The 139,050-nt window shown below is 53.0% G+C and overlaps 4 protein-coding genes and 1 pseudogene across 9 annotated transcripts; 1 reads left to right on the top strand and 4 right to left on the bottom strand.

Moving 5' to 3' along the window:
* Positions 1-12,136: 12,136 nt before the first annotated feature.
* On the bottom strand, positions 12,137-23,004 carry TICAM1 (TIR domain containing adaptor molecule 1). The gene is made up of 2 exons (XM_003938825.3): positions 22,873-23,004; positions 12,137-14,666 (listed from the first exon to the last, which is right to left on the bottom strand). The coding sequence occupies exon 2, from the start codon at positions 14,528-14,530 to the stop codon at positions 12,434-12,436; it is 2,097 nt and encodes a 698-aa protein (XP_003938874.1). The 5' UTR covers positions 14,531-14,666; positions 22,873-23,004; the 3' UTR covers positions 12,137-12,433.
* Positions 23,005-27,833: 4,829 nt separating this feature from the next.
* On the bottom strand, positions 27,834-56,209 carry PLIN3 (perilipin 3). 3 transcript variants are annotated; one of them, XM_074384764.1, is made up of 9 exons: positions 56,140-56,209; positions 55,231-55,347; positions 50,697-50,779; positions 47,514-47,712; positions 47,273-47,355; positions 43,471-43,756; positions 40,778-40,977; positions 38,898-39,023; positions 27,834-29,014 (listed from the first exon to the last, which is right to left on the bottom strand). In XM_074384764.1, the coding sequence occupies exons 2-9, from the start codon at positions 55,256-55,258 to the stop codon at positions 28,670-28,672; spliced, it is 1,350 nt and encodes a 449-aa protein (XP_074240865.1). In that variant the 5' UTR covers positions 55,259-55,347; positions 56,140-56,209; the 3' UTR covers positions 27,834-28,669. The 3 variants fall into 3 exon arrangements, with proteins under 3 accessions (XP_074240865.1, XP_074240866.1, XP_039321672.1); XM_074384765.1 differs by lacking the exon at positions 55,231-55,347 and having other exon boundaries at positions 50,697-50,850; XM_039465738.2 differs by lacking the exon at positions 55,231-55,347.
* Positions 56,210-72,092: 15,883 nt separating this feature from the next.
* ARRDC5 (arrestin domain containing 5) lies at positions 72,093-86,961 on the bottom strand. 2 transcript variants are annotated; one of them, XM_074384763.1, is made up of 4 exons: positions 81,303-86,961; positions 80,869-81,028; positions 77,960-78,107; positions 72,093-72,620 (listed from the first exon to the last, which is right to left on the bottom strand). In XM_074384763.1, the coding sequence occupies exons 1-4, from the start codon at positions 81,640-81,642 to the stop codon at positions 72,093-72,095; spliced, it is 1,176 nt and encodes a 391-aa protein (XP_074240864.1). In that variant the 5' UTR covers positions 81,643-86,961. The 2 variants fall into 2 exon arrangements, with proteins under 2 accessions (XP_074240864.1, XP_003938875.3); XM_003938826.4 differs by lacking the exon at positions 80,869-81,028 and having other exon boundaries at positions 77,960-78,165.
* Positions 86,879-87,975, bottom strand: LOC120362659 (uncharacterized; annotated as a pseudogene).
* On the top strand, positions 87,251-137,278 carry UHRF1 (ubiquitin like with PHD and ring finger domains 1). 3 transcript variants are annotated; one of them, XM_074384761.1, is made up of 17 exons: positions 87,251-87,332; positions 88,578-88,740; positions 103,766-104,026; positions 106,294-106,454; positions 107,899-108,114; positions 114,345-114,445; positions 114,561-114,747; positions 116,288-116,411; positions 116,503-116,610; positions 118,286-118,390; positions 120,191-120,297; positions 123,702-123,864; positions 123,943-124,080; positions 128,252-128,387; positions 128,549-128,721; positions 131,504-131,608; positions 135,775-137,278. In XM_074384761.1, the coding sequence occupies exons 2-17, from the start codon at positions 88,588-88,590 to the stop codon at positions 135,919-135,921; spliced, it is 2,385 nt and encodes a 794-aa protein (XP_074240862.1). In that variant the 5' UTR covers positions 87,251-87,332; positions 88,578-88,587; the 3' UTR covers positions 135,922-137,278. The 3 variants fall into 3 exon arrangements, with proteins under 3 accessions (XP_074240862.1, XP_039322911.1, XP_074240863.1); XM_039466977.2 differs by lacking the exon at positions 87,251-87,332 and adding an exon at positions 87,811-87,913; XM_074384762.1 differs by lacking the exon at positions 87,251-87,332 and adding an exon at positions 88,062-88,259.
* Positions 137,279-139,050: the final 1,772 nt, after the last annotated feature.

The raw sequence follows: 139,050 nt of genomic DNA, 5'->3' as shown, positions 1-139,050 counted from the left end.
TGGTCTCGATCTCTTGACCTCGTGATCCGCCCGCCTCAACCTCCCAAAGTGCTGGGATTACAGGTGTGAGCCACCGCGCTCGGCCCTTGTTTTAAATTTTATTGCCAGGTGCAGTGGCTCATGCCTGTAATTCCAGTACTCTGGGAGGCCGAGGCGGGCAGATCACGAAGTCAAGAGATCAAGACCATCCTGGCCAACATGGTGAAACCCCGTCTCTACTAAAATATAAAAATTAGCTGGGTGTGGTGGCACGCGTCTGTAGTCCCAGCTACTCGGGAGGCTGAGGCAGGAGAATTGCCTGAACCCAGGAGGCGGAGGTTGTGGTGAGCCAAGATCGCGCCACTGTACTCCAGCCTGGCACCTGGAGACAGAGCAAGACTCTGTCTCAAAAAAATATATATATATATTTTTTTTTTTAATTTTTTTTTTTTTACAGATGGGGTTTCACCATTATGGCCAGGCTGGTCTTGAACTCCTGACCTCAGGTGATCCACCCACCTCAGCCTCCCAAAGTGCTAGGATTACAGGTGTGAGCCACTGCACCCAGCCAAAAAATTTTATTATTATTATTCTTTTTTTGAGACGGAGTTTCGCTCTTGTTACCCAGGCTGGAGTGCAATGGCGCGATCTCGGCTCACCGCAACCTCCGCCTCCTGGGTTCAGGCGATTCTCCTGCCTCAGACTCCTGAGTAGCTGGGATTACAGGCACGCGCCACCACGCCCAGCTAATTTTGTATTTTTAGTACAGATGGGGTTTTTCCACATTGGTCAGGCTGGTCTGAAACTCCTGACCTCAGGTGATCCGCCCACCTTAGCCTCCCAAAGTGCTGGGATTATAGGCGTGAGCCACTGCACCTCGTCTATTTTTTATTTTGTGTATTTATTTATTTGCGATGGAGTCTCATTCTGTCGCCCAGGCTGGAGTGTAGTAGTGTGATCTTGGCTCACTGCAACCTCCGCCTCCCGGGTTCAGGCGATTCTCCTGCCTCAGCCTCCTGAGTAGCTGGGATTACAGGTATGAGCCACCACACCCGGTCTGTTTTATTTTGTTTTAAATTTTTTTTTTTTTTTTTTTTTTTTTTTTTTTTGAGACGGAGTTTCGCTCTTGTTACCCAGGCTGGAGTGCAATGGCGCGATCTTGGCTCACCGCAACCTCCGCCTCCTGGGTTCAGGCAATTCTCCTGCCTCAGCCTCCTGAGTAGCTGGGATTACAGGCACGCGCCACCATGCCCAGCTAATGTTTTGTGTTTTTAGTAGAGACGGGGTTTCACCATGTTGACCAGGATGGTCTCGATCTCTTGACCTCGTGATCCACCCGCCTCGGCCTCCCAGAGTGCTGGGATGACAGGCGTGAGCCACCGTGTGTGGCCGAGCAGAGCAGTTTCTGGGTCGTGGCGTGGGATGGGTGGTGGGTGTAAGAGTTTCACAGGAAGGACAGGACAGGAAGAGGTCCCCAGAAGCTCCACCCTTGCCCCTACTTCCAGAAGGCCCTTTATTCTGTGTAGCCTCAGAAACTTCCTCCTTTCGGTTCCTGGAGGGAGCCTGCAGGGCCGGACCAAGGCCTGGGGCACACTGACCTCCGGCTTCGGCATCAGAGTGACCCCTGGCAAAGGCTGAGCATCGTGCCAACCCCACGAGGGCAACAGATTCTTCTAGAAGAAACTAAGGGGCTGGGCACAATGGCAAACGCCTGTAATCCCAACACTTTGGGAAGCCGAGATGGGCAGATCACGAGGTCAAGAGTTGGAGACCAGCCTGGCCAACATAGTGAAACCCCGTCTCTAATAAATATACAAAAAATTAGCCGAGGGTGGTGGCGCGTGCCTATAATCCCAGCTACTCGGGAGGTTGAGGCAGGAGAATTGCTGGAACCTGGGAGGTGGAGGTTGCGGTGAGCCGAGATTGAGCAACTGCACTCCAGCCTGGGTGGCAGTGTGAGAGTCCTTCAAAGAAAGAAAGAAAGAGAGAAAGAGAGAGAGGGAGGGAGAGAAAGAGAGAGAAAGAGGAAAGGGAGGGAAGGAAGGAAGGGAGGGAGGGAGGGCTGGGTGCAGTGGCTCACACCTGTAATCCCAGCACTTTGGGAGGCCGAGGCAGGAGGATCGCTTGAGCCCAGGAATTCAAGTCTGCAGTGAGCCATGATCTCGCTACTGCACTCCAGCCTGGGTGACAGCAGGAGACCATGTCTCAAAAAACAGAGTGGGCATCACAAGAGATACTCATGTTTTGCTCAGTGACAGAAGCCAGACACAAAAGGCCACGCTGTGTGATACCATTTCTATGAAGTGTCTGGGACAGGCCCGTCCAGAGAGACAGAAGGGGATGTGTGGGTGCCGGGGGCTGGCGGGGAGGCGGTGGAGGGTGTCAGCTGATGTTTCCCGCGGTGCTTTTTGGGGTGATGTAAGGTTCTGGAAATAGTGGTGACAGTTGCATAATACAGTGAATACAGTAAAAGCCACTGACGTGTCCACTTAAGAAGCCACAGGCCTGGGCGCAGTGGCTCACTCCTATAATCCCAGCACTTTGGGAGGCCAAGGCAGGTGGGTCACTTGAGTTCATGAGTTCAAGACCAGCCTGGCCAACACGGTGAAACCCCGTCTCTACTAAAAATATAAAAACATTAGCCGGGCATGGTGGCATTCGCCTGTAATCCCAGCTACTCGGGAGGCTGAGACAGGAGCATCACTTGAACCCGGGAGGCGGAGGTTGCAGTGAGCTGAGTTTGCACCACTGCACTCCAGCCTGGGTAACAGAGTGAGACTTTGTCAAAAAGAAAGAAAGAAAGAGAGAAAGAGAGAGAGGGAGAGGTAGAGAGAGAGAGAGAGAGAGAGAGAGAAAGGAGGGAGGTAGGGAGGGGGAAAAAAAAAAAGAAACAACGGGCCAGGCGCAGTGACTCACGACTATAATCCCAGCATTTTGGGAGGCCAAGGTGGGTGGATCACTTGAGGTCAGGAGTTCGAAACCTGCCTGGCCAACATGACAAAACCCCATCTCTACTAAAATTAGCCAGGCGAAGTGATGGGCGCCTGTAGTCTCAGCTACTTGGGAGACTAAGGCAGGAGGATCGCTTGAACCCGGGAGGTGAAGGTTGCAGTGAGCTGAGATCACGCCAGCATTCCAGCCTAGGTGACAGAGCAAGACTCTATCTCAGAAAACAAAACAAAACAACAGAAACAAACCAGAATTGTAATACCGAAACAAAATATTACTGTCATGTTTATGGTTCTTTTTTTTTTTTTTTTTTTTTTGCCAGAGTTTCACTCTTGTTGCCCAGGCTGGAGGGCAAAGGTATGATCTCAGCTCCCTGCAACCTCAGCCTCCTGGGTTCAAGCGATTCTCCTGCCTCAGCCTGCTGAATAGCTGGGATCACAGGCTGGACCACCACACCCAGCTAATTTTGTATTTTTAGTAGAGACGGGGGTTTCACCATGTTGGCCAGGCTGGTCTCGAACTCTTGACCTCAGGTGATCCGCCCAGCTCGGCCTCCCAAAGTGCCAGAATTACAGGCAGGAGCTACTGCATCCAGCCTGCAGTTATTATTATCTTATATAAAGTGTCTCGGAGCAGAGGAAAGGATTTGGGTAGATGCGATTTAAAATGAACTTTAAATGTAGTGCCTCTTAGCGAAGCTCAGACCGAGAAAGTGACATTTGAACTAAGTTCCGAGGTGGTGAGGGAGAGAGCTGCAAAGACGCCTGGGCGAAAAGCGCTCCAGGCAGAGGGCACAGCCTGAGCAAAGGCCCTGGGGCGGGGTCGCACCTGGTGCAGGTGAGGAACAGTGAGGAGGCCCGTGTGGCTGGAGCAGAGTGAGGATGGGGAGAGAGGGAGGATGGGAGGGCGGGAGGGGACAGGGCAGGTGTACAGGGCCATGGGGTGGACTTGGGCTCTTCCCCCCAAAAGAGGTGGGAGCTAGGGAGGGTTGTAGGCAGAGGGACAGGCCCTGGCTCAGCTTCCAGGGGAATGAACCGGGGTGGGGGACAGATGTGATACAAATCAGCCACGTGGTTGTCTCTGGGAAGAACCAGGCGGCTGGGACGGGAGAGGGAGAGCCACTTTATCCTCTTCCTCTTGGAGATGTAGATCATTGATTCCAACACAGCAGTGCTGGCCGGGCCCCGTGGCTCACGCCTGTAATCCCAGCACTTTGGGAGGCCGAGGTGGGAGGATCACTTGAGGCCAGGAGTTCAAAGCCAGCCTGGGCAACAGAGCGAGTCTCCGTCTCTATTTAAATAAAATAAAAATAATAATTTTAAAAGGCAGTACTACCCAGCCTGGCCAATGTGGTGAAACCCTGTCTCTACTAAAAATACAAAAATTAGCCGGTTGTGAGGGCCTGTGCCTGCAATCCCAGCTACTTGGGAGGCTGAGGCACGAGAATTGCCTGAACTAGGAGGAGGAGTTTGCAGTGAGCTAAGATCTCGCCACTGCGCTCCAGTTTGGGTGACAGAGCAAGACTCCATCTCAAAAATAAATAAATAAAAATAAATAAAAATCCAACACTACCAAGCTCCACCCAAGTCAAGCATCAGCCACACACACGCTGTGTGACCCTGGGCAAAACACTACCCTCTCTGGGCCCAGAGAACAGGCGAACATTTGAGGTGGAGGTGGGAGGATTGCCTGAGCTCAGGAGTTCAAGACCAGCCTGGCCAACATATGTGAAACCTCGTCTCTACTAAAAATACAAAACTTAGCAAGGTGTAGTGGCACATGCCTGTAATCCCAGCTACTCGGGAGGCTGAGGCAGAAGAGCTTGAACCTGGGAGGCGGAGGCTGCAATGAGCTGAGATCACGCCATTGCACTCCAGCCTGGGTGACAGAGTGAGACTCGGTCTCAAAAAAATATATATCAGAAAGAGATCATTCCAAGCACATAGACCCACATAGCTGCCCGGCCCAGCCTGTCTGTGTGTACTGACTTCCAGAAAGAAATCCTCTGTTATTTAGCCACATTTCACGGTTTTTAAATAGAGGGGACATTTTCCCATTTTTTTTTTCCTTCCTATTTTTCTTCAAGGCTGTCAGGCTCCCAGGGAACCAGGACCTTCGTGGCCACGTGGGGCCGGCGGGCGGTGGCCACCAGGGGGCGCCGGGGCAGCGCAAATCGTGGCAGAGCAAATTGCGGCAGGCAGAGCGCCTAGAGCTGGGGACCTGGTTCTGCCTGGAACTGCCCATCTTCCTTCCAGACCTTCACGCGAGCTGCGCCCACCTCTTAGAACTCTCTTCCTAGCCGGGCACAGTGGCTCACGCCTGTAATCCCAGCACTCTGGGAGGCTGAGGCAGGTGTATCACAAGGTCAGGAGTTCAAGACCAGCCTGGCCAACACGGTGAAACCCCGTCTCTACTAAAAATACAAAATTAGGCAGGTGTGGTGGTGGGTGCCTATAATCTCAGCTACTGGGGAGGCTGAGGAAGGAGAATCGCTTGAACCCGGGAGGCAGAGGTTGCAATGAGCTGAGATTGTGCCCCTGCACTCCAAAAAAGGAAATCTCTTCCTAGCCCATTCTCATTCCGACATAGGCGCGAGGTCTTAACTTCCTTCTTCCAGAAACTTCCCTTAATTCCCCCAAGGCCAGTCTAGGGTCCCCTCTGGAGTCCCGCAGCTTCCCCATCAGAGTTCTCATCACCCCATAACTTCCTGATACTGTGTCTCTCCAGCACTGGACAACACAGATTTTTTTTCCTAAGGAGGCAAAACAGACTTCTCTTGGTCACCTCCACAGTGACCACTGCATGCAGCAGGTGCTTAATAAATGTTGACAAATAAACGGATGGGTAAATCCACCTCCTCCTCGTTCGCTTCCCAGTGAACCAGGCCAGGGAATAACTCTGTTTCCAGGGCCCAGCAGAGACTTGCATACAGCGAGTGCTCAATCATTGCTTATCAAAAGAATTCATGGGCCGGATGTGATGGCTCACGCCCATAATCCAAGCAATTTGGAGGCCAAGGCAAGCGGATCACCTGAGGTGGGGAGTTCAAGATCAGCCTGACGAACATGGTGAAACCCCGTCTTTAAAAAAAAAAAAAAAATGGAATTCACAAGCCGGGAGTGGTGGCTCACACCTGTCATCCCAGCACTTTGGTAGGCTGAGGTGGGTGCATCACTTGAGGTCAGGAGTTCGCAACCATCCTGGCCAACTTGGTGAAACCCCGTCTCTACTAAAAATACAGAAAATATCCGGGCGTGGTGGCATGCACTTGTAATCCCTGAGGCAGGAGGATCGCTTAAACCTGGGAGGTGGAGGTTGCATTGAGCCAAGATATTGTCACCACACTGCATCCTGGGCAACAGAGTAAGACTCTGCCTGTCTCCAAAAAAAAAAAAAAAAAAAAAAAAAAAGGATGGAGGCAATGACTTCACCGTCTACACAGCCTCTGTGTGGGCTAGAATCCAGGAGAGAACACCTGGCTCTTTCTTTTCTTCTGCCCCTGCAGTTATGTGGCTGTGGTGTGACCTCAGGTAAGTGACTGCACCTCTCTAGGCCTCAGTTTCTTCATCTGTAAATTGGGGACAATGATGGTCCCCTTGGCCCAGGGTCTGGATACCCCCCAGGGATAAGGCCTTCAGGTCCTGGGGGATTTTTTTGTTTTGAGGTGGAGTCTTGCCCTGTCAGGCTGGAGTGCAGTGGCACGATCTCATCTCGCTGCAACCTCTGCCTCCCGGGTTCAAGTGATTCTCCTGCCTCAGCCTTCCGAGTAGCTGGGACTACAGGCACATGCCACTATGTCTGGCTAATTTATATATATTTTTGGTAGAGATGGGGTTTTGCTATGTGGGCCAGGCTGGAACTCCTGACCTCAAGTGATCCACCCACCGTGGCTTCCTAAAGTGCTGAGATTACGGGCGTGAGCCACTATGCCCGGCCTTTTTTTTTTTTTTTTTTTTTTTTAGACAAGATCTCAGGTCTAGCTCTGTCACCCAGGCTGGGCTGGAGGGCAGTGATGCCATTATAGCTCACTGCAGCCTTGACCTCCTGGCTCAAGGGGTCCTCCTGCCTCAGCCTCTCAAGTAGCTGGGACAACAGGTGGGTATCACCATGCCTGGCTTTTTATTTCATTATTTCATTTCATTTTATTGAGATGGGGGTCTCACTATGTTGTCCAGGCTGATCTCAAACTCCCGGCCTCATGTGATCCTCCCACTTTGGCCTCCCAAACTGCTGGGATTACAGACGTGAGCTACCATGCCTGTCCCTGGCAGCATTCAAAGTGACCCTCTTTTACAGATCTACAGGAGGCACGTGGAGGCAGGTAGGAATGGGAGTGCCAGACCGGAGATCACTGGTCCAAGCCACAGATGAGGAAGATGAGGCCCAGAAAAAGGCTGGGGACCGGGCGCAGTGGCTCACGCCTGTCTTCCCAGCACTTTGGGAGGCCAAGGTGGGTGGATCAGCTGACATCAGGCGTTCGAGACCAGCCCGACCAACATGGTGAAACCCCGTGTCTACTAAAAATACAAAAAATTAACTGAGCATGGTGGCAGTCACCTGTAATCCCAGTTACCTGGGAGGCTGAGGCAGGAGCATCACTTGAATCCGGGAAGTGGAGGATTCAGCGAGCCAAGTTAGTGCCGTTGCACTCTACCCTGGGCAAGAAGAGCAAAACTCCATCACAAAATGAAGAAGGAGGAGGAGAAGTGTCTGGGCATGGTGGCTCATGCCTGTAATCCCAGCACTTTGGGAGGCGGAGGTGGACAGATCACCTGAGGTTGGGAGTCTGAGACCCGGCTGGCCAACATAGAGAAACCCGTCTCTACTAAAAAGAAAAAGAAAGAAAGAAAGAAAGAAAAAATTAGCGGGGTGTGGTGGCGCGTGCCTGTAATCCCAGCTACTCAGGAGGCTGAGGCAGGAGAATCGCTTGAACCCGGGAAGTGGAGGTTACAGTGAGCTGAGATTGCGCCATTGCAGGCCGGCCTGGGCAAGAAGAACGAAACTCCATCACAAAATAAAAAAGAGGAAAAGGGCTGTGCCTTGCGTCAGGTGCCACAGAACTGCCGGGAGAAGCCAGGACTTGAACCCGCTGTTCCTGCTGCCAAGGCCAACGGGGCTTCTCAGCACAGCCTGCCTGACCTGGGACGGGTGAAGCTTCCCGGGGAAGCATCTTGTCTAGTGGCTTTCAGGAACGGGGAAAGTGTTCTCTGAACCGGACACACCCTGAATGTGCCACGTCTCCTCTCGGTTCTACCTGGTCCGGCCGCCCCAGCATCACTCACGCAGACCCCGCCTCTGCCCTGGTGCCCCAGCTTCTGCCCTTGCCCAACAAGGTCTGTCCTCCCTGAAGTGGCCACCAGAGGGCACCTGTGAGCACCAGAGTCAGTTCCCCTCCCTCCTCTGCCCACAGCCCTCCGTGGCTCCCACCTCCCTCGGGGTCAAAGTCCAAGTCCGCCTCATGACCCACCAGGCTCTGCTTGACCTGCCCCATCGCCTCCTCACCCTCCCCTCCTCCCTCTCTCCCCCAGCTCACTCTGCTCCAGCCTCCTCAATGTTCCTCCAACACGCCACGTGCAGTCCTGCCCCAGGGCCTTTGCATGGACTGTGCCCTCTGCCTAGAAGGTCATTCCCACCTTCACCTCCAGCTCTTCCCCACGACCATTTCCTTTTCTTCCCCCTGGGTCTCAACTCCAGCCACGCCCACTGAAGTTCTGCACCACCCCTTCTTGCTTATTCCTTCCAAGGCTTCCTTTTTTCTTTCTTCTTTTTTTTTTTTTTGAGACAGAGTTTCGCTCTTGTTACCCAGGCTGGAGTGCAATGGCGCGATCTCGGCTCACCGCAACCTCCGCCTCCTGGGTTCAGGCAATTCTCCTGCCTCAGCCTCCTGAGTAGCTGGGTTTACAGGCACACGCCACCATGCCCAGCTAATTTTTAGTGTTTTTAGTAGAGATGGGGTTTCACCATGTTGACCAGGATGGTCTCGATCTCTTGACCTCGATCTCTTGATCCACCCGCCTCGGCCTCCCAAAGTGCTGGGATTACAGGCTTGAGCCACCGCGCCCGGCCTTCTTTTTTGTTTGTTTGTTTTTAATGAGACTGCGTCTCACTTTCTCACCCGGGCTGGAGTGCAGTGGCGCGATCTTGGCTCATTGCAACCCCTGCCTCCTGGGTTCAAGCGATTCTCCTGCCTCAGCCACCATACCTGGGTAATTTGTGTGTGTGTGTGTGTGTGTGTGTGTGTGTGTGTGTGTGTATTTTTAGTAGAGACATGGTTTCACTGTGTTAGCCGGGATGGTCTCGATCTCCTGATCTTGTGATCTGCCTACCTTGGCCTCCCAAAGTGCTGGGATTACACATGTGAGCTGCCACACCCAGCTTTTTTTTTTTTTTTTTTTTTTTTTCAGGCAGAGTCCTGTTCTGCCATCCAGGCTGGAGTGCAATGGCGGGATCATGGCTCACTGCAACCTCCACCTCCCGGGTTCAAGCACTTCTCCTGCCTCAGCTTCCCAAGTAGCTGGGACTACAGGCACCCGCCATTACACCCAGCTTATTTTTGTATTTTTAGTAAAGTCGGGGTTTCACCGTGTTGGCCAGGCTGGTCTCGAACTCCTGACCGCAGGTGATCCACCCGCCTTGGCCTCCCAAAGTCCTGAGATTACAGGTGTGAGCCTCTGCCCCTGGCCTGAAGCCTCTTCCCTTTCTGAAACTCTTTTGCTTCCTTCTTTGATAACGTGTTTACTATTCCTTCCTCTCCTCCCTTACGGAAATGACAGCAGGTGACTAATCACTTCTGGGAGGTGTCCCAGTGTCTGGGAGAATTTCCAGCACACGGTAGGTGCTCGATGAATGTTGGTCGAATGAAGAAATAGCCAGTTCACTGCCCCCCTGTTCAGGTATTTGCAGCTGGTTCCGGTCTGGATGGACCGAAACGCTCTGTGGGGAACAACCCCACCCCACCCCGGAATCTCATCTCAGAACTTTGCTCCCTGGGTTTCACTTCAGGGCCGCCGCAGCTGCCACCGGGACCGGAGCTCTGACAGAGTCTGAGTCAGCGACTAAAATAGCAAACGGTGCCTGGCTGCCGGGTGATTCATGCCAGCCTCGTCCTTCCACGTGGCCCGGCCGTGGAGGAAGGAAGGAGCCTGCAAGGTCAAACCAGGTTGTCAGGCGGGAGGGAGACATCAGCCTCCAGGCTCAGTGGGTCCAATTTCACCTTCAGGGACCCTCCTTTATTTCCTCCCTTGGAAGTTCAGCTTCTTCCATTGCAATCTCCCCATTTCAGATCTGTGTGACTTTTGGAGTGAGGATTCACCTCTTTTTTTTTTTTTTTTTTGAGACAGAGTTTCGCTCTTGTTACCCAGGCTGGAGTGCAATGGCGCGATCTCGGCTCACCGCAACCTCCGCCTCCTGGGTTCAGGCAATTCTCCTGCCTCAGCCTTCTGAGTAGCTGGGATTACAGGCATGCGCCACCATGCCCAACTAATTTTTTGTATTTTTAGTAGAGACGGGGTTTCACCATGTTGACCAGGATGGTCTCGATCTTTCGACCTCGTGATCCACCCGTCTCGGCCTCCCAAAGTGCTTGAGCCACCACGCCCGGCGTTTTTTTTTTTTAAGATGGGGTTTCTCCATGATGGCCAGGCTGGTCTTGAACTCCTGACCTCATGTGATCCACCCACCTGGGCATCCCAAAGTGCTAGGAATACAGGCGTGAGCCACCTAGCCCGGCCTTTTTTTTTTTTTTTTTTTTAATAGAGTCTTGCTCTGTCACTCAGGCTGGAGTGCAGTGGTGCAATCTCGGTTTACTGCAACCTCTGCTTCCTGGGTTCAAGCCATGCTCCTGCCACAGCCTCCGGAGTAGCTGGGACTACAGGCTCGTACCACCATGCCCGGCTTATTTTTGTATTTTTAGTAAAGATGGGGTTTCACCGTGTTAGCCAGGATAGTCTCAATCTTCTGACCTTGTGATTCGCCCACCTCGGCCTCCCAAAGTGCTTGGATTACAAGTGTGAGCCACCACGCCTGGCTCAGAATTCATCTCTTTGGTCCTCAGTTTTCCCCATCTCTAGGGTGGTTCCATCATAGAAGCTTCTACCTCGAGGGGTTATTTTGAGGATGAAAGTGTGTTTGCGGAGGTTGCATTGAGCCAAGATCTTGCCACAGCTTTCCAGCTTGGGTGAGAGAGTGAGACTCCATCTCAGGAAAAAAAAAAAAAAAAAGAGATGGGGTTTTGTGACGGTTCACAAGCTGGTCTTGAACTCCTGGCCTCAAGCAACACTCCCACTTCAGCCTCCCAAAGTTCTGGGATTAATTACAGGTGTGAGCCACCACAGCACCTAGTCTCGTTTATATATTTAGACACTCCAGAATCAATAAATGCTAAGTGTCCAACAAACCTTGGCTCCATCCTGATTCTTAGAAGTTCTGTCACCCTGAAAAAGCTCAATCCCCTCCACGTGGGTCCCCACACTTAATGAGCACTGCACCTGCTACCCAGGCTTGGTGTACTTGGTGTTTATGTGGTTCTGCATACGATCCGCTGAGGCCTCGACACAACAGCCTCCACAGACCCATTTTTCAGAGGAAAAAGCAGAGGCTCGGAGAGGTGAGGCACTTGCCCAAGGTCACACAGTGGCATCACAGTCCAACTTTGGTGGGGGCATCAAGGCAGACCCCAGAGAAAAAGGAAGCGCTGCAGTGAAAACTGCTAAATGTCTCCCAGTGTCATTCACTCAGTGACATTCATTCCAATTCATTCATTCATTCATAGCTCACTGCAGCCTTCACTTCCTGGGCTCAAGCAATCCTCCCTCCTGGGTCTCCAGAGTAGCTGGGACTACAGGTGTGCACCATCAGGCCCGCCAAATTGTTGTATATTTGTACAGCTGGGGTTTCACCATGTTGCCCAGGCTACACCGCCCCCGACCCCCAACAATAACTTCTTCCACTTTTCGGGATATTAGAACGAGGACTTGGCAAGGCACATGGCTGCTCAGAAAGGACTACATTTCCCAGCGTCCCTTGCGGCAGGAGTAGCACCATGTGATCACATTCTGGCCAGTGGGATGAGGGCAGATGAGGACAACTTCCGGATTATGCCCTCCAAGAGGCGTGCACTTCCTGCTTGCGGTTCCCTTTTGTAGGCGCGGGAGCCACGTGTTTTACAACAAATAGCGGGCAGAGGGTGTCCCAGAAGACAGGCGCTGTAGAAGCGTAAAATAAATATTTATTATAATTAAAAGACGGTAGCAATACCTCCACCACCAAGAACCCTCACCCAGAAATAGGTTGGAATTGTAAACACCATGTCCAGTTCTGGCCACCTTAAAGGCCGGAGCGTCCTTTTTGTCCTAAATGAAGGGCTACCGGGCAATGTCCTGAAACTGGCAGATAACTTCATCTTCCACTGTCCCCAAGGGACAGGACAGATCAGGGTGGTCTATGGGGTCCTGCCCAAAGCTGATGCCTGGGTTCAGGTGTGTTCCCCAGGTGGTCAGGACAGCAGTCATTCTGCCTCCTGCGTATTGTCCTCGGGTGCCTGGGACCCTCTCTGGTTCCACATGTGGTTGTTCAGCCCCAGCTGTACCATCTGCGCATGGTGGATAATGAGGGGTTGCAGTCCCGGGCTCTGAGGGGACACAGGTGAGGCTGTAGGGAAGGCTGGGGGCTGTGGGAAGAGCGGTGGGGGAGTACCAGCCTGCCACCCGTGCAGGGGCGGAGGCTGCGGGCACCCCAGCCCAGTGGGAAAGGCTGGTGGGGGTCCCAGAGGCACCTGGCCCCCCCCAAAGGGCATTTGAGCCCCAAAGGGTGCCCCAGTCCCAAATGACATGTGGCTCCCAAAAGCCGCCTGGAGCTGCTCCATCTGTGCCTGCCAGGACAAATAGCTCCGGAGGTAGGCCGAGTATGCAGAGTTCATCGCGGCCACGTGCACCCGCTGACTGTCCAGGTGTTGGCTCTGTTCCCGCAGGGCTCGGGTGTCCTGTTCCTTCCTCCACATGGCCCTGCGGGCCTGAAGCTTGTGGGACGTGAAGGTGTTGGCCACCTTCCTGTTGAAGATCGGAGAGTGTTCGTCCAGCCGCACCAACCCGGAGAGCAGGCTGGCTGTGTCGGAGCTGAGCTGGGCCTGGGAGCTCTCCAGGGGCAGGAAGGGGATGACACAGTCTGATGGCCCCTGTCGCATGAGGTTGCTCACCAGGGCTTGGTTTACCTGGTGCAGGCTCAAGTGGCAGTCGAAGTTGGAGGTGAGAAGTAGGATAATGAAGGCAGAGTGGTCGATCGCATCCTGCAGGCAGCGGAGCTCCCCGCGCCCGGGCACCTGGAAGTCCTCACAGAAAGTGGCCCCGTCAGGCACGCCAAGGGCCTCCAGTTTCTCCCGGACCCGCAGGGCGATGTGCTCGTCCGCCCTGGCGTGGAGTATCACAAAGTTATAGAATTTCTGCTCCGATGGCGATTCCAGAGAGGAAGGGAACGGGGAGGAGGGGGCCAGGTGAGCTGAACAAGGGGCTGATGGAGGAGGAGGAGGAAGGGATGTTTTTGGGGTGGTGGGAGCAGATGGGCTTGGCTTGGTATTTGGAGAGGTGGTGTCTTCTACAGAAAGTTGGGGTGCTGTCTGGTCTTTGACAGGGCAGGGCTTTTTGAGGGACTCCAAAATGGGCGAGGGGAGAGACTGGGGACCTGCAGACTCCTCGGTGCACTCCACCGGGAACTGGGTGCTGGTTTCTGAAGCTTCGGGGGCATCAGGGAGGCCAGTCGAGGTTGCATCTGGGGCCACTTCAGGAAACTCAGGGGGTGGGCTGCTTGGCAGCTCTGGGGGGCTGGCAATCTCCCCTGAGGGGGGCCAGCTCATCTCCTCGGGCTCCTGGCAGCCATCAGGGACAGGCTCGGGCACCAGGCTGGCCTGGGGGTTGTCACAGAGCTTGCTGGGCCCGTGGGGGCTGTGGTGCAGGCTGAGGAAGGGCATCGTGGGGGACTGGCTGATTTCCAAGTTGCTGGTCAGGGAGGCGGGGCTGCCAGTTGACCTCAGGGAACGCCCTTGGCTCCAGCGTGAAACGCCATCGATGGGGCAAGGGAGGCTCCGGGTCCCAGAGGGCGAAGCCGAGGACGGTGGGAGGCAGCCCAGATTGGACTGGAGTGTCCGGATGCTCCCTGGATCCCCAGCCACGTCCCACCCACACCGGTCCCGGGCCTCATCCTGGAGCTCCCCCAGCCGGTGGTCGCCCCTGGCGCTGAGGGTACGGAGGGCTTCCTGGTAGGCCTCGTCCCGCAGCGAAGCTGGGCACAGCTTCTCCTCAGCCAGCAGGTGGTACAAGCGGGCCACAGTCCAGGATATGTCCGGGGGCTCCTCCGGGTCCTCGGTGCTGTCCACGCCAGCCCACTGGCGGGCCACTAGCTGAGCCACGGCATCGGCCTTCAGTGCCTCTAGAGAGATCCTGGCCTCCGTCTCCTGGCCCAGCTTCAGCAGCACCATGGCGTACAGAAGATCCCGCCCCTGGCAGCCTGGGCGCAGAGTCTTCAGCTTGTGCTTCAGATACAAGAGCTTTTCCTCACCCGCTGTGCCCAGGATGTGGAAGGCGCTGGGAAGTGACGGACCCGTGCAGGCCATGGGCACAGGTGGGTTTGGCCTCGGGCGGCAGAAGCTGGGGGCGGTGAAGGCATGTTCCACACTGCCCGCCTTCTGCACGCCCGGCGCCCTCTACCCATTCACTGTTCCAGATTCCGCCGGAGCACCCCAAGCAGATCTGTAGGAAACAGGACAGGCAAACACAGTTACCCCAAAGAAAGGTCAGCACGGGAAGGCGGCCCACACGCCCCTGTCTGCTTTCCCCGCCTGCCACCAAGACCTAGCAAGGAGACCTTGAGAACATGCCACCTCCAACTTCTATGTCCTCCTCTGCAAAATGTCATGAGGCCAGCGTGGTGGCTCACGCCTGTGATCTCAGCACTTTGGGAGGCCGAGGCGGGTGGATCACAAGGTCGAGAGATCGAGACCATCCTGGTCAACAAGGTGAAACCCCGTCTCTACTAAAAATACAAAAAATTAGCTGGGCATGGTGGCGCGTGCCTGTAAACCCAGCTACTCAGGAGGCTGAGGCAGGAGAATTGCCTGAACCCAGGAGGCGGAGGTTGCGGTGAGCCGAGATCGCGCCATTGCACTCCAGCCTGGGTAACAAGAGCGAAACTCCGTCTCAAAAAAAAAAAAAAAAAAGAGAGAAAAAGAAAAAGGCCAGATGTGGCTCACACCTGTAATCCCAGCACTTTGGGAGGCCTAGGCAGGTGGATCACCTGAGATCAGGAGTTTGAGACCAGTTTGGCCAACACGGTGAAACCCCGTCTCTACTAAAAATACAGAAAATTGGCTAGGTGTGGTGGTGGACTCCTGTAATCCCAGCTACTCAGGAGGCTGAGGTAAGAGAATCACTTGAACCTGGGAGGCAGAGGTTGCAGTGAGCTGAGATCCTACCACTGCACTCCAGCCTGGGCCACAAGAGTGAAACAATGTCTCAAATAAATAAAATCAGCTGGGTGCGGTGGCTCACGCCTGTAATTCCAGCACTTTGGGAGGCTGAGGTGGGCGGATCACCTGAGGTCAGGACTTCGAGACCAGCCTGACCAACAAGGAGAAACCCCGTCTCTACTAAAAATATAAGAAATAAACTGGGCATGGTGGTGCATGCCTATAATCCCTCCGTGGGAGGCTGAGGCAGGAGAATGCGCTGCAGTGAGCCAAGATCAGGCCATTGCACTCCAGCCTGGGCAACAAGAGTGAAACTCCATCTCTAAATAAATAAAATAAAAATAAAAATAATTGGCTAACGCCCTTTTCAGCCTTAACCCACCTGTACCCAGGTGAATATTATAAAAAAATAAAAATAAATAAAAATAATTGGCCAGGCACGGTGGCTCAAGCCTGTAATCCCAGCACTTTGGGAGGCCGAGGCGGGTGGATCACGAGGTCAAAAGATCGAGACCATCCTGGTCAACATGGTGAAACCCCGTCTCTACCAAAAATACAAAAAATTAGCTGGGCATGGTGGCACGTGCCTGTAATCCCAGCTACTCAGGAGGCTGAGGCAGGAGAATTGCCTGAACCCAGGAGGCGGAGGTTGCGGTGAGCCGAGATCGCGCCATTGCACTCCAGCCTGGGTAACAAGAGCGAAACTCCGTCTCAATAAATAAATAAATAAATAAATAAATAAATAAATAAATAAAAATAAAAAAAAAATAATTACCCAGGTGTGGTGGTGCTTGTCTGTGGTCCCAGCACTTGGGAGGCTGAGGCCAGAGGATCACCTGAGCCCAGGAGATCGAGACTGCAGTGAGCAGAGACCGTGCCACTGCACTCCAGCATGGGCAAGAGAGTGAGACCCCGTCTCAAAAACATATGGAAGATGCTTCATTCATGATGTTTTATGCTGAAACATGTTGGATATACTGAGTTAAATAAAATTTATTATTAAATGCAGGATTAATTTTTATTTTATTGTTATTATTTTTTTAGATGGAGTCTCACTGCATTGACCAGGCTAGAGTGCAATGGCATGATCTCGGCTCACTGCAACCTCCACCTCCCAGGTTCAAGCAATTCTCTTGCTTCAGCCCTCTGAGTAGCTGGGATTACAGGCATCCGCCATTGTACTCAGCTAATTTTTATAAGTAGAGATGGTTTCGCCATGTTGGCCAGGCTGGTCTCGAACTCCTGACCTCAAGTGGTCTGCCAGCCTCAGCCTCCCAAAGTGCTGGGATTACAGGTGTGAGCCGCTGTGCGTGGCTGCACCATGCTCTATTTCTGTTGGCCAGCACTGTTTCAGACATCTCCACCACAGTCCAGTAATATTGGGGTATGGCCCATTTTTGACACAAGAAAACAGAGGCACAGAGAAGTTGATTAAGTAGTCCAGAGTCACACAACTCATAAGGGACACAGCTGGATTGGAACCCAGACTCTCTGCTTCTAGAACCCATTGAGCCTTTTGACTCCTTTTTTCTTTTTCTTTTTTCTTTTTTTTTAAAAATGGGGTTTCACCATATTGGTCAGGCTGGTCTTGAACTCCTGACCTCAGGTGATCTGCCCGCCTCAGCATCCCAAAGTGCTGGGATTATAGGCTTGAGCCACTGTGACCGGCCCCTTCCAGATTTTTTTTTTCTCTTGAGACAAGGTCTCACTCTGTTGCCCAGGCTGGAGTGCAGTGGCTCGATCTCGGCTCACCGCAACCTCCGCCTCCTAGGTTCAAGCGATTCTCCTGTCTCGGCCTCCTGAGTAGCTGGGATTACAGGCATCCGCTGTTACGCCTGGCTAATTTTGAATTTTTTACTAGAGACGGGGTTTCCCCATGTTGGCCAGGCTGGTCTCGAACTCCTGATCTCAGCTGATCCACCCTCCTCGACCTCCCAAAGTGCTAGGATTACAGGCGTTAGCCACCGCGCCCGGCCCATACCCAGCTAATTATTTAATATTTTGTAGAGGTGACTCTGGAACTCCTGGGTTCAAGTGATCCTCCCATCTTGGCCTCCCAGAACCCTGGGATTCACTGCACCCAGACTGTACATCAGTAATATACACATATATATTTTTATGCTTATTTTTAAGATGGAGTCCCACTCTGTCACCCAGGCTGGAGTGCAGTAGTGTGATCTTGGCTCACTGCAGCCTCTGCATCCTGGGTTCAAGTAATTCTCATGCCTCAACCTCCTGAGTAGCTGCGATTATAGGAGCCTGCTACCATGCTCGGCTAATTTTTGTATTTTTAGTAGAGACAGGGTTTCACCATGTTGGCCAGGCTGGTCTCGAACTCCTCATCTCAAATAATCCACCCGCCCCAGCCTCCCAAAGTGATGGGATTACAGGCATGAGCCACCAGCACCAGCCTCAGTAAAATACATGTATTTTTTAAATTCAGAGACTCCTGGACAACCCCACTGGCAAAGCAATGTGAGACTGAAATTACCTTGAAATCACTGCCAACACTGAACAAAGAGGCTTTGTGTAAAACTCCGGCATTCCGGATTCTCTCGGAAAATCAACAGTCTGAGCACACTGGGCCCACATTCCCACGGGGCAATAATTAGCAGTGAGAGAAGTTCACTCCTTCCATCTGAGGGCTATGGCCTGCCAGGCTGACCCCACACCCATGTGAAATGAGTCACCTCCAGGGCAAGGGACAGCAACAGGTAGAAACATGCCCTTGGGATTCTAGCCTCAGCTCTGGCATGTCCAGGCTGTGACCCTGGGCAGGTCATGGGCACCTGGGTCTCAGCTGGGCGTGGTGGCTCACGCCTGTAATCCCAGCACTTTGGGAGACTGAGATGGGCGGATCACAAGGTCAAGAGTTTGAGACCAGCCTGACCAACATGGAGAAACCCGTCTCTACTAAAAATACTAAATTAGCTGGGTGTGGTGGCGCATATACGTAATCCCAGGTAGGGAGGCTGAGGCAGGAGAATTGCTTGAATCCGGGAGGCAGAGATTGCAGTGAGCTGAGATCGTGCCATTGCATTCCAGCCTAGACAACAAGGCAAAACTCCGTCCAAAAAAATAAAAAAAGCCTCAGTCTCCCCATCTATGAAATGGATACCGTGCTCAGCTCTTCCAGCTAGGGTTAGTTGTGAGGGTGAATGAGTTCATTCCTCCAGGACTCTTTTTTTTTTCAGGGGCTGGGGTCTTGCTCTGTCACTCAGGCTGGAGTGCAGTGGTGCAATCTCGGCTCACTGCAACCCCCACCTCCAGGGTTCAAGCAATTCTCCTGCCTCAGCCTCCCGAGTAGCTGGGACTATAGGTGTGCACTGCCATACCCAGCTTTTTTTTTTTTTAATTTTTATTTTTAGTAGTGACGGGGTTTCACATCATTGACCAGGCTGGTCTTGAACCCCTGACCTCAGACAATCTGCCTGCCTCGGCCTCCCCAAGTGCTGGGACTACAGGCGTGAGCCACTGCACCTGGCTGATTTTTGTAATTTTAGTAGAGACAGGGTTTCAGGCTGTTGGCCAGGCTGGTCTGAAACTCCTTATCTCAATGGATCTGCCTGCCTCCGCCTCCCAGAGTGCTGGAATTACAGGCATGAGCCACCATGCCAGGCCCGTACAGCACTCTATTTTTTTTTTTTTTCTTTTAAGACAGCATTTCACCATGTTGGTCAGGCTGGTCTTGAACTCCCGACCTCAGGTGATCCGCCCGCCTTGGCCTCCAAAGTGCTTGGATTACAGGTGTGAGCCACCACGCCTGGCCCACCATACAGCACTCTTAAAGCAGTGGCTAGCACACAGGTGCCCTGGAAACATTACCATGCAAGACTGACTCCTGCTTACAAGGACTCAGGGGAGTTTGGGAGAAAACACGACAAAGCCAGCCAGACTTAGAATCATCGAGGCAGGACCACCCCCACCTGAACGCCTGGCAAATCTCTAAAATCACATGGTCTTTCTTCTCATTCTCTCTGCCCACGGGCCTGAACTCAACCATAATTCAGTGACTGCTTCCCCCACGAGCCTCCCTGGCCTATTGCCACCTCCATCTTCTGGAGACCCGGTGAGTTTCATTCCTCACTATCCATGGCTGCGACAGTCCACTCCCCACCCTGAAGAGCAGGCGCCAGATGAGACAAAAACACCCACGGGGGCGGGGGGGGGGTTCTGGCTGTGCCACTTGCCAACTTGTGTGGTCCGTTACCAGCCTCAGTTTCCTCATTTGTAACACCCACGTGAACATGGTACTTAGCATGAATGGGGGGTCTGGTTTTTTTTTTTTTTTTTTTTTTTTTGAGACGGAGTTTCGCTCGTTACCCAGGCTGGAGTGCAATGGCGCGATCTCGGCTCACCGCAACCTCCGCCTCCTGGGTTCAGGCAATTCTCCTGCCTCAGCTTCCCAAGTAGCTGGGACTACAGGCACGCGCCACCATGCCCAGCTAATTTTTTGTATTTTTAGTAGAGACGGGGTTTCACCATGTTGACCAGAATGGTCTCGATCTCTTGACCTTGTGATCCACCCGCCTCGGCCTCCCAAAGTGCTGGGATTACAGGCGTGAGCCACCGTGCCCGGCAGCGGGGTCTGTTTTGAAGCTTCAAGGCGAAAATAGGGTTAAAAAGCTTAGACCAGTCCCCAGCAAGAAGCCAGAGCTTGATATAATATTAGTGTGACAATATATATTGGCAGACTTTTTCTCTTCCTCTTCCTTTTTAAAAACATTTTTGATGTTAATTTCATTTCTTTTTTTTCTTTTTCTTTTTTTTTTTTTTTAGACAGAACTCTGTCTCCCAGGCTGGAGTGCTGTGCATCCTGGCTCACTGCCATCTCCACCTCCCAGGTTCCAGTGGTCCTCCTGCCTCGGCCTCCTCAGTGGCTGAGATTACCTATGTGCACCACAACACCCGGCTAATTTTTTTTTTTTTTTTGAAATGGAGTCTCACTCTGTCAGCCAGGCTGGAGTGCAATGGCGCAAACTCGGCTCACTGCAACCTCTGCCTCCCAGGTTCAAGCGATTCTCCTGCCTCAACCTCCTGAGTAGCTGGGATTACAGGCACGTGCCACGGTGCCCAGCTAAGTTTTGTGTTTTTAGTAGAGATGGGGCTTTAACATCTTGGCCAGGCTGGTCTCGAACTCCTGACCTTGTGATCCACCCGTCTCGGTCTCCCAAAGTGCTGGGATTACAGGTGTGAGCCACTGCGCCCGGCCAATTTTTTGTATTTTTAGTAGAGATGGGGTTTCACCATCTTGGCCAGGCTGGTCTCAAACTCTTGGCTTCAGGTGATCTGCGTGGGAATTATAGGCATGAGCCACTGCACCCAGCCCCCATTTCATTTTTTTTTCCAGATGGGGTCTCACGTTGTCACCCAGGCTGGAGTGCAGTGGTTGCGATCATAGCTCACTGCAGCCTTGAACTCCTGGGCTCAGCGATCCTCCTGCCTCAGACTCCCAAAGTGCTGAGATTAAAGGCATAAACCACTGCACCTGGCTAACTTTCTTTCTTTTTTTTCTTTTCTTTCTTTCTCTCTTTCTCTCTCTCTCCCTCCCTCCCTCTTTTTTCCTTCCCTCCTTCCTTCCTTTCTTTCTCTTTTTCTTTCTTTCTTTCCTTTCTCCCCCCCCCTCTTCCTTTCTTAAAAGACGGGGTTTCACTATGTTGGCCAGGATGGTCTCGATCTCTTGACCTCGTGATCTGCCCACCTCGGCCTCCCAAAGTGCTGGGATTACAGGCATCAGCCACTGTGCCCGGCCCTAACTTTCTTTTTTTTTTTTTTTCTGGTAGAGATGGAGTCTTGCTCTGCTGCCCAGGCTGGTCTTGAACTCTTGGGCTCAAATGATCCTCCCTCCTCGTCCTTTTAGAATATTTTAATTGTATCTGAAACCTCCTCTTCTCTCCCACTCTCTCCCACCCCCCACACTCTCATACAGTCTCTTCATGCATTGAATATGCATTTAGTGAGCACCTACTAGGGCCAAGAACTGTTCAAAGTGCTACTGCATATCACGACGGGGACATCTGCCCTCAGAGAGCTCCCAGTCTGGTTCAGGGAGACCAAGAGTAAGCGAGAAAACAACCCCAGGTCATTTCAGAGAATGAAAAGTCCAGGGAAGGCCATGAGCCAGGGGACCTGTGTGGCTCTGAAAGACTGGCTGGGAAGGGGTTACAGGGGACCACGGTAGTCAAGGGAGGCCTCTGGGGACAGGAAGTGACATTGAGCTGACATCGGAAGGAGCTGAGCGAGGAGGCTGGGTGGAGATGGTGGAAGAAAGCTTCAGGAAGGTGAAGCCACCTGTCCAAAGGCCCTGGGGCAGGTGAGGACTGGGCCTGGGGAGGTGGAGGAACAGTGAGGAAGCCCATGTGGCTGGATAAGTCTTAGGAGGGGGAGAAAGGTGTTGGGGGTTACAGGGCCCCAGGGCCTAAGAGGGAGGACAGGTGCCTGGGGTGCTGGCCAGCATCGTAGGTGCGGGGCCACCCCCAACACCCTCACACACCCCGTCTCTGGGCATCAGGGAGGAATTTAGAGTGTCCGAGAGGAATCTGGGCTATTGAGGAGGTATCCTGGGTGTCAGGGAGGAATTCGGGGTGTCAGGGAATAATTTGGGGTGTTGGGGAGGAATCTGGAGCATTTGGGAGGGATCCTGGGTGTTGGGGAGCAATCCAGGGTGTCAGAGAGGGATCCTGGTGTCAAGGAGGAATTTAGGGTGTTCAGGAGGAATCTGGGGTATTGGAGAGGGATTCTGGGTGTCATGGAGGAATTTGGGGTGTTTGGGAGGAATCTAGGGTATTGATGAAGGATCCTGGGTGTCAAGGAGGAATTCAGGGTGTCAGGGAGAAATTGAGGGCATTGAGAGAAACATGGGGTGTCAGGGAGGAAGCTTGGGTATCAGGAATTTGGGGTGAGGAGAAATACAGGGTTTCAGGTAGGAATCCTGGGTGTTGGGGAGGAATCCGGGGTGTCAGAGAGGATACGGGGTGTCAGGGAGAAATCTGGGATATTGGGGAGGGATCCTGGGTGTCATGGAGAAATCCGGGTGTCAGGAGGAAATGGGGTATTGGGGAGGGATCCTGGATATCAGGGAGGAATCCGGGGTGTCAGAGAGAAAATCCGGGTGTTGGGAGAAACATGGGGTGTCAGGTAGGAAGCCTGGGTGTCAAAATTTGGGGTGAGGAGGAATATAGTTTCATTCAGGTAGGAATCCTGGGTGTTGGGGAGGAATCCGGGGTTTGGCGGAGGGGTCAGGTTGTTGGGGAGGAAGTCGGGGTGCTGAGGGGGATCTCGACAGCTGGGGAGGATCTGGACCACCCGGGAGGGGAGCTGGCGGTTAAGAAAAACCTCAACCTCCCAATCGCGGCGCCAGGCGCCCCGGGGCCCTAAGAGGAAGGCCAGGTGGCCTGGAGTCCCGGCAGGCGGAGCGGGTGGGGGCCACCCCCCAACACCCCCCCCCGACCTTGTCCACCTCGTGCGGTCCTCGCCGCTTCCCCACCTACCAGGGATCCACACCGCGGGGTCCTGGGGGGCCTGGGGCTTCTGCGGAGGTGCCCGGGAACAGCGCGCCGAGGTCGCCGGCTCCACCCCGCGGCCCAAGCCCTGGGAGGAAGCGCGCCGCCCCTTCCGCGTCCCGGGTGGGTGTGGGCAGTGACGTCACGGTTTCGGGGTCCAGCCCCGCGGCACCGGGAAAGTCCCAGGGGGCGCCCCGCACCCATGCCCTCTCTCCCCAGCCCGGGCGGTCACGTTCGGCAGGTGTGAGCACGCGCTGTGTGCAGGGCGCGGGGCGGGGAGGCCACAGGTCGTCTGGGCTGGGGGCGCAGAGGAGAAAGTGATTGCAAGGGTGAGATCAGCTCCGTTCGTGACCCGTGCTTCCCAGAAAGTAAACGCAGCAGCTGTTTTCATGTTTTATTTCTATTATTTATTTATTTATTTTTGAGACAGAGTCTCGATCTGTGGCCCAGGCTGGAGTGCAGTGGCGCGATCTCAACTCACTGCAACCTCCACCTCCCGGGTTCAAGCAATTCTCCTGCCTCAGCCTCCTGAGTAGCTGGGACTCCAGGCATTGGCCACCATTCCCGGCTACTTTTTCGTGGCTAATTTTTTTTTTTTTTTTTTTTTTTTTAAGAGACAGGGTTTCACCATGTTGGTCAGGCTGGTCTTGAACTCCTGACTTCAGGTGATCCACCCACCTCGGCCTCCCAAAATGCTGGGATTACAGGTGTGAGCCACCCCGCCCAGCCTCAATTTTTGTATTTTTAAAAGAGATGGGGTTTCACCATGTTGGGCAGGCTGGTATGGAACTCCTGACTTCAGGTGATCCACCCGCCTCTGCCTCCCAAAGTGCTGGGATTACCGGTGTGAGCCACCGTGCAGGGCCTAATTTTATTGATTGATTGATTGATTGAGACACAGTCTCACTCTGTTGCCCAGGCTGGAGTGCAGTGGCGCGATCTCAGTTCACTGCAACCTCCGCCTCCCAGGTTCAAGCGATTCTCCTGCCTCAGCTTCCCTAGCAGCTGGGATTACAGGGACCCGGCCACCTTGCCCGGCTAATTTTTGTATTTTTAGTAAAGACAGTGTTTCCCCGTGTTGGCCAGCTGGTCTTGAACTCCTGACTTCATGTGATCTACCTGCCTCAGCCTCCCAAAGTGCTAGAATTACAGCCACTGCACCCTACCTAATTTTATTATTATAATAATTACTATTATTTGAAAGGGGGTCTCCCCATATTGCCCAGGCTGCGTCAAGCTCCCAGGCTCAAGCAGTCCCCCCTCCTCGGCCTCCCAAAGTGCTGGGATTACAGTTGTGAGCCAACTCGCTCGGCCTGTAATTTTATTTTTATCACCGCATTAAATACGATCTAATAATCACAGTGATTTTGCAGCAGTGACAAGTGTTGGGGTGTGTTTCCAGTTACAATGCAATCTGAAAGTATCTGTGGCTTTTTTTTTTTTTTTTTTTTTTTTTTGAGACGGAGTTTTCGCTCTTGTTACCCAGGCTGGAGTGCAATGGCGCAATCTCGGCTCACCGCAACCTCCGCCTCCTGGGTTCAGGCAATTCTCCTGCCTCAGCCTCCTGAGTAGCTGGGATTACAGGCACGCGCCACCATGCCCAGCTAATTTTTTGTATTTTTAGTAGAGACGGGGTTTCACCATGTTGACCAGGATGGTCTCGATCTCTCGACCTCGTGATCCATCCGCCTCGGCCTCCCAAAGTGCTGGGATTACAAGCTTGAGCCACCGCGCCCGGCCTTTGTATCTGTGGCTTTTATTAGGGACAGATGGACAAAGTCCCAGGTCCTGCTGCTATCTTCATTCATAATTGAGGAAATGACAAATATCAGTTAGGGTCAGTGAAAAGAAAGATGTGAATTTTTCCCCCCATCAAAATTCAGACACACTGAACACCCCCAAGAGGTTTAGGGACCCCAGGCTGAAGTTCACCTAAAAGTTCTTATGGGGGCCAGGAACAGTGGCTCATGCCTATAATCCCAGCACCTTGGGAGGCTGAGGCGGGTTTATCACTTGAGGTCAGGAGTTCAAGACTAGCCTGGCTAACATGGTGAAAACATGTCTTCTCTACTAATAATATTTTAAAAATTAGGTGGGCATGGTGGCGCGCACGGCTGTAGTCCCAGCTACTCCGGGGGCTGAGGCAGGAGAATTGGCTGTACCCGTGAGGCAGAGGGTGCAGTGAGCTGAGATCCCGCCATTTGGCCAGGCTGGTTTCAAACTCCTGACCTCAGATGATCTGTCTGCCTCAACCTCCTAAAGTGCTGGGATTACAAGCGTGAGCCACTGTGCCCAGACTTTTTTCTTTTTTTTTTGAGACAGAGTCTTGCTCTATCATCAGGCTGGAGTGCAGTGGCTCAATCTCAGTTCACTGCAACCTCCGCCTCCCGGGATCAAAGATTCTCCTGCCTCAGCCTCCTCAGTAGCTGGGACTACAGGTGCACATCACCATGCCCAGCTAATTTTTGTATTTTTAGGAGCGATGGGGTCTCAACATGTTGGACAAGATGGTCTTAATCTTTTTTTTTTTTTTTTTTTGAGACAGAGTTTCACTCTTGTTACCCAGGCTGGAGTGCAATGGCGCGATCTCGGCTCACCGCAACCTCCGCCTCCTGGGTTCAGGCAATTCTCCTGCCTCAGCCTCCTGAGTAGCTGGGATTACAGGCATGCACCACCATGCCCAGCTAATTTTTTTTTGTATTTTTAGTAGAGACAGGGTTTCATCATGTTGACCAGGATGGTCTCGATCTCTTGACCTCATGATCCACCCACCTCGGCCTCCCAAAGTGCTGGGATTACAGGCTTGAGCCACCGTGCCCGGCCAGATGGTCTTAATCTCTTGACCTCATGATCAGCCCACCTCACCCTCCCAAAATGCTGGGATTACAGGGGTGAGCCACTGCACCCGGCCTTTTTTTTTTTTTTTTTCCTTTTAAGAGGTGGGATTTCACTCTGTCACCCAGGCTGGAGTGCAGTAGCACCATCATAGCTCAAAGCAGCCTCCAATTCTGGCCCTCAAATGATCCTCCCACCTGAGCCTCCCAAGTAGCTGGGACTACAGGCACGCAAAACTGAGTTGGACTGTTTTTAATTTTTTTTTGTAGAGACAGGGTCTCACTATGTGACCCAGACTGGTTCCCGACTCCTGGCTTTAAGAGATTGTCCCAGTTTGGCCTCCCAAAGTGCTGGTATTACAGGCGTGAGTCACTGTGACTGTACCTTGGCGGTCATCTGATCAATGCCTTTTTTTTTTTTTTGGTCTGAGACAGGGTGTCTGTCAGCCGCCCAGGCTGGAGTGCAGTGTTGTGATCCCTGTCACTGCAGGCTTGACTTCCTGGGCTCAAGCAGTCCTTCCACCTCAGCCTCGGAGTAGCTGGGACTGCAGTTGCATGCCACCACGCCTGGCTAATCTTTTTAAAAAAATTTTCTTTTGTAGAGATGATGTCTTGCTATGTTGCCAGGTTGGTTTCAAACTCCTGGCCTCAAGCAGTCCTCCTGCCTTGGCTTCCCAAAGTATTGGAATTATGGGTGTGAGCCACCGTGCCTGGCTTGATCAATGTCTTAAAACAACCTTTTCTCCATCAAAATGGATTTGATGGTTCCCATTTTACAGATGAGAAGACTTGAGGCTCAGAGAAGGTAATGGCTAAAGCACCCAGAGTTCCAGGGCTGCAGATGGATCAATTTGATCACTTTCAGACAGGTGCAGTTGCCCCTCTTTTATTTATTTATTTATTCATTCATTCATTCATTCATTCATTCATTCATTTATTTGAGACAGAGTCTTGCTCTGTAGCCCAGGCTGGAGTGCAGTGGAGCGATCTCGGCTCAGTGCAACCTCCAATTCCCAGGTTCAAGCAATTCTCTTGCCTCAGCCTCCAGAGTAGCTGGGATTATAGGCACGTGCCATGCCCAGCTAATTGTTTTGTATTTTTAGTTAAAGACAGGGTTTCGTCACGTTGGCTAGGCTGGTCTCGAACTCCTGACCTCATGATCTGTCGCTCTTGGCCTCTCAAAGTGCTGGGATTACAGGTGTGAGCCATGGGCCTGACCAAACCCTCTTCTTCAATGAAAGAAACAGGCTGGGCGCCGTGGCTCATGCCTGTAATCCCAGCACTTTGGGAGGCCAAGGCCAGCGGATCACCTGAGGTCAGGAGTTCAAGACCAGCCTGACCTACATGGAGAAACCTTGTCTCTACTACAAATACAAAATTAGCCGGGCATAGTGGCACATGCCTGTAATCCCAGCTACTTGGGAGACTGAGGCAAAAGAATCACTTGAACCCAGGAGGTGGAGGTTGTGATGAGCTGAGATTGCACCACTGCACTCCAGCCTCAGCAACAAGAGTGAAACTCTGTCTAAAAAAAAAAAAAGCTGGGTGTGGTGGCTCACGCCTGTAATCCCATTGCTTTGGGAGGTGGAGGCGGGCAGATCACCAGGCCAGGAGTTCAAAACCAGCCTGGTCAACATGGTGAAACCTCATCTCTACTAAAAGTACAAAAAATTAGCCAGGTGTGGTGGCAGGCACCTGTAATCTCAGCTACTTGGGAGGCTGAGGCAGGAGAATCGCTTAAACCCAGGAAGTGGAGGTTGCAGTGAGCTCAGACCGTGCCACTGTACTCCAGCCTGGGCAACAAGGCACAACTTCGTCTCAAAAAAAAAAAGAAATTTATTTCTCACAGTACTGAAGGCTGGGAAGTCCAAGATCAAGACACTGGCAGGCCAGGCACAGTGGCTCACGCCTGTAGTCCCAGCACTTTAGGAGGACGTGGCGGGAGGATCGCTTGAGCTCAGGAGTTCAAGACCAGCCTGGGCAACATAGTGAGACCCTGTCTCTACAAAATAAATAAAGGAATAAATAAATTACCCAGCCTAAGGTATTTCTGTGACAGCAGCAGGGACACATGAAAACACACACACACACACACACACACACAGACAGAGCCTGTTTGCAGTTGTAGGTGAAGTTTATTAAGGCAATACTGAATGCCAGGGCGTTTCAACAAGGCGTGCCAGACAGGTCCCAGCACCCGTCTGCTCTACAGTGAAGCTCAGAAGCTCAGCGGTCCATCCCATCCCCAGGAGGCCCACTTAGACCAGAAATCCAAGTCCACGCACTACAGGCTGATATCCAGGGTCATCGGTGTGGACAAAGTGGGACAGAGACTATATCACCAATTTTTTTTTTTCTTTTGAGACAGAGTTTCACTCTTGTTACCCAGGCTGGAGTGCAATGGCGCAATCTCGGCTCACCGCAACCTCCGCCTCCTGGGTTCAGGCAATTCTCCTGCCTCAGCCTTCTGAGTAGCTGGGATTACAGGCATGTGCCACCATGCCCAGCTAATTTTTTTTGTATTTTTAGTAGAGACAGGGTTTCACCATGTTGACCAGGATGGTCTCGATCTCTCGACCTTGTGATCCACCCGCCTCGGCCTCCCAAAGTGCTGGGATTACAGGCTTGAGCCACCGCGCCCGGCTATCCCCAATTTTTAACAAGGAAAAAAAAATTCTGGTTGGGGGGCAACCTTCCTGAAAAATAATTTTCTCGAAATCTCTTTCTACTGACTGATAGGGTGAGGCTCAGAATATGCTTCTTCCAAGCTCAGAAAGGGTGAGAGATTGGTCAGTGGGGTGATGGCCCAGTTTTGAGAGCCTTAGCTTCCCAGCTGACAGCACAGAAGAGCTGGGAGGAGGGCTTAGAAAATCGGTTTGAAATGGGCCCCGGATTGAGGACTCCAGAGCTGTAGCACGGAAACGGGGCCGCCTGAGTCCTCTCCTCTCTCCCTATTTCTTCTCCTCTGGGGCTTTCTCAGTGATTCCGGGGGCAAAGGGCCCCACGAGCCACGTGACAGGTGTGTTCTGGGCCACGTATTCCACCATGTGGTCCAGGGCCTCACGGGCGCTGGCCACGCGCTCACGGCTCTGGGCCAGGATGCTGCTGGACAGGTCCTGGAAGGAGTGGATGCTGGAGAAGGTGGCTTGGAGCTCCTCCATCTGGCGGCGGGCCTGCTGCACCTGGTCCTTCACATTGCTGGGGAGGCCCTGGATGCTGGACCCCAGGGAGGTGCATGTGGCCTGGAGCTGCTGGGCAATGTCCCGGAACATGGTGAGAGCCCGGGACTCCACCTGCTGAGAAGGGAGATGGGGGTGCCAATCAGGACCACGTGTTTCAGCAAAGGCGATTGGAGCTGAAGCCAGGGAAAGAGGAGTTCTACCACTAACCTCGGAGAAAACCTTTCCATAGGCGAAACTTTTTCTTTTTTTAATAGAGTCTCGCTCTGTCGCCCAGGCTGGAGTGCAGCGGCGCGATCTCGGCTCACTGCAACCTCCGCCTCCCGGGTTCAAGCGATGCTCCTGCCTCAGCCTCCCGAGTAGCTGAGACTAGAGACACGTGCCACCCCATCTGGCTAATTTTTTTATATTTTTGGTAGAGACAGGGTTTCACAGTGTTAGCCAGGATGGTCTCAATCTCCTGACCTCGTGATCTGCCCACCTTGGACTTCCAAAGTGCTGGGATTACAGGCGTGAGCCACTGCGCCCAGCCCCCCCCCCTTTTTTTTTTTGAGATGAAGTCTTGCTCTGTCCCCCAGGTTGGAGTGCAGTGACACGATCTTGGCTCACTGCAACCTCCACCTCCTGGGTTCAAGTGATTTTCCTGCCTCAGCCTCCCAGGTAGCTGGCATTACAGGCGTGCCACCATGCCTGGCTAATTTTTGCATTTTTAGTAGAGATGGGGTTTTACCATGTTGACCAGGCTGGTCTTGAACTCCTGACTTCAGGTGATTTTCCTGCCTTGGCCTCCCACGGTGCTGGGATTACAGGGATCAGCCACCACACCCAGCCTCTTTTCTTTCTTTTTTTTTTTTGAAACAGAGTCTCACTCTGTCACCAGGCACCAGCCTGGAGTGCAATGGCGCAATCTCGGCCCACTGCAACCTCTGCCTCCCAGGTTCAAGCAACTCTCCTGCCTCAGCCTCCCGAGTAGCTAGACTACAGGCATGTGCCACCACGCCCAGCTAATTTTTGTATTTTTAGTAGAGACAGGGTTTCACGATGTTGGCCAGGATGGTCTCGATCTCTTGAACTCGTGATCTGCCCGCCTCGGCCTCCCAAAGTGCTGGGATTACAGGTGTGAGCCGCCGTACCCGGCTGCCTCTTTTCTTTTAATTACAAACAGGATCTAGCTCTGTGGCCCAGGCTGGAGTGCAGTGGTGCAATCACAGCTCACTGCAGCCTCCAACTCCTGAGCTCAAGTGATCTGTGATTTCAGCCTCCTGAGTAGCTGGGACTACAGGCACTCACCACCACGCCCAGCTACATTTTAAAAATTTTCTATAGAGCCGGGATCTCACTAACTTGCCCAGATCTTAAACTCCTAGGCTCAAGTGATCTGCCTATTTCAGCTTCCCAAAATGCTGGAATTACAGACATTTTTGGCACTAGTCAATTTTTTTTTTCTTGAGATGGAGTTTTGCTCTTGTTACCCAGGCTGGAGTGCAATGGCGCGATCTTGGCTCACCGCAACCTCTGCCTCCTGGGTTCAGGCAATTCTCCTGCCTCAGCCTCCTGAGTAGCTGGGATTACAGGCACGCGCCACCATGCCCAGCTAATTTTTTGCATTTTTAGTAGAGACAGGGTTTCACCATGTGGACCAGGATGGTCTCGAACTCTTGACCTCGTGATCCACCCGCCTCGGCCTCCCAAAGTGCTGGGATTACAGGCTTGAGCCACCGCGCCCGGCCCACTAGTCAATTTTTAAAGGCATAGAAAATCACCAAAGAAGCCGGGCGCAGTGGCTCAAGCCTATAATCCCAGCACTTTGGGAGGTCGAGGTGGGTGGATCACGAGGTCAAGAGATCGAGACCATCCTGGGCAACATGGTGAAACCCTGTCTCTACTAAAAATACAAAAAAATTAGCTGGGCGTGGTAGAGTTTGCCTGTCCTCCCAGCTACTCGGGAGGCTGAGGCAGGAGAATCACTTGAACCTGGGAGACGGAGGTTGCAAAGAGCGGAGATCGAGCCACTGCACTCCAGCCTGGGTAACAGGGCAAGACTTTGTCTCAAAAAAAACAAAAACAAACGCCGGGCGCGGTGGCTCAAGCCTGTAATCCCAGCACTTTGGGAGGCCGAGGCGGGTGGATCACGAGGTCAAGAGATCGAGACCATCCTGGTCAACATAGTGAAACCCCGTCTCTACTAAAAATACAAAAAATTAGCTGGGCGTGGTGGCGCGTGCCTGTAATCCCAGTTACTTAGGAGGCTGAGGCAGGAGAATTGCCTGAACCCAGGAGGCGGAGGTTGCGGTGAGCCGAGATCGCGCCATTGCACTCCAGCCTGGGTAACAAGAGTGAAACTCCGTCTCAAAAACAAAAACAAAAACAAAAACAAAAAACCCAACAAGGACATATCACTTCACAAACCCATTAGGATAGCTGGAAATGGTCAGATAATACCCAATCAGTCATGAGGTGGAGAAATTGGGCCGGGCGCGGTGGCTCAGGCCTGTCATCCCAGCACTTTGGGAGGCCAAGACGGGTGAATCACGAGGTCAGGGATTTGAGACAAGCCTGACCAAGATGGTGCAACCCCGTCTCTACTAAAAACACAAAAATTAGCCGGGCGTGGTGGCAGGTGCCTGTAATCCCAGCTACTTGGGAGGCTGAGACAAGAGAGTCACTTGAACCTGGGAGGCGGAGGCTGCGGTGAGCTGAGATCGCGCCTGGCGCCACTGCACTCCAGCCTGGGCGACAGAGCAAGACTCCATCTCAAAAAAAAAAAAAAAAAGAAAGAAAAAGAAAGAAACAAATGGTCAGATAATACCCACTGTAGGTCAAGAGGTGGAGGAATTGAAGACTCATGCGTGGCTGGTGGCATAGTCATTCTGGAAAACAGTCCAGCGGTTCCTCAAAATGTTAAACCATAGGAGTATCATATGACTCAGCAATTCTGGTGGTGGGTGTATGCACAACAGAAACGAAAGCATACGTCCACACACAAAGACGGGACACAGGCGCAGAGCAAAAAGTCCAAATGGCTCAAGTGTGTTTTGGTTGATAAATGGGTGAACAGAATGTGACTCATCCATACCAGAGAATGTGACTCAGCAGCCGTGGAAAGTCACAGGGCTCTGACCCAGACCACGGATGCCACACTCAGTTCAAGGAGCCAGACACAAAAGGCCACCCAGGGCCGGGCCCACAGTGGCTCATGCCTGTAATCCCAGCACTCTGGGAGGCCGAGGTGAGCAGCTCACAAGGTCAGGAGTTCGAGACCAGCCTGGCCAATATGATGAAACCCCGTCTCTACTAAAAATACAAAAATTGGCCGGGCTCGGTGGCTCAAGCCTGTAATCCCAGCACTTTGGGAGGCCGAGGCGGGTGGATCACGAGGTCAAGAGATCGAGACCATCCTGGTCAACGTGGTGAAACCCCGTCTCTACTAAAAATACAAAAAATTAGCTGGGCATGGTGGCACGTGCCTGTAATCCCAGCTACTCAGGAGGCTGAGGCAGGAGAATTGCCTGAACCCAGGAGGCGGAGGTTGCAGTGAGCCGAGATCGCGCCATTGCACTCCAGCCTGGGTAACAAGAGCGAAACTCTGTCTCAAAAAAAAAAAAAAAAAAAATACAAAAATTAGCCAAGTGTGGTGGCGGGTACCTGTAGTCCCAGATACTCGGGAGGCTGAGGACGAAGAATTGTTTGAACCCGGGAGGCGGAGGTTACAGTGAGCCAAGATCACACCACTGCACTTCAGTCTGGGCGACAGAGCGAGATTCATCTCAAAAAAAAACAAAAACAAAAACAAAAACAAAAGCAAAAACAAAAAAAAAAAGGGGCTGGGCGCCGTGGCTCAAGCCTGTAATCCCAGCACTTTGGGAGGCCGAGGCGGGTGGATCACGAGGTCGAGAGATCGAGACCATCCTGGTCAACATGGTGAAACCCCGTCTCTACTAAAAATACAAAAAACTAGCTGGGCATGGTGGCGCGTGCCTGTAATCCCAGCTACTCAGGAGGCTGAGACAGGAGAATTGCCTGAGCCCAGGAGGCGGAGGTGGCGGTGAGCCGAGATCATGCCATTGCACTCCAGCCTGGGGAACAAGAGCGAAACTCCGTCTCAAAAAAAAAAAAAAAAAAGGCCATACAGTGTGTAATCCCATTTCTGTGAAATGCCCATGACAGGCCTATCCACAGAGGCAGGAAGCAGAGGCATGGTTGGGCAGAGGAGAAAACGGAGAGACGGCTGATGGGAAAAGACTTTCTTTTTAGGGGCATGAGATGTGACAGTGACCATTACGCAATGCTTAGAACTACTGAGGTGTATGATTTAAAAGGGTAACTTGTATGGTATGCAAATGATATCTCAATAAAACTGCTAAAAAACAAAAAGTAGAAGCCAGGCTGGGACAGTCTGGAAGAACTTTCTAGGCAGAAGTTGTAGAGCATCAGGGGAGACCACAGTTGAAATCAGAGAGCTAGGAAATTTCCTTGAAAATTTCCTCGGCCATGGACTGAGATGAGCACAGGTAGGGTTTGTGACCAGCCTGGCCGACATGGTGAAACTCCCAGCCTGGCTGACATGCTGAAACTCCCAGCCTGGCCGACATGGTGAAACTACCAGCCTGGCCGACATGGTAAAATTCTGTCTCTACTAAAAATACAAAAATTAGGCCAGGTGCGGTGACTCACACCTGTAATCCCAGCACTTTGGGAGGCCAAGGCGGGTGGATCACTTGAGGTTAGGAGTTCGAGACTAGCCTGGCCAAGATGACAAAACCCTGTGTCTACTAAAAACACAAGAAAATTAGGCAGGCGTGGTGGCAGGCGCCTGTAATCCCAGCTACTTGGGAAACTGAGGCAGGAGAATCGCTTGAACCTGGGAGGCGGAGGCTGCAGTGAGTAGAGATCACGCCACTGCATTTCAACTTGGGTGACAGAGTGAGACTTTGTCTCAGAAATAAATAAATAAATAAATAAATAAATAAATAGAAAATACAAAAAGTAGCCAAGCATGGTGGCTCATGACTGTAATCCCAGCACTTTGGGAGGCCGAGGCGGGTGGATCACTTGAGGTCAGGAGTTCGAGACCAGCATGGCCAACAGGGTGAAACCCTGTCTCTACTAAAAATAAAAATAAAAATAAAAATTAGCCAAGTGTGGTGGTGCACGCCTGTAATCCCAGGTACTTGGGAGGCTGAGGCAGGAGAATCGCTTTAACCCGGGAGGTGGAGGTTGCAGCGAGCGGAGACTGCGCCATTGCACTCAAGCCTGGGCAACGAGAGCAAAACTCTGTTTAAAATAAATAAATTGGCCGGGCGCGGTGGCTCAAGCCTGTAATCCCAGCACTTTGGGAGGCCGAGGCAGGTGGATCACAAGGTCGAGAGATCGAGACCAACCTGGTCAACATGGTGAAACCCCGTCTCTACTAAAAATACAAAAAATTAGCTGGGCATGGTGGCGCGTGCCTATAATCCCAGCTACTCAGGAGGCTGAGGCAGGAGAATTGCCTGAACCCAGGAGGCGGAGGTTGCGGTGAGCCGAGATCGCGCCATTGCACTCCAGCCTGGGTAACAAGAGCGAAACTCCGTCTCAAAAAAAAAATAAAATAAAATAAAATAAAAAATAAATTAATTAAATAAATGAATAAGTAAATAAATAAAACAAAACAAAATAGCTGGGCGTGGTGGCAGGTGTCTGTAGTCCCAGCTACTCAGGAGGCTGAGGCAGGAGAACTGCTTGAACCTCGAAGATGGAGGTTGCAGTGAGCTGAGATCAGGCCATTGCACTCCAGCTGGGGTGACAGAGTAAGACTGTGTCTCAGAAAAACAAAGTCATGGACTGGGAGATAGAAGAGATAGGATTCTGCCCACTTGAGCCTAGGGATCATGGGAAGGCGCCCACGTGAGGGAGGTAAGATCGTTTTTTTTTTTTTTTTTTTTTTTCATTTGAAAGGTTATTCGGTCATTCTGGATGCTGCGCTTAGCAGGGGGAGAGTCTTAGGCGCCAGGGGGTCCAGGTCTCCCTGCCGAAGAGTTAGCGTTTATAGAGCTATTTATATCTTTATACATCTCACTTTCGTAGCCCTTACTATGTGCTTTAGATATGAACTCATTTCAGCTCGTAAAAAACTGATCTGTGGCCTGGCACCGTGGCTCACGCCTGTAATCCCAGCACTTTGGGAGGCCAGTGTGGGCAGATCATCTGAGGTCAGGAGTTCGAGACTAGCCTGGTCAACATGGCAAAAACCCATCTCTACTAAAAAAAAAAACATAAAAATTAGCCAGGTGTGGTGGCATGCGCCTGTAGTCCCAGCTACTCGGAAGGCTGAGACAGGAAAATCACTCGAACCTAGGAGTTGGAGGTTGCAGTGAGCCAAGATCGTGCCACTGCACTCCAGCCTGGATCAATCTCAATCAATCAATCAATCGATAATTGATCTGGGGCCAGGCGTGGTGGCTCACGCCTGTATTCCCAGTGCTTTGGGAGGCCCAGGTGGGAGTACTGCTTGAGGCCAGGGGTTGAAGACCAGCTTGGGCAACACAGTGAGATCCTGTCTCTACTAAAAACTTTTTTAAAAATTGGCCAGGTGGCTGGGCGCGGTGGCTCAAGCCTGTAATCCCAGCACTTTGGGAGGCCGAGGCGGGTGGATCACGAGGTCAAGAGATCGAGACCATCCTGGTCAACATGGTGAAACCCCGTCTCTACTAAAAATACAAAAAATTAGCTGGACATGGTGGCGCGTGCCTGTAATCCCAGCTACTCAGGAGGCTGAGGCAGGAGAATTGCCTGAACCCAGGAGGCGGAGGTTGCGGTGAGCCAAGATCACGCCATTGCACTCCAGCCGGGGTAACAAGAGCGAAACTCCGTCTCAAAAAAAAAAAAAAAAAAAAAAAAAATTAGCCAGGCATGGTGGCATGTGACTGTGTTCCCAGCTACTTGGGTGGCTGGGGTGAGAGGACTGCTCCAGCCTGCACTGCGCAGCCAGTGAGCCGTGACGGCACCACTGCAGTCCAGCCAGGACAACAGAGAGAGACTCTGCCTCAAAAAGAAAGAAATAGCAAATAAGGCTGGGCATGGCGGCTCATGCTTATAATCCCAGCCCTTTGGGAGGCTGAGATGGACGGATCACGAGGTCAGGAGATTGACAGCATCCTGGCTGAGACAGTGAAACCCCGTCTCTACTAAAAATACAAAAAATTAGCTGAGTGTGGTGGCGCACACCTGTAATCCCAGCTACCTGGGAGGCTGAGGCCGGAGAATTGTCTGAACCCAGGAGGCAGAGGTGGCAGTGAGCCGAGATCGCGCCACTGCACTCCAGCCTGGGTGACAGAGGGAGACTCCATCTCAAAAATAAATAAATAAATAAATAACATTATTTCATAAATTGACATAAAATCCACATACCATAAAACTCATTGTTTGAAGTGTACAATTCAGTGGTTTTTAGTATATTCACAAGACTGTACAAATACTATCTTCATCTAACTCCAGGATTTTTTTTTTGAGACAGTCTCCCTCTGTCACCCAGGCTGGAGTGCAGTGGCGTCATCTCAGCTCACAGCAACCTTTCCCTGCTCCTGGGGTTCAAACGATTCTCTTACTTCAGCCTCTGGAGTAGCTGGCCTTACAGGCACCTGCCACCAGGCCCGGCTAATTGTTTTTGTATTTTTGGTAGAGATGAGTTTTCACCAGGTTGACCAGGCTGGTCTTGAACTCCTGACTTCCAGTGATCTACCCACCACAGCCTCCCAAAGTGATGAGGTTACAGGCATCAGCCACCGAAACTGGCCAAATTATAGGGTATCTGCATCACTCTCAAAACCAAAAGAAACCCTGTTCCCATTAGCAATCCCTGTACATCCCGTCCCCCAGGCCCTGGCAAACCACGAATCCACTTCCCGTCTCTCGATTTGCCCATTCTGAGTGTTTCATATAAACAGAATCACACACTGTGGTGACATTTTGTGTTTTTTTGTTTTTTGGGTTTTTTTTTTTTTTTTTTTTTTTTTTAAGACGGAGTTTTGCTCTTGTTGCCCAGGCTGGAGTGTAGTGGTGTGATCTCAGCTCACTGAAACCTCCACCTCCCAGGTTCCAGCAAATCTCCTGCCTCAGCCTCCCGAGTAGCTAGGAATGCTGGAGTGCAGGGTCGGGATCTCGGCTCACTGCAACCTCTGCCTCCTGGGTTCAAGTGATTCTTATGCCTCAGCCTCCTGAGTAGCTGGGATTACAGACACCTGCCACCACGCCCAGCTAATTTTTATATTTTTAGTGGACACACCATGTTTCACCATGTTGGCCACGCTGATTTCTTTTTTTTTTTTTTTTTTTTTTTTGAGACAGAGTTTCGCTCTCGTTACCCAGGCTGGAGTGCAATGGCGCGATCTCGGTTCACCGCAACCTCCGCCTCCTGGGTTCGGGCAATTCTCCTGCCTCAGCCTCCTGAGTAGCGGGGATTACAGGCACACGCCACCATGCCCAGCTAATTTTTTGTATTTTTAGTAGAGATGGGGTTTCACCATGTTGACCAGGATGGTCTCGATCTCTCGACCTCGTGATCCACCCACCTCGGCCTCCCAAAGTGCTAGGATTACAGGCTTGAGCCACCGCGCCCGGCCAGCCACGCTGATTTCTAACTCCTGACCTTGTGATCTGCCCGCCTCGTAATTTTTATGTTTTTTTTTTTTTTAGTAGAGACGGGGTTTCAGCATGTTGGCCAGACATGGATTTAATGAGAGCTTAAATGTCTGCTGGGACAGGCAGTGAGGCCCAAGGGAACACGAGAGGCCAAGGCTGGGGATTGAGTGGAGGGCCGTAGAACATGAGTCTGAAGTTGCTGCTGGGACCCAGGTGGGTGAATATGAAAGACTCCAGGGAAGAGAAGAATCCAGATTTTTTTTTTTTTTTTTTGAGACGGAGTTTCACTCTTGTTACCCAGGCTGGAGTGCAATGGCGTGATCTCGGCTCACCGCAACCTCCGCCTCCTGGGTTCAGGCAATTCTCCTGCCTCAGCCTCCTAAGTAGCTGGGATTACAGGCACACGCCACCATGCCCAGCTAATTTTTTGTATTTTTAGTAGAGACGGGGTTTCACCTTGTTGACCAGGATGGTCTCGATCTCTTGACCTCGTGATCCACCCACCTCGGCCTCCCAAAGTGCTGGGATTACAGGCTTGAGCCACCGCGCCCGGCAAGAATCCAGATTTAAGTTCAATAAGACACAGCTTAGCATTTGGCAATGAGATGCACTGCTAACAAATACTCTCTGATTCAGAAATCATCCAGATCACCTGAGGTCAGGGGTTCAAGACCAGCCTGGCCAACATGGTAAAACCCCATCTCTACTAAAAACACACAAAAACTTAATTAGCTGGGGGTAGTGGTGGGCTCCTGTAATCCCAGCTACTCAGGAGGCTGAGGCAGGAGAATTGCTTGAACCTGGGAGATACAGGTTGCAGTGAGCCAAGATCGCACCACTGTATTCCAGCCTGGGTGCTAGAGCAGGATTTAAAAAAAAAAAAAAAAGGGCCGGGCGCGGTGGCTCAAGCCTGTAATCCCAGCACTTTGGGAGGCCGAGGCGGGTGGATGACGAGGTCAACAGATCGAGACCATCCTGGTCAACATGGTGAAACCCCGTCTCTACTAAAAATACGAAAAATTAGCTGGGCATGGTGGCACGTGCCTGTAATCCCAGCTACTCAGGAGGCTGAGGCAGGAGAATTGCCTGAACCCAGGAGGCGGAGGTTGCGGTGAGCTGAGATCACGCCATTGCACTCCAGCCTGGGTAACAAGAGTGAAACTCTGTCTCAAAAAAAAAAAAAAAAAGGAAGAAGCCATACCCATGCATGCCGAAGAGCAGAAATCAAGGCTGGCTTCCTGGAGGAGAGGTGTCATGAGTTCCTGAAAGCATGTGAGGCTTGGGAAAGCATTCGAAGCAGGTGGGCCCATGAAGCCGAGGTGTACGGGGCAGCATCGGGACTCCAACCACCCTGGGTGACCCCACGGTCCCCCATAGATACCTCTGGCTTGGTCAGCTCCTTCTCGGGGCCCTGGAGCTGCTTCTGGTTCCAGCTGAGCCACATCTGGTGCAGCTTCTCCTGGCCTTCCACCAGCTTCTGATCAACGCCATGCTTGACATTTTCCATCTGGGGCAGGGGAGAGAGAGGTGAGGGAAGGAGGCTCCCCTGGGAGAGGCAGGATTTCAGAGGGTGCCCAGGGGATCCTTCTAGCATGACTTACAGGACGGTCTAGAAAAGAGGAACGGAGGGAGGAGAGGAAGGAGGGTTTCCAGGCTGTGGTGATACTGTGAGCTCTGAGGCCTTTGGTTTGACACCCTCATGCTCTGTGTGGTTGGTGCGGAGTGGCTGGCATCCCCTGTAGCTCCTCCCACTGGGTCAATTTCTCTGTTTGCAATGGAGCCGGGACACGTGACTGGCTTTGGCCAATGGGACATAAGCAGATGGAACCAGCGAAGGATTAAAAAATGCTTGTGGCCGGGCGCGGTGGCACACACCTGTAATCCCAGCACTTTGGGAGGCCGAGGTGGGTGGATCACGAGGTCAAGAGATCAAGACCATCCTGGCCAACATGGTGAAACCCCGTCTCTACTAAAAATACAAAAATTAGCTGGGCGTGGTGGCATGTGCCTGTAGTCCCAGCTACTTGGGAGGCTGACGCAGGAGAACTGCTTCAACCCGGGAGGCGGAGGCTGCAGTGAGCCGAGATTGCACCATTGCACTCCAGCCTGCGCCTGGCGACACAGCAAAACTCTGTCTCAAAAAAAAAAAAACAAAAAACAGCGCTTGTGACGAAATATTATTCAGCCTTCAAAAGGAATAAACCACGTTCACTTCCACAATCCCAGTGCTTTGGGAGGCCAAGGAAGGAGGATCACTTGAGTTCAGGGGCTCCAGAACAGCCTGGGCAACACAGTGAGACCTCATCTCTATTTTTTTTTTTTTTTTTTTTTTTTTGAGGCGGAGTTTGGCTCTCGTTACCCAGGCTGGAGTGCAATGGCGCGATCTCGGCTCACCGCAACCTCCGCCTCCTGGGTTCAGGCAATTCTCCTGCCTCAGCCTCCTGAGTAGCTGGGATTACAGGCACGCGCCACCACGCCCAGCTAATTTTTTGTATTTTTAGTAGAGACGGGGTTTCACCATGTTGACCAGGATGGTCTCGATCTCTTGACCTCGTGATCCACCCGCCTCGGCCTCCCAAAGTGCTGGGATTACAGGCGTGAGCCACCGCGCCCGGCCTCATCTCTATTTTTACATCAAATTTAAGAGAAAAGAAAAAAAAAAGAGGCATGATGGTAGATATGCTCCAACCTGGGTGAAGCTTAGAGACTGCGGTGAGCTTTGATCATGCACTTCAGCCTGGGCAACAGAGTGAGACTCAGTCTCTAAAAAAACAAAAACAAAGGGCTGGGCGAGGTGGCTTACGCCTTTAATCCCAGCACTTTGGGAGGCTGAGGCAAGTGGACTACCTGAGGTCGGGAGTTCAAGACCAGCCTCACCAACGTGGAGAAACCCCATCTCTACTAAAAATACAAAATTAGCCAGGTGTGGTGGCGCACGCCTGCAGTCCCAGCTACCTGGGAGGCTGAGGCAGGAGAATCGCTTAAACCCGGTAAGTGGAGGTTGCCGTGAGCTGAGATTGCGCCACTGCACTCCAGCCTCGGTGACAGAAGACTCCGTTTCCAAAAAAAAAAAAGGTATAAGCCACTATACCCAGCCTGAGATAGTGTGATCTGTGGCAGCAGCCTCAGCAAAGGTGTGTCCAACCAGAGACAGTGCCGGGAGCAAGCGGGAACGGCCCCGCCAGCCTGCAGAGGGGTGAGCAGTAGGCCAGTGAGCTCCCGATGGGTGTCTGCTGTGGGGTGAAGCCCCGGGACCCTCACCAGGCTTAGGGCCTGCGACAGCTGCAGCAGAGCCTCCTGTGCTCTCTGCCTGGTGGCCCGAAGCTTGCCCAGCGAGTGCTCGTAGGCGTGCTGCCGTAGCCTCTCTGACAGGGAGCCCAGACGCACGAAGTAGCTCTGTTCCTGCCGCTGCTGCTGCACGGACGCGATGTCGAAGCCATCCAGGGACGTGGCGAGGCGGGCTGTGGGGAAGAGCAGCAGGGTCTCCGTGAACACTGGGACATGCAGCTGGGTGTGTCCCACATGGGCGGTCCCAGGAATCACACTGCCCAGTTTATTTATTTATTTATTTATTTACGTATTGAGACACGGTTTCGCTCTGGTTGCCCAGGCTGGAATCATACCGTCCAGTTGATTGATTGATTGAGACGGAATTTCGCTCTCGTCGCCCAGGCTGGAGTGCAGTGGCACAATCTTGGCTCACCGCAACCTCCACCTCCCGGGTTCAAACGATTCTCCTGCCTCAGCCTCCCGAGTAGCTGGGATTACAGGTGTGTGCCACCATGACCGGCTAATTTTGTATTTTTAGTAGAGACGGGGTTTCTCCATGTTGGTCAGGCTGGTCTCGAACTCCCAGCCTCAGGTGATCTGCCCACCTCAGCCTCCCAAAGTGCTAGGATTACAGGCGTGAGCCACTGAGCCCAGCCTATTTATTTATTTCTTTAAAGACAGAGTCTCGTTCTGTCGCCCAGGCTGGAGTGCAGTGGCATGATCTCAGTTCACTGCAACCTCCACCTCCCGGGTTCAAATGATTCTCCTGCCTCAGCCTCCTGAGTAGCTGGGATTACAGGTGGGCACTACCACATCCAGCTAGTTTTTGAATTTTTAGTAGAGACGGAGTTTCACCATGTTGGCCAGGCTCGTCTCAAACTCCTGACCTTAAGTAATCTGCCCACCTCAGCCTCCCAAAGTGCTGGGATTATACGCGTTAGCCACCGTACCCTGCTGATATCCTAAGTTTCTTATTTGCAAAAATCCCAATCCCAATAAGGCAGTAGGATCCCTCCAGCCCAGAAGTTCCTGACGACACAGGGAGACCCCATCTTTTTTTTTTTTTTTTTTTTTTGAGACGGCGTTTCGCTCTTGTTACCCAGGCTGGAGTGCAATGGCACAATCTCGGCTCACCGCAACCTCCGCCTCCTGAGATCAAGCAATTCTGCCTCAACCTCCTGAGTAGCTGGGATTACAGGCACGTGCCACCATGCCCAGCTAATTTTTTGTATTTTTAGTAGAGATGGGGTTTCACCATGTTGACCAGGATGGCCTCGATCTCATGACATCGTGATCCACCCGCCTTGGCCTCCCAAAGTGCTGGGATTACAGGCTTGGGCCACCGCGCCCGGCCAGGGAGACCCCATCTTTACAAAAAATTAAAAAAAGAAAAATTAGTTGGGCATGATGGTGTGTGTCTGTAGTCTTTGCTACTCGGGAGGCTGAGGTAGGAGGCTCACGTGAGCCCAAGAGTTCCGGCCGCATTGAGCTATGATGGCAACACTGCACTCCAGCCTAGGCAACAGAGTAAGACGCTATCTCTAAAAGAGAAAAACAAAAAAATGTGGCCAGGCTTAGTAGCTCATGCCTGTAATCCCAGCACTTTGGGAGGCCGAGTTGGGTGGATCACGAGGTCAGGAGTTCAAGACCAGCCTGGCCAACATGGTGAAACCCCATCTGTACTGAAAATACAAAATTTAGCTGCCTGTAACTCCAGCTACTTAGGAGGCTGAGGCAGGAGAATTGCTTGAACCCGGGAGGCGGAGGTTGCAGTGAGCTGATATCGCACCAGTGCACTCTAGCCTGGGTGACAGAGTGAGACTCCATCTCAAAAAAAAAAAAAAAAAAAAAAAAGCCAGGCGCAGTGGCTCCAGCCTGTAATCCCAGCACTTTGGGAGGCCGAGGCGGGTGGATCACGAGGTCGAGAGATCGAGACCATCCTGGTCAACATAGTGAAACCCCGTCTCTACTAAAAATACAAAAAACTAGCTGGGCGTGGTGGCGCGTGCCTGTAATCCCAGCTACTTAGGAGGCTGAGGCAGGAGAATTGCCTGAGCCCAGGAGGCGGAGGTTGCGGTGAGCCGAGATCGCGCCATTGCACTCCAGCCTGGGTAACAAGAGCGAAACTCCGTCTCAAAAAGAATAAATAAATAAATAAAATAAAATAAGGAAGAATATCAAATAAAGAGTGCAGGGAGTGCAAGTATATGACCGGGATGATTGCAGAGAGATATTCTGAACTGGCAGGAATGCCAGGATTGTCAGAGTGAAGTGAGATCTCAAGTTTAGTCACATATTTATGGGGGAGCGGAGGGAGCGAAGGGGGAAGAGGGCAGGGAGACAACAGGGCAGGTTCTGCAGAGCCTTGTGGATTGTGAGGAGGACTTGGGTTTTGACCCCAGGGAGGTGGGAGCCACAGGGGGCTGTGGCCAGAGGAGGGACAGGCTCTGACTCAGGTGCTCACAGGCACCCTCTGCTGGCTGCTGTGGGAAGGAGACTGTGGTGGGGGAGGGCGGGGACTGGGGACCAGGACAGAGGGGACCCCCATGCTGGTGACGAGATTCCAAGATGCCGGGAGGGGTGGCAGGGATGAGGTGGCAGTGAGGGACAGACCCAAGGCTGACAGTGGCTTCAGGGTGCGGAGGCCCGGGGAGGGGTCCCAGAGCAGCCCGCTGGCCACTCACCCAGCTCGGCGTCCGTGAGAGGCAGGTGGTTGTCTACCCACTCCTCCGACTTCCCCAGCACCGTGTCGACCCCACTCAGCACCATCTGACCCACGCGGGAGCCCATGACCGACTGGACCCCGCCGGTCACTACAGACTTGGTCTTGTCCACGCTGCTCTGCACAGCACCACGGGTGGCGCCCACCGCCTCCGACACTCGGGTGCTCACTGTGTCCTTGGCGCTGGCCACCATCTCTCGGGCCCCCGACACCTTGGACGACACAAGCTCCTTGGTGTCTGCCAGGACCTAGGAGAGACGACACCATCAGCGTCTCTGCCTTCCCGCCACACGTGGGCACCCCCCTGCTGTACCCCAACCTCTAGGGAGATGAAGGCAGGAAGCGCCCTCCCTCCGGGTGACTCTGAGTCTGGAGTCGTGGTCATGAGCTCATATTCTACAGCCAGACTACTGAGGCTCCGTCCCTGGCTTGGTGCTTCTCCGCTGTGTGGCTTCAGGCAAGCCACTCTACCTCTCTGTGCCTAGTTTCTTTCTTCTTTTTTTGAGACAGGGTCTCACTCTGTTACCCAGGCTGGAATGCAGCGACACAATCTTGGCTCACTGCAACCGCTGCCTCTGGGGTTGGAGCAATTCCCCTGCCTCAGCCTCCCGAGTAGCTGGGATTACAGACAACCCGCCGCGATGCCTGGCTAATTTTTCTGTTTTTTTTTTTTTTTTTTTTTTTTTTTTTTTTTTGAGAGGGAGTTTCTCTCTTGTTACCCAGGCTGGAGTGCAATGGCGCGATCTCGGCTCACCGCAACCTCCGTCTCCTGGGTTCAAGCAATTCTCCTGCCTCAGCCTCCCGGGTAGCTGGGACTACAGGCGTGTGCCACCATGCCCAGCTAATTTTTGTATTTTTTTTAGTAGAGACGGGGTTTCACCATGTTGACCAGGATGGTCTCGATCTCTTGACCTCGTGATCCACTCGTCTCAGCCTCCCAAAGTGCTGGGATTATAGGCGTGAGCCACCGCGCCCGGCTAATTTTTCTGTTTTTTTTTGAGACAGAGTTTTGCTCTTGTTGCCCGGGCTGGAGTGCAATGGTGCCATCTTGGCTCACTGCAACTTCCACCTCCCAGGTTCAAGCGATTCTCCCACCTCAGCCTCCCGAGTAACTGGGTTGCAGGCCAGCACCACCATGCCCGGCTAATTTTGTATTTTTAGTAGACACGGGGTTTCACTATGTTGGCCAGGCTGGTCTCGAACTCCTGACCTAAAGTGATCTGCCCTCCTCAGCCTCTCAAAGTGCAGGGATTACAGGCATAAGCCCCCGCACCCAGCCTGGGCTTTCGTTTTGTTTTGTTTTTTTAACTGTGTTGTTTTGGGGTTTTTTGTTTGTTTCATCAGAGTCTCACTCTGATGCCCAGGCTGGAGTGCAGTGGCTGGATCTCGGCTCACTGCAACCTTTACCTCCTGAGTTCAAGCAATTGTCCTGCCTCAGCTTCCCAAGTAGTTGGGCCTAAAGGCACCTGCCACTACACCTAGCTAATCTTTTGTGTTTTTAGTAGAGACGGGGGTTTCTGTCGGCCAGGATGGTCTCGATCCCTCGACCTGATGATCTGCCCACCTCAGCCTCCCAAAGTGCTGGGATTGCAGGTGTGAGCCACCACGCCCGGCCAAACTCTTGACTTTTTGAGAGGCGCAATGCTCTCTCAGCTCTGGGCCCTGTGAGTTTTTTTCTCCTCTGGGAAGAGTTAACTTTCCCCAGGTTCTGAGGGATGGTGGTGTTGCCAGAGCTCGATTTCAATCCAGGCAAGTGTGAGCACGGGAGAGACCCGTGAGCACAGGGCTCACAGCAGGCCAGGCACGGGGGCTCACACCTGTCATCCCTGCGCTTTGGGAGGCCGAGGCGAGAGGATCATCTGGGCCCAAAAGTTGGAGACCAGCCTGGGCAACATAGCAAGACCTCACCTCTACAAAAAATACAAAAATTGGCTTGGGCGTTGTGGCTCATGCCTGGAATCCCAGCACTTGAGGAGGCACCTGAGGTCAGGAGTTCGAGACCAGTCTGGCCAACATGGTAAAACCCCATCTCTACTAAAAATACAAAAATTAGCCAGGGCTGGTGGCGGGTGCCTAACTACTCGGGAGTCTGAGGCAGGAGAATCACTTGCACCCCAGGGAGCAGAGGTTGCAGTGAGCCAAGATCACACCACCGGACTCCAGCCTGGGTGATGGAGGGAGAATTCATCGCAAAAAAACAGAGCTGGCCGGACATGGTGGCTCACACCTATAATCCCAGCACTTTGGGAGGCTGAAGTGGGCGGATCACAAGGTCAGGAGCTCTAGACAAACCTGCCAAGATGGTGAGACCCCGTGTCTCCTAAAAAATACAAAAATTAGCTGGGCGTGGTGGCAGGTGCCTGTAATCCCAGCTACTTGGGAGGCTGAGACAGCAGAATCGCTTGAACTTGAACCTTGGGGGGCGGAGGTTGCAGTGAGCGGAGATTGCGCCACTGCGTGCTCCAGCCTGGGTAACAGAGTGAGACTCCGTCTCCAAAAACAAAGAGAGCTCCCAGCTGCTGCTCCGTTCAATGACCTTGAAGAATTCACCCTGAGCTTATCCCTTCCATAAACACAAGGAATGTTGGCCTCTCATGTTATCAGAGGGAGAGAAAGAGAATGAAAAGGCCTGGCCCTGAGATGGGGGCTCCCATCTTCCTGTGAACTCACCGGCATCCAGCCTCCCTTGGCCAAGCCCACGACTGGCCTTTGCTGATAAGGGGCAAGTGTGGCCTGGCACAGTGGCTCAGGACTGCAATCCCAACACTTTGGGAAGCCGAGGCAGGAGGATAGCTTGAGGCCAGGAGTCTGCTTTCTGTTTTTTGTTTTTTTTTTTTTTCTGAGATGGAGTCTCGTTCTGTTGTCCATCCAGGCTGCAGTGAAGTGGCAGGATCTTGGCTCACTGCAACCTCCGCCTCCTGGGTTCAAGCAATTCTCCTGCCTCAGCCTCCCGAGGAGCCTGGATTACAGGCATGCGCCATCACGCCTAATTTTTTATTTTTAGTAGAGACAGGGTTTCACCATGTTGGCCACGCTGTTATCAAACTCCTGATCTTGTGATCTGCCCAACTCAGTCCCCCAAAGTGCTGGGATTACATGCATTAAGCATAAGCCACCGCACCCAGCTAGCCCAGGAGTCTGAGACCAGCCTGGGCAAATAGCAAGACCCCATCCCTCCAAAAGATTAAAAAATTAGCCGGGGGCAGTGGTGCACACCTGTACTCCCAGCTTCTCAGGAGGCTGAGAGCTGGAAGGATTGCCTAAGCCTAGGAGGCCGAGGCTGCAGTGAGCTGAGATCACGCCACTGCACTCCAACCCGGGCAACAGAGCAAGAGCTTGTCTCAAAGGAAAAAAAAGGTGCGCCGGGCACGGTGGCTCAAGCCTGTAATCCCAGCACTTTGGGAGGCCGAGGCGGGTGGATCATGAGGTTGAGAGATCGAGACCATCCTGATGAACATGGTGAAACCCCATCTCTACTAAAAATACAAAACATTAGCTGGGCATGGTGGCGCGTGCCTGTAATCCCAGCTACTCAGGAGGCTGAGGCAGGAGAATTGCCTGAACCCAGGAGGCGGAGGTTGCGGTGAGCCGAGATCGTGCCATTGCACTCCAGCCCGGGTAACAAGAGCGAAACTCTGTCTCAAAAAAAAAAAAAAGAAAAAAAAAAAAGTAAAAAAAGAAAAGAAAAAGATGGAACCAGGGCACTCTACCACCAAGTAGGTCCCCGCCTGGTAAGAGCCCCGAGGGCAGACGTCGCGCGTTACCTTCTCAGTGGGCTGCTGCAGGATGGGGAGGTTCTCCTCCAACTTGTCCAGCCCCCTGTGGGCTAATTCGCTGGCTGATGCAACTGCCAAAAAACAAATTAAGCAAGATGCAAATGTGACTGTCGGAAGGTCACCCAGGAACGGTTCCACGGGCCAGGACTAAACACTGGGCAGACCCCCAACCCCCAACCCGGGGAATCAGCCAGGAGGGGGATTCAGTGCTCTCTGGGACTTCACCCACTCTGTGGCTCCAGCTTGGAGAGGATGGGCTGCGCCCCGCTGACAGCGGCTGCCGTGAGGGTCCGCACTCCCTTCTCGGCCGCGTCGCAGACGGTCTTGACATGCGGGTGGCTGTCCTTGGTGGACGCATAGGCCGCGGACACCATGTCACAGGTGGAACTGATGAGGGGCATGTTGGCCACGCGGTCCACCACACTTGGCTACAGAAGACAAGCAGCTCCGGCAGACCGGGCAGGGAAAGATGGGGGGCTCGGCCGGAACTCGGGGTGCCCTGCAGTTTTACTCTCACTCCCAGCCGGCGAAACGGCTCGGCTCACCCACACATTGCATTCCAGTTGGGAGCACAAGTCAGGAATCTTGGTACTTTGTCACATGCTTTTTTTTTTTTTTTTTTTTTGAGACAGAGTTTCGCTCTTGTTACCCAGGCTGGAGTGCAATGGCGCGATCTCGGCTCACCACAACCTCCGCCTCCCGGGTTCAGGCAATTCTTCTGCCTCAGCCTCCTGAGTAGCTGGGATTACAGGCACGCGCCACCATGCCCAGCTAATTTTTTGTATTTTTAGTAGAGACGGGGTTTCACCATGTTGACCAGGATGGTCTCGACCTCTTGACCTCGTGATCCACCCGCCTCAGCCTCCCAAAGTGCTGGGATTACAGGCATGAGCCACCGTGCCCGGCTCTCACATGCTTCCTTTAACACAGCCCATGGATGTGAATCCGCCCTTTCTGTTTTTTTGAGACGGAGTCTCGCTCTGTCACCAGGCTGGAGTGCAATGGCAGAATCCTGGCTCACTGCAACCTCTGCCTCCCGAGTTCAAGCAATTCTTCTGCCTCAGGCTCCTGAGTAGCTGAGAATATCAGCATGTGCCACCACACCTGGTAAATTTTTGTATTTTTAGTACAAAAATACAGGGTTTCACCATGTTGGCCAGGATGGTCTCGATCTGTTGACCTCATGATCCACCCGCCTTGGCCTCCCAAAGTGCTTGGATTAGAGGCGTGAGCCACCGCGCCCGGCCTATGAGCCTGTGTTTTATCCCAACCATGTGCCAGGTGGTGATAAAGGACAAGAGTCCCGGAGCTTGGCTGTTAGGCAACTATGCCACCTTGCTCCCGGCCGAATAAACCCTTCTTCCTCCTATACTCGGTGTCTGAGAAATCTGTTTCCCGCGGCCGCTCCTGCTACATTTTGGTGCGTTGGCCGGGAAGCGAGTCTGGGATAGCAGACGGCGGGAAAAAGTCTCTTAGGTGGTTTGCTTAGCCCTGTGAAGCATCCCTGCAGGGGGACTCCTGCTCCCTGGGGTGACACATCCTGAGAGCGCTCCCGGGCAGGTATTTGCCTGGTGGAAAAGCTTCACCAGAGCGGAGCAGGGAGGCCCTGCAGACCGGATCCACCCAGTGGCTGAACGCTGAGGAGGAACGAGTATTTGGGGAATTCCGGACCACTGAATTTGCTAAGATTGAACCCCGGAAAGCAGCCCACCCCATTTTGGGTAGAAGTGTGCCCTGATCACCCACGGGTGCCAGATTGGCACTTTGGAAGGTAGCTCTCTCTGTGACCTTGGAAGCTTTTGCTTATGGTTTTGAATTGGAAGGAGAGCCATCGGATCTGTGTCTGTGTGTGTAGATGTGTCCAGCCGGACTCATCAGTCATAAAAGGTATCAGGCCCATTAGGGAGGGAATTAGAGACATGAGGCTGAGTGAAGAAGCCTCTGGGCGTTGCAAAAGGATTGAAGTGAGTGTAAATCGTAGAGTGCTCTGTGCTGGTCTTGCTAGGCGGGAACTGCTGTGAGTGAACTAACACTCTCCTAACTGTGGGAATTGTTTCTTTAAAGTGTTAATATGTGGAGGCCAAGGTGGGTGGATCACGAGGTCAAGAGATCGAGACCATCCTGGTCAACATGGTGAAACCCCGTCTCTACTGAAAATACACAAAATTAGCTGGGCATGGTGGTGCGTGCCTGTAATCCCAGCTACTCAGGAGGCTGAGGCAGAAGAATTGCCTGAACCCAGGAGGCGGAGGTTGCGGTGAGCTGAGATCACGCCATTGCACTCCAGCCTGGGTAACAAGAGCAAAACTCCATCTCAAAAAAAAAAAAAAAAAAAAAAAAAAAGGCTGGGTGCGGTGGCTCACACCTGTAATCCCAGCACTTTGGGAGGCTGAGGTGGGTGGATCACGAGGTCAAGAGATCGAGACCATCTTGGTCAACATGGTGAAACCCCGTCTCTACTAAAAATACACAAAATTAGCTGGGCATGGTGGCGCGTGCCTGTAATCCCAGCTACTCAGGAGGCTGAGGCAGAAGAATTGCTTGAACCCAGGAGGCGGAGGTTGCAGTGAGACGAGATCGCACCATTGCACTCCAGCCTGGGTAACAAGAGCGAAACTCCGTCTCAAAAAAAAAAAAAAAAAAATATATATATATATATATATACTGATGCTTGAGCACAGGAGGGTGAGGTTGTAGTGAGCTACGATCACGCCACTGCACTCTAGCCTGGGTGACTAGAGCAAGGCCCCATCTCAAAAAATAAAATACAGGCCAGACACGGTGGCTCACAACTGTAATCCCAGCACTTTGTGAGGCCAGGGCAGGCGGATCACTTAAAGTCAGGAGTTCAAGACCAGCCTGACCAACATGGTGAAACCCGGTCTCTACTAAAAATACAAAAAGTAGCCGGGTGTGGTGGCGGGCACCTGTAATTCCAGCTACTCAGGAGGCTGAGGCAGGAGAACCGCTTGAACCCGGGAGGTGGAGGTTGCAGTGAGCCGAGATGGCACCACTGCACCCCAGCCTGGGCCACAGAGCGAGACTCCATCTCAAAAACTATATATAGAAAATAAAATAACACGAGGAGGAGAGACTTGGAGTGGAAATTGTCTTCCTCGGAGGTCCCAAAGAGAAACTTCAGAGATGAGGATGATTTGGCTGAGGGGTTGGGGAGGGCAGGTAGTTTCAGACAGAACCCTGTCCCCCCAGGCCCTCCAAGGGCCTTTGAGATTCCCCCCCGCAGAACCAGGGACACCCGTGAGTGGTGTATACCTGGCTGAGGAATAAATCCCTCTGGCTCCATGAGCTGTGGGCAGATCCCGGGCTCTCCGCCAGAGCACCTTAGCATGGGAACCCTCATTGCTCAGGAGTCACAGGGTTGAGGCAGTCCCTGCTCCTGGTCCTTCCTCACCTGCTGTACCGGTTCTCCTGCTGTCACCTGGGTGCTGGCATCAGCCTCTGCCCCGTTGGCAGACATGGTCTCTGCAGCAGACACTGTGGATAGAGGAACAGATACAGCCTGCCTGGCCCCGCCTTCCGGGAGAAAGTCCAGACCCACGCTGCAGCTAGAAGACAGGGTTCACACCAACACCCCATGGTAACTTACAGCCATGCCTCTCAGTCCTTAGCAGGCACAAGGGTGACCTGTGGACTCTGTTCTATAGCAAGTGCTGATTCTTTTTTTTCCTTTCTTTTTTTTTATCTTTGGAGACAGAGTCTCACTATGTCACCTAGGCTGGAGTGTAGGGGCGCGATCTCGACTCACTGCAACCTCTGCCTCCTGGGTTCAAGTGATTCTCCTGCCTCAGCCTCCCAAGCAGCTGGGATTACAGGTGTGAGCCACCATGTCCAGCTAATTTTTGTATTTTTAGTAGAGACAAGGTTTCACCATGTTGGCCGGGTTAGTCTCAAACTCCTGATCTCGTGATCCACCCACCTCGGCCTCTCAAAGTGTTGGGATTACAGGCATGAGCCACCGCACCTGGCCCTTTCTTTTTTTTTCATTAGAGACGGTCTTGGTCGGGCACGGTGGCTCACACCAATAATCCCAGCACTTTGGGAAGCCAAGGCGGGTGGATCATGAGTTTGGGACCAGCCTACCAACATAGTGAAACCCCATCTCTACTAAAAAAATATAAAAATTAGCCAGGCATGGTGGCACATGCCTGTAATCCCAGCTACTCAGGAGGCTGAGGTAGGAGAATCCCTTGAACCCAGGAAGAGGTTGCAGTGAGCCGAGATGGAGTAAAAAAAAAAAAAAAAATCAGATATCATCTTGCTCTGTCACCTAGGCTGGAGCACAGCGGTGCAATCATAATCACAGCTCACTGCAGCCTCCAACTCCTGGGCTTAAGGGATCCTCCTGCCTCAGCCTCCCAAGTCACTAGGACTGCAGGCACCTGCCACCACCCCTAATTAATTTTTTCTTTTTGGCAGAGATGGTATCTTGCTGTGTTGCCAAGGCTGGTCTAAAGTTCCCGGTCTCAAACAATCCTCTTGACTTGGCCTTCCAAAGGGCTGGGATTACAGGCGTACAGAACCATGCCTAGCCTGACTCTGCATTTTTCTTTTTTTTTCTTTTCTTTTCTTTTTTTTTTTTTGAGACGGAGTTTCGCTCTTGTTACCCAGGCTGGAGTGCAATGGCGCGATCTCGGCTCACCGCAACCTCCGCCTCCTGGGTTCAGGCAATTCTCCTGCCTCAGCCTCCTGAGTAGCCGGGATTACAGGTGCGCGCCACCAAGCCCAGCTAATTTTTTTGTATTTTTCGTAGAGACGGGGTTTCACCATGTTGACCAGGATGGTCTCGATCTGTTGACCTCGTGATCCACCCGCCTCGGCCTCCCAAAGTGCTGGGATTACAGGCTTGAGCCACCACGCTGGGCGACTCTGCATTTTTCAAAGGCTCCCAGGCAGTGTTGACGCAGCTGGTCCCTGGGATTCACGTCAGGGAGCAAGGCTTGGGAACAGCCCCCAGGGCTCACTTGTGTCACCTGTACTCCAGAAAGCCAGGTGTGACCTAAAACCTCTATAGAGGACAATTTGCCAATCACTGTCACGTTCCAAGAGCCATCTTCCCCTTGACCCAGAAACCTCACTTCAGGGGAATATCCCACACCTGGATTTCCACATGGACAGAGGTGTGTGGACCTGCCACAGTGTGATACTGGAAACGTGGGTGCCCAGCAAAAGGGGAATAAGAAAACAACAAGTGTTAGCAGAGTGCAGTGGCTCACACCTGTAATCCCAGCACTTTGGGAGGCTGAGGCAGGTGGATCACCTGAGGTTGTGAGTTCGAGACCAGCCTGACCAACATGGAGAAACCCTATCTCCACTAAAAATATAAAAAGTAGCTGAGGTCGGGCACGGTGGCTCACGCCTGTAATCCCAGCACTTTGGGAGGCCGAGGCGGGTGGATCACAAGGTCAAGAGATCGAGACCATCCTGGTCAACATGGTGAAACCCCGTCTCTACTAAAAATACAAAAACTTAGGAGGCTGAGGCCGGAGAATTGCCTGAACCCAGGAGGCGGAGGTTGCGGTGAGCCGAGATCGCGCCATTGCACTCCAGCCTGGGTAACAAGAGTGAAACTCTGTCTCAAAAAAAAAAAAGTAGCTGAGTGTGGTGGCTAACACCTATAATCCCAGCTACTCAGGAGGCTGAGGCAGGAGACTCGCTTGAACCCGGGACGCAGAGGTTTTGATGAGCCGAGACAGCGCCACTGCACTCCAGCCTGGGAAACAAGAGCAAAACTCCCTCTCAAAAAAAAGAAAAGAAAAGAAAAGAAACAAATAACAAGTGTATCCCAATGCAGTGGACGAATGAGATTTAAATGTAACTGACATGGGCCCAGCATGCTGGCTCACACCCATAATCCCAGCACTTTGGGAGTCCAAGGTGGGAGGATCATCTGAGGTCAGGAGGGTGAGACCAGCCTGGCCAACATGGTGAAACCCTGCCTCTACTAAAAATACAAAAATTAGCCTGGCATGGTGGCAGACGTCTTAAAGTATAGTAATCCCAGCTACTCTGGAGGCTGAGGCAGGAAAATCACCTGAATTCGGGAGGTGGAGGTTGCAGTGAGCCGAGATAGCACCACTGCACTCCAGCCTAGGCGACAGAGCAAGACTGTCTCGGCCGGGCGCGGTGGCTCAAGCCTGTAATCCCAGCACTTTGGGAAGCCGAGGCGGGTGGATCACGAGGTCGAGAGATCGAGACCATCCTGGTCAACATGGTGAAACCCCGTCTCTACTAAAAGTGTAAAAAATTAGCTGGGCATGGTGGCACGTGCCTGTAATCCCAGCTACTCAGGAGGCTGAGGCAGGAGAACTGCCTGACCCCAGGAGGCGGAGGTTGCAGTGAGCCGAGATTGCGCCATTGCACTCCAGCCTGGGTAACAAGGGCGAAACTCCGTCTCAAAAAAAAAAAAAAAAAAAAAAAAGAAAGAAAACAAACAAAAGACTAAATGTAGCCTTATAATCCTAGCACTATGGGAGGCTGAGGCGGTTGTAGCATGAGGTCAGGAGTTTGAGACCAGTCTGGTCACCATAGTGAAACTCTGTCTCTACTAAAAATACAAAAATTAGCCAATCGTGGTGGCGAGCACTTGTGATTCCCAGCTACTTGGGAGGCTGGGCAGAAGAATCACTTGAACCTGGGAGGGGGAGGTTGCAGTCAGCCAAGATCACGCCACTGTACTCCAGCATGGGTGACAGAGGGAGACTCCATCCCCGAAAAAAAGAAAAAAACTGGGCTAAAGGTCGTGGCTGCCTTACAGACTGCTTTCCTGGGGAGTTCCACTGTAAGCGTAAAAACCTGTGACCTTGACTCTGAGCATTTCTTCCCAGAGGAAAGAGGCCCAGCCTCCTGGCAGCTTTGCTTTGACATTTCCTAAGCAGAACCCAGCAAATGATGTTTTGAGAGCACTAGATCTGGAGTCCAGACTGGGTTCTTTTTTATTTATTTTTCCTTTGTGTGTGTGTGTGTGTGTGTGTGTGTGTGTGATGGAGTTTTGCTCTGTTGCCCAGGCTGGAGTGCAGTGACGTGATCTCAGCTCACTGCAACCTCCGCCTCCGGGGTTCAAGAGATTCTCCTGCCTCAGCCTCCTGAGTAGCTGGGCTTACAGGCTCCCACCACCACATCTGGGTAATTTTTATATTTTTAGTAGAGGCGGGGTTTCACCATGTTGGCCAGGCTGGTGGTCTCAAACTCCTGACCTCAAATGATCTGCCCACCTTGGCCTCCCAAAGTGCTGGGATTACAGGACATGAGCCATCATGCCCAGCCCAGTCTGGGTTATAATCCCAGCTTGCCAACTCACTAGGAATAGGAGCTTGGGAAGGCAGCATTCCCTAGAAGCCTAGCTTGCCAGATCTGTGAAATGGGTACAAGTGTCTCACAAGAGCCGAGAGTCCCTGTGGAGTGGAGGAGACGCTGCTCTGGGGAAGCTCAGCTCTCTGCCTGGCACACATTAAGGGCTCCATAAACCATCTCACCGTGGCTGAACACAGTGGCTCACGCCTGCACTAAGGGTGGCAAGGCGGGCGGATCACGAGGTCAGAAGTTCAAGACCTGCCTCACCAACAAGGTGAAACCCTGCCTGTACTAACAATATAAAAATTAGCCGGGCATGGTGGCGCGCCATAATCCCAGCTACTCAGGAGTCTGAGGCAGGAGAATCACTTGAGCCTGGGAGGCAGGGGTTGTAGTGGGCCAAGATTGTGCCACCGCACTCCAGCCTGGGTGACAGAGCGAGACTCCGTTTCAAAAAAAAAAAAAAAAAAAATCCATCTCACCCTACTCTGGCTTCCATGAACAAAGAGGTGAAGCCAGGCAGGAACCAGCTTCCTACTAGATACAAAAGTCCCCCAACTGGGAAGTCAGGTGAGGAGACACACCCGCCTCTCATGACCATTGCCTAATCTATGCTCTTCACTTTCTGAGCTCACCTGGGCAGGGGGCCAGGTGATCAGGCATCGAAGTCCTGGCCTCGAGAGATTCTCAAGTCCCACTTAGGACTCAGGCAGCTTCCTCCCGTCCCCTTTGTCCACCATGACCTCCTGGAACTGGTTTAAACAAGGGCCGCCATTGCAGAAGTCAACACCCTCTGAAAGCCTTGAGGGGGTCAATGGCCTGTTTGGCCACTGGCTCCAGAAGGGGAGCTCCCGGCCAGACACAGCCATACAGCAACTTCCCGGCATGCTAAGACTGACTTCCAAAACTCCAAGAGCCCCAGGTCCCACTGCCAGGCCCGGTCGGGACAAGAACTCCAGAGTTAAGGGGACGCCTTCCTACTTCTAAATCATCTCGCTGCCACGCCCACCCGAGGGAAGGCGGCAGGATTTGCGCAAGACCTCCCCAGAATCAGTTGGGGGCGCCAGGAGCTGGGGCAAACCCCCAGTGGCAAAACCAACTGTAGTGGAGGTGGCTTTGCGGTGGGGAGGGGGTGTCTCTGAAGACCCCGGAAGGGAGGGCGGAGTTTCTGCCCGCAGGAGGAAACGAACAAGCAAACTGCGTTTCCAAAAGCAAGCACACTGTTCCAAATATAGAGCCAACCCGGTGGTGGGGGCGGTATTTAGCCCACCCCCCCTCAATAGCACCCCTTCTAGGGGGGTGCCCTTTCGCCCCTCAAAAGTCCCAGGAAGTGAGAAGAGAGTTTCAAAGTCTGAGCTTGGTAGCAGAAGTTAGATTTTCCTGCGGGGGAAGGGTGACCAGCCCGGGCTGAAGACCCCTCCCCAGGCCGCAGAGTCCAGCAAATCCCACTCCCGGAAAGGCCCTCCAAGACCCCTCCGCCCCTGGGGTGCCCAGGATTCGGTGATTTCCCCCCCCAGCTCAATTGGGGCGCCCCCGCCACTCACCGCGGTCAGCGGGACGTCCCAGGCACAGCGGCCACGACTCCAAGACCAGCCTGGAAACCGTCCGAGCCGGGGCGGGGCTGGCTTTTACCGCGTCGTAGGGTGGGAGGGGGCTCCCGGGAGTGACGGGCCGGAGGACCAATCAGATTGAGGGAATGCCCGAGCCAGGCCCGCCCCCTCCTCTCTGCCCCGCCTCCACAAGCCCCGCCCTCTCCGAGTCACTGACGAAGTCCGGGAAGGACTCCGCGCCCTGCCTCTGGGGGGGAGTGGGCACTCGTGGACCACGCCCGTCCCAGCCGAGGGACGCCCCCGCCGCAGCTGAGGACCCTATGGAGTTGGCATTGGGAGGTGAGTGCCATCAGGAGGCACAAAACGGGTGCTGCGGTTCCCCAGGTCGCCCATTTCCCCTATGGCCAAACTGAGGTTGCCAGAACCCAGGGAGAGTTGCGGGGCGACCCCCGCCAGCGCGTCAAGGGCCACGCCCTCCACCCTGGGCTCCAACCCAGCCATATATATATATATCTTTTTTTTTTTTTTTTTTGAGACGGAGTCTTGCTCTGTCGCCCAGGCTGGAGAGCAGTGGCGCCATCTCGGCTCACTGCAGCCTTCAGTGGGAACCTCCCAGGTTCCAGAGATTCTCCAGCCTCAGCCTCCCGAGTAGCTGGGATTACAGGTGCATGCTACCTCACCCGACTAATTTTTGTATTTTCAGTAGAGACAGGTTTCACCTTGTTGGCCAGGCTGGTTTCAAACTCCTGACCTCAGGTGATCTGCCTGCCTCAGCCACACAAACTGCTGGGATGACTACAGGCATGAGCCACCTCGCCTGGCCTACGTTTTTTGTTTGTTTGTAGCACAGTCTCCCTCTGTCGCCCAGCCTGGAGTGCAGTGACTGGATCTCAGCTCACTGCAGCCGCCATCTCCTGGGTTCAAGCGAGTGAATGAGGCCTCAGCCTCCTGAGTAGCTGAGATTAGAGACACACCTACCACACCCAGCTAATTTTTTTTTTTTTTTTTTTTTTTTTTTTTTTAGAAGGAGTTTCGCTCTTGTTACCCAGGCTGGAGTGCAATGGCGTGATCTCGGCTCACCGCAACCTCCGCCTCCTGGGTTCAGGCAGTTCTCCTGCCTCAGCCTCTTGAGTAGCTGAGATTACAAGCACGCGCCACCATGCCCAGCTAAGTTTTTGTGTTTTTAGTAGAGACGGGGTTTCACCATGTTGACCAGGATGGTCTTGATCTCTTGACCTCGTGATCCACCCGCCTCGGCCTCCCAAAGTGCTGGGATTACAGGCTTGGGCCACCGCGCCCGGCCTAATTTTTGTATTTTTAGTAGAGACAGGGTTTCACCATATTGGCCAGTCTGGTCTTTTCTGTTTGTTTGTTTGTTTTGTTTTGTTTTGTTTTTAAAAAGACAGAGTTTCACCGTGTTGGTCAGGCAGGTGTTGAACTCCCAACCTCAGGTGATCCGCCCACCTTGGCCTCCGAAGTGCTTGGATTACAGGTGTGAGCCACCACACCTGGCCCAGGCTGGTCTTGAACCCCTGACCTCAAGTGATCTGCCTGGGCCTCTCAGAGTGTCAGGATCACAGGTATGAGCCACCATGCCTGGCCCAGCCCAGCTATATGAGGGACTTGAACCACCACAGTGAACTCATCCAGCCTCTGGCCTGACCTTCCCAGCATGAGACCACTTCATCCTCCCAGCACTATATTGTCTTTTTATCATCCCTATTTTGCAGAGGAGGAAACTGAGTCCCAGAGAGGATCACCCAGGGGCAGTGCAGGGGTCAGGCTCCAGGCTCTATGACTGCTGGATCAACCTCTTCCTGAAGCTGCCCCCATTTGGATTTTACCCCATTCCTCCCCCTCCCAAATTATTTATCCGATTAGTCTGTAAACCAAGATCTCAATCTCAGATAGCCCTAGGGGCCAGGGAGGAAGTAAACATTTCTGCTGAAGGGATGGCAAGGATTCCTGGCTTAGAGGAGCAGGGGAGAGCGGGCCCGGTGGGAGACCCACCTGGAGAATCACTGATCTGCAGGAAGTTCAAGCTGTAGACAGGTCTGCTCATTAGGGAACAATTGGCCCAAATGAAACCCAAATGGGGCTGTGTCCAGCCCAGGGCCACCAGTTTGCCACCTCTGCTAAATTTGAATAGAATGAGGCTTCTGGTAACTTTAGAAAGAACATGGGGAAAATTGAGTGTCTGTGACTGCATTTTTTTTAGCGGGGGTGGGTGAGGATATGATCTATGCTAGCACTGTCCGATAGAAGCTTCTGCAATGTTGATAGTGTTCTAGAATTCTGTGCCATCCAACGTTGTAGCCAAAAGCACCATGTGAGAAACTGAATGTTTAATTTTTTTTTTTTTTTTTTTAAACAGAGTCTTGCTCTGTCTCTCCCAAGGCTGGAGTGCAGTGGCTCGATCTCAGCTCACTGCAACCTCTGCCCCCTGGGTTCAAGAGATTCTTGTGTCTAAGCCTCCCGAGTGGCTGGAACCACAGGCGCATGCCACCACACCTGGCTAATTTCTGTATTTTTAGTAGAGATGAGGATTCACCATCTTGCCCAGGCTGTTCTCGAACTCCCAGCCTCAAGTGATCCACCACCTTGGCCTCCCAAATTGTGGTGTGGGGATTACGGGTGTGAGCCACCGTGCTCGGCCTGAAGGTTTAAATTTAAATAACTTCATGCAGACAGTGAGATTCCCAACTGACTCTGAGACCCCATTCCATGACATTTGTAACGGGCTTTTCCCTTCTCATTCACTCATTCAACCTTATTTATTTATTTATTTATTTATTTATTTATTTATTTATTGAGACGGAGTTTCGCTCTTGTTACCCAGGCTGGAGTGCAATGGCGCAATCTCGGCTCACCGCAACCTCTGCCTCCTGGGTTCAGGCAATTCTCCTGCCTCAGCCTCCTGAGTAGCTGGGATTACAGGCACGCGCCACCACGCCCAGCTAATTTTTTGCACTTTTAGTAGAGACGGGGTTTCACCATGTTGACCAGGATGGTCTCGATCTCTCGACCTCGTGATCCACCCGCCTCAGCCTCCCAAAGTGCTGGGATTACAGGCTTGAGCCACCGCGCCTGGCTGTATTTATTTTTTATTTTTATTGTTTCTGAGACAGAGTTTGCTCTCGTTACCCAGGCTGGAGTGCAATGGTGCAATCTTGGCTCACTGCAACCTCCGCCTCCTGGGTTCAAGTAATTCTCTTGCCTCAGCCTCCCAAGTGGCTGAGATTATAGGCATGTACCACCACGCCCAGCTAGTTTTTTTTTTTCTTTTTAGTAGAGATGGGGTTTCTCCATGTTGTACAGGCTGGTCTTGAACTTCCAACCTGAGGTGATCCGCCTGCCTCGGACTCCGAAAGTGCTGGGATAACAGGCCGTGAGCCACTGCGCCTCGCCAACCGTATTTATTGAGTCCTTGTGTTGAGGACAGCAGTGAGCTAAACAGATAAGGATTCCAGCCCTGTGACACTCACCACCCAGTGGGGGAGACGGACACGGATAATAATGTGAGTGAACTTTACGATGGGTCAGGTGGTGGGACGCCAAAGGAAGAGACGAATGTGGACGAATGTGAGGGCTGCAGGGTTTGTTTTTGTTTTTTTTTTTTTGAGATGGAGTCTCACTCTTGTCACTCAGGCTGGCATGCAGTGGCGGGATCTCAGCTCACTGCAACCCCCGTCTCCCATGTTCAAGCAATTCTCGTGCTTTAACCTCCCGAGTGGCTGAGACTACAGGCGTGTGCCACCACAGCTGGCTAATTTTTGTATTTTTTTTTTTTAGTAGAGACAGAGTTGCACCGTGTTGACCAGACTGGTGTCGAACTCCTGACCTCACGTGATCCACCAACCCTGACCTCCCAAGGGTTACTGGTGTGAGCCACCACACCTGGTGGGGCCACAGTTTTTAATAGGGTGGTCAGAGGAGGCCTTTCTGAGTGACATCCAAGAACAGAAGAGAGAGAGGTCAGGAGGGGACCATGTTGAGTTAGGGGGAACAGTATTCCAGGCAGTAGGCACAGTCTGTGCAAAGGCCCTGGGGCAGGACTACACTGTGCCTGTTAGAACAGCAAGGAGGCCCAGTGGCTGGAGTAGAGTGAGCAAGAGGGAGGGATGAAGGGAGGACAGGGATGGCTCAGAAAAGGGAAGTGACTCATCCAAGATTCAAAGTCAGTGGGAGAGTTGCCTGGTAACCCTCAACTTGTAAGTGGCCTTGAGTAACAAAATACCTCTGGTCTCGGGGACGAGTCCTTGTGATTTTGTTCCACATCCTTTTTTTTTCTTTGAGACATAGTCCTGCTCTGTCACCCAGGCTGGAGTGCAGCAGCATGATCTCGGCTCACTGCAACCTCCGCCTCCCGGGTTCAAGCGATTCTCCTGCCTCAGCCTCCCAGGTAGCTGGGATTACAGGTGCACACCACCATGCCCAGCTGATTTTTTTTTTTTTTTTTTTTTTTTTTTTGTATTTTTAGTACAGATGGGGTTTCACCCTGTTGGTCAGGCTGGTCTTGAACTCCTGACCTCGAATGATCCTCCCGCCTCGGTCTCCCAGAGTGCTGGGATTATAGGCGTGAGCCACCGCGCCTGGCCTAAAAAATTATTTGTTCTTGATCTGAAATTCAAAGTTCAGCTGGGGCTGGGCGCGGTGGCTCAAGCCTGTAATCCCAGCACTCTGGGAGGCCGAGGCGGGTGGATCACGAGGTCATGAGATCGAGACCATCCTAGTCAACATGGTGAAACCCCGTGTCTACTAAAAATACAAAAAATTAGCTGGGCATAGTGGCAAGTGCCTGTAATCCCAGCTACTCAGGAGGCTGAGGCAGGAGAATTGCCTGAACCCAGGAGGCGGAGGTTGCGGTGAGCCGAGATCGCGCCATTGCACTCCAGCCTGGGTAACAAGAGCGAAACTCTGTCTCAAAAATGAAAATGAAGTAACTGCTGTTTTCTTGGCTATTTCATTATGTTATGCAGCAGCCGGATTCCCATTTTCTTTTTTAAATCTTTTTTTTTTTTTTGAGACGGAGTTTCGCTCTTGTTACCCAGGCTGGAGTGCAATGGCGCGATCTCGGCTCACCGCAACCTCCACCTCCTGGGTTCAGGCAATTCTCCTGCCTCAGCCTCCTGAGTAGCTGGGATTACAGGCGTGCGCCACCATGCCCAGCTAATTTTTTTATTTTTAGTAGAGACGGGGTTTCACCATGTTGACCAGGATGGTCTCCATCTCTTGACCTCTTGATTCACCCGCCTCAGCCTCCCAAAGTGCTGGGATTACAGGCTTGAGCCACTGCGCCCGGCCTTAAACCTTTTTATTTATTTATTTGAGACAGAGTCTGGAATAGGCTAGAGAGCAGTGGTGTGATCTCAGCTCACTGCAGCCTCTGCCCCCGAGTTTAATCCATTCTCCTGCCTCAGCCTCCTGAGTAGCTGGGATTCCAGGCATGTGCCACCATGCTGGGCTAATTTTTCTATTTTCAGTGGAGATGAAGTTTCTCCATGTTGACCATACTGCTGTCAAACTCCTGACCTCAAGTGATCCATCTGCCTCAGCCTCCCAAAGTACCCGCCCATGATTCCCATTTTTTGGATCACGAAACTGAGGATCAGAGAGACAGAGTGACTTGTCCCAGGTCACACAGCCAGAAATTGCCAGCCCTCGGGGTTTGAACCTTGGATTATCTTTCTTTAAGGTCTTTGGCTTCTGTTTATTTTATTTTATTTTATTTTATTTTGACAGGGAGTCTCACTTTGTCACCCAGACTGGAGTGCAATGGCGCGATCTCAGCTCACTGCCACCTCCACCTCCCAAGCAATTCTCCTGCCTCAGCCTCCTGAGTAGCTGGGATTACAGGTATATGCCACCACACCCAGCTACTTTTTGTATTTTTAGTAGAGTCAGGGTTTCGCCATGTTGGCCAGGCTGGTCTTGAACCCCTGACCTCTCCAGTGATCCACTCACCTCAGCCTCCCAAAGTGCTGGGATTACAGGGGTTTCGTTTTTGATGTTGCCTCCTCTTTCTCTTCTTTTTTCCCTCTCCAGCCCCTCCTGATTCTAGGACTGCTAGCTCTTTCTCACTGAGAGTAGGGGAACAGCGGTAAGCATACCGCCACAAGGTGGCACTGCTGGTTCCAGATGGGTTCCTGCCTGGCCCAGGTGTCCCTTTCCTCTGACCCTTCCTTCCATCTATCCGTTTCCTTTCTTTTTTTGAGAGGGAGTCTCGCTCTGTCGCCCAGGCTGGAGTGCAGTGGTGCAATCTCGGCTCTCTGCAACCTCTGCCTCCCAGGTTCAAGCGATTCTCCTGCCTCAGCCTCCTGAGTAGCTGGGATTACAGGCAGGCACCACCATGCCCGGCTAATTTATATATATATATATATTTTTTTTTTGAGACGGAGTTTCACTCTTGTTACCCAGGCTGGAGTGCAATGGCGCGATCTCGGCTCACCGCAACCTCCGCCTCCTGGGTTCAGGCAGTTCTCCTGCCTCAGCCTCCTGAGTAGCTGGGATTACAGGCATGCGCCACCATGCCCAGCTAATGTTTTGTATTTTAGTAGAGACGGGGTTTCATCATGTTGACCAGGTTGGTCTCGATCTCTTGACCTTGTGATCCACCCGCCTCGGCCTCCCAAAGTGCTGGGATTACAGGCTTGAGCCACCGTGCCCAGCCTAATTTTTATATTTTTAGTAGAGACGGGGGTTTCACCATGCTGGCCAGGATGGTCTCAAACTTCCAACCTTGTGATCTGCCCGCCTCTGCCTTCCAAAGTGCTGGAATTACAGGCATGAGCCACTGTGCCTGGCCTTTTTTTTTTTTTTTTTTAAGTTTTATTTATTTATTTGTTAGTTTGTTGGTTTGAGACAGAGTCTCACTCGGTCACCTGAGCTGACATGCAGTGTCGTGATCTTGGCTCACTGCAACCTCCTCCTCCTCGTTTCAAGAGGTTCTCCTGCCTCAGTCTCCCGAGTAGCTGGGATTACAGGCACCCACCACCACGCTGAGCTAATTTTTGTATTTTTAGTAGACGTGGCGTTTCACCATGTTGGCCAGGCTGGTCTCAAACTCCTGGCTTCAAGTGATACGCCCACCTCGGCCTCCCACTGTGCTAGGATTAGAGGCGTGAGCCAGCATGCCCGGCCAGGGCCTGGTCTTTATCTTGGGTGCAGTGGACAGCAATGTTGGATTCAGGGCAGGGGAGGGCCCTGATCAGGGGACAGGGCCAACGCTGAGGCAGGGACCGAGCAGAGGAGCATGCTGGGGGATGTGGATGAGGGTGAGCCCAGTTGCCTCTTCCAGAACCCCCGGCCCATGGTTGCAGGGTTAGCAAATAAAAATACAGGACACCTGGTTCGATGCAACTCTCAGCTACACAGTGAGCCCTTTGCTTTTCCCTTTAGAGTCAGGGTCTCGCTCTGATGCTCAGGCTGGAGTACGTGGTCAGGGCTCACTGCAGCCTCGACATCCCGGACTCAAGCAATCCTCCTGCCTCAGCCTCCCATGCAGCTGGTAGTACAGGTTCACGCCACCACACATGGCTAATTTTTGTATTTTTCATACAGGTGGGGGTCCCACCATGTTGCCCAGGCTAGTCTCAAACTCCTGGGATCAATTAATCCTCCCACCTTGGCCTCCCAAACTGCTGGGATTATAGGCGTCAGCCACCACGCCTGGCCATGTGACTAATTTTTAGCATAATGTTCCAAATATTTTGAGACATACTTATGGTAAAAATCTTTTATTTAACAGAGTTTGGTGGCTCATGCCTGTAATCTCCATGCTTTGGGAGACTGAGGCAGGAAGATTGCTTGAGCCCAGGAGGTCGAAGTTGCCGTGAACCACGATGGCACCACTGTACTCCAGCCTGCGTGACAGAGCAAGACCTTGTCTCAAAATCAATAATTCATTTTGGCCGGGCGCGGTGGCTCAAGCCTGTAATTCCAGCACTTTGGGAGGCCGAGGCGGGTGGATCACGAGGTCAAGAGATCGAGACCATCCTGGTCAACATGGTGAAACCCCGTCTCTACTAAAAATACAAAAAATTAGCTGGGCATGGTGGCGCGTGCCTGTAATCCCAGCTACTCAGGAGGCTGAGGCAGGAGAATTGCCTGAACCCAGGAGGCGGAGGTTGCGGTGAGCCGAGAGTGCGCCATTGCACTCCAGCCTGGGTAACAAGAGTGAAACTCCGTCTCAAAAAAAAAATAAAATAAAATAATAATAATAATAATTCATTTTGGCCGGGGACAGTGGCTCACGCCTGTCATCCCAGCACTTTGGGAGGCTGAGGCAGGCAGATCACCCGAGGTCAGGAGTTGGAGACCAACCTGGCCAATATGGCGAAACCCCGTCTCTACTAAAAACACAAAAATTACCTGGTGTGGTTGTGTACGTTTGTAATCCTGGCCACTTGGGAGGCTAAGGCAGGAGAATCGCTTGAACGTGGGAGGTGGAGGTTACAGTCAGCCAAGATGACACCATCGCACTCCAGCCTGGGTGACAGAGGGAGACGCTGTCTCAAAAAATAATAATAGTGGCTGGGCACGATGGCTCACGCCTGTAATCCTAGAACTTTGGGAGGCCAAGGCGGGTGGATCATCTGAGGTCAGGAGTTCGAGAGCAGCCTGGCCAACATGGTGAAACCCCATCTCTGCTCTAAAAATACAAAAATTAGCTCGGTGTGGTGGCAGGCACCTGTAATCTCAGCTGCTCAGGGGCTGAGGCAGGAGAATCACTTGAACCCAGGAGGTGGAGGTTGCAGTGAGCTGAGATTGCACCACTGTGCTCCAGCCTGGACAACAAAAGCAAAACCCTGTCTCAAGAAAAAACCCAAAAAATCCCGCAAATAATAATAATCATAACAACAATAATTCATTTAACTGACTGTCTTGTAATTAACCCGGCAACCCAACTAGACCTTGTCCACGTCGACCCTGGCCACGTTGTGGCTCCAGCGATCGGGTGGACACCTGACCAGCTGTGGTCCTCCTGTGAGAAGACAGAGGATTTTGTCTCTGGCAGTTCAGGCTTGCTGTGGGAAGCCAGGGGTCTTTTAACATGCAGGCCCTGGTCTGTCCCCACCCCCAGGACCTCATGGCGCCAGCTGCCCGCTGCCCCTGCAAGGCGATGACAGGCGTGGGGGAGGGGAGCCACTCTGAGACCCACTGTCCCCTCCGTCGGCCACTCCCAGGCCAGGAGTGTCCTACTGACTTGCAAGCACATACATGGAATGCCTGAGGGGACCTGAGGCCAGGCCTCTCCAGGCCTTTGTCTCCTGCACCCTCTGGCCCTGGTGGCCCGTCCGGCTCTAAGCTGGACATTTAAGATGTCCTGGAACTCCCGCGAGTCCTGCAGGCAGCCGGGCCGCTTCCTCATCCATGTCCGCGAAGGACGGAGGCCTGGGGCAGCCGCCCGGGAACCGGATCCCACAGGGCCCTGCCATTCCATTCCTTGGGGCCGCAGCCACCCCCCCCCAGCTGCCCCCTCCCTGGAGAGCCGTGTCCAGGGTGGCCAGGCCCGGCGGCTCTGGGCACGGCCCTCCCGGTGCCAGCTGCCAGGATGTGCCAGCCGCGTTGGCGGGGAGAGAACAGGCCGTTCTTGGCTCTTCCGGCTGCCTCTTTGTTCCCGGGGCGGAGGTGGGGGGCTGTTGTCTTGGCAACCAGCCCCTTTTCCCCAACACAGTCACTCGAGGTGAAAACTGGGGGCACCTCAGGCCCTGGGGGTTCAGGTTAGGAAGGGTCCCCGGTCACCTAAGGTGGCCAAGGACCTCCCTCCTCCCCCCGGCCTGGCTTCCTTGGAATTCATATTTCCCGGACGATGGGGGAGGCTGGGTCACCGCCCCCCCCTTTGGGGATTGGAATGCCGGAGGTGGTGGCAGCAGGGGGTGGACATTCCCGGAGGGGCAGGCATGGTGATGGTGGCAGCTGCTCGTCCCCTGGCTGTCCCACGTCCCCCAAATGGGAGGCCACAGCTGGTGTGGGTGACTTTGGTTCCCGGGGCGGGGGAGGGTTATTTTGGGAGTGGGGGCCAGGGAGAATGAGAGGCCCCTCCAAGGGGCAGGAAGTGGGGCGGCCCCAGCTGCATTCTCCCGTTGGCCCACCTGGCGTGGCGGGTACCGCTGCTGCACAGGAAGCGTCCCCAACGCCCGCCTGTGTGGTCCACTGAGTCTGGGGCCTGGAGGCAGGAGGCAGCCAGCGAGGAGGGGGCAGGGCCCCGCTGTGGGGGGCTGCAGAGCAGGTCAGAATCTTCCAGAAGAGTCCCGCTGGGGTAATGGTGGTGCCTGTGGAGTGAGCGGTGACTTTGGTTCAGGCCATTTATATGCAGTGGCTGGTTTAATCCAGCGTCTTGAATGAATCCCCCTTTTACACTGAGGGAAACTGAGTTTCAGAAACAGAAGTGACTGGCCCAAAGCCAGTCAGCAAATAAACAGCAGAGGCCGGGCACGCTGGCTCACACCTGTAATCCCAGCACTTCAGGAGGCTGAGGCAGGTGGATCACTTGAGGTCCGGAGTGTGAGATCATCGTGGACAACATGGTGAAACCCCATCTTTACTCAAAATACAAAAATTAAGCCGGGCGCAGTGGCTCAGCCTATAATCCCAGCAGTTTGGGAAGCTAAGACAGGTGGATCATGAGGTCAGGAGTTCAAGACCAGCCTCGCCGGCATGGCGAGACCCCATCTCTACTAAAAACACAAAAATTAGCTGTGTGTGGTGGCACGCGCCTGTAATCTCAGCTGCTTGGGTGGCTGAGGCAGGAGGATTGCCTGAACCCAGGAGGCAGAGGTTGCAGTGAGCCACCTCCTGCACTCCAGCCTGGGTGACAGAGCAAGACTCCATCTCAAAAAATCAAACAAACAAGAAAAAACAAAAATCAGATGGGTGTGGTGGTTGGTTCCTGTAATCCCAGCTAGTTGGAGGCTCAGTCATGAGAACTGCTTGAACCCAGGGCAGAGGTAGAGCCGCGATCGCGCCACTGAACTCCAGTCTGGGCAACAGAGCGAGACTTGGTCTCAAAACAACAACAGAAAACAGCATCAGCCGGGCGCAATGGCTCATGCTTATAATCCCAGCACTTTTGGGGGCTGAGGTGGGCAGACTGCTAGAGCCCAGGAGCTTGAGGTTGCAGTAAGCTATGATAGTGCCACTGTACTCCGGCCTGGGTTACAGAGCCAGACTTTGTCTCAAAAAATAATGCTACTAATAAACACACAGCAGTACTGGGATTCTCATGCATAGCATTTACTGTGAGATATATTAACTGCACAGAGGCCTCCACGTATATACTGTGCAGTGTAGCTCTCAGCCAGGGGACACCAAGTGACCTCTGGGGATATGTGTGGTTGTCACTACTGGGGGTTACTCCTGATATGGATTGGGTGGAGGCCAGGGATGCTGCCCAGCACCCTTCAGTGCCCAGGATGGCCCCGCCACAGACAAAGAACCCACCCCTAATGTAGAGTCATGCGTGGCAGCTCACGCCTGTAATCCCAGCACTTTGGGAGGCTGAGGCGGGCGGATCACCTGAGGTCAGGAGTTCGAGGCCAGCCTGGCCAAGATGGTGAAACCACATCTCTACTAAAAATACAACAATTAGCCACCTGTGGTGGCGGGTGCCTGTAATCCCAGCTACTCCGGAGGCCGAGCCATGAGAATCACTTGAACATGGGAGGTGGAGGTTGCAGCGAGCCAAGGTCACACCACTGCACTCCAGCATGGTCAACAGAGTAAGACTCCATCTCAAAAATAAATAAATAAACTGGGCACAGTGGCTCACGCCTGTAATCTCAGCACTTTGGTAGGCCAAGGCAGGCAGATTGCCTGAGCTCAGGGGTTGAGGACCAGCCTGAGCAACACGGTGAAACCTCGTTTCTACTAAAAATACAAAAAATTAGCTGGGTATGGTGGTGTGCGCCTATAATCCCAGCTACCTGGGAGGCTGAGGCAGGAGAATCACGTGAACCCGGGAAGCGGAGGTTGCAGTGAGCCAATATCACACCATTGCCCTCCAGCCGGGGCAACAGTGCAAGACTCCATCTCAAAATACATACATACATACATACATACATTTTTAAAATGTAAAAATCGATTTTGCCCATTCCATTTTGCTGGTTGTAACTTGACTACTAGGGTATTTTTTTTTTTTTTTTTTTTTTTTTTTTGAGACAGAGTTTCGCTCTTTCGCTCTTGTTACCCAGGCTGGAGTGCAATGGCGCGATCTCGGCTCACCGCAACCTCCGCCTCCTGGGTTCAGGCAATTCTCCTGCCTCAGCCTCCTGAGTAGCTGAGATTACAGGCACGTGCCACCATGCCCAGCTAATTTTTTGTATTTTTAGTAGAGACGAGGTTTCACCATGTTGACCAGGATGGTCTCGATCTCTCGACCTCGTGATCCACCCGCCTCGGCCTCCCAAAGTGCTGGGATTACAAGCTTGAGCCACCGCGCCCGGTCGTATTTGTTAATTTATTTTTTATTTTATCTTATTTATTTTTTTTGAGACGGAGTCTCACTCTGTTGCCTGGGCTGGAGTGCAGTGATGCAATCTTGGATCACCGCAACCCCCACCTATTGGGTTCAAGCAATTCTCTTGCCTCAGCCTCCCAAGTAACTGGGATTACAGGCTCATGCCACGATGCCTGGCTAATTTCATTTACTTATTTATTTATTTTGGAGACAGAGTTTTGCTCTGTTCCCCAGGCCGGAGTGCAGTGACCCAATCTCAGTTCACTGCAACCTCCACCTCCCGGGTTCAAGTGACTCTTGCCCCAGCCTCTTAAGTAGCTGGAACTACAGGTGTGCACCACCACACCCAGCTAATTTTTGTATTTTTAGTAGAGACGGGATTTCACCGTGTTGGCCAGGCTGTCATGAATTCCCCACCTCAGATGATCCGCTGCCTCGGCCTCCCAAAGTGCTGGGATTACAGGTGTGAGTCACCACGCCTGGCCTAGGAAATTTAAAATTACATTTGTGGCCAGGTGTGGTGGCTCACACCATAATCTGAGCACTTTGGGAGGCCGAGGCAGGCAGATCACTTGAGGTCAGAAGTTTGAGACCAGCCTGGCCAACATGATGAAACCGCATTTCTACTAAAAACTGCAAAAATTGGCCGGGCGCGGTGGCTCAAGCCTGTAATCCCAGCACTTTGGGAGGCCGAGGCGGGTGGATCACGAGGTCAACAGATCGAGACCAACCTGGTCAACATGGTGAAACCCCGTCTCTACTAAAAATACAAAAAAATTAGCTGGGCATGGTGGCGCGTGCCTGTAATCCCAGCTACTCAGGAGGCTGAGGCAGGAGAATTGCCTGAACCCGGGAGGCAGAGGTTGCGGTGAGCCGAGATCACGCCATTGCACTCCAGCCTGGGTAACAAGAGCGAAACTCCATCTCAAAAAAGAAAAAAAAAAAAAAAACTGCAAAAATTAGCCGGATGTAGTGGTATGCACCTGTAGTCCCAGCTACTCAGAAGGCTGAGGCAGGAGAATCACTTAAATGCAGGAGGCGGAGGTTACAGTCAGCCAAGATCACACCACTGCATTCCAGGCTGGGTGACAGGGTGCGATGGCTCACGCCTGTAATCCTGGCACTTTGGGAGGCCAAGGCGGGCAGATCAGTTGAGGTTAGGAGTTTGAGACCAGCCTGGCCAACATGGTGAAACCCCATCTCAGCCGGGCGCGGTGGCTCAAGCCTGTAATCTCAGCACTTTGGGAGGCCGAGGCGGGTGGATCACGAGGTCAAGAGATCGAGACCATCCTGGTCAACATGGTGAAACCCCGTCTCTACTAAAAATACAAAAAATTAGCTGGGCATGGTGCCTCGTGCCTGTAATCCCAGCTACTCAGGAGGCTGAGGCAGGAGAATTGCCTGAACCCAAGAGGCGGAGGTTGCGGTGAGCCGAGATCGCGCCATTGCACTCCAGCCTGGGTAACATGAGCGAAACTCCGTCTCAAAAAAAAAAAAAGAAACCCCATCTCTACTAATAGTACAAAAATTAGCTGGGCATGGTGGTAAGTGCCTGTAGTCCCAGCTACTCAGGAGGCTGAGGCAGGAGAATCACTTGAACCCAGGAAGTGAAGGTTGCAGTGAGCCAAGATGAAACCACTCCACTCCAGCCTGAGCGACAGATGGTGACTCTGTCTCAAAAACAAAACAAAACAAAAAGGTGGATCAGAGCAGGGCAGACGCAGGGGACAGGGGAGAAGTGGGAGATGCTGGGCAGCGTGAAGACAGAGCCCGTATGGCTTATGATGGATCACGCATGGGCAGATGGCACAGGCTTATCACCAGGAAGACTTTGGCATTGATCCCAAGTATGGGGGAGGAAGCCTAAGCTGCTGTAGGCAGAGGTCCGCAGGATCTGATTCAGGTGTGAGACCCCCAGAGCAGTCCCGGGGCTCTGCAGCAACCTCTGTGAATTACACCAGCACAGAGTGGCTCCCCGTTTGTACTGTCATATCGTGGGCGGTATTTCGTTCTGTTTTGTTTTTGAGACAGGATCTTGCTCTGTCACCCAGGCTGGAGTGCAGAGGCACAATCATGGCTCACTGCAGCCTCAAATTCCTGGGTTCAATTGATTCTCCCGCCTCAGCCTCCTGAATAGCTGGGACTATAGGTGTGTGCCACTACCTCCGCTTAAACATATATATATATATATATATATATATTTTTTTTTTTTTTTTTTTTTTTTTTAGACAGAATTTTAGTCTTGTTGCCCAGGCTGGAGTGCAATGGTGCAATCTCGGCTCACTGCAACCTCCATGTCCCAGGTTCAAGCAATTTTCCTGTCGCAGTCTCCAGAGTAACTGGGATTACAGGCGCATGCCACCACACCCAGCTAATTTTTTTTTTTTTTTTGTATTTTTAGTAGATGCGGGGTGTCACCATATTGGCCAGACTGGTCTCAGACTCCTGACCTCAGGTGATCCACCCGCCTCAGCATCCCAAAGTGCTGGGATTACAGGCATGAGCCACTGCACCTGGCCCGTGTGTGTGTGTGTGTGTGTGTGTGTGTGTGTGTTTTTGTTTTTGTTTTTGTTTGCAGAGATGGGGTCTTACAATGTTCCCCAAGCTGGTCTCAAATTCCTGGTCTCAAGTGATCCTCCTGCCATGGCCTCCTAAAGTGCTGGGATTACAGGAATGAGCCACCATGCCCAGCCCCCTTGGTACTGTTGACATTTGGGCTAAACAATTCCTGATAGTGAGGGCCATCCTGGGCACTGCAGTGTGCTGAGCAGCGTTCCTGGCATCCACGCACTCCACCCCAGTAGGACTGGCTTCTCACCCCACCCCCTGTGGTCATGACAGCCAGTACAACCAGACATTAGCAGAGGGGAGAATCCCTCCATGTGGGACCCTGGTCTTGGCACTATGAGACCCCAGTAGGCTGGGGCAGACTTAGGGTGGAAACGGAGGGCTATGCCGGGGTTGGGTCCGGGGAGGTCTTCCCAGTTTCTAGGCATTCAGTGGTAGTTCTGGGGACGGAAGACATGGATGTTTAAACTGCTAGAGTTTGGGGAGGTGGCTGACCACGTGCTGCCCATGTCACGACTCATCTGAGAGTCACCTGTGCAAGACAGAGGGCTTCCTCCCGGTAGAGACTGATAAAGCTTTTTTTTTTTTTTTTTTTTTTTTTTTTTAGATGGAGTTTCACTCTTGTTACCCAGGCTGGAGTGCAATGGCGCGATCTCGGCTCACCGCAACCTCCGCCTCCTGGGTTCAAGCAATTCTCCTGCCTCAGCCTCCCGAGTAGCTGGGATTACAGGCACGCGCCACCATGCCCAGCTGATTTTTTGTATTTTTAGTAGAGACGGCGTTTCACCATGTTGACCAGGATGGTCTCGATCTCTTGACCTCGTGATCCACCCGCCTCGGCCTCCCAGAGTGCTGGGATTACAGGCTTGAGCCACCGTGCCCGGCAAAGCTTTTTTTTTTTAATATTTAAAAGTTTGGATGCTTAATTCTGGTGATCTGGGCTCACGGGTGACACTCGGTCCAGTGGCTGCTGGCCGCTGTCGGAGTCCACCGAGGCGCTGGTGATGATGATGGGAACCTTGGCCGTGAGGCTGGCCAGGGACCAGGGCAGGTGCACGGTGACGGCCAGCTCGTAGTGAGCGTGCATGATGTCACCGTCCTGCGTGCTGCTGCTCACGGGCAGCAACAGCGGCAGCTTGAAGGTGCTGACGATCTTGGTGGTGTTGAAGCGGGTCATGGGGGTGCCGGCCTCCTGCCGCAGAAGCTCGCTGCTGTCCAGCCGAGACCGCCGCTCCGCGCCGGGCGTGAAGCCCTCGTGCTGCACGTGGGCGTACAGGGCGGAGATGACCGTCTTGATGCATTTGCTGGTCTGGTTGTTGATCTCTGTCGTGAAGACGACCTTCTCTCCTGGCGTGAAGGTGTTCTTTTCCATCCGGATTTGCAAGCAGACGGTGCCCCGGCGGCAGCAATCGTAGGAGACTTTCTTCTCAGCCTCCACAACCAAGGGGTTCTAGAAGAGCAGGATGTGTGGGAACACATGACTGTGAGGGATCAGGGCCACAAAATCCACTCGCCTGTCTGATCCAATCTGGGAGCTCCGCAAAGCCTCTGGGGCTTTGGGGGATCTCCAAGGAAGAGGCACTAGATGGAATCTGGAACCCTGGGGATTTTGCAGCCAAAAACCTGGAGTCCTCTCTCCCATCACCTAGTGTCCTTTTTTTCTTTTTTTTGAGACAGAGTCTCGCTCTGTTGCCCAGGCTGGAGTGCAGTGCTATGATCTCGGCTCACTGCAACCTCTGCCTCCCGGGTTCAAGCAATTCTCCTGCCTCAGCCTTCCTAGTAGCTGGAAATACGGGCATGTGCCACCACACCCAGCTAATTTTTGTATTTTTAGTAGACATGGGGTTTTACCATGTTGGCCAGGCTGGTCTTAAACCCCCGACCTCAGGTGGTCCACCTTCCTCAACCTCCCAAAGTGCTGGGATTACAGGCGTGAGCCACCGCATCTGGCCTTCTGTTCTTTTATCTTATAAAAAAATAATAGTTGCGGCCAGGCGCGGTGGCTCACGCCTGTAATTCCAGCACTTTGGGAGGCTGAGGAAGGCAGATTACAAGGCCAAGAGATTGAGATCATCCTGGCCAACACAGTGAAACCTCGTCTCTACCGAAATACAAAAATTAGCTGGGCACGGTGGTGCGCACCTGTAGTCCCAGCTACTCGGGAGGCTGAGGCAGGAGAATTGCTTGAAGCCAGGAGGCGGAGGTTGCAGTGAGCTGAGATCGCACCACTGCACTCCAGCCTGGCGCCTGGCGAAAGAGCATGACTCTGTCTCTAAATAAATAAATAATAGTTGCAACCTGCTAAATGGATTTTTTCTGATATTGCCTATTTCTATTCTAGCCTATTTCTAGTCTTGCCTAGTCTTTGTTTTATAAAAATACGGCCGGGTGCAGTAGCTCACGCCTGTAATCCCAGCACTTTGAAGAGGCCAAGGCAGGAGGATCACTTGAGCCCAGGAGTTTGAGAGCAACCTGGTCAATATAGTGACATCATGTTCCAAATAATAATAGTAATAGGAAAAAGAAGAAGGAGAAGGAGGAGGAGGAGGAGGAGGAGGAGGAGGAGGAAGGGGGAGGAGGAGAAGAGGAAGAAGAAGGAGAGAAAAGAAAGAAAAACACTGGGCCGGGCATGGTGGCTCACGCCTGTAATCCAAGCACTTTAGAGGCCAAGGCAGGTGGATCACCTGAGGACAGGAGTTCAAGACCAGCCTGACCAACATGGTGAAACCCCGTCTTTAAAAAGGAAAAAAAAGGCCGGACGCGGTGGCTCAAGCCTGTAATCCCAGCACTTTGGGAGGCCAAGGCGGGTGGATCACGAGGTCAAGAGATCGAGACCATCCTGGTCAACATGGTGAAACCCCGTCTCTACTAAAAATACAAAAAATTAGCTGGGCATGGTGGCGCGTGCCTGTAATCCCAGCTACTCAGGAGGCTGAGGCAGGAGAATTGCCTGAACCCAGGAGGCGGAGGTTGCAGTAAGCCGAGATCTCGCCACTGCACTCCAGCCTGGGTAACGAGCGAAACTCCATCTCAAAAAGAAAAAAAAAAGAAAAACTAAAAGAAAGAAAGACACTGTAGCAGGAGTTCCTGCCTGCCTCTGGCTTCTCTTCAGCCTTCCCAGGAGCCCCTGGAGCTCCCCCTCCTCTCCTGAAGGTTAATTGCAGTCAGTTTCATTCTAAATCCCTGCAGTCTTATTCGAAAATTCGTAACATGCGTTAGGACCCTATAGGTGTGAAAGACCCACTGCCCTAACTCAAGACATAGCTGGTAGTTCTGTCCTGGTCCTGAAGGAGGTACCAAGAGCTACCAACGTTCTTGTATTTCCAGCTGAGTTATTTTATTTATTTATTTATTTTTTGAGACAGAGTTTCGCTCTTGTTACCCAGGCTGGAGTGCAATGGCGCGATCTCGGCTCACCACAACCTCCGTCTACCTCCTGGGTTCGGGCAATTCTCCTGCCTCAGCCTCCTGAGTAGCTGGGATTACAGGCACGCGCCACCATGCCCAGCTAATTTTTTGTATTTTTAGTAGAGACGGGATTTCCCCCATGTTGACCAGGATGGTCTCGATCTCTTGACCTCGTGATCCACCCACCTTGGCCTCCCAAAGTACTGGGATTACAGGCTTGAGCCACCGCGCCCGGCCTTTCCAACTGAGCTATTAAAAAAAAAAAAAGAAATGTTTTTTTTTAAGTGGAGTCTTGCTCTGTCACCACGGTGGAGTGCAGTGGCGCAAAGTCGGCTCATTGCAACCTCTGCCTCCCGGGTCTAAGCAATTCTTCTGCTTTAGCCTCCCGAGTAGCTGGGACTACAGGTGTGCACCATCACACCCAGCTTGTTTTTGTACAAAGAAGGTTTCACCATATTGGACAGTATGGTCTTTGAACTCCCGACCTTGTGATCCACCCACCTCGGCCGCTCAAAGTGCTGGGATTATAAGCATGAGCCACTGCACCTGGCTTAGACAGTTTCACTCTTGTTGCCCAGGCTAGAATGCAGTGACACGATCTTCACTCACTACAACCTCCACCTCCCAGGTTCAAGCGATTCTTCTGCCTCAGCCTCCGAGTAGCTAGGACTACAGGCACACACCACCACGCCCAGCTAATTTTTGTATTTTTAGTAGAAACAGGGTTTCACCATGTTGGCCAGGCTGTTCTTGATCTCCTGACCTCACGATCAGCCCGCCTCGGCCTCCCATAATGCTGGGATGACAGGCGTGAACCACTGTGCCTGACCTTTTTTTTTTTTTTTTTTTTTTTAAACAGAGATACCAGCCAGGCATGGTGGCTCACATCTGTAATCCCAGCACTTTGGGAAGCCAAGGCAGGCAGATTTTTTCAGGTCAAGAGTTCAGGACCAGCCTGGCCAACATGGTGAAACCTCGTGCCTACTAAAAGCACAAAAATTAGCCAGGCGTGGTGGCGGGCGTCTGTAGTCCCAGCCTGTAGTCCCAGGCTGTGGCAGGAGAATCACTTGAACCCAGGAGGTAGAGGTTGTATTGAGCGAAGATCATGCCACTGTACTCCAGCCTGGGTGACAGAGTGAGACTCTATCTCAAATAAAAAAAAAAATAAAAAAAAAAAAAAAAAAAAAAAAGCCAGCCCTCTGACATCTGTCTTTGTTCTAATGCTCTGATGACAGATGACTCCCTGGAGAGGTGAAGTGACTTTGGCCAATGTCACTCCTCCCACCTGGACTTCACCTCTGCACCTGGACTCAGGAAGGGACCCAGAACGAGTCCTGTGCTCAGCCAAGTGGAGGCTACAAGATCTTTCCTTCTCGCTAGGCACGGTGGCTCACGCCTGTAATCCCAGCACTTTGGGAGGCCGAGGCGGGTGGATCACGAGGTCAAGAGATCGAGACCATCCTGGTCAACATGGTGAAACCCCGTCTCTACTAAAAACTACAAAAAATTAGCTGGGCATGGTGGCGCGTGCCTGTAATCCCAGCTACTCGGGACGCTGAGGCAGGAGAATTGCCTGAACCCAGGAGGTGGAGGTTGCGGTGAGCCGAGATCGCGCCATTGCACTCCAGCCTGGGTGACAAAGTGAGACTCCGTCTCAAAAAAAAAAAAAAAGAAAAGAAAAAAGATCTTTCCTTCTCCTGGACTGAGGCCACCACCTCCACTGTCTGAGAGGTCAAAGGCCAGCGCCAGAGGGCTACCAAGTGTCTAAGCGTCTCTCCCATCCTGAGGGTCACAGTGGGGCCTCTTCTTGGCTTTTCCCAAGGGCTGTGTCTCCTCTTTGACAAGTGGACATTTGGAGCATTCTCCTGGGTGGGGGCTGCCTTGGGCACTGCAGGGTGCTGGGAACATCACTGCAGCATCCCTGGCCTCTACCCACTCCATGCCAGCAGCACCTCCCCACCCAGCTGAGACAACCAAAGATGTCTCCCGACGTGGTCAAATGTCCCTTATGGTGATAAAACAGCTCCAGCTAAAAACCACTGGCTTTGTTCCTGCCCACCTTTCTTTCTTTCTTTCTCTCTCTCTTTCTTTCTTTTCTTCTTTCTCTTTCTTCTCTCTCTCTCTCTCTCTCTCTTCTTTTTCTTTTATTTGTTTTAATATGGAGTCTCCCTCTGTCACCTAGGCTGGAGTGCAGTGGCCCCATCTCGGCTCACTGCAACCTCCGCCTCCCGGGTTCAAGCGATTCTCCAGCCTCAGCCTCCCAGGCAGCTGGGACTACAGATGCCCACCACCATGCCCAGCTAAGTTTTTGTATTTTTAGGAGAGATGGGGGTTTCACCATGTTAGCCAGGATGGTCTCGATCTTCTGACCTCGTGATTCACCTGCCTCCGCTTCCCAAAGTCTGGGATTATAGGCGTCAGCCACTGCACCTGGCTTTGTTTTTTTTTTAAAAGAATATTGGCCAGGTTGGATGGCTCATGCTTGTAATCTCAACACTTTGGGAGGCCAAGGTGGGCGGATCACCAGAGGTTGGGAGTTCGAGACCAGCCTGGCCAACATGGTGAAACCCCATCTCTACTAAAAACACAAAAATTAGCTGGGTGTGGTGGAGCGCATCTGTAATCCCAGCTACTCAGGAGGCTGAGACATGAGAATCGCTTGAACCTGGGAGGTGGAGGTTGCAGTGAGCTGAGATTGTGCCACTGCATTTCAACCTGGCTGACAGAGTGAGGCTCTGTCTCAAAAAAAAAAAAAGGCTGGTGTGGTGGCTCACACCTGTAATTCCACCACTTTGGGAAGCTGAGGCAGGCAGATCATGAGGTCAGGAGATCAAGACAATCCTGGTCAACATGGTGAAACCCTGTCTCTACTAAAATACAAAAAATTAGCCAGGCATGGTGGTCCGAGACTGTAGCCCAGCTACGCGGGAGGCTGAGGCAGAAGAATCACTGGAACCTAGGAGGTGGAGGTTGAAATGAGCTAAGATTGTGCCACTGTACTCTAGCCTGGCAACAGAGCAAGACTCTATCTCAAAAAAAAACCCAAATATCTGTATCTAGATAGATAGATATATACACACACACACGTACACATATGTATATACAGACTCGTACACACAATTTTATTTTACTTTAGAGATGGAGTCTTGCTCTGTTGCCTGGGCTGGAGTGCAGTGTTACAAACATGGCTGACTGTAGCCTTGACGTCTGGCTGCCCTGAGGTTTCTGACTCACCTTTTGTGAAATCATGGGGCCTGGGAAGCCGCCGACACCTTTCCCTTCTCCCTATGGAAACGTCTCTGTCCCCTGCCCGTCCACCTTCCCTCTTCCTCCTTGGAGCTTGGAGAATGTTCCCACCCCCGCCTCTCCCCCATCAGTTACCTGGAATGGGGTTTCTCTGTGGAAGGCAGAAGACCCTTGAACCATTAAGTACATCTTCTTCTTGGCTAAAATGTGTTCCCGGCCCATGCAGGAAGCTTGTACGAAGTAGAAGACGTGGCCAAATTTGCTGGTAAAGGTAGAAGGGAGCCTGGGAGGTAAGTTGAAATGGAAATCAAAGGTGTGGCTGCCTGCACTTAACCAATTATCTGAAAGCGAAACACACCGATGCCATCAGAAGGTTTTGGAATCTTTACTTGGGGGCTCTATTTTAGTATTTATTTATTTATTTATTTTTGTGACATGGCCTTGCTCTGCCATCCAGTCAGGGTGTAGTGGTGTGATCTCATCTCATTGCAACCTCTGTCTCCCCGGTTCAAACAATTCTCCTGCCTCAGCCTCCCGAGTAACTGGGATTACAGGCGTGCGCCACCACACCTGGCTAATTTTTCTGTTTTTGGTAGAGACAGGGTTTTGCCATGTTGGCCAGGCTGCTCTTGAACTCCTGGCTTCAGGTGATCCACCCACCTTGGCCTCCCAAAGTGCTGGGATTACACGCATGAGCCACTCTGCCCGGCCAGAACCAGCAATTTCTCAGCACCTACTGTATACCTGGCCTTATTCTAAACCATTTATGTGTCATTAAATCATTAAGTTCTTAACACAATCTTATGAAATAAGACCTCTTCCTATTCCCATTTTACAGATGGGTTGGCCAGGCACAGTGGCTCATACCTGTAATCCCAGCATTCTGGGAGGCCAAAGCAGGTGGATCATGAAGTCAGGAATTCCAGACCAGCCTGGGCGAGATGGTAAAACCCCATCACTACTAAAAATAGAAAAAAAATAGGCCGGGCACCATGACTCACCCCTGTAATCCCAGCACTCTGGGAGGCCAAGGCGGGTGTTTCACCTGAAGTCGAGAGTTCGAGACCAGCCTGACCAACATGGAGAAACCCGGTCTCTACTAAAAATACAAAATTAGCCGGGCATGGTGGCGCATGCCTCTAATCCCAGCTACTTGGGAGGCTGAGGCAGGACTGTCACTTGAGACCGGGAGGTGGAGGTTGCAGGGAGCCAAGATCACGCCACTGCACTCCAGCCCGGGCAACAGAAGTGAAACTCCGTCTAAAAAAAAAAAAAAAAGGAAAAGGAAAAAATTAGCCAGCATGGTGGCGGGCACCTGTAATCCCAGCTACTCGGGAAGCTGAGGCAGGAATTGCTTGAACCCGGGAGGCAGAGGTTGCAGTCAGCTGAGATCGTGCCACTGCACTCCAGCCTGGGTGACAGAGTGAGACTTCATCTCAAAATAAATAAATAAAATAAAAATATAGATGGGCTAACTGAGAGACAGAGAGGTCACATAATTGCTCAGTGTGAGCGTCTTGGTAAGTTGACGTTTGCCCCCAGGATATTTGCATGGCTGGAGTCCCTGCCATCACTTGGTTCTGTGCAGCACTCCTCTGGTGAAATAGACCATTCTATCTAAAACTGTAAAAGTCTAATGTGTCCAGGTGCGGTGGCTCACACCTGTAATCCCAATACTTCGGGAGGCCAAGGTAGAAAGCTTCACTTGAGCTCAGGAGTTTCAGACCAGCCTGGGCAACATAGGGAGCTCTTGTCTGTACAAAAGATACAAAAACTAACCAGGCGTGGTGGCATGTGGCTGTGGTCCCAGACACTCAGGAAGCTGAGGTGGGAGGATCGCTTAAGCCAGAGAGGTTGAGGCTGCAGTGAGCTGTGATCACACCACTGCCCTCTAGCCTGGCGGACAGAGCAAGGCCCTGTCTCAAAAATAAATTCATAGATAAACTAAATTAAATTACGCTTTGTTCAGCCAAGTGTTGGCCATGTGTTCTGCTTGACTGCATAATACCTGGGAATAGCCTGGGCGCGGTGGCTCACGCCTTTAATCCCAGCACTTTGGGAGGCCCAGGCAGGCGGATCATGAGGTGAAGAGATTGAGACCATCCTGGCCAATATGGTGAAACCCTGTCTCTACCAAAAATAAAAAAAATTAGCTGGGTGTGGTGGCATACGCCTGCAGTCCCAGCTTCTCGGGAGGCTGAGGCTGGAGAATCGTTTGAACCCGGGAGGCGGAGGTTACAGTGAGCCGAGATGGCGCCACTTCACTCCAGCCTGGGTGACAGAGAGAGATTCTGTCTCAAAAACAAAAAACAAAAAACAAAAAAACCCAACAACCCGGGAATATCCCCACAAACACATTTTGAAAAGGCCGTATAATATACCCCACAGCTCAGCAGACTCTCTGACATTTGTTCGGACTTGAGATGTGAATTGCTGGCACTGAAGACTATCCCTGGAAGGCCTCCCTCACTCTTCTACCTCCACCATCTTTCGCCTTTTTGAGATGGAATCTCGATCTGTCACCCGAGCTGGCGAGCAGTGGCAAGATCTTGGTTCATTGCAACCTCCAGCCCCCGAGTTCAAGTGATTCTCTTGCCTCAGCCTCCCGAGTAGTTGGGATTACAGGCATGCACAGCACTCCTCGCTCGTTTTTTGGTGTTTTTTTTTTTTGGCAGAGATGGGGTTTTGCCACATTGGCCAGGCTGGTCTTAAACTCCTGACCTCAAGTGATCCTCCTGCCTCGGCCTCCCAAAGTGCCGGAATTACAGTCATGAGCCACCACATCCGGCCTGCCTCCACTGTCTTACCCCATGAATAAAGGACTCCCTACTTTGACTCCTGGGGTTTTGCTGTCAGAGTGAAACTTATCTGTAAAATATTAAGACTTCTGCCGGGCGCAGTGGCTCACGCCTGTAATCCCAGCACTTTGGGAGGCCAAGGTGGGTGGATCACGAGGTCAAGAGATCGAGACCATCCTGGTCAACATGCTGAAACCCCGTCTCTACTAAAAATACAAAAAATTAGCTGGACATGGTGGCGCGTGCCCATAATCCCAGCTACTCAGGAGGCTGAGGCAGGAGAATTGCCTGAACCCAGGAGGCGGAGGTTGCGGTGAGCCGAGATCGCGCCATTGCACTCCAGCCTGGGTAACAAGAGTGAAACACCGTCTCAAAAAAAAAAAAAAAAAAGACTTCTTAAGGGCCTCTCAGAGGCAGTCATAGGACTAAGCCTTTTCCAAGGAGACTACTTAGAACCATCATTTTGAATATCTAGGTCTGATCAGCTCCTTGTGTCTTGTTATTTTCATGTTTTGTGCATCTGCTGGTCATTGTTCTACATGGCCTCCCTCCTAGGGAGAAATCAGGCCACTGCCTATTTCTGGTAGCCCTGGAGGTTTGTTGATTGACTCCTGGATGTGTTTATTTTCCAGATCCAGGTTCCTATCATGGCTAAGCGTGGCTGGTGGCCTTGTCCTTACCCTCCACTGGGAATGTCTTTGTCTTATGCACGTAGTCTGCCTTGTTGTTGCAAATAACATTTCTGCTATAATCTTGGGATGCTCCAGCTTCTTCACGCCACTCGACGTAACCCCTTCCCACGAGCTCCACCTTCACCATGGGGTCCACTAGGGTGCTGTTCAGGGTTAAAATCACCTGCCCTTTTATGCTGGAGCCGGCCGGGTAGATTGCATCCTGGGGGAGCACCAATTCGACTGACTTCACCACAGACATGGGGGGTTGGGGCGGTAGAGAAACATCCCTCTCCCTCCCCCATGTCCCTGAAATTCCCGGTTCCTTGGCCCTAGAAAGGTAATCCATCTATGACATCACTCAGCTCAGAGTTCCGGGAAGGGGGAGATCCCAATGGCCAGGAGGGGAGGCAAGGCTGTTGGTTAGGGTGGGTGGTGGCTTGGGAAATTTGTAGTCCCCACTGGTGGTTTTTTTTTTTTTTTTTTGAGATGGAGTCTCACTGCCACCCATGGCTAATTTTTTTGTATTTTTATTTATTTTCTTTTATTTTTTGAGATGGTCTCACCCTGTCACCCAGGCTGGAGTGCAGTGGCCAAATCTTGGGTCACTGCAACTTCTACCTCCCAGGCTCAAGCAATTCTCCTGACTCAGCCTCCCAAGTAGCTGGGATTACAGATGCCCACCACCATGCCCGACTACTTTTTGTATTTTTTGTAGAGACAGGGTTTCGCCATGTTGTCCAGGATGGTTTTGGTCTCTTGACCTAGTGATCTGCCTGTCTCAGCCTCCCAAAGTGCTGGGATTACAGGCGTGAGCCACCTTGCCTCCTGGCCTTTTTTTTTTTTGGAGACGAAGTCTTGCTCTATGGCCCAGGCTGCAGTACAGTGGTGCCACCTCAGCTCACTGCAACCTCCACCTCCTGGGTTCCAGCGATTCTCCTGCCTCAGCCTCCCAAGTAGCTAGGATTACAGGCATGCACCACCACACCTGGCTAATGTTTTGTATTTTAGTAGAAATGGGGTTTCATCATGTTGGCCAGGCTGGTCTCGAACTCTTGACCTCAGGCAATCTGCCCACCTCGGCCTCCCAGACATTTCTCTTTATGCCTGCATCTCCCCCATTGTATGGGAAGTCCCTCTAGGGTGAGACTTTGTCTAAGTGAACATTGTGCTCACCAGCGTCTGCGTGACCCAGGCAGGATCTGGCTCAGACAGGCGCCAGGAGTAGGGCGGGATTAATGAAAGTTTGTTGAATGACTTAATGACCTCTGAGAATGTATCATTTTGCAAAAGGGAAACTGAGGCCCTTTGGACTCTAGCAGTTATTCCTGGCACCTGATTTGCATGTGGGCCGGTGCCTGAGAGGGAGGGATATTGAATTATAGGAGGTGCTAGGAAGTACCCATTCTCTAGCCTGGAAGTCCTCGTTCCTTGTCTTGGCTGTACCTTGCTTTATTTTATGTGATGGCATTTGTGGCATTGACATCTTGCTTCCCTAAGTCAAGCTTGTCCAACCCTCGACCCACTGGCCACACGTGGCCCAGGATGGATATGGCCCAACACAAATTCATCAACTTTCTTAAAACATTACGAAATTTTTGTGCAATTTTTCTTTTTTTTTTTTTCAAGACAGAGTTTCACTTTTGTTGCCCAAGCTCAGCTCACTGCAACCTCCACCTCCCAGATTCAAGCGATTCTCTCCCTCAGCCTCCTGAGTAGCTGGGACTACAGGTGCGTGCCACTACGCCTGGCTAATTTTTGTTTTGTTTTGTTTTGTTTTGTTATGTTTTTTGAGACAGAGTGTCTCGCTCTGTTGCCCAGGCTGGAGTGCAGTGGTGTGATCTCAGCTCACTGCAACCTCCACCTCCAGAGTTCAAGAGATTATCCTGCCTCAGCCTCCTGAGTAGCCGGGACTATCAGCGCATGCCACCATGCCTGGCCAATTTTTTGTATTTTTAGTGGGAGATGGATTTTCACTGTGTTAGCCAGGATGGTCTCGATCTCCTGATCTCGTGATCCGCCGACCTTGACCTCCCAAAGTGCTGGGATTACGAGTGTGAGGTGTGGCGCCTGGCTAGTGTTAGTGGATTTTATGTGTGGCCCGAGACAATTCTTCCTGTGTGGCCCAGAGGAACCAAAAGATTGGACACACCTGCGCTAAGCAGTTTGTGAGCTTTTTTTCAGAGATGCCTGGAATAGTTTGTTACTCATGTTTTTAAATGATTCACTTGAACAATTATTACTGTTTTTTGAGACAGGCTGGAGTGCAGTGGTGCAATCATGGCTCACTATGTCCTTGATCTTCCAGGTTCAAGAGATCCTTCTGTATCAGCCTCCTGAGTAGCTGGGACTACAGGCACACACCGCCATGCCTGGCTCATTTATTTCTATTTTTTTTAGAGACAGGGTCTCACTATGTTACCCAGGCTGGTCTTAAACTCCCCGGGTGCAGGAGATCAGTCTTCCTTGGCCTCCCAAAGTGCTGGGATTACAGGTGTGAGCCATCGCACCTAGCTGGGCAATTATTAACCTGAGCAAATTTGAGAAATTTTGACTTTCTCAAGGTAATTAGGGAACTGGAGCCCTCAATCAACAGCCTTCAATATCTTTCCTGCGGGAGAGCTAGATACCTCCTCTGTGATACTTACCTTTTGCTGGCCAAGGTGCCTGGGCTGTGCCCCTCACCACATGTACATGAAAACGAATTCCCTGGCCAGGTGTGGTGGCTCACGACTGTAATCCCAGCCCTTTGGAGGTCGAGGCTGGTGGATTACCTGAGGTAAGGAGTTCGAGACCAGCCTGACCAACATGGAGAAACTCCATCTCTATTAAAAATACAAAAATTAACTGGGTGCAGTGGCGGACACCTGTAATTCCAGCTACTCGGGAGGCTGAGGCAGGAGAACTACTTGAACCTGGGAGCAGTGAGCAGAGATTGCACCATTGCACTCCAGCCTGGGCAACAAGAGTGAAACTCCATCTTGGAAAAAAAAGAAAAAGAAAAAGAAAAGAAAAACAGGCTGGGCATGGTGGCTCACGTCCGTAATCCCAGCACTTTGGGAGGCTGAGGCGGGCAGATCACGAGGTCAGGAGATCGAGACCATCCTGGCCAACATGGTGAAACCCTGTCTCTACTAAAAATACAAAAATTAATTGAGTGTAGTGGCATGTGCCTGTAGTCCCACCTACTCAGAAGGATGAGGCAGGAGAATTGCTTGAACCCGGGAGGCCGAGGTTGCAGTGAGCTGAGATGGTGCCACTGCACCCCAGCCTGGTGACAGAGTGAGACTCCATCTCAACAACGAAAAACAAACAAACAAAAAAACAAAAAGCATTCCTGGCTGGGCACAGTGGCTCACACCTAAGATTCTAGTGCTTTGAGAGGCCCAGGAGGGAAAATCACCTGAGGTCAGGAGTTCGAGACCAGCCTGGCCAATATGATGAAACTCTGTCTCTACTAAAAATACCAAAAAAATTAGCCAGTTGTGGTGGCGGGCGCCTGTAGTCAGCTACTCAGGAGGCTGAGGCAGGAGAATTTCACTTAAACCGGGGAGGTAGGGGTTGCAGTGAGCCAAGATCGCGCCATTGCACTTCAGCCTGGGGACCAAAGCAAGACTCCATCTCAAAAAGAACAAGAAAAACATATTTCCTCTTTCAGCCATGTTGAGTTTTTGCGACAGTGCTGCAAGCAGATAACATGGTCCAATGGAAACAGGCTGGGTTTCTGTAGCACGCGCCTTCATTTTGGAAGGGCTCAGGCATCCCACGTCCTCAGATGGGCCTGCTCACACCCGTGGTGTGGTTTCTACCAGCCCAGTGGCCGAGGGTCTGGGATTGTGTGTGGTAGCCTTGATCGTGTACTGAGGTTGCAGACAGTGAACATAGCACCATTTGGACATCGTGGATTAGAATGCAGGAGTTTCCCAAGGCTGCTCTGACAAACGACCTCAAGCTAGTGGCTGGAAACCACATATTTATTTATTGTTTTGTAGACAGTCTCACTCTGTCGCCCCGGCTGGAGTACGGTGGCTCCATCTCAGCTCACTGCAACCTCCGCTTCCGGGGTTCAAGTGATTCTCCTGCCTCAATCTTTCAAGTAGCTGGGATGATAGGCACACACCACCATGCCCAGCTAATTTTTGTATTTTTAGTAGAGAAGGGGTTTCACCATGTTCATCAGGCTGATCTGGAACTCCTGACCTCTAGCGATCTGCCCGCCTTGGCCTCCCAAAGTGCTGGCATTCCAGGCGTGAGCCATCATGCCCGGCCCACACATTTCTTATCTTACAGTTTGGGAGGTGAGAAGTCTGAAATAAATTTTAGGGGCAGGGCAGGCTCTAAGAGTCTGTTTCTTACTTTTTCTAGCCACCCGAGGCTGCCCAGCTTTCTTACCTCTTGACCTGATCATTCCAAAGCCTGCTTCCACTTTCCCATTACCTTTGACTTTGACCTTTTCATATGCCTCTTTCACTTATTAGGACCTCTTAAGAACATTGGGGCCACCTGGATCTCCCAGGAGACGCTCCCCAACTCAAAATCATTAACGTAATCACACCTTCGAAAATGCAAAGTCCTTTTAGCTTTATCAGGCACAGATCCTGGGGCTGAGGACATGGGGTCTACAGGCGCCTACCTTTGGGGGTCATGATTCTGTCTTTTATGTGGGGACACAGCTGAAGTCCTGCTGACCAGATAGAGGAGGCTTAATAGAATGCCGAAGAAACTGTTATAAAAAGCTAAGTGGGAACTCAACGTTTTTCTGCTCACAGATCTCCAGCTAAAGACCAAAGTCCTCCCCGGTGGCCTTCAAGGTATTATATATCACCCCTCTGACCTCAGCTCCCCCTCCCCTTTGCTCAGTGGGCCCCAACCACAGCAGCCCCTTCCTGCTCCCTGGACACCTCTAAGCCTTTTCCGGCCTCTGGGTTTGACCTTCCCTCCTAGACCCATCTGTCCTTGGAGTTTCATGCTCCCATCCCAGCTCAAATGTCACCTCTTCCGCGAGGCCCACCGCAGTGGCCCCAATGAGAGAGTAGTCTCTCTCCCCGCCCCCCCTCCACGTGGCCGCTGGTCCCTTTCTCCTATAAGGAATCGTCTGAAATTATCTGATTTATTTATTCATTTCTTGCCTGTCTCCCCCAGATAGGAATTTTCCCTCCCTGAGACCACCAGCTGGGTCTGCCATGTACACTGCTGGGCCCCGCAGCTCTGAGCAACCTGTCCCGCTGCTTTGTAGGTGTCTAGCCACGGGTGACTCGTGTGCCCGCCAGGACTGGTCAGAGTGGAATAGACAGGGCGGAGGGGGCAGGGCGGCCCTGCCCGCCTGGACTGCTCGGAGAAGGCGGGAAAACGAGGCGGGGGGTGGAAAAGACAGCATATAAGCCCTGCCGGTGGGTAGGGTGGGGAGCGTTGGCAGGACCTGATGCCAGGCAGTGGGGCTTGAGGCAATCAGGCCAGCCATCAGGGTGCAGGTGGTCTCCTGGGGGCCCCCCACATTCCCTCGCAGTCTTTCCACATTGATTCTGGCCTTCTTAGACCTACTGGTCAATGCGTGCCTGAGTGGGGGGCTGCGAACGGACTTGGACTTAAGAGGTCTGTACCCTGGGGGTCCCCAAGGCTCCTAGGGGGGCCCCACGTGCGGGGGGTGACCAGGCCCTGCCACGCAGCCCCTTTGCCCGCTGGGCGCGCCCAGCAGAGCGCGCAGGGCTGGGAGGAGCCGCGGCCCGCTGGGCGGAGGCGCCGTGGACAGAGGCGGGGGCGCCCCCCACCCTCTTTCTCGCTTCCCGCCACTGCGCCGGCCAATCAGGAGGCAGGCGCCCGCCCCCGGCACGGCCTCTTGCGGCCCCGCAACTCCCAAATGCCGAGTTTTCGCGGGAAAAAAATCAGAGCAGCTGGCAGCGCGGCGGGCAGCGTTTGCCGAGCGGGCACTTCGAGTCGCACGCACGTCCGCGCGGGGTCCGGGCCACGCACGCGGCTCCATCACCATCCCCAGCCGGGCCAGGCGCGCAGGCAGACGAGGGGTTCGCGGTGACCGGAGAGGTGAGCCGGCCGGCCGGGTCGGGGTACCAGCCCGGGCCGGGCACACGGGGCTCGGGGACTTTGCAAAACTTTCCCGCGCTACCAGTGCGGGCGCGCGCGGGTACCGCACACTGTCCCGGGATCCAGGGCCTCCCCTTCCGCCTAACGCTCGGGGGTCTCTCCCCGGCACACACCCGGCTCCAGCCGGGAGCAGCGGAGCGGGGCGGGGGGGGTCGAGCGCGCCGGGTGGGGGAGGTCCCGGCGAGCGGCCGGGGAGGATGTCAGGCTCCGCGCCTGCGCGCGGGGTGCCCCGCGATTCAATTGTCGCGCCCGAGCCCGATTTCGCGCGCCCTGAGTTCCCCGGGCGCGTCTGGGCCAATGGGGAGCGAGCGGGGCGGGGCGGCCGGGTGCGGCGCAGCCAATAAGAGGCGACTCAAGTGAAGGGAGGCGGGACTTGACGAGCTGGGCCCCTCGGTCGTCCCGGAGCGCGGGGGTGGGCGTGGGCTCGATAGCGCGATCCGCGCGGACCGGTGGGAGTGCGGGAGGGACGCCGGGGGTTTGGGGTCCGGGACAAGGCAAGCCACAGGGGGTTGGGGGTCGAGGTGAGTCTCGGGGCGCGCGCGCGGAGGGGGGGACGGGGCGGGGCGGGGCGGCCGGTTGCCATGGCCACCGCGGGGCGGGCCCGGTCGCGCACGCGCGCGGGGGGGGCAGTAAGGGGGGGGGCGCGGGCACCCGAGGGGTCCCGGGGCCTGCGGGTCTCGGGTGGGATCCTTCCGTCTCAGTCGTACTTGGCTGAGTTCCCCCGGGACTTCTGAAGTTCCAGCCCACGCTGGACTTTTGGGATTCCCTCTTCCGTAAATAGGAATCCGAGGAATGAATGAATCAATGAATGAATGAATAAACGAACCAACTGGGCCACTTGGCCCAGGCCTCCTTCCTCCTCTGCTCGTGGGTGTTCTCCTCTGGGAAGGAGGGGTGGGGTGGGTTGGGTGGTCTGAGATCCCTTTTGCTCTCCTTTCAATTCCGTCTTTTCAGTCTCCTCCGTCCTCAGTCTTCAACACTTGGCTAGTCCTTAATGCATGAAGTCCTTTATTTACTGTGTCTGGCCCTGGCCGGGGTCTGGCTGTATATGGAAACTGGGAGGGCATCCTGGGAGTTTCCTGGTGTCCACAGACAGGACAAAAGCCACCCCAACTCCTTAGAGCATGGCATGGCTTGGAGGTGCTGGTGAAACTGATCTGAGGTTTTTGCTGTCCCTCCCCTCAGCGCCGACACCATGTGGATCCAGGTTCGGACCATGGACGGGAGGCAAACCCACACGGTGGACTCGCTGTCCAGGCTAACCAAGGTGGAGGAGCTGCGGCGGAAGATCCAGGAGCTGTTCCACGTGGAGCCAGGCTTGCAGAGGCTGTTCTACAGAGGCAAACAGGTACACCCGCCTCCAGCACCTTTGTTCTGTGCCTGGTCCAGGCCCCGCGCTTCTGCAGCCACCACCGATACTTTCTCCCCCCGCCCACCTCCCCCCCCAGCCTCGTCCGGTCCCACTTCACCTCTCCCGGAAGAAGTCCACAGAAACCTCAAATGCCTGCTAGAGGAAGGAACAAAGGCAGGACTCGCAGATTGACACGCTGGGCTGGCGGCTGGCCTTCGAATCTAGAGAGTCAGGGCTTTTAAACTTTCTGCTTTTTTTTTTAAAGCTCTCCTTGAAAATAATGGTTAGAGAAAGAAGTTTTGGAGGTGGCCGAAGGAAGGCTGAGGAATTTTCGAGAAAGGGCCCAGGACCTATCCCGTAGCTAGGACGGAATTGACCAGGTTTTCCTTTTTAAACATCCACCACTGATGGCTCACAGCCTGTGCGGGTTAAGCGTCAGACCCCCAGAGTGTTTTTTTCTAGAAATTTGGATTAGCTTATTCAGAGTCTGGGGATGGCGCTTGCTAATCAGGAATTTCCGCCACTCTGGGCCTGCTGTGCTGCCGCTGCTGGTGACCTGGGGCGTGTGGTCCCCGAGGGGTCTGCTGGCCCGCCTGTGTCTCCCTCCGATTCTGTTCTTTCCCAAGCCCCTCGTTGCGTTTAAAATGGCCACCTTCGATTTCGTAGCTGCCACGTTTGGGATGCTTCCTCCATTGACACCTGGGGTGGGGGGGTGTTCTACTTTGGTTGGTGTCTTTGTTGGGGGACTGTGGGCACCTCCTTCGAGTGTGGTTTCCCGGCAGGATGAGACGGTGTGATCGAAGGTGTGGGTCCCGTCAGCTGGAGTTGGTTGGATGGTGAGGACGGGTGTAGACGGCTGGAACTGGATTAGAAGTCGTCAGTTGGGCTGCGTGTACCCCACTGTGTTGTTGGATTTTGAACCGGGTACTGCTGCCATCTGGTGTCTAGGTTGGAAAGTAAACACCGCCCCGGGCCAGGTTTTTTGGGGGCTGGGAGGTTCCTGCCTGCTCACTCCAGATGAGACCTGATGATTAATTTCTCTGGCTTGTGAACCATAGGAGACCTTCCTTAGTCCTCTTCCCGTAAGAGACATGATGACTTGAGTCTTAAGAATCTGAGTTAACCTGCCCTGCCCTAGTCGAGAGAACTTGGGGAGCAGACAGTATAGCCGCGTGCGTGTGCGCTGGGAGAGGCTGGGGAGAGGCAGGGCCGGGCTCCACCGAGGAGCTCCGCCTGGCGCTCTCTTCCTCCCTCCTCCTGCCATGCGTGCTTCCTTTGTGCCTTCCAAACTGATTTTGATTTGCCGCTCGGTCTATTGGGTCAGCACAGGAGGCTTCATTTCACTTGGGACCTGCTAAGTTCATGGCTTAGCTCAATGGCGGGTTGGACTCTCACCTCCCAAATCCAGGAGAGGGGATGATGCTGAGGACGCACTCTGAGCCAGCGACGGAGCTAGCATTTTAATTCTTGCATTTTAACCATAGACGAAAGGGAAGAACATGGAAACACAACTGCCATGTAGATTTTACCATCGGCATTCTGACGTTATGAGTTTTCTCATGAAGCCCTCTCTGTCTTTCTGTTCATCACTCCATCCTATTAGGATGCATTTCAAAGTAAATTGCAGACAGCACTCCGCCTTACCCTTCCTTACTGCAGCCACACCATCAGTAACTAGAGTTCAGTATTTGTTTTTGGTTCTATTCTCATTGATTTTTTTTTTTTTTCTTTTTGAGACAGGATCTTACTCTGCCCAGGCTGGTGCTGTGGCACAGTCCCAGCTCACTACAGCCTCAACCTCCTGGGCTCAAGCAGTCCTCCTGCCTCAGCCTCCAGAGTAGCTAGGACTATAGGCGTGTACTACCTTGCCTGGCTAATCTTTGTATCTTTTGTGGAGATGGGGTCTTTTTTTTTTTTTTTTTTTTTTTTTTGAGACAGTCTTGCTTTGTCGCCAGCACCAGGCTGGAGTGGCGTGAACTCAGCTCACTGCAACCTCCGCCTCCTGGGTTCAAGTGATTCTCCTGCCTCAGCCTCTAGCTGGGACTACAGGCACATGCCACCACGCCCAGCTAATTTTTGTATTTTTAGTAGAGATGGGGTTTCGCCATGTTGGCCAGGATGGTCTCAGTCTCTTAACCTTGTGATCCGCCTGCCTCGGCCTCCCAAAGTGCTGGGATTACAGGCGTGAGCCACCGCGCCTGTCGAGATGGGGTTTTCTGTTACCCAGGGTGGTCTCATGGGGTCAAGTGACCCTCCTGCCTCGGTCTCCCATAGTGTTGGGGTTACAGGCGTGAGGTTCCATGTCTGGCGTAAAAACTTTGTATACAGTGAAACGGGTGTTAGGCAGACCATTTGAATAATTTTGACAAATGTCTACATCCATGTAACCCAAAACCCCTGTCTGCTTTCATTTGTAACATAATACTTGATTCATACAATAGTGTCTGCCACATCTCTAAGTTTAGTGTGACAATGACAGGAACACGTATAACACGTATGTTAATGAGACACACACGTTGTGCTTTTTTTTTTTTTTTTTTCCTCTGGAGGCAGAGTATCGTTCTTGCCCAGGCTAGAGTGCAATGGTTCGACCTCAGCTCACTGCAACCTTCACCTCCCAGGTTCAAACGATTCTCCTGCCTCGCTTCCCGAGTAGCTGGGATTACTGGCGGCCACCGCCACGCCTGGATAATTGTTTTGTATTTTTAGTAGTGACGGAGTTTCCCTATGTTGGCCAGGCTGGTCTCAAATTCCTGACCTCAGGTGATCCACCTACCTTGACCTCCCCAGGTGCTGGGATTACAGGTGTGAACCACTGCGCTCAGCCACGTGTATTGTGCTTCTGTCAGGATGTCAGCAGTGATGATACCTGGCCCTAGCCCTGCTGAACTCAGCAGGACCGAACAGGGAACTGGGATTTGAACCTGGGACTTTATAGTTTCTGAGGCTGGGCTCGCAACATGAAATGCGTCTCCCAGGTCAGCTCTGGTAGTTATGAAAAGACTCCGTGTTCCTATGTAACCTTCACGACCGCCTCTTAGTCCCCTTCCCCTGTGGCTGTTTCCCACAATGTAGCTTTTTTTTTTTTTTTTTTTTTTTTTTTTGAGACGGAGTTTCGCTCTTGTTACCCAGGCTGGAGTGCAATGGTGCGATCTCGGCTCACCGCAACCTCCGCCTCCTGGGTTCAGGCAATTCTCCTGCCTCAGCCTCCTGAGTAGCTGGGATTACAGGCACGCGCCACCATGCCCAGCTGTTTTTTTTGTATTTTTAGTAGAGACGGGGTTTCACCATGTTGACCAGGATGGTCTCGATCTCTTGACCTCGTGATCCACCCGCCTCGGCCTCCCAAAGTGCTGGGATTACAGGCTTGAGCCACCGCGCCCGGCCCACAATGTAGCTTTGAAGAGACCGTGTCGTTGCTTCTGTCTTCCGGGCCTCAGAAATTGCATCAGTGATGAAATTTCCCCACATTGACGGCTGGGAAAGGGACCTGGCTGCAGGGAGGTCCGGACAGGACAGCAGCCGGAAGTGGGGACGCAGGCACCCAGCAGCCCCTCGCAGCTCCTGAAGTCTGCAGGAGCCCAGGCTAATGTGATAGAAAGCAATGTGATTCCCAGTGGGCACTAATGGGCTATTGTCTTCACTCATGTTCTAGAGTAGGCCGGTGCGGTGGCTCATGCCTGTAATCCGAGCACTTTGGGAGGCCAAGGCAGGTGGATCACTTGAGGTCAAGAGTTCGGGACCAGCCTGGCTAACATGGTGAAACCCTGTCTGTACTAAAAATACAAAAATTAGTCAGGCACGGTAGATTAGGTGCCTGTCATCCCAGCTACTCGGGAGGCTGAGGCAGGAGAATGGCTTGAACCTGGGGAGGCGGAGGTTGCAATGAGCTGAGATCGCACCACTGCACTCCAGCCTGGGCGAAAGAGAGAAACTCAGTCTCAAAACCAAAAAAAAAGAATGTTCTAGAGTCTTTGTAATCTTTTTTTTTTGCTGCTTACAGAAACCTGGCCTAGTGGCCCAAGGTCTGTAGTGAGGTGGATGGAGACCTCGGAGCAGAAGAGAGTTGGGTTTGCTCTGGAACATGAGGGGTCCTGTGCTGGTCACTCTTGGGCTGAATAGGGTGGCGGTGATGTCGCTTGATTGGCGGAAAGGCAGGGAGCTGATGGGGCAGCTGGCCCCTGCCTAGGCAACGGGAGAGGCTTCTGTGGCACCTCCCAATGTTTTTTTTTTTTTTTTTTTGAGACAGAGTCTTGCTCTGTCACCAGGCGCCAGGCTGGAGTGCAGTGGCACAATCTTGGCTCACTGCAACCTCTGCTTCCCGGGTTCAAGAAATTCTTGTGCCTCAGCCTCACGAGTAGCTGGGACTACAGGCATGCACCACCACACCCAGCTAGTTTTTGTATTTTAGTAGAGATGGGGTTTCACCATGTTGGTCAGGACGGTCTCCATCTCTTAACCTTGTGATCTGCCTGCCTGGGCCTCCCAGAGTGCTGGGGTTAGAGGTGTGAGCCCCCGAGCCCAGCCAATCTTTTTTTTTAAATTTGGCTGAACATTAGAGTAACAATAGCTGTCCTCTGTGATGCTTTTAACCTGCTCAGGTACAACATCCTGCACTATACATCATCTTTTCGGCGTCCCTGACCAGAGACTTGCCAGCTCCCATGCCATCTCATTTCGGACAGGGCTGACGGCCACCTCCCAATGTTATGGATGTGAAGGGTGGAGGGAGCCCCGTGTCAGGCTCATGGTCAAAGTGAAATAAATCACTCAGCACAGGGTCTCTCCCGCTCGCACTGTGGGTGTTTGGGGCCAGATCATCCTCCGGCTGGGGCCGTCCCGGGCTCAGCAGGGTGCTGAGCAGCACCCCTGGCCTCCACCCACTTCATGCCACGAGCACCCTTTCCTTACCTTGCATGACAACAACAAATATCCCCAGACACTTCCGTTCCTCCAAGGCAGTATTGAGATCAGTCTGCTGCCTTAGTCGAAATGGTGGCTCAGGAACGGCCTTGGAAGGGTCACTTGTTGCAGTGATGCCTCAGGTGTCCCTGCTGCATGGCCCCCTCGAAGAGACCTGCCCCTCTGGCTGCAGGAGGGAGGGTCCCTGCCACCAGCTCCCACTCACTATGGCATCCCTCCCCCAGGAAGGCTCCCCGGTAGAGGGCGGTGTCTCTGTTAGGATTACTCACCCCTGCTGTCCTGGGCCCAAAGCAGCTGTAGACAATCTGTAAATGGGTGGGTGTGGCTTTGTTCCAATAAGACTTGATTTATAAAAGCTGGTACGGCAGAGGGCGGTGGCTCATGCTTGTAATCCCGGGACTTTGGGAGGCTGAGGCATGTGGATCACCTAAGGTCAGGGGTTGGAGACCAGCCTGCCAACACGGTGAAACCCGCCCCTCCATCTCTAAAAATTACAAAAATTGCCAGACGTGGTGGTGCGCGTCTGTAGTCCCAGCTACTCAGGAGGCTGAGGCAGGAGAATCGCTTGAACCTGGGAGGCGGAAGTTGCAGTGAGCTGAGATTATGCCACTGTACTCCATCCTGGGCCACAGAGTGAGATTCCCATCTCAAAAACAAAAACAACAAACCAAACAAGACAAGTGCAGGCCGAATTGTCCCCGTGGACGTAGTTGGTCAATTAGATTGCATGCTCCCTCCAGCTTCAGTTGGTATGTCTGGGTTTTGAGAGAAACTAGGTTTTCCTTCCTCCCATCTCTCCCTCCGTCTGGAATGTGCTAGAGTCTTTCCAGGTCAGGGGTTCTCGGACTCAGCGGATCTCAGGACCCCTTTACATCTTCCAGAATGATCCAGGAGCCTGTGTCTGTGTGGATTCTGTTGGATATTATCGTCTTAGAAACTGAGGCTGGGCGCCGTGGCTCACGCCTGTAATCCCAGCACTCTGGGAGGCCGAGGTAAGAGGATCGCTTGAGGTTGGCAGTTCGAGACCAGCCTGGGCCATATAGCAAGAACCGCATCTCTACAAAAAAGCCAAAAAATTAGCCAGGCGTCGTGGCGCATGCCTGTACTTCCAGCTACTCGGGAGGCCAAGGTAGGAGGATCACTTGATCCCGGAAGGTCGAGGCTGCAGTGAGCCAAGATGGTATCACCGAACTCCAGCCTGGGTGATACAGCGAGACTCTGTCTCAAAAAAAAAAAAAAAAAAAAAAAAACAACTAAAATAAATTGAAAGGTGAGAAATTCAGAGCCCAGGAAGACACGCATGCTCCCTTTCTTAGCTGCCAACATGGCGGAGCTGTGCCTGGTGACGCAGCCTCCAAAGATGCCCCGTGCCCTCCTGAGACCACAAGGGAAAGTGGCAGAGACGGTGATGGCGGTGTCTGCGTGGCAGTCATGTTGACCTCACTGACCCCTGAAGTGCTCCTCTAGGGTCTGTCCTCAGCGGTGGCCCGGCTGGGTCGCAGGGCAGAGTTCTGCTGTCACTAGTCATCCACCTGTCCCATGTCCCCTGTGCTGGGACGCCCTCGAGGTGCGGTCCATGCCGCCGCCCCCCGCCTGTGGGTTGCGTCTCCGCCGTGTCTGGGATCCTCCTGCGTCGGTTTTTCCTTCCTCCCGTCTCTCCCGCTGTCTGTCTGTCATGGCCGCACCTGGGGTTGCCGCAGAGGCGCTGAGATGAGCCGAGCAGGAGCTGTGGCTGCCCCCCAGGAAGGCAAAGCAGTTGCTCACTTCCTTCCCCCCAGGTCCCATCAGGCCCCCGCAGGCACACTCTCTTCCTGCTGTAGGTCCCTCTGGGTTCAAGGCTTACATGGTCCTTGCTGAGCCCCTCAAAGCCTGCTTTCTATCCCCAAAGTTACTGTCCCTAAGCCAAGTGGAGAACAACACTCCCGAAACCCAGTGGGAGTGAGTTTCTGCCCTGCCGTGCCGCCAGGCAGCATTCCGAACCCTGAAAGAGAGCCCCCGAATGGCACGATGGGGTAGGGTAGGAAGTGGGCAGCTCGGGGGGTGCAGCAAGCTTTTAGTCTTAAGTAAGTTTCCTTTTTTTTTTTTTTTTTTTTTTTTTTGAGATGGAGTCTCGCCCTCTCACCCAGGCTGGAGTGTGCGATGGCGCGATCTCGGCTCACTGCAACCTCCGCCTCCAGGGTTCAAGCCATTCTCCTGCCTCAGCCTCCCGAGTAGCTGGGATTACAGACAGGCACCGGGCTAATTTTTGCATTTTTAGTAGTGACGGGGGTTTCACCATCTTGGCCAGGCTGGTCTCGAACTCCTGATCTCTTGATCCACCCGCCTCAGCCTCCCAAAGTGCTGGGATTACAGGCGTGAACCATCGTACACAGCCACGAGTTTTTCCGTTTAACAGCTTTGCGATGGTCCGGTAATGCCGCTGTAATTTCCTAGTTCTTGCAATGGCTTTGGGCAAGACCTTTCATCTGGATATACTGAAACTTATTTACAAATTTATTCATGTTGCTGAGCTATTTGGTTATTTATTTTTGCCGTTAGATACAAAGTTGCAGTGAACATCCTCCTCCACCCACATCTTTGCACACATGGGTGATGGCCTCAATTCCTTGGAGTGGAGTTGAGTCAGAGGGTACCTGTGTTTTAATTTTGTGGTTTTTGATTTTTTTTTTTTTTTTTGAGAGTGAGTCTTGCTGTGTCACGCAGGCTGGAGTGCAGTGGCACGATCTCAGCTCACTGCAGCCTCTGCCTCCTGGTTCAAAAGATTCTCTTGAGTCAGCCTCCCAAGTAGCTGGGATTACAGGTCCCTGTCACCATGCCCGGCAAATTTGTGTATTTTTAGTAGAGATGGGGTTACACCGTATTGGCCAGGGTCATCTTGAACTCCTGACCTCAGGTGATCTGCCCACCTCAGCTTCCCAAAGTGCTGGGATTCCAGGTGTGAGCCACTGCACCTGGCCCTATTTTATTTTATATTTTATATTTAATTTATTTATTTTTTTAATTAATGATTTTTTTTTTTTAAGACAGGGTTTCACCATGTTGGTCAGGCTGGTCTTGAACTCCCGACCTCAGGTGATCTGCCCGCCTTGGCCTCCAAAGTGCTTGGATTACAGGCGTGAGCCACTATGCCCGGCCTATTTTAATTTTTTGAGACAGAGTCTTGCTCTGTTGCCCAGACTGGGGTGCAGTGGCACAATCTCAGCTTACTGGAAACTCTGCCTCCTGGGTTTAAGCAATTCTTGTGCCTCAGCCTCCCGAGTAACTGGGAAGACAAGCGCCTGTCACCTTGCCCGGCTAACTTTGTGTTTTTAGTAGAGACGTGGTTTTGCCATGTTGGCCAGGCTGGTCTTGAACTCCTACACCTTCAGCCTACCCAAGTGCTGGGATTACAGGCATGAGTCACTGTGTCTGGCCCTTTACAACTTTAGAACAATGACTGCCTTACTCACCGTGTTCCCTCTCACCTGTGGAGTCAGAACTTAATAACCAAGCTTCCTCCTCCCGCTTCGGGTTGTGCAAGCTTCCTCCTGCCCGCTTTGGGGCCGATCTGGAAAGTTCCAGGCGTCAGGAGGCAGCCTAGCCAGCTTGTGAGTTGTGTTGTGGGGGTCAGGACTTTGTGCCAGCCTGGGCCAGGTTCACCTCCCTGCCCTGTTTGCCTGTCTCTTTTTTGAGACAGAGTTTTTTGCCCAGGCTGGAGTGCGGTGCTGAGATCTCGGCTCACTGCCGCCACGGCCGCCCACGTTGAAGCGATTCTCCTGCCTCAGCCTCCCGAGTAACTGGGATTACAGGCTCTGGCCACCATGCCCGGCTAATTTTTGTGTTTTTAGTAGAGACAGGGTTTCATCATCTTGGCCAGACTGGTCTTGAACCCCTGACCTCGTGCACCTCGGCCTCCTAAAGTGCTGGGATTACAGGTGTGAGTCACTGCGCCCGGCCCCCCGTTCACACAGTTGTACTGGGAAACGCTTCCTGTCTGTCCTGTGTAGCCTACCTAAGCAGGGTGCTTCTGCCTCACCATTCCAGGGCCGGAAGGGCTGAAGTCATGGAGGGGGTGGGTGGTCAGGCCCAGTGAGGTGGCATGGATGCCATCCCTGGCAACAGACAAGAGGGGGACAGGGTGTGGTGCAGGCCTAGCTGCCCCAGCTGCTCCTGCAGGTCAGGGACTACCCACCAGCCTGGCTGCCCAGTCCATAGCCCTCGCCCCCGTGCCCACCCGCTGCCAGTTCTCATCGGCCTTGCCTCCCCTTCTGAGTCCCTCTCCTCCTCCACTTGGCCTCTGTCCGAGTCCGGCATGACAGAGTCTGACCGCCTGGCCCCTCCTGCCTCCGTGTGCTCCTCCTGCTGCCTTCCACTGTCCAGGTCACTTGGTTTGTGGCCCACCTGGCCCCCACCACCCTGCTGGCCACCCGCTCTCCAGGCCGCCCAGGGCTGTGCGCCCGACTTGTCCTCTGTCTGGGTGGGGCTGGGACTGTTTCCTGTTCCCGGAGGTGGGCTGCTTTCCCTCCGTGTGCGCCGAAGCCCCTCTGCTTAGCTGCCCCTAGCTGCCCCGTGCAGCTGAGCTGTGAGTGTGGCCTGTCCGCCCCTCCTGCTGGCTGGCGCTCAGGTTGCTCAGGCTGTTTCTGGCAAATAACGGTGTTTTGAACACAGGGTGAGCGGCTGCCCCTCCGCGCACGTGGCCTTCAGACGCACGTGAGGGCCGCTGTAGCTTGGGTGCTCACTGCGGGTGATTCTATCCTCCAGGGGACCCTGGGGATGTCTGGCGACATTCATGACTCAGGTGCTCCTCACGTGGAGTGGGTAGAGGCCAAGCACCCAGCAGGGCCCAGGGCGGCCCCACCCCAGAGAGCGATCCCACCCCAGATGTCAGCTTTGGCAAGAGGGTTGTGCCCGGCCACAGACGGGCTGGTCCCGGATGCAGATGAGTGCCCTGTCCATGCCTCTGAGTGTCGTGTGCCTTGTCCCATGCTGCCCTCCCTACCCCAGTGATACTGGGGGCACTGGGCTTGTCTCCCCCACCCTTTTTTTTTTTTCGAGACAGAGTCTTGCTCTGTCACCCAGGCTGGAGTGCAGTGGCGTGATCTCAGCTCACTACAACCTCCACCTCCCAGGTTCAAGCGGTTCTCTTGCCTCAGCCTCCCAAGTAGCTGGGATTACAGGTGGCTGCCACCACGCCAGGCTAAGTGTTTTCTTTTTTTTTTTTTTTTTTTTTTGTATTTTTAGTAGAGACAGGGTTTTACCATATTGGCCAGGCTGGTCTTGAATTCCTGACCTTGTGATCCGGCCCCCTTGGCCTCCCAAAGTATTGGAATACAGGCGTGAGCCGCTGCGTTTCACTTTTTTTTTTTTTTTTAAGACGGAGTCTTGTTCTGTCACCCAGGGTGGAGTGCAGTGGTGCGATCCTAGCTCACTGCAACCTCCACCTCCCGGGTTCAAGTGATTGTCCTGCCTCAGCCTCTTGAGTAGCTGGGATTAGAGGCACCCACCACCACGCCCGGCTAATTTTTGTACTTTTAATAGAGACAGGGTTTGGTGATGTTGCCCAGGCTGGTCTGGAACTCCTGGCCTCAAGTGATCTGCCTATCTCATCCTCCCCAAATGCTGGGATTACAGAGTAAGTCACGGTGCCCAGCGCCCTTTTTAAACAAATTAATAAACTTTATTTTCTTTTTATTTTTTGAGACAAAGTCTCACTCTGTTGCCCAGGCTGAAGAGCAGTGGCATGATCTCGGCTCACTGCACCCTCCGCCTTCTGAGTTCAAGCAATTCTCCCCCCTCAGCTTCCTGAGTAGGTGGGCTTACAGGCCTGCGCCACCACACATGGTTAATTTTTTTTTAAAAATTTTTTTGTTTTTAGTAGAGAACGGGTTTCACTGCGTGAGGATGGTCTCAATTTTCTGACCTCGTGAATTTGCCTGCCTTGGCCTCCCAAGGTGTGGGGATTACGGGCGTGAGCCACCGTGCCTGGCCTGCTTCATGTTTTAAATAACAGTTTTAGTACATCCTGGCAGTTCACCCAGTTACAGCGCACAGATCAGGTGCGTTCTTCATTGTGTCATTGTCACTGCAGTCTATTTTAAAACATTCTGGGGCCGAGCGCGGTGGCTCAAGCCTGTAATCCCAGCACTTTGGGAGGCCGAGGCGGGTGGATCATGAGGTCGAGATCGAGACCATCCTGGTCAACATGGTGAAACCCCGTCTCCACTAAAAATACAAAATATTAGCTGGGCATGGTGGCATGTGCCTGTAATCCCAGCTACTCAGGAGGCTGAGGTAGGAGAATTGCCTGAACCCAGGAGGCGGAGGTTGCGGTGAGCCGAGATCGCGCCATTGCACTCCAGCCTGGGTAACAAGAGCGAAACTCCGTCTCAAAAAAAAAAAAAACACAAAAAACGTTCTGTTACCTTGAAAAGAGACCCTGCACCCTGTCGCAGCTACTGCCTCATTTTTCTGCTTCCCTTCCCGCAGCCCCTGGAACCCTGAAATCTCCGTCCTGCCTCTGTGGCTTGGCCTGTCCTGGAAATTTCATAAAAAACAGGATCACGCACCACGTGGACTTTCGTGTCTGGCGTTTCTCACTGAATGTGGCGTCCTCAAGGTGCATGCGCGCTGTGGCCTGGGTCACAGCCTTGCTCCTTTTGATGGCTGAGTCCTATTTTATTTTATTTTATTTATTTTGAGACGGTGTTTTCCTTTTGTTGCCCTGGCTGGAGTGCGGTGGCTCAATCTCGGCTCACTGCCACCTTTACCTCCTACATTCAAGCAATTCTCTGGCCTCAGCCCCCTGAGTGGCTGGGAGTATATAGGCATGTGCCAACATGCCCGGATTATTTTGCATTTTTAGTATAGATGGGGTTTTTCCATGTTGGTCAGGCTGGTCTTGAACTCCTGACCTCAGGTCATCCACCCACCTCTGCCTGCCAAAGTGCTAGGATTACAGGTGTCAGCCACCGCACCCAACCGGCTTATTTTATTTTTTAAGACAGAGTCTTGCTCTGTTGTCCAGGCCAAGTGTAATGATACAATCTCTGCTCACTGCAACCTCTGCCTCCCAGGTTCGAGTGATTCTCCTGCCTCAGCCTCTGGAGTAGCTGGGATCACAGGCATGTACCACCAGGCCCAGTTAATTCTTGCATTTTTAGTAATGACGGAGTTTCACCACGTTGGCCAGGCTGGTTTTGACCTCCTGACCTCAGGTGATCCGCCCTCTTTGGCCTCCAAAAGTGTTGGGGTGACAGGCGTCAGCCCGGGCCCAGACTGAGTCGAATGGCCACGTGGTGCTGATCCACCGACCTGTTGATGGACTCCTGGGTTGCTTCCACCCTCTGGCTGTTGTGAGTGACGCCGTGTGAACGTGGTGTACAGGTTGACGCGCCTCTTCCTCTCCATCTGTGTCACCTCTCCCCAAAACCAGCTGCTCTGTGTTGGAGAGCAGGTCCTGAGCCGCCTCGTGGCACCTGGTCAGCCCCCAGCGTGTTGGAGGCACTCAGTGCTCACTGGGAGAACAGAGCGGCTGAAGCAGCCCCTCGACGTCCACTGTGGGTTTCGGAGCAGCCCTTGAAACCGTTGTAGCTGCAGGTGGGTGGGTGTGTACGTGTTCAAATGGGTTTTTCTGAAGCTGGAGGATCGCTTGGCTGAGCCCAAGAGTTCAAAACCAGCCAGGGCAACACAGCCAGACCACATCTCTACAAAAAATTATCTGGGCATAGGTGATGTGTGCCTGTGGTCCCAGCTACTCAAGAGTCTGAGGCAGGAGGATCGCTTGATCCCAGGGTTCGAGGCTGCAGTGAGCTATGATTGTGTCAGTGCTCTCCATCCTGGGCAAGTGAGATTGTTTCTAAAAAAAAAAAAAAAATCAAGCCAGGTACAGTGGCTCGGGCTTGGCCCGAGATGGATGGATCCCTTCAGCTTAGGAGTTTGAGAGCAGCTTGGCCAACACGGCAAACACCATCTCTATCAAAAACAAAACAAGTAAGTCAGACGTGGTAGCTCACACCTGTAGTCCCAGCTGCTCAGGTGGCTGAGGCACAAGAATTGCTCGAACCCGGGAGACGGAGGTCGCAGTGAGCTGAGATGGCGCCACTGCACTCCAGCCTAGGCAACAGAGCGAGACTCCATCTCAGCAAGAAAAAGAAATTTTTTTCTGGAAAAGAGTCGTCAGCCTTCATCACGTTCTCAGGTTAATGGTGAGCAAAGAAAGAAAGCCTGCAGAGAAGGGCCTTGGCCTTCCCCGGGACCCCGACGCTGTTTGCATATGAACAGCCCTCAGGCCTTGGAACCCCAAGGGGTGGAATCGGGAAGACCTGACGTTCCCTTTCTGTCTTTCTCTTCCCTTTGCCTAAGGATACTCCTGAACCAGACACGTGGTGATGTCTGAGGGACATCTGTGGTTGTCATGACGGGGTGGAGGCCAGGGATGCTGCCCAGCCCTCTGCAGTGCCCAGGATGGCCCCACTGTCCAGCACACGAAGGGAGAGACCTGCCCCACCCCAGAGTGGTCAGCCCTTATTTCAGCCATGCTGAGGCTGAAAAAATCTGTGTTAATTGCATGGAGACCAACTGAGTCCAATCCCGCTCACACCAAGCACCAAGATAAACTCCTGGCGGGGCAGACGGTAGAAACCAGGGGGACTCCCAGCTCCTAGGATTCGCCTCCTTCCTCCCCACTCAGTGTGTGGGTTTCAATGTGTGCAGCCTCCTGAGACCTTAGCAGGACAGAGCATCATGGGATAAGGCGTCTCGGCCGGGTGTGGTGGATCACAAGGTCAAGAGATCGAGACCAGCCTGGCCAACACGGTGAAACCCGTCTCTACTAAAAATACAAAAATTAGCTGGGTGTGGTGGCGCGCCTGTTGTCCCGGCTACTTGGGAGCCTGAAGCAGGAGAATCGCTTGAACCCTGGAGGCGGAGGTTGCAGCAAGCCGAGACCTCATCACTGCACTCCAGCCTGGGTGACAGAGTGAGACTCCATCTCAAAAAAAAAGTCTCTTGGGGATCTGTGGAATCCCTAACCAGGGGTTTTCACCCAGGGTGTTTTTTTTTTTACCCTCCACGTACTACTGGATGATGTTTGGGGGCATCTGTGGTTGTCACAAGTATGGGGAGTTCTGGCGTGGAGTAGGTGGGGGCCAGGGATGCTGCTCAGGTCGGGACGGTGGCCAGGACGGCCCCACCCCAGAGAATGATCCAGGACCTGGCCCCAGTGTCCATGGTGCCAGGGCAGAGGAACTTGTTTTCTGGGGGGCATCTAGTTGGCAAACCACCAGGAGGGGTCCTTGTCGGGTGCTGGTGGAGTGTGGAGGGGTGGCTTCCGACAAAATGCCGTGGCTTCTCCGTCCGCCAGGTAGGGCTCAGGTGATGAGCTCCTCCTTGCACACCTGCTGAGCCAGGAGACCTGGGGGCAGGCTGTGGAGCCAGGCTGGGGATGGGCCCCAGGGGATGAGGGCATTAGGATAAAAGCTGGCTGAGGGTCGGCAGAGCTGCCGTGGCGGATGTGATTGGAGCTGGAGCCTTACCCAGAAAGCTCATGATGCTGGCACGTGCCTCCTGCCGACCGGGCGGGACAGGGTCTCTCCCTCTGGGCACTGGACAGTGGGGCTGTCCCGGGTACTGCAGGGTGCTCAGTGGCGACCCTGGCCCTCACCTACTCCATGCCAGGGGCTTCCCCCAGTGGGGACAACCACAGATGTCCCAGACGTGGCCCAGCATCCCCCGGGGTCTGAATTGTGTTTGGTTGAGAACCAGGGATGGAGGTGACACACGTTCGCTGTCACACAAAAGCTGCCGTAAACACAAAGGAGGAGAAACTCCCGAGACCCTGGTGTGTGCGTGGTGCCCCCTCGATGATCTTTTGTGCCCCTGGGTGCACCCTGCAGGTGGTAGCAGCAGCCTTTGCTAGAGGGGCCCAGGGCCCTGACGGGAGGGGCTGCCATGCCACTGGTGAGCGGGACTGCCCGTGGCATGGTCCAGGTCTCATGGCCCTTTGATCTAGATCGTCCCCCCTACGAGGGTGGGGACTCAGCTTTTGGTTCATGACTGGCACCCACAGACGCCCGCCTGGCGCTTGGTGGCCGAACATCCTCTGCCTCTGATGTCCCTGCAGATGGAGGATGGCCACACTCTCTTTGACTATGAGGTCCGCCTGAACGACACCATTCAGCTCCTGGTCCGCCAGAGCCTCGTGCTTCCCCACAGCGCCAAGGAGCGGGACTCTGAACTCTCCGACACCGACTCTGGGTGCTGCCTGGGCCAGAGTGAGTCGGACAAGTCCTCCACCCACGGCGAGGCGGCCGCTGAGACGGACAGCAAAGCGGGCCTGGTGGACAAAGACGTGTGGGATGAGACGGAGCTGGGGTTGTACAAGGTGAGCCTCCTCTCCGCAGCCCGTCTGGGGTCGGACGTTCTCCCTGCCGTTCTGGTCTTTGCGTACCCAGGGCCCACGGGAGGGGCTTCCCATACCCCTCTCCAGCTCCGGGTGGGCAGGATGGCCAAGGGGTGGTTTCCTGCTTGTTCCTTGAGGGGGACATGGTACCCTGGGATTCCTTGGTGGCCCCCCAGAGCAGGGTCCTGTGTGGGGGCCTGCACGTGTGAACCTTGCAGTGCCTGTGACATTTCTGAATTGCGGCCACCACCTACCTAAGATCAGGAAATGCCACAGAAAGATCTGGGTTTCCAGTGTTTTTATTTTTTTTCTTTCTTTGAGAGGGTCTCACTTTGTCACCCAGCCTGGAGTGCAGTGGCGGAATCAGCTCACTGCAGCCTTGAACTCCTGGGCTCAAGTGATCCTCCCACCTCAGCCTCCTGAGTAGCTGGTATAATAGGCGTGTGCCACCATGCCCAGCTGATTTTATTTATTTGTTTATTTATTTATTTAGAGATGGAGTCTTGCTCTGTTGTCCAGGCTGGAGTGCAGTAGTGTGATCTCGGCTCACTGTAACCTCTGCCTCCCATGTTCAAGTGATTCTTCTGCCTCAGCCTTCCGAGAAGCTGAGATTACAGGCACATGCCACCAGGCCTGGCTCATTTTTGTGTTTTTAGTAGAGACGGGGTTTCCCCATGTTGGCCAGGATGGTCTCGATCTCCTGACCTTGTGAGCCTCCTGCCTGGGCCTCCCAAAGCGTTAGGATTACAGATGTCAGCCTCTGCGCCTGCCCTATTTTATTTCAATTTATTTATTTATTTTTTTGAGACGCAGTCTCACTCCGTTACCAGGCACCAGGCTGGAGTGCAGTGGCATGACCTCAGCTCACTGCAACCTCTGCCTCCCAGGTTCAAGCAATTCTCCTGCCTCACTGACTTCTGAGTAGCTCGGACTACAGGCGAACACCACCACGCCCAGCTAATTTTTTTGTATTTTTAGTAGAGATGGGATTTCACCATGTTGGCCAGGATTGTCTCAATCTCTTGACCTCGTGATCCGCCCGCCTCGGCCTCCCAATGTGCTGGGATTACAGGCGTGAGCCACCGCGCCCGGCCCTATTTTATTTTATTTATTTTACTTTATTATTATTATTTTTTGAGATGGAGTCTTGCTCTATCACCGAGGCTGTAGTGCAGTGGTGGGATCTTGACTCACTACAACCTCCGTCTCTCGGATTCAAGTGAGTCTCCTGTCTCAGCTTCCCCAGTAGCTAGGATTACAGGTGTGCACCACCACACCCAGCCAATTTTTTGTATTTTTAGTAGAGATGGGGTTTTACCATATTGGCCAGGCTGGTCTCGAACTCCTGACCTCATGATCCGCCCACCTCAACCTCCCAAAGTGCTGAGATTACAGGTGTGAGCCACGGTGGCAGGCCTATTTTATTTTATTTTTCTTAAGATGGGGTTTCACCATGATGGCCAGGCTGGTCTTGAACTCCTGACCTCAGGTGATCCACCCACCTCAGCCTCCCAAAGTGTTAGGATTACAGGTGTGAGCCACCGGGCCCAGCCCCTGTTTTATTTTTTAATACACAGTCTCACTCTCCCATGCTGGAGTGCAGTGGTGCAGTCTTGGCTTACTGCAGCCTCCACCTCCCAGGTTCAAGCAATTCTCCTGTCTCAGCTTCCTGAGTAGCTGGGATTGCAGGCGTGCGCCATCATACCCTGTTAATTTTCCTATTTTTTGTAGAGACGGGATTTTACCATGTTGGCCAGGCTAGTCTGGAACTCCTGATGTCAAGTGATCCTCCCGCCTCAGCCTGCTAAAGTGTTGGGATTATTGTGAGCCACAGCACCCAGTCTTTTTATTTTTTAGCAGACACAGGGTCTTACTATGTTGCCCAGGCTCATCTTGAATTCCGGGCACAAGCGATCCCCATGCCTCAGCCTCCCAGAGTGCTGGGATTCCCGGTGTGAGCCACCACGCCCGGCCTGGATTTCCAGCTTCTCCTGACAAATGGGCAGCTCTGGTGTCTCGGGGCCTCCCAGCAGCTGTGGCTGAAGCCGAGCAGCAGGGGCCTTTGTTAAGACAGTCCGTGCCCCCGGCCCCACATCCCTGTCATCGTGCTGAGCCGGGTTTCTCATGGGTGGTGGTTCCCAGCCTCGAAGACTGACCCTGCTGTGGGCATTCGAGTGTGAACCCCGGTTCCGGAGCATCCCAGCGTCCAAGGACCAAGGGGGATGCCAGCGTCCCCTCGTTCCCTGCAGGTCAATGAGTACGTCGATGCTCGGGACACGAACATGGGGGCGTGGTTTGAGGCTCAAGTAGTCCGGGTGACGCGGAAGGCCCCCTCCCGGGACGAGCCCTGCAGCTCCACGGCCAGCCCAGCGCTGGAGGAAGATGTCATTTACCACGTGAAATACGATGAGTGAGTCCTGCCGGCGGGGCGGGCCTGGGCACTCGGGGTCTGTGGCTCACCGCCAGAGCTTGGCACTGTCTTGAGATGGCAATCAGGGTCTGGGGCCCCACCCTCGTGTTCCTAAACGGGCACACAAGGCTGCCCACTCGGGGACCAGCCTGGGGACCTGAAGCCGGCTGCTCCCTCCTGGGTCTCCTCAGAGAGGTCTGCTCGGCTCAGCTGTTAAAACTGCCACTCCATCGGTTTTTCTGGTGGTGGTGTTTTCTTTTTTTTTTTTTTTTTTATATATGAGATGAAGTCTCACTCTGTCGCCCAGGCTGGAGTGCAGTAGTGCTGTCCTGGCTCACTGCAACCTCCACCTCCCGGGTTCAAGCAGTTCTCCTGCTCAGTCTCCCGAGTAGATGGGACTACAGGTGCATGACACCACGCCCACGCACAGCTGATGTTATTTACTTATTTATTTATTTATTTAAATTTTTAGTAGGGACAGGGTTTCACTGTGTAACCCAGGATGGTCTCAATCTCCTGACCTCGTGATCCGCCCGCCTCAGCCTCCCAAAGTGCTGGGATTACAGGCGTGAGCCATGTGCCCAGCCCAGATTTTCTGTCTTATTCCTTCTTCCAGGTTTGTCTTCTTTCTCTCTCTTCCTACCCTGACGTCAATCTCCAGTCCTTACACAAGTGTTTACTGGGCCCTTCCACTCTGTCGCCAGGCTGGAGTGCTGGGGCGTGATCTCGGCTCATGGCAACCTCCGCCTCCCGGGTTCAAGGGATTCTCCTGCCTCAGCCTTCTGAGTAACTGGGACTACAGGCGCCCACCACTATACTTGGCTAAATTTTGTATTTTTAATTTAATTTTAATTTTAATTTTTTGAGACAGTCTCTCTCGGTTGCCCAGGCTGGAGTGCAGTGGCGAGATCTTGGCTCGCTGCAACCTCTGCCTCCCAGGTGCAAATGATTCTCCTGCCTCAGCCTCCCAAGTAGCTGGGATTCCAGGCACCTGCCACCATGCCCGGCTAATTTTTGTATTTTTAGTAGAGATGGGTTTTCGCTGTGTTGGTAAGGCTGTTCTTGAGCTTGACTTCAGGTGAGCCACCACGCCTGGCCTCTCCTCTTGTTCCAAAGACACCAGTCCTGTTGGATTGGGGCCCACCCTACTGCAGTGTGGTCTCATGTTGATACGATTTCATCTGCAAAGGTTCTACCTGCAGCAACCCCGTTTTCAAAAACGGTCCTCTTTGTGGGTGCTGGGGATCAGGGCTTAAACATCCCTTTTTGCAGGGGGCATGGGGAACCCATAACAATTCTGTACCTGGAACATGTCTTATATAGCTGTGTGTTCTCAACACCAGCAAATGAGCCCGTTGGGAGGGGGGCCTCTGCTCACTGTTACGGGTGGCGGGAACCAGGCTTGGTGTTACCGTGGGATCTCAGGCCGGGGCTTTCCTCCCAGCTACCCGGAGAACGGCGTGGTCCAGATGAGCTCCAGGGACGTTCGAGCGCGCGCCCGGACCATCATCAAGTGGCAGGACCTGGAGGTGGGCCAGGTGGTCATGCTCAACTACAACCCCGACAACCCCAAGGAGCGGGGCTTCTGGTATGACGCGGAGATCTCCAGGAAGCGTGAGACCAGGACGGCACGGGAACTCTACGCCAACGTGGTACTCGGGTGAGTCTCACAGTCCTGGGGCCAGGCCGCTGTCTCTCCTTTCCACCCTTCCTGGCTGCCCAGCCCCTTTCAGGGTCCCCGGAGTGGGTCTGAAGCCATCCGGCCAGTGCTGTGTGTGCAACGCCCTTGGCCTCTGGCCTGGCCTCCCTGCCTCCCCTCTGGCGTCCAGTCCTTGCTCTGCTCACTGCTAAGGATCTAAGGCCAACCTCTGCCCAGGAAACCGTCTGTCACCCCCCGTCCCTGACAGGCACAGTTGTCAAGCTTCCTTTTTCTCTTGTTTCTTTCAAATTTGGTGAACAGGTCCCATTTACTGGGTCAAATTTCAGAAAGCACCCAAGACCACACGTGAAGATTCTCCCTCCTTTACCTGGTCACCCAGTTCCCCTTTCTGGCGACACCACCGTAACCAGTACTTTGCTGGAACGTTCTGATAAACATACACATCAAACCATTTGGTTTTTTTTTTTTTTTTTTTTTTAGACCGAGTTTTGCTCTTCTTACCCAGGCCGGAGTGCAATGGCGCGATCTCGGCTCACCGCAACCTCCGCCTCCTGGGTTCAGGCAATTCTCCTGCCTCAGCCTCCCGAGTAGCTGGGATTACAGGCACGTGCCACCATGCCCAGCTAATTTTTAGTGTTTTTAGTAGAGACGGGGTTTCACCATGTTGACCAGGATGGTCTCGATCTCTTGACCTCGTGATCCACCTGCCTCGGCCTCCCAAAGTGCTGGGATTACAGGCTTGAGCCACTGCGCCCGGCCCGGTTTAGGAGAGGCAAATTGCCGTCCCCGGCCCGCTCCGGGCCTCTGCCTGCTGGGACAAATAAAGTTTTATTGGGACATAGCCACGCCCATTTTCATCTTACTACCTGTGGTTGCTTTTTTGTGTTATAAGGGCAGAGTTTCGTAGTTGCCACAGACACTCTGTGGCCTCCAAAGCTAAAAATACTTCTTTCTGGCCCTTTGCAGAAACGTTTTGCAGAGCCATGTTCTTCCTTGCCTCGTGTGTGTGTGTGTGTGTGTGTGTGTGTGTGAGATAAACTGTATATAACAGAAAGTGTACTTTATTTTTTTTTTGAGACGGAGTCTCACTCTGTCACCAGGCTGGAGTACAGTGGCGCGATCTCTGCTAACTGCAACCTCCATACCCCAGGTTCAAGTGATTCTCCTGCCTCAGCGTCCCAAGTAGCTGGGACTGCACGCATGCGCCAGCACGCCCAGCTAATGTTTTGTATTTTTAGTAGAGACAGGGTTTCACCATGTTGACCAGGATGGTCTCGATCTCTTGACCTCGTGATCCACCCGCCTCGGCCTCCCAAAGTGCTGGGATTACGAACGTAAGCCACCGCACCTGGCTGTATTTTATTTTAGTAGAGTCGGAGTTTCACCATGTTGGCCAGGCTGGTCTTGAGCTCCTCACTTCAAGTGATTCATCTGCCTTGGCCCCCCAGTGTGCTGGGATTACAGGTGTGAGCCACCGCGCCCATCTGAAAATTGCCCATTTGAACCGTGTTTAAGTTTACAGTTTAGTGGCATTAATTGCACTTACGTTGTTATGCAGCCATCTCCAGCAGTTTCTCTTCTTCCCAGACTGAAACTCTGACCCCATGAAACACTCACCCCCCAGCCCCGGTCACCCCGCATCCTACCTTCCATCTCTGTGAATCTGATGACTCGGGGCGACCCCTAGGAATGGGACCACACGGGGTTTGTCCTTGGGCATCTGCTCCCTGACGTCACTGAGCGTGATGTCCTTGAGGTGCATAGCGTTGTAACCTGGTCGGCATTTCCTTCCTTTGTGGCTGAGTGATAGCCCGTGACGTTGTCTATAAACCCGAGCGTCTGGGCAACGCTGTTCCAAGTACAGGTCCTGGGTGGGGATGTTGATGGCACACGTGCGGCCCGGCAGGGAGGTCAGTGAGCTGCAGGGCAGGGATAGGAGTGGCTGGGGCTACGGGAGCCTCCTGGGTCTGGGTCTCCAGGGTGTGGCCAGGGTGTGGTTGTGGAACTGGCATTTTTTTCTCTGCTAGGGGCAGTTCTGAGCCTGAGGTTTTCTGAGAAACAAACTATCTGGATTGTTACATGGAATCTGATTTTTTTTTTTTTTTTTTTTTTTTTTTTTTTGAGACAGCGTCTTGCTCCGTCGCCAAGCACCAAGCTGGAGTGCAGTAGCGTGACCTCAGCTCACTGCAACCTCCGCCTCCCGGGTTCGAGCAATTCTCCCATCTCAGCCTCCGGAGTAGCTGGGACTACAGGCACATGCCACCACGTCCAGCTAATTTTTGTATTTTTAGTAGAGACGGGGTTTCACCATGTTGGCCAGGATGGTCTCGATCTCTTGACCTTGTGATCCGCCCGCCTCGGCCTCCCAAAGTGCTGGGATTACAGGCATGAGCCACCGTGCCTGGCCGGAATCTGATTTTTAAATGCTGGTGACTAATTTTTTTTGAGATGGAGTCTTGCTCTGTCAGCCAGGCTGGAGTGCAGTGGCTCCATCTCTGCTCACTGCAACCTCCGCCTCCTGGATGCAAGGGATCCTCCTGCCTCAGCCTCCTGAGTAGCTGGGATTACAGGCCAGCATCATCATACCTAGCTAATTTTTGTATTTTTAGTAGAGGGCGGCTTCTCCATGTTGGCCAGGCTGATCTTGAACTCTTGACCTCAGGTGATCTGCCCGTCTTGGCCTCCCAAAGTGCTGGGATTATAGGTGTGAGCCCCTTCTTGCGGTCAGTAGAGGATTTATTGGACCAAGTAAGACACAGCGGTCTGTAGTTTTCCTGTTTTGATTGATCTTTGTTGGTTTGCTGAATACTCGCCTCATAACATGAGCTGGAAAGTGTTTGTGCCTTTCTCTGTCTTCCAGAAGAGACTGTAAAATTTAAGTTAATCATTTTTAAAATATTTCATAGAATTCTTTTTTTTTTTTTTTTTGAGATGGAGTCTTGCTCTGTCACCAGGCTGGAGTGCAATCTCAGCTCACTGCAACCTCTGCCTCCTGGGTTCAAGTGATTCTTCTGCCTCAGCTTCCCGAGTAGCGGGGACCACAGGCGCATGCCGCCACACCTGGCTAATTTTTGCGTTTTTAGTAGAGACGGGGTTTCACCCTGGCCAGGATGGTCTCGATCTCTTGACCTCGTGATCCACCTGCCTCGGCCTCCCAAAGTGCTGGGATTACAGGCGTGAACCACTGCGCCCGGCATTCATAGAATTCTTTAATGAGCTCATGGTCCGGGCAGAGTGGCGGACGCCTGTAATTCCAGCAGTTTGAGAGGCTGAGGCAGACAGATCACTTGAGGTCAGGAGTTGGAGACCAGCCTGGCCAACATGGTGAAACCCCGCCTCTACTAAAAATGCAAAAATTAGCTGGGCGTGCTGGTGTGCACCCGCAGTCCCAGCTACTCAGGAGCTGAGTCAGGAGAATCACTTGAACCCGGGAGGCGGAGGATGCCGTGAGCTGTGATTGTGCCATTGTACTCTAGCCTGGACAACAGGGCGAGACTCTGTCTTGGAAAAAAAAAATCTTTAGTGGTCATGGAGATCTGGAGGTGTCTTTTGGGGGAACGTTTATGAATTGAATTTCTTCGATGGTTATAGGACTGTCTGGGCTGTTTCATCGTGGTTGAGCTTAAGTACTTTGTGGGTTTTGGGGAATTAGCTGGTTTCTCTGAACATCAAGTCGTTTGTATTTCTTTATTCTCTGATGGCCGAGAATCTAGTGAGATCCCTGTTTTATTCTGATACTGGTAATTTATGTGTTTTCTCTTCATTTTTGTGAATCTTTGCCAATTTTATTACTAGGACCTTAGGCCTTTCCCTGCTCATTTATTTGTACAGCAAGAATAAGACAGTTATTTTTATTTATTTTTTTGAGGCAGAGTCTCACTCTGTTACCCAGGCTGGAGTGCAGTGTCCTGACCTCAGCTCACTGCAACCTCAGCCTCCCGTGTTCCAGTGATCCTGACCTCAGGTGATCCACCTGCCTTGGCCTCCCAAAGTGCTGGGACTATAGGCCTGAGCCATCGCACGGTGCGTAAGACAGTTTTGTTTTGGTCACGTTTTTCTTTTCTTTTTCTCTTTTTTTTTTGATAGGATCTTGCTCTGTGGCTTAGTCTGGCATACAGTGACAAGCTCTAAGCTCACTGTAGCCCCAACCTGGGCTCAAGCAGTCCTCCCACCTCAGCCTCCCAAGTAGCTGGGACCACAGGCGTGAACCGCCATGTCTAGCATTTTTTTTTTTTTTTTAGTAGCGATGGGGGTCTTTCTACGTTGCCCAGATTGGTCTTGAACTTTGAAGTTCAAGTGATCCCCCTGCCTCAGCCTCCCACGGTGTGCTGGGATTATGAGTATGAGCTACGACACCCAGCCTTAGAATATGTTTGTTTGGCCGGGTGTGGTGTCTGATGCTTGTAATCCCAGCACTTTGGGAGGCCGAGGTGGGTGTCTCACTTTGTCAGGAGTTCCAGACCAGCTGGCTAACATGGTGAAACCCTATTTCTACTAAAAATACAAAAAAATAGGCCGGGCGCGGTGGCTCACGCCTGTAATCCCAGCACTTTGGGGGGCCGAGGTGGGTGGATGACGAGGTCAAGAGATTGAGACCGTCCTGGTCAACATGGTGAAACCCCGTCTCTACTAAAAATGCAAAAATTAGCTGGGCATGGTGGCATGCACCTGTAGTCCCAGCTACTCGGGAGGCTGAGGCAGGAGAATTGCTTGAACCCAGGAGGCAAAGGTTGCGGTGAGCTGAGATCGTGCCATTGCATTCCAGCCTGGGTAACAAGGGCAAAACTCCGTCTCAAAAAAAGCAAAAACAAAAACAAAGAAATTAGCTGGGTGTGGTAGTGCGCACCTGTAATCCCAGCTACTTGGGAGGCTGAAGCAGAGTTGTTTGAACCCAGGAGGCGGAGGTTGCAGTGAGCCGAGATCATGCACTCAAGCCTGGGTGACAGAGAGAGGCTCTGTCTCAAAAAACAAACAATGTTTCTTTTTTTGGAAGTGGAGTCTTGCTCTGTCACCGAGACAGAGTTCGGTGGTGCAATCATAGCTCACTGCAGCCTTGAACTCCTGGGCCAAGGCCAGCCTCCTTTTCTCTAACCCTTTATTTGTTGAGGAATTCTGGTCATTTGTCCCAGGGGGTACAGATGGCTCTGTCCAGACTGTATCGATGTCCAGGTGGTGTCACTTGCTGCCAACATCTATGCTACCTGTGAGCTGGCGGGTCGATGTGTTCCCACACTGTCCCATAGCCACGAGCCACATGTGCCAGACTTGAAACGTGGCCAGGAGGACCTGGAATGTACTGTGAGCGTAAAATACACAGGGGCTTTCAGAGACCTGGCACAGAAGAAGAATGTAAAGTAGCTCATTAATAACGTTTCATATTCATTCCCTGTTGAAATAATCTTTTGTCTACACTGGGTTACATGAGACATAGTCCAATTACTTCCACCCATGTTTAACTCTCAAACGTCCTCGTTAGAAAATTTAGAATGTCACACGCAGCGTGTGTTCACGGCTCAAATTCTGTTTCCCTCGGATGTTGCTGATGGAGATGTCGATTTATTGATCTCGGGGGATCAGTTTCACTCACAGGAGTTCTTGTATTTTGATGTAGGCCATTGGATCAAACGTTGCCTTTTTTTTTTTTTTTTTTTTTTCTTTTTGATGAGAAGGAATCTCCCTCTGTCGCCCAGGCTGGAGTACAGTGGGGCCATCTGGGCTCACTTTAGCGTCTGCCTCTCAGGTTCAAGTGATTTTCCTGCCTTAGCCTCCCAGGTGGCTGGGATTACAGGTGTGCACCACCACTCATGGCTAAATTTCGAATTTTTAGGAGAGACGGGGTGTCACCCTTTAAACTCCTGACCTCAGGTGATTTGCCTGCCTCTGTCTCCCAAAGTGCTGGGATTACAGGCGTGAGCTGCAGTGCCCGGCCAACCTTTATGAGTCTTGCTTGTCTGGTCGTGTTGAATGGGCCTGAGCCATCACACTCCTCACCCAAAGGTTAAACTCATTGTCTCCAGCGAGTTCTGCAATGACACTCTGGTTTCCATGTTTTCGTCTTGCTTCTGAGGCTTTGATTGCTAGGGGGCGTAGCTGAGCTGATGCCCCAGGCTCCTAGAAGCCTCCCATCCAATGTCCTGAGGACCCGTGGCTTTCAAGCGCCCCGAGGGTAGGTGTAGAGGCCTCGGTGGGGTCAGGCAGCCGGAATGTTCCAGCACCCTTGTTCCTTGCAGGGATGATTCTCTGAACGACTGTCGGATCATCTTCGTGGATGAAGTCTTCAAGATCGAGCGTCCTGGCGAAGGGAGTCCCATGGTTGACAACCCCATGAGACGTGAGTTCTGAGCCCGCCTTTCCCTGTCTTCTGAGGTGGGCACGGGCGGGGGCTCCTGTCCCGTCTCTGGCTTGGCTGGGCCCCGCCGGAGCTGACCCTGCCACCCCGTGCCCAGGGAAGAGCGGGCCGTCCTGCAAGCACTGTAAGGACGACGTGAACCGGCTCTGCCGGGTCTGCGCTTGCCACTTGTGCGGCGGCCGGCAGGACCCCGACAAGCAGCTCATGTGTGACGAGTGTGACATGGCCTTCCACATCTACTGCCTGCAGCCGCCCCTCAGCAGCATTCCCAGCGAGGACGAGTGGTGAGTGTGGCCCTGCCCTGCCCGGCGCGGGGAGACCATGTCGCCTTCCACAGACCCCCAGAGGGGCAGTGAGAAGAAACAGGCGAGGGGCGGGCCCGGGGGCTCACACCTGCAATCCCAGTGCTTCGGGAGGCTGAGGCAGGAGGATCACTGGAACCCAGGGGTTCAAGACCAGCCTGAGCAACATAGGGAGACCCTGTTGGTTTTCTTTTTCTTTTTTTCTTTCTTTTTTTTTTTTTTTTGAGAGTCTCGCTCTGTTGCCCAGGTTGGAATGCAGTGGCGCGATCTCAGCCCACTGCAACCTCTGACTCCCGGGTTCAAGTGATTCTCCTGCCTCAGTCTCCCGGGTCGCTGGGATTACAGGCACCCGCCACCACGCCCGGCTAATTTTTGTATTTTTAGTAGAGGTGGGGTTTCACCATGTTGGCCAGGATGGTGTCAAATTTCTGACCTCAAGTGATCTGCCTGCCTCAACCTCCCAGAGTGCTGGGACGCCCAGCACCACCACGCCCAGCCTGGAGACCCCATTTCTACAAAAAATTTAAGGAAAACTTGCTGGGTGTGGTGGTGCTTACCTGTGGTCCTAGCCACTTTGGAAGCAGAGGTCAGGGGCTTGCTGGAGCCCAGGAAGCTGAGGCTGCAGTGAGCTGTGATTACGCCACCGCACTCCAGCCTGGGTGACGGGAATGAGATTCTATTTCTTTAAAGAAGGAAAAAGGGGGTGAGGAAATCTCCCCATGTTTCGTGAGTGGGCGAGACCTCTGGCTGGACAGGGAACAGAGCGCAGAGGGCTTCATGGCTTGCGCGAGAGGCGGTCTGAAGCCACCGTGTTCCTGGTGCACGTGATGGTAACTGCGGATGTGGATGGGGAAGAGGCAGCCTGCTAGCCTGGGGCTGAGGACCCGTGTCTGTTTGTGGTCATTTCTTCCTCCGGTGCAGGAGTACGTACTCTTGTTGCCCTGCACCCCATCGTGGAGATGGGGAAACTGAGTCCACAGCGGTGAGAAGGCACCAGTGGAATCTGCCGGTGGCTTCCCCACGTCCCAGGTCGTGGTCTCTCTCACTGTTAGAAGATCCGTGGAATTCTCAGCGGAAGACCCACGGAGAACCTGCTTTTTCTTTCATTTTTTTTTTTGTTTGTTTGTTTGTTTGAGATGGAGTCTTGCTCTGTGGCCCAGGCTGGAGTGTCGTGGCGGGATCTTGGCTCGCCGCAACCTCTGCCTCAACCTCCCTGGTAGCTAGGATGACAGGTGCCCACCACCGTGCCCGGCTAACTTTTATATTTTTAGTAGAGATGGGGTTTCACCAGGTTGGGCAGTCTGGCCTTGAAGTTCTGACCTCAGGTGATCCACCCGCCTCAGCCTCCCAGAGTGCTGGGATCAAGGTGTGGGTCACTGTGCCCCGCCTAGATAGAATGAATTTAAACGTAAACGGCCTCGTGTACCAAGTGGCCCGTGATGTGGACGGGGCAGGATGGTAATGGTGCCAGGCAGGGACAGCCACGTCTGTGGTGTGGGCAGTGACAATCCGACCTCGCCAGGTACTGCCCCGAGTGCCGGAATGATGCCAGCGAGGTGGTGCTGGCGGGCGAGAGGCTGAGAGAGAGCAAAAAGAAGGCGAAGATGGCATCGGCCACGTCATCCTCACAGCGGGACTGGGGCAAGGTGAGGCGGGGCCTCCTCCCCACGTGCCCGCTCCCCCTCCCTGCCTGCCGGGGCTCATGTTGTTGTTGCTTTGTGTCTGTGACTCGGACAGGGCATGGCATGTGTGGGCCGCACCAAGGAGTGCACCATCGTCCCGTCCAACCACTACGGACCCATCCCGGGCATCCCCGTGGGCACCATGTGGCGGTTCCGTGTCCAGGTACCTGCAGCATCCCGGGGCTCCTCCTGCTTTTCTGGGGACAGTTTCTCCTGGCCTCAGCCAGCCAGGGTTCCGGGTGGTGACGGGATCCCAGCGGTGCCTGGGCTGCCCGAGGAAAGGTGTGGAAAGCCTGCAGGTTTGGGCTCCTCTTTTCACCGGGGACCTGAAATCACTCCTCAGGGGCGGGGACCGGTGCTCCTCTGCTCAGAGGCGTGTCGGGTCATTTCCAAAGTTCCTGTCCCAGGAAGGAGGTGGCATCTGCCGAAAGAGACCTGTCTCAGCCCTGGTTGTGATCTGTGACTGGGGCAGCCCCCGTCTGTGACTCGGCGTTGGCAGTGCTGGCTGCTGTCAGCGTGGGCTGCGTGTCACAGCAGAGGAGACACTTCGGCACTAGGGACGTTGGAGCCAGATGGTTGTCTGGGGTGGGGCCGTCCTGGGCACTGCGGGGTGCTGAGCAGCGTCCCTGGCCCCCACCCACTCCATGTTCTCCCAAGTCATGACAACCAGAAACGTCTGGAGAAGTCTGAGTGTCCCCTGGGAGGCAGGATTGTCCCTGTGTGAGACGCACTGAGCTCCCAGCACAGCCCTGTATCTCCCATGCTCAGCAGTCAGCCCGGGCCCCATGCTCAGGCCAGGGCCTCTTGGGGCAGCATGGGGTGTCCTGTGACGTGAGTGGCAGGCTGGGCCTCCCCCTGCCTAGTGAAAGCTGGCTTTTATATCATAACCTCATTTAAAACTCAGTTCTGCCAGCAGATACTCGTCATCCCACTTTTCTTTTTTCTTTCTTTCTTTTGTTTTTTCTTGAGACGGAGTCTCGCTGTGTCCCCCAGGCTGGAGCGCAGTGGCACGATCTCAGCTCACTGCAGCCTCCACCTCCCGGGTTCAAGTGAGTCTCCTGCCTCAGCCTCCCGAGTAGCTGGGATAACAGGCACCCGCCACCACGCCCGGCTAAGTTTTGTATTTTTAGTAGAGACGGGGTTTCACCATATTGACTAGGATGGTTTTGATCTCTTGACTTTGTGATCTGCCTGCCTCAGCCTCCCAAAGTCCTGGGATTACAGGTGTGAGCTACCATGCCTGGCCAGTTTTCTTTTTGAGATGAAGTCTTACTCTTGCTGCCCAGGCTGGAGTGTGGTGGTACAATCTCGGCTCGCTGCAACCTCCCTCTCTGGGTTCTAGTGATTCTCCTGTCTCAGCTTCCCAGTAGCTGGGAATCTCAGACACTCACTGCCACGCCTGGCTAATTTTTGTATTAGTAGAGACGGGGTTTTACCTCGTTGGCCAGGCTGGTCTTGAACCCCTGACCTCAAGTGATCCACCCACCTTAGCCTCCCACAGTGCTAGGATTACAGGCGTGAGCCACTGTGCCCAGCCACGTCACCCCCACTTTCTAGAAGCTGATATGCGGCACGTGAGAGATCAGCAGTGAGGTCGCCCCACGCACATGTGATGGGGCTGGAATTCACGCCAGCTGTTGTCACAGTGCGGCTCAAACTCCGGCTGTCTCTGGCCGAGCAACACATGTAATAGGTGGCCACAGGCCTGACGCGTTTGGCGTAAGAGTGAGACCACTGGCTCCTCGGGGCGGGAGGAGGAGGAGGAGGAGGAGGGCGGGTGGAGCTTCTCAGAGGCAACATTGCAGAGGACGCCATGTGTGTCTTGGTGGCATCCTCAGGTCAGCGAGTCGGGCGTCCATCGGCCCCACGTGGCCGGCATTCACGGCCGGAGCAATGACGGAGCGTACTCCCTCGTCCTGGCGGGGGGCTATGAGGATGACGTGGTGAGTGTGTGTGTCGGGGAGGGGTGAGGAGGGTTGCTCTATTTTTTTTTTTTTTTCTGGATGGTGATAAAATACATCTACCAAAATTTCCCATCCTAGCCATTTTTAAGTGCTCAGTTCCCAGCAGCATGAAGTATATCCCCATTGCTATGCAACCATCCCCAGCATCGTGTCCAGAACGTCCTAACCTTCCCCCTGAGACATGGTCCCCACGAAACACTCACTCCCCGCCCCCTCCCAGTCCCTGGCACCCCACATCCTTTCTCCCTCTGTGAGTCGGAGACCTCTGGAGACCTGGGAGTGGAATCGCACAGGGTGTGTCGCCCTGTACCGGGCTTCTGTCGCTTAGCCTGATCTCCCTGCTGTGTCCATCTCAGCACACGTGTCAGGACTCCCTTTGGTTACACAGCCGAGTCCGATTCTGCTGTGTGGAGGGACCACGCTGTTTTTCCTTTTGTTTTTTTTTAATTTTTTGAGACGGTCTCCCTCTGTCACCCAGCCTGGAGTGCAGCAGCACGATCTCGGCTCACTGCAACCTCTACCTCCCAGCTTGAAGCAAATCTCCTGCCTCAGCCTCCTAAATAGCTGGGACTACAGGCACGTGCCACCATGCCTGGCTAATTTTTTTTTGTAATTTTTAGTAGAGACAAGGTTTCACCATCTTGGCCAGGCTTGTCTTGAACTCCTGACCTCGGGACCACACTGTTTTTATCTGTCTGTCCATTTGTGGGCGCTAAGGTTCCTTCCCCACCCCCGCTTTTTTTTTTTTCTTTCTTTTTTTTTTTGAGATGGAGTTTGGCTCTTGTAGTCCAGGCTGGCTCACTGCAACCTCTGTCCCAGGTTCAAGTGATTCTCCTGCCTCGGCCTCCCGAATAGCTGGGATTACGGGCACACATCACCACGCTCAGCTAATCTTTTGTGTTTTTAGTAGAGCCGGGGTTTCACCGTGTTAGCCAGGATGGTCTCGATCTGATTCGTCTGCCTTGGCCTCCCAAAGTGTTGGGATTACAGACATAAGCCACTGCACCCGGCTTGTTTTTCTTTCTTTTGGGTGTATACCCAGAAATGGAATTCACGGGTCCTATGGTAATTCTATGTTTAGTATCTTTCTTTTTTTTTTTTTTTTTTTTTTTGGAGACAGGGCCTTACTCTGTCACTGGCTGGAGGGCAGTGGTGTGATCACAACTCACTACAGCCACTACCTCCTGGGCTCTAGTGATCCTCCCACGTCTGCCTCCCAGGTAGCCGGGACTATGGTACTGCAGGCATGCATCACCAACCCCAGCTCATCTTCGTTTTTTTTTTGTTTTTTTTTTTGTGGTGAGGGGGGTCTCCTTAGGTTGCCCAGGCTGGTCTCGAACTCCTGGGCTTCCGTGATCCTCCCAGGTCAGCCTCCCAAGAAGCCGGGACTACAGCCATACACCGTCACGCCCAGCTAACTTTTGTATTTTTTTTTTTTTGTCGTGATGGGGTTTCACCGTGTTGCTCAGGCTGATCTCAAACCCCTGAGCCCAAGCGATCTTCCCACCTCAGCCTCCCAAAATGCTGAGGTTCCGGGTGTGAGCCGCCGCGTCCGGCCCTCCGTTTAGTTTCTTGGGGACACATCGCTCTGTTTCTACAGTCATTCCGAAGTTCTTCATTCCCACCAGCGGTTTACAAAGGGCTTCCCTTTGCCCACATCCTCACCAACACTTGTTACTTTCCGTTTCTTTGAAAGTAGCCGTCCCGGGGGGTTGGTTTTCAGTGGAGTCTCTTTTTCACCTCTGCGGAGGGTTCACCCAGCCTTCTTGTCTGTTTCAGGACCATGGGAATTTTTTCACATACACAGGTAGTGGTGGCCGAGATCTTTCCGGCAATAAGAGGACCGCGGAGCAGTCCTGCGATCAGAAACTCACCAACACCAACAGGTTCGCGGAATCGGCCTTCCGACTTCCTCGCCGGCACACATCGGCACAAGTCCTTGGTTCTGTTTTGGGCCTCCCGTTCAGCGAGCGTGGTGGAACATAGAGATGGCCTCCATTTGGTTCCTCCCTTGTCTTTTTCTTTTGAGATGGCGTTGTGCTCTTTTCCGCCAGGCTGGAGTGTAGTGGTGGGATCTCAGCTCCCTGCAGCCTCCGCCTCCTGGGTTCAAGTGATTGTCCTGCCTGAGCCTCCCAAGTCGTTGGGATTACAGACATATACCACCACCCCTGGCTAATTTTTGTATTTTCATTTGAAATGAGGTTTTATCATGTTGGCCAGGCTAGTCTTGAACTCCTGACCTCAGGTGATCCGTCCACCGTGGCCTCCCAAAGCGCTAGAATGACAGGTGTGAGCCCGTGAGCCTGCTGTGTGCCACACATTGTGAGCCATGCAGATGGATGAAAGCAAACTTTTCCTATGAAAGGCCAGATAACAGGTATTTATTTTTTGTTTGTTTTTTTGAGACAGTCTCTCTCTGTAGCCCAGGCTGGAGTGCAATGGTACGATCTCAGCTTACTGCAACCTCTGCCTCCCAGGCTCATGGGATTCTCCTGCCTCAGCCTCACGAGTAGCTGGGATTATAGGTGTTTGCCACCCTGCCTGGCTAATGTTTGTATTTTTAGTAGAGACAGGGTTTTGCCCATATTGGCCAGGCTGGTCTCGAACTCCTGACCTCAAATGACCCGCCCATCTTGGCCTCCCAGTGTTGGGATTACAGGCATGACCCTGGGCCTGGTGGCTCATACCTGTAATTGTTGCACTTGAGGAGGCCAAGGCTCGAGGATCGCTCAGGTGCAGGAGTTCGAGACCAGCCTGAGCAATGTAGTGAGACCCTGTCTACGAAAAGTAAAAATAACAAAATTAGCTGGGTGTGTTAGCACATTCCTGTAGTCACAGCTACTCAGGAGGCTGAGACAGGAGGATCAGTTGAGCCCAGGAGGTCAAGGCTGTAGTGAGCTGAGATTGCACCACTGCATTCCAGCCTGAGCAACAGACTGAGATCTTGTCTCAAAAAAAAAAAAAAAAAATCCTCCAAAATAGATTTCTTCAGCTATGCAGGTAACACAATCTATTCAGAGAACTGTTCAGCTCTTGAGTCTTGGCACAAATTCAGCCATAGACCATATGTAAGTGAACACATACATAAGGCTGCGTTCCTGTGAATTTTATTTGCAAAAGTATGTGACGGACCAGCATTTGCTTGGCCCCTGATTACAGGATGGACTTTTTCAGCATAAAAACCATCATAAACCTCAAAGGAAAAGAGGTTCAATTATATAAATATTATAAATATATTACATAAATAAATCCTAGAAGTTAAAAGGCAGACGACTAGGAAGAGTCTTTGACATGACACGTGAGGATTGTGTCTTTATTATATAAAGAGCTGTTGCAAATCAAGAATCTCATAGAAGAGCCAGGTACAGTGGTTCACGCCTATAATCTCAGCACTTTGGGAGGCTGAGGCAGGCGGATCACCTGAAGTCAAGAGTTCAAGACTAGCTTGGCCAACATGGTGAAACCCCGTCTCTACAAAAAATACCAAAATTAGCTGGCTTTGGTGGCAGGTGCCTGTAATCCCAGCTACTCAGGAGGCTGAAGCAGGAGAACTCTTTGAAACCGGAGGCAGAGGTTGCAGTGAGGCGAGATCGCGCCATTGCACTCCAGCCTGGGCAACAGGAGTGAGATTCCATCTAAAATTAAAAAAAACAACACACAAGCAAAACTCATAGAAGAAAGAAAATACAAACTCAGGCCGTGGTGAGATGCTATTTATTTCCCCTATAAAGTTGGCCAAGAATTCTAAAAGGTTGAAGTAGGTCAGGGAGTGGACTATCACTCCACTGTTGGTAGAAAAAGAAATTGGGGCCGGGCACAGTGGCTCACGCCTGTGATCCCAGCACTTTGGGAGGCTGAGGCGGGTGGATCACGAGGTCAAGAGATCGAGACCATCCTGGTCAACGTGGTGAAACCCCGTCTCCACTAAATACAAAAACTTAGCTGGGCATGGTAGCGCATGCATGTAGTCCCAGCTACTCAGGAGGCTGAGGCAGGAGAATTGCTTGAACCCAGGAGGAGGCAGAGGTTGCGGTGAGCCAAGATCGCACCATTGTACTCCAGCCTGAGTAACAAGAGCGAAACTCTGTCTCAAAAAAAAACGAAAAAAAAACCAAAAAAGAATTGGGACTGTCCTTCTGGAAATCTCTTCTGCCTGTTTGTTTGAAGAGCTTTGCAAATGATCTGCTCATGACCGTGTAATTCCGCTTTGAAAAATGTGTTTAGGAGGCCTATGGCTAGGTAAAAATGTAAGAGTAGTAATGTTTTCCATACCATTATCTGAAGCAGCGTACCTGTATACACACACAGAGTATCTAAAAAAGGGACGGGCCAGGGGTGGTATGTCACATGCCTGTAGTTCCAGCACTTTGGGAGGCCGAGATGGGAGGATTGCTTGAGGCTACGCGTTTGAGACCTGCTTGTGACGAAAAATTAGAATTAAAAATTTTTTTTAGAAGTTAGCTGGTTGTGGTCGATGGGTCTATGGTCCCAGCTTGGGAGCCAGAGGTGGGAGGATCGCTTGAGCCCAGGAGGCTGCAGTGAGGCGTGGTCAGCTACTGCGTTCCAGCCTGGATGACAGAGCGAGACCCTGTCTCTTTTTGTTTTCTTTTGAGATGGAGTTTCACTCTTGTCGCCCAGGCTGGAGTGCAGTGGCACGATCTCCGCTCACTGCCACCTTCGCCTCCCGGTTTCAAGCAATTCTCCTGCCTCAGCCTCCTGAGTAGCTGGGATTACAGGCATGCGCCACCACACCCGGCTAATTTTGCATTTTTAGTAGAGACGGGGTTTCTTTTGTTTGTTTGGTTTGTTTTGTTTTTCTTTGCTTTCTGCAACGAAGCTCCCAGCATAAGAGACGGGGTTTTACCATGTTGGTCAGGCTGGTCTTGAACTCCCTACCTCAGATGATCCTCCTGCCTTGGCCCCATAAAGTGCTGGGATTACAGGTGTGAGCCACTGCACCTGGCCAATTCTGTCTTTTTTAAAAAAACTCTCTTTTGTGTGTGTGTGTGTGTGTGTGTGTGTGTGTGTGAGAGAGAGAGAGAGCGCGAGAGAGAGAGAGCGCGCGAGAGTGCGTCACTGCACCCAGCCTAATTTTTGCATTTTTAGTAGAGATGGGGTTTTGGCATTTTGGCCAGGCCGGTCTTGAACTCTTGACCTTAAGTGATCCATCCGCCTCAGCCTCCCAAAGTGCTGGGATCACAGGCATGAGCCACCGTGCCCGGCCCCCGTGTTTTCTTTCTGTGTGGCATATCCTCACCTATAACACACGGGGTCCTGGTTCTCCCCTCAGGGCGCTGGCTCTCAACTGCTTTGCTCCCATCAATGACCAAGAAGGTGCCGAGGCCAAGGACTGGCGGTCAGGGAAGCCAGTCAGGGTGGTACGCAACGTCAAGGGCGGCAAACACAGCAAGTACGCCCCCGCCGAGGGCAACCGCTACGATGGCATCTACAAAGTGAGTGCCCCTTGGGGAGGCTGGGGAATCCGTCCCCGCCGGGGCTGCCTCTGAGACGCTGCTGCCCGCTCCCTGCAGGTGGTGAAGTACTGGCCAGAGAAGGGGAAGTCCGGGTTCCTCGTGTGGCGCTATCTCCTGCGGAGGGACGACAACGAGCCCGGCCCTTGGACGAAGGAGGGGAAGGACCGGATCAAGAAGCTGGGGCTGACCATGCAGGTGCGTCTGGGATGGGGGTTGGCCCTTGGGGAGGCCAGGGCGCGTGGATCACTTAAGGTCTGGAGTTCAAGACCAGCCGGGCCATCGTGGTGAAATCTTGTCTCTACTAAAAATACAAAAATCAGCCGGGCATGGTGGTGGGCACCCGTAATCCCAGCTACTTAGGAGGCTGAGGCAGGAGAATTGCTGGAACCCGGAAGGTCGAGGTTGCAGTGAGCTGAGATGCTGCCACTGCACTCCAGCCCGGGTGATGGAGCGAGACTGTGTCTCAAAAATAGGGGCACCGCTGGGCTCCGTGATAGCTCTGGCACTTCCCATCTGGGCAGCCTGGGCGCCAACGTGTCGTGCTTGGAGGCTGTCGTCACTGCGATCACAGAAGGGGCCCGCCCTGGGCGTGTGCCGCTCATGGTCTGGCCCCCGCCGAGTCCTCTGGGATGCCTCCTGTCCTGGGCCCCAGCTTTCCTGTTTTCTCTCTCATCCAGAACCATTTCCAGGGCCCCAGCTGACGGCACCGCCTTAGCTGTCCTATATAAATCCCCCAGCCGGGGGGTGATGGGAAGCGCAGATGACATTGGCGTCTCTGCCTGCCGCATCTGAGTTTAAAACCAGACTCGCTTCTCTTCATCCTGTCTGTAAAGGGATCGCTGCGGATCAGGCAGGCATCTGGTCTCTTCTGTTTTCACTTGGCTCATCCCAAAAAAAAAAAAAAAAAAAAAAAAAAGGCAGAAACAAACCAACCAAATCGATGGAATCCAGAGAGGTCCGGATGGCAACATGGGGAGGATGAGCACTCCGAGCCATCTCACCTCCTCACCGCCGCCGCTATGGGAGCTGCCGAGAGCTGGTTCAGCGAGCAGCGCAGGGTTTTTGCACCACAATTAGGGTGTTTTCTGTCTGTTGCGCGGAGTTGCTTTCCAGCAGATGAATTGTTGTGGGATTATTTAGGGAATCTTAATTGCTGTAGAGAGCCTGATACCGCCTCCCAGAGGGGGTCACCAAGGTTGTCTTTTGAACAGGTTTGTGCCGTGGGGAATTTCACAAGCTGAGGAACTAGGGAAAAAATAGTAACAAGAGAGAAAGCCTCAGCTTCTGGTGGGAGTAGGATTTTTTTTATTTTCTATTTTTTTTTTTGAGATGGAGTTTGGCTTGTGCCCCAGGCTGGAGTTCAGTGGCACGATCTCAGCTCACTGCAGCCTCTGCCTCCCGGTTTCAAGCAAGTCTCCTGCCTCAGCCTCCCGAGTAGCTGGGATTACAGGCATGTGCCACCATGCCTGGCTAATTTTTGTATTTTTAGTAGAGGTGGGGTTTCGCCACGTTGGGCAGGCTGGTTTTGAACTCCTGACTTCAGGTGATCCACCTGCCTCAGCCTCCCAAAGTGCTGGTGTTATGGGCATGAGCCACTGACCCTGGCCAGGAATTTTTTTTTTTTTTGAGATGGAGTCTTACTCTGTATTCCAGGCTGGTGGGTGTCATCTCAGTTCACTGCACTCCGCCTCCGGGTTCACGGTTCAAGCAATTCTCCTGCCTCAGCCTCCTGAGTAGCTGGGATTATAGGCATGTACCCCTACGTCCAGCTAATTTTTGTATTTTAGTAAAGATGGTGTTTCACCATGTGGGCCAGGCTGGTCTCGAACTCCTGACCTCAGGTGATCTGCCCTCCTCAGCCTCCCAAAGCGCTGGGATTACAGGTATGAGCCACTGACCCTGGCCAGGATTTTTTTTTTTTTTTATGACCGTCATCTTCATTGCAACTTAAAGGGTGTAAAAGCATACCGAAGATTTACCGGGCCACTGGAGAGTCACATGTGACCGTAGGTGCCCTCAAAATGGGCGATTATGCCCTGTGAGGACCGGGAGGGCTGGAGTCCTCAGAATAATCAGTTTGGTAAACTGAGACCCCGGGCTCAGGTGTTGGTCAGTGAAGTTTCTGGAGAAGCAGTCACGCTCCCTCACTGTAGTAACCTGCCCTCTGCTTGAGGTCCAGACCCGTAAGGCTGGAAAACATTTACCCTAGGGGGCCCTAGAAACCGACGTGTGCCCGCCCCCATGTAAACGGCAAAGACAACAAAATCTTATTGGTGGGATGTGCCGCTGGACACGTCACCAGGCTTCGGCCGCGTTAAATGCGCTTAGCTGGGCCCTGCCAGGTGGAGCCTGGCCGATTATGCCCTCGTCTCCTGTTCCCAGTGAAGCTTTGGGATTAGACAGGATTAGCCATTGCTCGAGGCTCCACAGTTAAGGAAGAGCTGAGTCCATAGGTGCCCCCCACTTACCAGAGTCCCCAGCAGATGCCCTGACAGCAGAGATAGTACTGAACCCTAAATATAGGATGTTCTTTGTTTTTTTGTGTGTGTTTGTTTTTGTTTTGAGAGGGAGTCTTGCTGTGTCGCCCAGGCTGGAGAGCAGTGGGGCGATCTCAGCTCACCGCAACCTCCACCTCCCCACGTTCAGGCAGTTCTCCTGCCTCGGCCTTCCAAGTAGCTGGGATTACAGGCACGTGTCACCACGCCCAGCTTATTTTTGTATTTTTAGTAGAGATGGGGTTTCCTGAGGTTGGCCAGGCTGGTCTTGAACTCCTGCCCGCCTTGGCCTCCCAAAGTGCTGGGATTACAGGCGTGAGCCACCGCGCCTGGCCATAATGTTGTGTTTTTTTTTTTTTTTTTTTTTTTTTTTTTTAAGACAGAGTCTCGCTTTATCGCCAGGGTGGAGTACAGTGGCACGATACCGGCTCACTGCAACTTCCGTTTTCTGGTTTCAAGCAATTCTCCTGCCTCAGCCTCCCGAGTAGCTGGGACAACAGGCACACACCACCACGCCCGGCTAATTTTTTGTACTTTTAGTAAAGATGGGGTTTCACCATGTTGGCCAGGATGGTCTCGATCTCTTGACCTCGTGATCTGCCCTCCTCGGCCTCCCAAAGTGCTGGGATTACAGGAGCGAGCCACTGCGCCCGGCCCATAATGTTTTTCTGTGTACGTATGCGCGGGTGATGAAGTTTCACCGATACGTTAGGCGCGGTAGGAGACGTGCATCTTCTCTTTCCCGTGTCTGGGTTCTCTTTAGCATAACCAAATTGCCAGCGTCACTACTCTTGCACTTTCGGGCCGTTATTTTTATTTTTGAGACCAGGTCTCGCTTTGTTGCTTAGGATGGAGTGCAGAGGTGCGATCATAGCTCACTGCAGCCTCAAACTCCTGGGCTCAAGCAATCCTCCTGCCTCAGCCTCCTGAGTAGCTGGGACTCCAGGTGTGTGCGACCACGCTGGGCTAATTTTTGTAGTTTTTGAGAGAGGGGATCTTGCTAGGTTGCCCAGGCTGGTCTCAAACTCCCTGCCTTGGCCTCCCAAAGTGCTGGACTTGTTTAGTAAAAATTATAATGTTTAACATTAGTATTTTATATTTAGCCTGTAATCCCAGCACTTTGGATGACTGAGGCAGGCGGATCACCTGAGGTCGGGAGTTCAAGACCAGCCTGGCCTACATAGAGAAACTCCATCGCTACTAAAAATAAAAAAATGAGCTCAGTGTGGTGGTGGGTGTGTGTAATCCCAGCTACTCGGGAGGCTGAGGCAGGAGAATCGCTTGAACCTGGGAGGCAGAAGCTGCCGTGAGCTGAGATCATGCCACTGCCCTCCAGCCTGGGCAACAGTGAGACTTTGTCACAGGAAAAAAGAAAAAGATTTATATTTAATACTAAATCATATTTAATGATGATTATTATAATAATGATACATGATTATTCAACAATGGGCCAGAGGCCATTGTTAAGTGAAACAAGGGTTCCTTGAACACAGGTACTGCGATAAGACAGGTTCTGAGTGACTGCCGGGCGGGTAGCTCAGACAGCGAGGAGACGCTGGTCAAAGGGAGGGTCCACGTCCCTGCGGGACGATGCGGTGTCTCATCACGCCTCTTACAACGGTGTGCAATTTACAAGTTAGGAATTGTTTCTGGAATATTCTATGTAACATTTTCAGTTGACTTTGGGTCACTGAAACCTCATCAAAACAGGATAAAGGAGGACTCCCCTGTGCTCTTCAGGAGATCGGGGGGCAGGTGCGTTTGGAAACCCAGACCTGGCAAGGGGGCGGGAAGAGTGGGCTCTAGGTGGCATGCGGACCGTTCCAAATGGCCTCGAAGGCTGACTGGCGCCTGCCCTCCTTCTCCTGCAGTATCCAGAAGGCTACTTGGAGGCCCTGGCCAACCGAGAGAGAGAGAAGGAGAACAGGAAGAGGGAGGAGGAGGAGCAGGAGGGGGGCTTCTCGGCCTCCAGGACGGGCAAGGGCAAGTGGAAGCGGAAGTCACCAGGTGGGCATCTTGGGGGCGTGGGGGCAGGTGGGCGTTGTGGGGGTGTAGGGTCGGTATCCTGTGGGCGTCCCGTGGGTGTGGGAGCAGGTGGGCATCTCGTGGGCGTGGGGCGGGTGGGTGTCCCTCCAGCAGCTCTGGCGACGCGCCCTGCTGTCTTCTAGGAGGCGGCCCAGGCAGGGCCGGGTCCCCGCGCCGCTCGTCCAAGAAAAGCAAGGTGGAGCCCTACAGCCTCACGGCGCAGCAGAGCAGCCTCATCAGAGAGGACGAGAGCAACGCCAAGCTGTGGAACGAGGTCCTGGCGTCACTCAAGGACCGGCCAGCGAGCGGCAGCCCGGTAGGCACGCGCGGCTCACTCGTCCCCCTGATTTGCACGGGAAAATGTACGGAGCCTGTTTACCGTTTTCACCATCGCCGTGGCACTCAGCACGTCCATGTAGCTGTGCAGTCATCACCATCTTCACCTCCAGAACTTTCTCCTCTCCCCAGACGGACGCCCTGGCCCCGGGAAACCCTTACTCCCTCCCTGGCGTCCCCTCCCGGCCCCGGCATCCCCCAATCCCTGGCACCCCCTCCCCCTGGCACCCCCTCCCCCCGGCCCCGGCACCCCCCCCACCCCAGCCCCAGCTACCCCTCCCAGTCCCAGCACCCCCTCCCCCCGGCCCCGGCACCCCCGCCCCGGCCCCACCCAGCCACCCCAGCTACCCCTCCCCGGCCCCGGCACCCCCCCTTGGCCCCGGCACCCCCTCCCCTCGGCCCCAGCCACCCCTCCCGGTCCCGGCCCCGGCTACCCTCCCCTCCCTCCCGCCCCAGCTACCCCTCCCGGTCCCGGCACCCCCTCCCCGCACCTCCGGCACCCCCTCCCTGGCCCCTGCCGTCCTCCTTTCTGTTTGTGTCCCCTGGGACTGTTGGAAAGTGACCCCAAGCCTGAGCGCAAAGCGACTTACGTCTCACAGCACTGGGGCCGGGTGCCCAACACGGGCCTTGCTGGGCTAAAGTCAGGGCACGGGCAGGGCCAGGCCCTCCTGGGGGCTTCGGGGGAGACCCCGATTCCAGCCTTGCCCAGCGTCTAGAGGCACCTGTCTCCCTCGACTCGGGGCCCCGCCCTCCTCCTTCACAGCCACAGCGCATGCTCTTCCAGTCTCTCTCTGACTCTCACCCTCCTCCCTTCTCTCGGGAGGACCTCGGGGTGACATCAGGCCCCCCCCCCCCGCCCCGCGCCTCACCCAGGATGCTCTGCAGCTCCAGATCCTTCACTCAGTCCCGCGTGCCATTCCTCCTCGGCTGTGGATGGTGACATAGTTGGAGGTCCCAGGATGCGCCTGTGGCCAAAGCCATCTCGGGGTTCCTCTTCTCCCATTTCCTTCAGGGCATGCTCTTCACCGGGTTTTCTCCCCTTCCCCACCCACTCCACACTGGGGCAGCCCCTTGCTGTTTTGGCTGCACCCTCGCACCCCCCACCCTTCTCTTGTGTCTCTTTGGTCCCCACACTTAGCTCCAAGCAGGAGGAGGTGTCTTTCGGGTTATCCACAGCTGGGCTCCTGGTGCCCCGTGTGGGTGCTCAGTACGCCTTAGGCCAGCAGAGCAGAGACCCATGCCTCCAGAGAACCTTTCTTTCTTTTTTTTTGACAGCATCTTGCTCTGTCACCAAGGCTAGAGTGCAGTGGCATGAACACAGCTCACTGTCGCCTCAAACTCCCAGGCCACACCTATTTTAATTTTTTTATTTCTGTTTTTTTTCTTATTGAGATGGCGTTTCGCTCCTGTTATTTAGGCTGGAGTGTGCAATTGCATGATCTCGGCTCACTGCAACTTCTGCCTCCGGGTTCAAGCGATTCTTCTGCCTCAGCCTCCCGAGTGCTGGGACTACAGGCACCTGCCACCACACCTGGTTAATCTCGTATTTGTGGTAGAAACAGGGTTTCACCATGTTGGTCATGCTGGTCTTGAACTCCTGACCTAAGGTGATCCACCCGCCTCAGCTCCTAAAGTGCTGGGATTACAGGCCTGAGCCACCATGCCCGGCCTATTTTTATGAAAGTTTTTTTGTAGAGATGGGGTCTCGCTGTGTTTCCAGGTTGGTCTTGAACACCTGGCTCAAGTGATCCTCCCGACTCAGACTCCCAAGGTGCTGGGATGACAGGTGTTAGCCCCTGCGCCAGGGGCAAAAGCCCTGTCTTGACTCAGTGCGGGCATGCTTCGTGGTGCCAGCTGGTTGCATCCGGGTCCTTCCCTGCACCACTGAGGCCCGTGTCCCTGCACTGGCTCCACCCCATCCTCCCCACTTGGGATGTTGGGGATTTCTGGTGAGGCTCATGCCTCTTGGGCCTCTGTTTTTCCTTTTTTTTTTTGAGATGGAATTTCCCTCTTGTTGCCCAAGCTGGCGTGCAGTGGTGTGATCTTGGCTCACTGCAGCCTCCGCCTCCTGGGTTCAAGCGATTCTCCTGCCTCAGCCTCCCAAGTAGCTGGGATTACAGGCACGCGCCACCACACCTGGCTAATTTTGTATTTTTTTTTTTTTTTTTTTGAGACGGAGTTTCGCTCTTGTTACCCAGGCTGGAGTGCAATGGCGCGATCTCGGCTCACCGCAACCTCCGCCTCCTGGGTTCAGGCAATTCTCCTGCCTCAGCCTCCTGAGTAGCTGGGATTACAGGCACGCGCCACCACGCCCAGCTAATTTTTTGTATTTTTAGTAGAGACGGGGGTTTCACCATGTTGACCAGGATGGTCTCGATCTCTCGACCTCATGATCCACCCGCCTTGGCCTCCCAAAGTGCTGGGATTACAGGCTTGAGCCACCGCGCCCGGCCTAATTTTGTATTTTTAGTAGAGTAGAGACAGAGTTTCTCCGTGTTGATCAGGCTGGTCTCAAACTCCTAACCTCAGGCAATCTACCCGCCTCGGCCTCCCAAAGTGCTGGGATCACAGGCATGAGCCACCGTGCCTGGTGACCCTCTGTTTTTCTCATCTCAGAATGGGGACAATTGTGGCCTCCGCCTCCTGGAGTGAATGCTGGGAACAGAATCAGAGGACCCCGGTGCATGCCTGGCAGGAGGCTGCCGATCTCTGGGAGCCCTGGTCCCCGGGTCTTTGCTGGCCTCACACCTGCTTCCCTCTAGTTCCAGATGTTCCTGAGTAAAGTGGAGGAGGCGTTCCAGTGCATCTGCTGTCAGGAGCTGGTGTTCCGGCCCATCACGACCGTGTGTCAGCACAATGTGTGCAAGGTGAGCGGGACTGCTATGGGAGCCGGGCGGAAGGTTCTGGAAGGATCACCTGACTTCCAGTTCCCACAGTCGCTGCTGCAGATCGGGGCTCATTGCCTTTGTCCCGCTTGCTCTGCAGCCGTTCTCCGGGCCTTGTTGACTGCTTTTGGGGCGTCCTGTATTATGATGGAGGCCCGGAACATTCTACCCCCAGCCCTGTGGCCAAGGGGCCAGGGTAGGAGAGGATGGGCCACAGTCCTGCCCCAGGGTCTGGAGAGGGAGGTGTGAGGTGCACATCCCCTAGGGGGCAGGAAGGAAGGCTTCCTGGAGGAGGTGGTGGTATGGGGCGGCATCCCAGGTACCTGGGACAGCAGGTAAAGAGGCCTGGGTGGGAAGCCAGCAGTGGGGGCCTGCGGTGGCTCTGGGGATTGGGGCGGTGGCCCAGCATGGGCTTCAGACTCAGGACAGGTGGTCTGTCTTCAGAGGGAAACATCCCTACCGATGCTTTTCAAAGAGATTGACTTGGGCAGGACAGCATCTCTTGCCCTCTGTGCTGTGGGCATTGGGGCCAGATCACTCTCTGGGGTGGGGCCGTCCTGGGCACTGCAGGGTGCTGAGCAGCATCCCTGGCCCCCACCCACTCCATGCCAGGAGCGCCCAGCTGGTCGTGACAGCAGACATCCCCAGACACCTCCCCATGTTCCCTGGGGGCATAACTGCCCAGGTGGGCAGTGTGGGTGTTAGTGATGGTTCCTCTGCTGTGACCTCTGGCCAGAGCCGCCAGTCCCGACGGACAGGTGTGGCAGGGACCGCCCCCGCCCCCACTCGGCTCTCCCCTGGCCTCTGAGTCGCCTGCGGTAGTCCCGGGAGTCCCGCAGCTCGGGCCACACCCCTGGGTCTCGGAGCCGGTGTTTACCTTCATGGCAGGAGACAGATCAAGGAAGGTCAGGAGACGGAGTGTCCCCTGTCACCCCGTGGCATCTCTGCCTCCTTGGCCCCTGCCTCCTTCGCCCTTTGGCCTGAGTCCTTTCAGCTGTATGGGCTGCCGAGCGGCCTGAGGTGGCAGAAGGGGCGAGAGGCCGTGGCGTCTTTGGGGCTGGTGGTCCGGGTTGGAGCCATCTCTCACCTCTCAGCCGTGCAGCCACTAATCGCTCCACACCTCAGTTGCCCAGAGCAAGAAGGGCCCTGAGAACACTGTGCTGGCCGCCAGGTTGTCGTGAAGGTCTCGGCTCAGCCCCTGGCAGGAAGGAGGTCCTCAGGAGGTGGCCGCAGGCAGAGGCCTGGCTGCTGGGGGTGCTTGGAAGAGGGACACCTGTGAGCCCCATGGCTGTAGGAAGGACTGTGGGGATGTTGTGAAACCACCTGTCCCGTGCCGTAGTACGAAGGCGCGTGGAAGTGCTGAGGATGGAGAGGAAGGGGCTGACCTGCGTCACTGTGTCCCCACCATCTGTCCCTTGGCCTCTGTTCCAACTTGGGAAGCTCAGCATCTGAGGGGTTCTGGGAAACAGGCTGTGACCTTCCACAGTGACCTTTTTAAATTAAAAACTTGAGGCTGGGCGTGGTGGCCCACGCCTGTAATCCCAGCACTTTGGGAGGCCGAGGTGGGAAGATCACTTGAGGTCAGGAGTTCTAGACCACCCTGACCAACATGGTGAAACCGGTCTCTCCTCAAAATATAAAAAAAATTAGCTGGGCTTGGTGGCAGGCCCTGTGATCCCAGCTACTCGGGAAGCTGAGGTAGGAGAATTGCTTAAACCCGGGAGGCAGAGGTTGCAGTGAGCTCAGATGACGCCATTGCACTCCAGCCTCAGCGTCAGAGTGAGACGCCGTCTCAAAAAAAAAATATATATATATAAGGAAAAAAACAGTTAGAGGCAGTACCTCCCTCTCTCTTGCAGGCTGGAGTGCAGTGGTACAGTCATAGCTCATCGCAGCTTTGAAGTCTTCGGCTAAAGGGATCCTCCTGCCTCAGCCTCCTGAGTAGCTAGACCTACAGGCGTACACCACCATGACTGGCTAATTTTTGTATTTTTTTTGTGGAGATTGGGTGGCGAGGTGGGGGGGTTCTCACCTTGTTGCCCAGGCTAGTCTTGAACTTCTGAGCTCAAGCGACCCACATGCCTCAGCCTCCTAAACAGCTGGGATCACAGGTGTGAGCCACCATGCCCGTCCAGGAGTTTTTAAAATAGCAAACAATGTCCAGGCATGGTGGCTCACACCTGTCACCCCAGCACTTTGGGAGGCCAAGGCGGGTGGATCACTTGAGCCAAGGAGTTTGAGACCAGCCTGGCCAACGTGATGAAACGCAATCTCTACTAAAAATTCAAAAATCAGCTGGGTGTGGTGGTGGGCGCCTGTAATGCCAGCTACTCAGGAGGCTGAGACATGAGAATCCCTTGAACCCAGGAAGTGGAGGTTGCAGTGAGCTGAGATCACGCCATCACCTTTCATTCAGCCTGGGCGAGAGTGAGACTCCATCTCAAACATACCAAACAGAAGCCACAGGCCGCCAGGGGCACGGGACTGGTCACTGGTCACTGGGCATGTCCCCTGCGTTAACCACTGCCCTCGTCCAGCCGTGTGACGTCATCCTGCAGGCATGTGCCACCGCGCAGGTGTGTGCTGTCTCACTCCTGCCTGGCGCGCAGCCAGCCCTGTGGCGTCCTGCCTGTTTGCCTGCTCGGGAAGTGGAGGCTCAGGCCTCTCCGCTCTGTCTCAAGGCTTTCTTCCCATGCCCGATGTGGTTAGTTGAGCTTGAATTTAGGAGTCTGAATCCAGCGGACTTGGTTCCTTCTTCCTTTTCCCCTTTGTCCTCATTGATATGTGTGTTTATTTTTTAAAGTTTTCTTATTTTTTTCTTAAAGAGATGGGGTTTCACAGTGTTGGCCAAGCTGGTCTTGAACTCCTGACCTCAGGCGCTCCGCCTGCCTCGGCCTCACAAAGTGCTAGAATTACAGGCGTGAACCACTGCACCCGGCCCTATCTGTTTATTTTTTATTTTTATTTTCGAGACAAGCTCTTGCTCTGTCGCCCAGGCTGGAGTGCAGTGGCGTGACCGTGACTCACTGCAGCCTCAGCCTCCCTGGGCTCCTCTTACCTCAGCCTCCAGAGTAGCCATGCCTGGCTAATTGTTTTTTTTTTTTTTTTTTGGGAGACAGAGTCTTGCCTTGTTGCCCAGGCTGGAGTGCAGTGGCATAATCGCAGCTCAGTGCAACCTTTGCCTCTTGGGTTTAAGCCATTCTCCTGCCTCAGCCTCCTGAGTAGCTGGGATTACAGGCATGTGCCACCATGCCCAGCTAATTTTTGAATATTTATTTTTGAGACAGAGTTTTCTTCTTGTTGCCCAGGCTGGAGGGCAGTGGCACGATCTCAGCTCATTGCAACTTCTACCTCCCGGGTTCAAGCGAGTCTCCTGCCTCAGCCTCCCGAGTAGCTGGGATTACAGGAGCCTAACTATTTTTAGTAGAGACAGGATTTCACCGTCTTGGCCAGGCTGGTCTCGAAACTCCTGGCCTCAGGTGATCCACCCGCCTCAGCCTCCCAAAGTGCTGGGATCACAGGCATGTGCCACCATGCCCGGACAGTTTTTGTATTTTTGGTAGGGACAGGGTTTCACCATGTTGGCCAGGCTGGTCTCTGTTCCTGACTTCCTGATCTGCCTGCCTCAGCCTCCCAAAGTGCTGGGATTATAGGCGTGAGCCACGACACTCAGCCTGATGTGTGTGTTCATTAAGTACCTACTGTATACACCGTGCTTGGTGTCGAGAGACGACACAGCCTCAAAGCTCAGGGAGCCTCTGTCGTAGGTAGATAAGCACGTTCGTATGTAAGACGGCTCCACAGGCGGAGGGAGGGGTGCCGTCGTGAAGGCAGAATGGGGCGAGGCAACAGGACTGCCTGCCTCTGATATTCCAGGGAGGTGTCAGGGAAGGCCCCTTAGAGGGGGTGACCTGAGCCAAGCTTACTGATGAGAGCCTTGGGGTGAGTAGACCTGTGAAGCCACGTGACCTGCCAGGGACAACAGCCCGGAGGCTGGGTGAGGCCAGGCTGGTGCCGGGCAGCAGGTGGAAAGTGAGACTGAAGGTCAGGAGGGGCCTCTGGACCTTGTGAGACTGTCCCCGGCAGCGGTGGCCAGGCGCAAACGCGATGGTGTGGATGGCTTCTCACTCGGCCGCCGTGTCTTCCAGGACTGCCTGGACAGGTCGTTCCGGGCACAGGTGTTCAGCTGTCCCGCCTGCCGCTACGACCTGGGCCGGAGCTACGCCATGCAGGTGAACCAGCCTCTGCAGACCGTCCTGAACCAGCTCTTCCCCGGCTACGGCAACGGCCGGTGATCCTCAAGCACTTGTTGACAGGCGTTTTGCTGGAAACGTGTCGGAGGGCTCTCGTCGGCCTCGGTGTTCTTAGTGGGCTTAACTTAAACAGGTAGTGTTCTCTCCGTTCCCTGAAAAGGTTCGTCTTCCTTTTTTTTTTTTTTTTAATTTTTATTTTTCAAATCTATACATTTTCAGGAATTTATGTATTCTGGCTAAAAGTTGGACTTGTCAGTATTTTGTGTCTTTTTTTTTTTTTTTTAAAAAAAAAAAACATAAAAGCCTGCAATTTCTCGACAAAACAACATAAGACTTTTTTAAAGATGGAATCAGAAACTTCGTGGCGTGGAGGCTGTTCGCGTTTCTGATGTCAGGTCCTCAGAAGCTGCTGCCGCCGGCTGTAAGAAGGCGGAGGGATCAGTCCTTCTTCCGGGTTTGTGGGTTTGGCCCCCAAGGTCAGAGCAAGCATCTTCCTGACGGCCTTGTAGCATCTAAAGTCCAGTGACATGGTTCCCCGTGGTGGCCCGTGGCGTGGCGTGGCGTGGCTCAGCTGTCTGTTGAAGTCGCAAGGAAAAGAGGAAACACCTCGGGCCTGGTTCAAACCTTTCCCTCAAAGCCATCCCCCGCCAGACTGCTTGGCATCTGAGATCCGCGTGAAAAGTCCTCTGCCCACGCGAGCAGGGAGCTGGGGCCGCACAGAAATGGCCTCTAGGGGACTCTGCTCCACGTGGGGCCAGGCGCGTGGCTGATGCTGTCCGGCGAAGGTGGCCACGGACGGACGGCAGCACACGAAGCCACGTTCAAGTGCCTTTGGTTCCTTCCTCCTTTGCAAAGACGACAGTCTTTGTGGTTAGCACTGAATTGTTGAAAATGCCAACCAGATTCTCGAATCTGTGGTCATCCAATTCTTCCTGACACCGGGTGGGTGCTTGGGAACAGTCTGAATCTCACAGATCATTTAAATTCAATTTTTTAACTCTGCAATTGAGAACTTCCAAGAGGGATTTTTTTTTTTAACGGACACATTTTCTAAATGAATTTTTTTTGTAGTTTACTGTATATGTACCAAGAAAGATATAATGTTAGGGGTTGGTTGTTTCTGTTTTTGTATTTTTTTTTTTAAAGGGTTTGTTAATTTTTCTAATTTTACCAAAGTTTGCAGCCAATACCTCAATAGAACAGGGATATTTTAAATCACATACCTGCAGACCGACTGGAGCAATGTTATTTTTTAAGGGTTTTTTTTTTTTTCACTTCCTTATTCTTAGATTATTAATGTATTAGGGAAGAAATGAGGCAATTTTGTGTAGGCTTTTTCTACAGTCCAGTACTCTTTGTCCAGATTTTAGATTCTCAGAAAATAAATGTTTTTCACAGACGTACGTGATTGTGTCTTTGTATTTGCAAACTGCTTTGGGGCTTTCTGTGTACTTTTGTGCAGTATTTTACAAAATTCCCAGGAGAAAAATGAAGCAGGTGGCTTCAACCCCACTTTGCAGATGAGAAAACTGGGGGACCCAGCAGATGATGGGTATGGGCTGAGGTTCTAACCACAGCTCAGGAGGTGGCGGGCTGTTGACGTTGCAGTGCGGAGCACAGTGGTCAGCAAACCACAGCCAGTGGGGCCCAAGTCAGAACACTGCCTGTCTTTGTAAATAAAGTTTTATTGACACCACCAGACCCATTTCTTTATGCATACAATGGCATTTGCGCTGAGTAGGTACAGGAGAAACCATCTGGAACAGAGCTGAAAACACTAGCTGGGTGGCAAAGCTTGCTGGTCCCTTCACTCAGAAGGATCACTTGAGCGCAGGAGTTCGAGACCAGCCTGGGCAACATGGCAAGACCCCAACTGTACAAAAAAAAAAAAAAAATAGTAGCCAGGTGTGGTGGTGTCGCTCGTCCCAGCTACTCAGGAGTTTGAGGCAGGAGGCTGATGGCTTGAGCGCTGGAGCTGGAGGCTGCAGTGAACTGTGATTGCACTGCTGCTCTCCAGCGTGGGCAACAGAATGAGATGCTGTCTTTAAAAACGTTTTTGTTTTGCTTTTTAAATCTCTGGGGATGGTAAAGGGGCTCTGTCCTGCAGATGAATTGATTCACATCAACCTATTACTGGGAACTTGTATTGATGGTTAAGTAACTATATGGGCAGATTTTGTTTTGTTTTTGAGACAGTCTTGCTCTGTTGTCCAGGCTGGAGGGCAGTGGTGTGATCACAGCTCATGGCAGCCTCCATCTCCTGGGCTCAAGTGATCCTCCCACCTCAGCCTCCCAAGTAGCTGTGACCACAGGCCTGCAGCACCATGATTGGCAAATTTTTTTTTTTTTTTTTTTTTTTTGGAGAGACAAGCTATTATTATGTTGCCCAGGCTGGTCTCCAACTCCTGTGATCAAGCGATCCTCCCATCTCAGCCTCCCAAAGTGCTGGGATTACAGACGTGAGCCACCATGTGCAGCCTGGGTTTCTTTGTGAGGTGGTAACAATATTCTGAAATTGATGGTTGCATGTGTCTGGATGTACTAAAATCCACAGAATTGTACACTTCAATGGGTGAATTGTATGGTACATGGATCATACCAGAAATATGTCAAGTGTAAATGTGAAAATGGGAAAGATGCCCAGCTCTGAAGGCCACTCTCTAAATGTCCCCGGTGGGTCCTTCCTAGAAAACAATGAAGTGGGTTCATTGTTGAGATTGCTGCCTTTTTCATTTTTCTCTCACTTTAAAATTAAGAACAATGTCATTTTAAAAAATGAGCAAAACCCAGAAAAGTATTTGTGGAACTGTTTTGCCACTGACTTTAATGTTGGGCATATTTCTTCCCTGGTTCGCTTAAAGAAATTTTTTTTTGGCCAGGCACGGTGGTTCACGCCTGTAAATCCCAGCATTTCAGGAGGCCGAGGTGGGCGGATCACGTGACGTCAGGAGTTGGAGCGCAGCCTGGCCAACATGGCAAAACCCCGTCTCTACTAAAAATACAAAAATTTGCCGGGTGTGGTGGTAGCTGCAATCCCAGCTCCTCTGGAGGCTGAGGCAGGAGAAGCACTTGAACTTGGGAGGAGGAGGTTGCAGTGAGCCAAGATCATGCCACTGCACTCCAGCCTCGGTGACAGACGGATATTGTCTCCAAAAAAACCAAAATTGTGTT

This window comes from Saimiri boliviensis, chromosome 14 (assembly GCF_048565385.1).
Source record: "Saimiri boliviensis isolate mSaiBol1 chromosome 14, mSaiBol1.pri, whole genome shotgun sequence".
NCBI classification, from domain to species: Eukaryota; Metazoa; Chordata; class Mammalia; order Primates; family Cebidae; genus Saimiri; species Saimiri boliviensis.
This window is presented reverse-complemented; position numbering and strand designations above follow the sequence as displayed.

Coding starts and splice junctions, on each gene's coding strand:
- ARRDC5 (XM_074384763.1), bottom strand. CDS start 81,642: ATGGATTACCTTTCTAGGGCCAAGGAACCGGGAATTTCAGGGACATGG. Junction 78,108..80,868: donor CTGAGTAGCTGGGATTATGG/GCACGCGCCACC, acceptor CTTACCTCCCAG/GCTCCCTTCTACCTTTACCA. Junction 72,621..77,959: donor ACAGAGAAACCCCATTCCAG/GTAACTGATGGG, acceptor CTGCTCTTCTAG/AACCCCTTGGTTGTGGAGGC.
- TICAM1 (XM_003938825.3), bottom strand. CDS start 14,530: ATGGCCTGCACGGGTCCGTCACTTCCCAGCGCCTTCCACATCCTGGGC.
- UHRF1 (XM_074384761.1), top strand. CDS start 88,588: ATGTGGATCCAGGTTCGGACCATGGACGGGAGGCAAACCCACACGGTG. Junction 106,455..107,898: donor TACCACGTGAAATACGATGA/GTGAGTCCTGCC, acceptor CTTTCCTCCCAG/CTACCCGGAGAACGGCGTGG. Junction 123,865..123,942: donor GCTACGATGGCATCTACAAA/GTGAGTGCCCCT, acceptor CGCTCCCTGCAG/GTGGTGAAGTACTGGCCAGA.
- PLIN3 (XM_074384764.1), bottom strand. CDS start 55,258: ATGCCTGATCACCTGGCCCCCTGCCCAG. Junction 47,356..47,513: donor CTCCAAGCTGGAGCCACAGA/GTGGGTGAAGTC, acceptor GTTTTTTGGCAG/TTGCATCAGCCAGCGAATTA. Junction 43,757..47,272: donor TGCAGCAGCCCACTGAGAAG/GTAACGCGCGAC, acceptor CGTCTCTCCTAG/GTCCTGGCAGACACCAAGGA.